The 144,179-nt window shown below is 33.8% G+C and overlaps 7 protein-coding genes and 1 pseudogene across 7 annotated transcripts in view; 5 read left to right on the top strand and 3 right to left on the bottom strand.

Annotated features, from left to right (window-relative positions):
• LOC133189312 (receptor-type tyrosine-protein phosphatase T-like) overlaps nt 1–21,538 on the bottom strand; it is a 36,771-nt gene extending 15,233 nt beyond the window's left edge. Inside the window, exons 1-9 of the mRNA XM_061324705.1 lie at nt 21,466–21,538; nt 16,961–17,188; nt 12,269–12,523; nt 5,223–5,360; nt 3,673–3,810; nt 2,651–2,782; nt 1,929–2,066; nt 1,447–1,587; nt 1,149–1,286 (exon numbers count right to left, since the gene is read on the bottom strand). Coding sequence (XP_061180689.1) covers nt 1,149–1,286; nt 1,447–1,587; nt 1,929–2,066; nt 2,651–2,782; nt 3,673–3,810; nt 5,223–5,360; nt 12,269–12,523; nt 16,961–17,188; nt 21,466–21,538 — 1,381 coding nt within the window. The remainder of the gene's footprint in view (nt 1–1,148; nt 1,287–1,446; nt 1,588–1,928; nt 2,067–2,650; nt 2,783–3,672; nt 3,811–5,222; nt 5,361–12,268; nt 12,524–16,960; nt 17,189–21,465) is intronic.
• Nucleotides 21,539–74,932: 53,394 nt separating this feature from the next.
• On the bottom strand, nt 74,933–82,868 carry LOC133189176 (ras-related protein Rab-11B-like). The gene is made up of 7 exons (XM_061324587.1): nt 82,736–82,868; nt 79,817–79,910; nt 79,598–79,709; nt 79,203–79,286; nt 77,671–77,864; nt 76,768–76,848; nt 74,933–75,979 (listed from the first exon to the last, which is right to left on the bottom strand). The coding sequence occupies exons 2-7, from the start codon at nt 79,851–79,853 to the stop codon at nt 75,876–75,878; spliced, it is 612 nt and encodes a 203-aa protein (XP_061180571.1). The 5' UTR covers nt 79,854–79,910; nt 82,736–82,868; the 3' UTR covers nt 74,933–75,875.
• Nucleotides 82,869–83,467: 599 nt separating this feature from the next.
• Nucleotides 83,468–97,464, top strand: LOC133189172 (methionyl-tRNA formyltransferase, mitochondrial-like). The gene is made up of 10 exons (XM_061324583.1): nt 83,468–83,962; nt 85,207–85,282; nt 85,663–85,805; nt 86,265–86,387; nt 87,702–87,804; nt 88,540–88,615; nt 89,577–89,668; nt 91,375–91,450; nt 95,005–95,117; nt 95,718–97,464. Exons 1-10 carry the CDS (start codon nt 83,565–83,567, stop codon nt 95,943–95,945), a joined length of 1,428 nt encoding a protein of 475 aa, XP_061180567.1. The 5' UTR covers nt 83,468–83,564; the 3' UTR covers nt 95,946–97,464.
• A 4,458-nt stretch (nt 97,465–101,922) lies between these two features.
• LOC133189174 (phosphoserine aminotransferase-like) lies at nt 101,923–107,176 on the top strand. The gene is made up of 9 exons (XM_061324585.1): nt 101,923–102,048; nt 102,728–102,788; nt 103,089–103,158; nt 103,331–103,536; nt 103,875–104,047; nt 104,268–104,437; nt 105,376–105,504; nt 105,803–105,940; nt 106,261–107,176. The coding sequence occupies exons 1-9, from the start codon at nt 101,995–101,997 to the stop codon at nt 106,382–106,384; spliced, it is 1,125 nt and encodes a 374-aa protein (XP_061180569.1). The 5' UTR covers nt 101,923–101,994; the 3' UTR covers nt 106,385–107,176.
• A 1,059-nt stretch (nt 107,177–108,235) lies between these two features.
• LOC133189175 (thioredoxin-like protein 1) lies at nt 108,236–123,582 on the bottom strand. Its single transcript, XM_061324586.1, has 9 exons — nt 123,397–123,582; nt 117,774–117,870; nt 117,186–117,356; nt 116,650–116,772; nt 114,420–114,486; nt 114,007–114,100; nt 110,546–110,624; nt 110,056–110,160; nt 108,236–108,869 (listed from the first exon to the last, which is right to left on the bottom strand). The coding sequence occupies exons 1-9, from the start codon at nt 123,495–123,497 to the stop codon at nt 108,840–108,842; spliced, it is 867 nt and encodes a 288-aa protein (XP_061180570.1). The 5' UTR covers nt 123,498–123,582; the 3' UTR covers nt 108,236–108,839.
• Nucleotides 123,583–127,113: 3,531 nt separating this feature from the next.
• LOC133189310 (uncharacterized) lies at nt 127,114–128,233 on the top strand. Its single transcript, XM_061324704.1, has 2 exons — nt 127,114–127,552; nt 127,806–128,233. Exons 1-2 carry the CDS (start codon nt 127,114–127,116, stop codon nt 128,231–128,233), a joined length of 867 nt encoding a protein of 288 aa, XP_061180688.1.
• Nucleotides 128,234–131,037: 2,804 nt separating this feature from the next.
• Nucleotides 131,038–132,057, top strand: LOC133189309 (caprin-2-like). Its single transcript, XM_061324703.1, has 2 exons — nt 131,038–131,371; nt 131,623–132,057. The coding sequence occupies exons 1-2, from the start codon at nt 131,038–131,040 to the stop codon at nt 132,048–132,050; spliced, it is 762 nt and encodes a 253-aa protein (XP_061180687.1). The 3' UTR covers nt 132,051–132,057.
• Nucleotides 132,058–140,517: 8,460 nt separating this feature from the next.
• On the top strand, nt 140,518–141,284 carry LOC133189308 (complement C1q tumor necrosis factor-related protein 7-like; annotated as a pseudogene).
• Nucleotides 141,285–144,179: the final 2,895 nt, after the last annotated feature.

The following is a 144,179-nucleotide window of genomic DNA, read 5'->3' as shown; positions in this document are numbered from 1 at the left end:
TCCTCAAACCACGAAAATTTGACCCATGAAAATATGTATCTTTACATTATTTATTTATTTTTTATTTATCTATTTATTTATTTATAGTCCTTACTGCTTTCTACATGTAGAGAATTTCACTTGCCTTCCCTTGACTGAACATTAGGTTGACAAGAAAATTCATGAAAGGTGGAGCTAAAATTGCAAGGATGGATCTATTTTACCCATTTTACCCATCTCCCTCTCTATCCTATACGGCACAAGTACACTATTTATAAAGGATTAAAAAAGAAATAAATAAAATTATATGACCTCGTCCATGTAAGTAGAGATTTTTTTTAAATCAATGCCTGTTAATTTAAAGTGTTCGAACACAATGTCCTAGTTAGCACATAACATGCTACATAACAAGTCACGTGACGAAATTTAGTATTTACAAAGTTACCTAAGATGAGAAATCTTAGGAATTATAATATTCAACATGTCACAAACTTTGGTTATAACAGAGAGAACAAATGTAAGAAGAAGCCCTTATTTCTCTTTTAAACCATGATCGCATGTTTGTTTAATAATCTCCTTTAATGCACTTTATTAACGCAAATATACAACTACCCTTAAACGGAGAACAATATGGATAAGGTCAGTAAAAGAATTGGCGTCATTATCATATGGAGAGTCAAGAAATCGTGATAACACCGCCTTTGAAAACAGATTCGTACTTCGTAAATACATACTTTTATTTAATGTAATTTCGTAAAGTTTCAGATTGAATGTTGTCTATTCATGCAATTAAAAGAAAAATGCTTGCTTTGAAAGTTTATTGTGTTGCAATTTCGCACGCCCTTAAGTGCAGACATCCTTTAGTAGTATTCCACACGTTCTATGCAATATATAACAAAGATAAAATGATTGCTGATTTGCCTGATTTTATTTGTATTATACCCACGTATACGTGCCAGAGATGTAAACCCCTATAATTTAATTTTGACGAACAATAATATATTTTGTTTATTATTTTAATGTAAAAACACAGGTATTATTTTGACAAAGTAATTACTATGGGTATCTTTAGCAATGAATTGTATTCAAGCTTTTATAAACATTTAATATAAATAATGGAATTGCATTCTATGCATTATATTTAATTATAGAAAAATGTTTTATGTCACCTTCTGTACAATTGTCTCCTTGATAACCTTTATCGCATCCATTCATGCATGTCCCGTTTATGTGATGACATTGTTCCTTTTCATAGCAAACACCACATGACTGAGCACAATTTATTCCAAACTTGCCACCATTACATTCTATAGAAAAGAAAAGCATCTCATTTTTTTTTCTTCAATCAAAAATCGGATTTTAGATATGTTCAATATGTCATTGGTTCCTTTTTTAAAAAAGATGGCCAGAAATTCTTGAAGCAGTGTAAAGATATGAGTATAAAAAAATACAAATATATTGGCTTACTCTGGTCACATTTCGTGCCTTTCCATCCTGCCTGACACCCACCATCGCATTGCCCCGTTACTTTGTTACATCTACTAGGAACTCCACAGTTGATGTTACATGTATCCTGGCAGTTGTAGCCATATAGCCCTTCAGGGCATTCTAGAAAGACATAAAAAAGGTAATGAAATTAATATCATGTCTTACTACTTCTTAGGATTTTCTTCGTTTATGCTCTGTACAAGATGCCAGGAAAATTCAAAAGGGATCTAATTATTTTTATGAATACGTGTGTGCCATGACAAGATAGAACAAACATTAATTATCAGCAAATTTATCAAAAAGAAAAACTAGTACATGATATGTTCTTATTCCAAAATTCCAGTTGTCTGATTACTTTTATTAGAATTTCGAGCATTGCTAAACATTTACACGATTGTATTTTTATTTGTTAAATTGTTGTAAAGTGGGTTTGTGATATGATAACATGAAAACATGCCCACCTTCAGTGCATTTCTCTCCTTGAAATCCTCTGTCACACCCTTTTAAACATGTTCCGTTAATATGGTGACATTGTTCCAAATTCAAACATGAGCCACATGAGGTATTACAATTTTCACCGTACATCTCTCCATCACATTCTATAACATTCAATATACTATGTATTCTAGATCTAAAGTTATTAGCAGTTATCTAGAATGAGAATAAATAATAGCTAGTTGTTGAAGGATAATTGCAAGAATCTGTAAAAACAAAGGATATGGTACATGAATAATCAAATGCTGCGGAAAACATTCTTCATTGCGATTAACGATTAGAAGTTAAACAAATTCCAAGAAAAATTAGATGTAATGTTTAACTATCACTCAATAGGTATGAATTGTGACATGCATTTGACATGAATCTCTGGCTTTCATTTTGCTGCTTTTATCATATTCTTCGAAACAGTTGTATCCAGTAAAACATCCTTTATTGCAATTAAAGATTACGCGTTTAACAACTTCCAAGAAAAGGTACATGCACTTTTCAATTATCACTTGATACTTATGAATTATAACATGCATTGACATAAATCTCTGGCTTTCATTTTGCTGCCTCTGTTATGTCCTTCGAAATAATTGTATCAAGTAAAACAAAATATTTTAAGTAGACTTTTTATAGGAATGCTCCTTTAATTATCAAAGCATGTGTTTAGGATAAAAAAAAACAGGAAAGCTTTAAATACCATTTTCACAGAAGGTCCCCTTCCATCCAGGAAAACAACCAGACTCACAAACACCAGTGAATCTGTTACAACTTCTACAGTTTGGCTTACATTGTTCGGCACAATTCTTTCCATGTTCACCAGGAGGACATTCTGTCAGATGATAACAAAGATAAACATACAATTAACTTTTGTGTATGTTAAGGTTAGAAGAGAGCCATTAAACTCAATGAAACCTGGTAAGTTGCTGACATCTATGATAATTATTTGTATGATGTACGGTAGTGCTTCACGAAAAATATTCATGTGTGAATCCCTAAGAAACATATAAAAGCTTAACATTACTTATAATTTTTTTTTTAATTTTTTTCCCTTTAGTTCAATTGCACACAAATTGGAAATGTGAACAAATGTTTATTTCAGACAAGTATTGTTTATCTTTCAAGCGTGTAGAAAAATAAAATTTCTCGGAAAGACAATTTTTTTGAAGAGCGTTGGTGCTTAATTAAAATCATGAATATGAATATATTATGAATATTATAACGGTGAACTTTGAACGGTGCTAATTTCTGATAGGGGTTCTGTGAAAACTTAGTTCATCGCATGCCCAATTGCATTGCGGTTGCTATTCAAGCAAAAAGAAGAGTAAACAAATACTACAAAGTAAAGTAACATTTTTGAGAATGAAAAGTTTAATAAAATTGCAAACTTCAATCATATCTTTTGTATGTGCCAATGTTTAGTAGCTAGCAATATATTTATTTCCATTTGAGTGTATTTAAGCAATTCACAAAGCATACATGTTAGGCTACAATGTTTCGAGCTGAACTTTTATACACTGTTTATATGCTCTCCTTTGTGCCCTAAATTTGAAAAAATGTTTATTACAAGTTTCCATCACTAACAGTAACCTCTTCCACTGGAACTAGTTATTGAACTATTACATTAAAAACTTTTTAATTTGTGGAATAGGAAAAACAAAAATTTCTTCCAAATAGGGACCTCTTAGTTTTATAAATAAGGCATGCACAACTTCATCTGACCTTGGTCACATTTATCTCCTTTGGCTCCAGCGTCACATCCATTTGGACAACTTCCGTTCACATGATTACATTGTACTCTGTTGCTACAGTTACCACAGGTCAGGATACACTCAAGGCCATATCTATTATTATCACATTCTGAAAATTATCAAAACATCGCCCGCTATTGCACACCGAAAACTTAAAATCATATTTATAACAAGAACATGTTTCATATACTTACAATTTCATTAACAATTCATAATTTGAGAAACTGAAGTGAGATCCCAAAGAGAAAAGCCTTTATAGTCATCATGAAAAGGACGTCCGCTGCCTTCAAGATCGATTGATTGATTGATTGATTACATGTTGTTTTACGTCCCGTTCGACAATGTTTCACTCATATGGAGACGTCAACACAATACGGTGAAGGGCGTCAAATTTAGACCTTTACTCGGCACTCAGGGCCATTGACCAGTAAGGGTTCTTTAAACTGCAAACGCCTACCGTGACAGTGGAGTCGGTTTTTAAGGTCTCATCCAAATGACCCGCAACTTTCACTTCTTACATCTTCAATCAAATTATCATCAGTCATAGTGCATATTTCATTTATACAACATTTTAGAGAGCTATGCTCAGCATTAACATGGATAAGCAATGGTACTATTAAACGTTGATGTCACTATGATGTAATGAATTCATAAAACTGTTTTTATTTTTGAAATAGTTATATCAAATTAAAGAGAATTCCTCCAGTAGATCGTTCCCTTATTTAAGCCCATTGAGCTTTATTTGTGGGGATACCTAAAGGACAAACCAATTTTTCTTGAGAATTTCAAGTTTGTAATACACAGGAAATACGGAAAAATACGGAAAGTTACTCCTGATATGTGTAGAAATGTTATCACAAACGTTAAAAGGAGACTTTATCTCGTACTTGATTAAAAGAGACGCCATGTATAACATGCACTGTAAAGAACGCATTATTTCATACGATAGGTTCGTGGGTTATAATATATATATTTATTACATGACATATACTGTGAAAAAATCCGTCAAAACATTTTGAAATATTCCATAAAATTTTATTATACCACGTGAAAACTTTAATATCCATCAAAATGGCATCAGATATTTTGGATCATCCAGTACATTTTGTTTGTTTGTATGTATGTTGTTTAACGTCCCTCTCGAGAATTTTTCACTCATATGGAGACGCCACCACTTGCCGGTAGAGAGCTGCAAATTTTGTCCTATATGCTCGGCACTTAGGGCCATTGAGCAGTGAGGGATCTTTTTCGTGCCAGCACCTACTGCGACACGGGACCTCGGTTTATACAGTCTCATCCGAAGGACCTCATCCAGTACAATGATGAATCATATTAATTAAACACCATATGCTACTACATGCTACTACAATTAATTAGTATTTACAATAAAATTAGATATATTTATTTTAATTTCACGTTAAGGTCACAAAAGTTAATGTGAGCCAATTGACATGAAAGAATGAAACCTCTCTCTCTCTCTCTCTCTCTCTCTCCTTTTCAAAACGGATTGCATATACATACGTTGTTCACATCGTGGTCCTTTGTATCCGGCAACACATCCAAGACAACTCCCAACCACAATGTTACAATGTCCCTCCTGACAATTCTGTGGACAGGGTAAATCACAATTTTCTCCATAAACATCCGAAGTAGGGCATCCTAGTTGAATATTAAAGTCTATATTATCCATATTGCATACTAAGATGTGATTTTTCAAGGTTTGTTGTAGCATCTTACATCCAATACATCAAATACCCCCCCCCCCCCCCCCCCGTCCCTTTCCATACTAAATTAAAGTCTGCAATTTTCATTTGAATTCATTTCAAATGAAATATGCAGCGTCGTATCAAAGTATCGAAGTATTTGCAGGGTTTGGTTTACAAATTACAAAATTAACACGATTTCCGATATGAACAGAATTAATCATAGATAAGTGAGATGTCGAGAAGGCATACATAACAATTCTTGATTTAATATAAAACTAGGGATGTCAACGAGTATTCGAATTCTCGACAATCGTTCGGTCATGTTCACTAACGACTAAATCTTTTCTACTCACTAACTCGTAGAATTGTGCTATTTGATAGTACCGAATATACTCGCCTATAAGTCGGAATTTTCGGGAGTTAAACTTTGGGAATACTCTATGTACAACTTATAAGCGAGTCCTAAAACATCGGTATTTTTCTGGAGGAGGATATACAATACTTTTGAGAAAATTCCAACGATAATTGATTTTACAGGTCGTGATTTAATCTAAGATTCTTTAATGCAGGAAAGGAAGATTTAAATTTAAAGTTACCAACATGCATAACACATACAGGAGTTAACAAATTTTTATAATATTATCTTTCTTTACATGGATACTAGTAATAAAAGATCAAATATCGATGCCATACCCAAGAAAATACTTTGAAATACAGATAAATCCAACTAATTGATTTGCAATTAGTAACAGATTCCAGCAAAAAAATGTTCCAACTTATAAACGCCGGGTCAATGCCAAATTCCTAAAAATTATCTGAAAAATTCTACAGACTTTTTTTACTGATTTTTTTCCCCTCAAAGATTGGAGAGAACCTTTATATCCTGTGATAGACTGGGTGGTGAAAAACAGCCTGATTGAAAAGAGGAATCCAAAGAAGACCTAGATTTTAGAGCTGCCATTGCTCTTTTAGCTTCAAGGTTTTTAGATCTGAGTGAAAAATCCAGAAAATAAACACTCGAAACAGCAAGAATGAGCTTACCCTTAGATGCAAAGAAATGAAAAACACTGAGGAATGATTATATTAGAATAAAGATGTCATCATGTAAGGAATTCGAATAGGTGCTATGGTAGACAGGGACGGCATGGAGACAAAAAACCCAGTCACATTTCCAAAAACGACCAACGGTCAACGATTTTTGAAGCAAAAAAAAAATTCTTCGGGCGAGAGTCGGCTGTTCATCTGCCGTCGTCTTGCCCGATTTTGACGTTTTTTTTCGTCGGCCGACCAATTTTGTGTCTGTTGGACCATGTTATTTTTTTCTGCCTCGGTGTCCGATTCCTTCAATTGAAGCAGTCGTTGAATAGTCCGTCGACCAACTTCGTCGACATTTAGGAAATGGGTTTTCGTAATCCACGGCCAATGGTGAAAATCAAACTGCGACTTAGTGAATGATGATCGGGTGACTATTGGCCGACTTGGAATTACTTGAGTGCTCTGATTCTCCGGATACCAGTGTCGGCCGATCATGTTTTACAGCCGACCATACGAGAAAAAATTTGGTCACCCGACCATCGGCTTAAATGTGACCTAGGTTAAAGATATTAAGAACATACTACAGAAAGTAAAGGTGGCATTTAAGACTATGGAGAATCTGGAACACCAAATGAAAAGGAAGGAAAACAAAAGTAAACATTTTGGAAACTTTAATAAGATCGGTACTTTTGCATGAATGCAAAACATGAAAATCCACCTTAGACAAAGAACATTTAAATGTATTCCAAATAAAATGCCTGAGAAGAATATTAAGAATTAGATAGCAACATTCAACAACATATAAGGAATACAAGAATAATGGATATAACAGTAATGGATACCATCTGCTGGGAAGTACGAAGGAGAATATGGAACTTGACAAAACACATGCTAAGATGAGAAGGCAATTTTGATTGTATGTCATGTCATGGTTAGAAGTAATAGTAAAGGAAATAGTGGAATATTCCGAAGCTCATAACTTTCTAATTTATTATCCGATTAAGACGAACTTGGTGTCGTTGGAAAGCTACGAAAAAGGAAAATATAATGAAGTCAGAGTTTTAAATCCCAGGTGAAAGGGAAAGGGGAAAAGTTGGATTCTAATTAACACCAAAGATTGTGCTTAGAAAGGTACAAATTGAGATTTTTTTTTTACCATTTTCATGACATAGCCTTGGTAAGGCAGCTAGAAAGATAACTGGTAAGAAAAGACCGAAGACTACCTGGAGAAGAACAATCCAAGAGGAAAGGAATATAGCTGGTTGACCAAGCTGGAATGCCAGTGAAACACAGCTAGGGATACAAACAGCAAAAACAAATGAAATGTGATGAGAAGGAACGGTAGCTTCAGGCCCATGGACCACATGGCTTACCTGTGTACTTTGGCTAGAGAAAAGCTGAAATCAGTTCATTTTTGACAAGTTTTAATATATAAGTGGTCCTAACCTACCCCCCTCCCCTCCCCCAGGCAGTCATGATCATGATTTGAACAAACTTGCACTAACTGAGGAATGGATGCCTCTATATTTCTTTAACAAATCATAAATTTAGAATTTTTTGAAGATTTTCCCCTTATATGTCTATATAAAAGTTTGATCTTCTATTGTGGTCCCGTCCTACCCCATGGGGATCGTGATTTGTGCAAACTTGAATCTAGACTAACTGTGGATACTTCTTTATTAATTTGACTAATCATGACTGCTGTTCTTGATAAGATTTTTAAAGATTTTTCTGATACATTCCTATGTATAACTTAATCTGAATCTACACTATGTAATGAAGCTTCCACATAATTTTCATCTTTTCTGCCCGAGTAATTTTATGTCGTGTGTCGTCTGTAAACTTTTTCACATTTTGGATTTCTTCTCAAGAACCATTGGGCGAATTTGAACCAAAAATTGCCACAAAGCATCCTTAGATAAAGGGAATTCAAGTTTGTTCAAATGAAGGGCCAAACCCTCTTTCAAAGGGGTGATAATTAAGAATTAGGGAAACATTTTTTTCAAAAATCTTCTCATGAACCACTTGGGCAGAAAAGATGAAACTTATGTTAAAGCTTCATCAAAGTGTAAATTCAAGTTTGTTCAAATCACGACTCATGGCGATTAAATTTTTATATAGGAATATAAAGAATAAAAATTAAAAATCTTCTCACAAACAGAAAAGCCATGAATAGCTATATTCACCTGGAAGCAGCCTCAGGTAGCGTTGAATACCGTTAAGGACAGAAGATACGTTCCTCAATAATATATATTTTTTTCTAAGATTTTGTCGTTGAAGTATTGCTACTTTAACATGTTTACTCGCAAAAAATTGAGGTACCTTACCAGGCATTTGTGCAAGATACAAGAGGATGTTTTTCCTATAAAATCCTTTTGGAAAAAAACTTGATTAGCCAATAACACACTTTTTAGTGTTTCAATTTTTTAAAGACAATTTGAAACCAGTTTAGAAATCAGAAGGTAATTAAAATTTTGAATATGTTCCACACAATACCAAGATATACAAAACAGATATTTGAGGAACATATCATCTGACCTTAAGGATGAAACGGTACGATACCATACCGGTATTTTGGAAACGATACGATATTTTAACGATTCGGTACTATACATTGATGAATGAGAATGAGGGTTCATTATATTTAAAAAAAAAAAAATGTGCTTTCACCAATAACTAACCTTTCAATGTCATAAACTATGTATGTATTTCAACCTTTTGATAATGATCAACATATAAATTGAATCCCAAAACAAATTAATTTGCACAAATCGGCTGACCGCTTCACCCGGTTGACAGGGCCCATTTTGTTTGGTCGCACTAAATGATGCAACATTAGGCAATGGATAGAGATGCACATCACATTTTTGCGACAGTATGCCTTTTTAATTTACATCTATCAGTTTTTATTAATAAAATTAAAACACGATTAATGTGGATGTATTTTAATTAAGAAAAATTAGACGTATTGATTTACCTCGAATATCGGCGGTCGAAAGGAAGTATCGTATTAACCCTAAAAAATACTATAGTAAACTATAGTTAACTATAGTTTACTATAGTTAAATATAGGAAATCAAAGGTCCAATGTTTTTACAATAGGAAAATAAAGTTCCAAAGCTTTCACTACAGTAAATTAAAGTTCCAAAGTTTTCACTATTATAGTAAATCAAAGTTCCAAAGTTTTTACTTTGATACTATAGTTAACTATAGTAAACCATAGTTAACTATGGTATTTTTTTTAGGGAAGCATCCATTTTGTTAATTAGCCTATCCGTTGAATGCGTGGAGAATTCGATTTTAGTGAGTCTGGATTCGTTTTATTTAAATGATTTTGAATGTATCAAAACGTTTCAAAAATAAAGAAATACCGTTATTAGTAGCGGTATTAAATGAAACTGTATTTTACCGGTATTTTTTAAGTTACTATTCGGTACGGTATCGGTACCGAGAACCGGTATCCAACCCTAGCCTCTGCAGGTAGTGTAGATTCAAGGTTTTTAACTTATGATCCCCAGGGCTAGCATAGATATATACGAAACCATCTTCAAAATCTTTTGGAGAACAGGAAAGAAAGCCATTTTAGTCATATTTACGTGGGAGCATCCTCAGTAGTGTGGAATCACGCTTGTTCAAATCAACATCCCCATGGGTCGTGTCAGGCTATAATAGTCATTTAAAGTTTTACATAGAATATTCTAAAGAATAGCAAAACTATGATTAGTAATATTTATATGTAAGCCCCCCAGATAGTGTAGATTCAAGTCTCTTCAAATCATGACCCCCTGGGGGTAGGGTTGGGCAACAATAGGATATCTAAGTTTTTAAGTTTTTATTCTAAGAATATATAGGAAAAAACTTTTAAAATATGTTCTCTAATAAACAGGAAATCCATGATAAGGCATTGATATACAAGTATTCTCAAGTAGTTTAGATTCAGGTTTGTTCAGAATAGGGCCCTCGAGAATAGGTTGAGACTACAATAAGGGATCAGGGTTTTACAAGGGAGTATATAAGATGAAACCTTTAACAAGAATTTCAAGATTACACTTAATATTATAAATAATGTATAGTTTTTTTTATTATTATTTTGGGCCCTGGGATAGATTGAACAGAAACCAGAGAGCCAAATTTTACAAAATACATGTGTACAGGAAAAATAAAAAAAATCTTATCCAGAACTGCAGGGCTATGTTGGATGTATTGACATTGAAAATCCCAATGCTGCTCTCTTTTATGTTTGAATAAATCATAGCTCATTTGCGTCTAGATTCTGGTCCACAACATGGATTCAAAATATTTATGAAACTAAAGATTTTTTTTTTCAAATTGTTTGGCAAATGTAACCCATGTGAGTGTTTTGGCCGATGGGCCTCTTGTTTTCTTATTCTTCTTCTTTACTTTGTCTGATAGCACTTATATTTCAGCAGTAAAGTTTGTAAAGTGCTTCATAAACTTCTGGAATGCACGTACTTCGTTATCGCCTTGTGGTCACAGTTAAATTTATTCGTATACCATTCATTATTTGAACAGACGCAAATCCATAATGGATGGCATTGTATTATACTTTTTGTAAGCAGAACTTCACTTAGTATAATAGTTTATGTGATCCCTGTTTTTTTCCGAATTAGGAAGCTATAACTTAAACAAGTTTTGAACATAAATTGAACAACTCGTCTTACCTGCAATTTTTTAAGATATACAGGGTGTTTCATAACATGTTACATTTTTTAAAACTAAATATTTTTCTTACCTATCATATTTCTAATATAAACCATCTATCATTTTAAACATGAAATTCTGCATTTTTATTCCATGTGAAAAAAATCAAGTAAATCGTAGTATTATTAAGTTAAATTGTAACACAAACGAAGATGTCATAATTTTAATATTTTTTGAAGTAGATATAAATTGTCAACGAATTGCTGAATTTTAAAGCTGTTTTTTTTTTCAATAAAAATCGCCGAAATTCATTCTGAAGTTGATGAAAGAAAGTATTCCAAAAGAAAAGAAGCTTTTTTAAGATGGTAATCAGAATGCAAGTAGCAAAGTTTGACAGGATAGGGATGGGCAATATGCGAGAACTGACACAATAATCAAGAAAGACTAATTACTTCAAGAAGAGATTTTCTTGTTGAAGTGGATAAATAAATAATTTGGCAAGCTCCTTAGAAAATTGCCAGATAGATGTTTTCAGAAATTGAGTCTGTAATATCAACATTTTCAGTGTGTATTGAACTTTGAAATATGATATGAAGTTATCATTATACAAATTCTCAATAATGCAACACCTGAAATTAAGAGTCTCCTATATTCGCTGATCTCGATTTTGGGGCCTTTTTTCTGTGGGGATCATTAAAACAGGCTCTACAGTCCTAGATCCCAGATACTGAATGAGCCCAAGAAGAAAATAAAACCTGAAATGATGAGTATCTCAACACAAATATGTGACAACAGCTATAAATATTTTAGAAGCAACTTTCTCTTGTAGTTGAAAAAGGCAGAAATCATTTAGAACATGTAATGTGAGTCTTTGACGTTGTGAAATTCAACGTAACAAAAATAACGCAATTCAGACATAATGGTTGAGATTTCATTCAATGTTTAATATTTTAGCTGGTAATTCTATATTATGAATCTAATGAATACATACATGTTATTGATGAAAACACTAGACTGTATCTTTTTTATTGTGTTTGTCAATTTGTATATTCAAAATGTAACATATATAATGAAACACCCTGTAATCATTACCACATAGAGTATTATGAAAACCACAGGAAAATCTAAAGTTACATTTCTTTGAAAAATGTTGTGTCCTCTTACCATAAACTTCAAATTCGCAAAGTTCATTGAATGCGGTCGGGGAATATCCATCTGGGTAGTCAGCTGATGGGAGTCTCTCATTGTAATAGATGGCGTATCTTCCATGCTTTATACATTCTATAGTAGTTACATTTGGTATTGTTGCTTTGGTGTACATCGTATCCTTAAAACACAGCATTCCATCATCTTTGTTAGTTGTGTTCGATATGTAAACGGAGAAACCAAGAAATCTTTCTGTATATCCATTGGTTATGCCTGTAGAGATATAATAACCCATTTATTATATTATGTTGCTGTCTTTAACTTATTTTTTTTTTAATTTGTCGATGAGAGATAAGTTGATCATATGTTTTTTGATTCTAAAGAAATGATTTCCAACAACTCTAATCCACTTGCAGGGACACGTTATAAAATATTCAATTCGGTAGAACTTAATGGACTACACATAACGCGGTGATGACCTTTGGGATTTTATCTTAAATAACAATCATGACACAAGATCTAAGCTTTTTTCTTAGATTTATTAATAATATGTCATTTCCTGATTGGCATTTTGACAAAGTAAAAATAATTGTATATTTTTCTGATTTGGAAAACAGCGGCTGTCACAGTAGGACGTATATATAGAATCAACGTATGCAAAAATAAGACAAACACTTCGTGTACTTTTGAATACGTTAAGAATAAGTTCATAACAAGTTACAACTTTTAATACAGCAAAAATAGGGGGTATTTTCTCTATTGTTTACCCAGTTTACCCTCTCTTAGCGACGGGAAGGTGGTAGAGGTGTGTCCGTTGTCCAGTATCTCAATTAATGGATATATTTCGCCGATGAGCATATTCTTACGGAAAAGAAACATTCATTTAGAAATGAAATGTAAAGATAACGATGCTTAAAAGTCCAATTAGATAAGACAAATAGTAAGCAGAGCAAACACGGACTTCTGAAAACATCAAAGGCGTGATCAGGTGCCATGGCGGAGTAAGCATTTCATGTGAACCGGTCATAATCGCCGTGAAACTTCTTTCATGATCGGGTAACTCAACAATGTGTATGAAAAACATCTGTCAACATTCAACCTAAAGACAGATTATATTTGCAGACAAGGTCATTGTACCCTCCATAGTATTTGCGAGATATTTACCTTTAGCAGTTTTGTTTATACCCATGTATTATGAACTAATTTGTCTATAACATGCAGTCTAGAAATTTAGACGTAGAAAATTATCTTCTTTATCGAATCAAATAGGAGATATTGACACCATATGCAATAAATAATGGTATATTGCTATATTTATATAAGGAAAGAGGATGGAAATAGACAGTTTAGTTGTTTGTCATCAGTGTCTTTCTCTATCGAAATATGAGACACATGTACAAACTCTGTGGCGTATAATCAATCGTGCATTTGCTATTTTTATCTAATACCTCTAAACGATTCCGAAGGTTTGAGCGAATGATCAAATATCATGACAAAGTGTCTGTCTATCATTAATATTTTTATTACTTATAATCACAAAATATCTTTATAAATTTATGCATATATTATCTGTCCTTAAAAATAATTGTATTCAAAGATATCGACCAAAACCTAACGTACAATGGGTGTATGTAAAATGTTGGGCCAGGAGTGTATACACTCTCTTTTTCTTACATATGTCATTTTCTGAAGTTTTAATTTTGGGGGTATTTACTACCACCAGGTAAATTCAAAATTTAGAACATGACACATAAATTAATACGAAATATCATTGGAAATATTCGTTTTGAATACGAAATCATCTATTCGAATTCACGGATGATTTGAATGAGTGATATCACCTATATGTTTGCATACTATGTTTTCTTACTATATAATTACAATGAATGGTCCGTCCTTTAAGACACTGTAGCTTTGAAAAAAAATTGCTGTCACCCATGCAGTTGATATTATTTTTTTTTAATGTATTCAAAGAATAACTCTAATTCCTTAGCATTGCCTTAATACTGACGATGTTGATTGTGTACCGATTTACAAAATAAGAAAATGGAATGTGATCGTTGAATTTTATTAAAGACTCTCCTCTGAACTTCTTGACCTCAAGAGCCATATCCTCAGTCTACTTATTCGGCATTAGATAATCAAATAAGATGAAGATACGCTGTAACACAAAAAACCTTTCAACTCAAGAGGAAAAGTGTTTGCATGTTACGCACAAAAATGGAAAAAGATCCTTACAATAATTTTCCGTATTTCTTTTTATTTGATCCTGGGAAAATTCGGGCTGACCTTTTCCCCTTTGTTTTAGTTTGATGCAATTTAAAACACCTATCAGTCCTTGTAAAGCAATATAAATTTATATATTCTAGTTTAATATATTCAAGTTTTAGTATGTTAATTGATAGATATAAACTTTCCTTCTTTTGTTATTACATGGTTACTTATTTTCAAAGAGACTGAAAGATTGATTTTCCTTTATTCTGATGATCATATGCATGTAGTGCCTGTATATTTGTTGGAGCTATTGTTATTTCAAAAGGAGAATTGTGAACAAGGCGCGCAGAATGCCTATAAATTCAGATATGTAAAAATCATATTCAATTTGTGAATTTAGTGTTTGGAGTAATGTTCTCATTTTTTACATTTATGAAATTATGATAAATATAACTTTTCTGAGGAAAATTTTCTCGGCAAAAATTATTGTTATTTAAAAATAACGTGATATTCGTGGAGTTGGAACCCTAGAAATAAAAATCCTGAGTATAATTTTCCTTTGCGACTTACACGCTAATCACTACGCTACCAACTTCTGATGAATGGTGGCATTTTAATCATGTTTAATGCGAATGCTGTGTCATGAAAATGTATTTTTAAGGAATAGTAGGTCTTTGCACCATGTTTTTGTGAACCAAGAAATGTATATTTTATGACAACTTTAAGGATAAACAAAAACATGGAGCGAAGACCGACTCATATCAAAAAATTATGATAAAGTATGGGAAAATGATCCTTTTTGCCCTCTTTCATAGCTATTTAATAGGCAAATAATTTCAATATTTGTGACATTTTTTGCAAATTTAGGAGATTTTACATAAAGTATCCTTTTGTATTAGATGAAATGTCAAAGAAAATTTGGTTATAATTGAGATTTAATTTTTCACATTAATCTTTGTCGCACTATAGGCATTTTGGTCACCTTCTTCGCCCATCTTCTTTTTTGAATAAGGTATGTCACTCATTTAAATAGCTGATATCACCTAATCATTATATGATATTACCTATTTGAATAAGTAATATATGCCATATTGTAAATTATAAATTTACCGTATGGCAGCAAATACAATTACTGATTTGTCGAGAAACATTTGTTAAAAAACATTGATGCTCTCTGAATGATGAAACCACCCCTACAGTGTGAGGGAACGTAGCAACAGTCAATATTGCGCGTGATATTCCACGATTTTGACTGCACATAATTTATGCATATAAGGTACATCATTAATATGAATCTGTATTAAAAAATATCCGGTATAATATATTAAACATTGCATGTAGTTGAGGGTAACATTGAAAATTTTAAATTTAGTAAAGAAGGGACAGGTCATTTGCACCTACTTTATTATAGAACAAATTCTTGAAAATCCCATAAGGAAGTGCTTTTCTTGGAAAACTGCTCTTTTTCAGAATGTATATTTTTTAGTCAATGAGACAAAATATATATACAGTGCAGGAAACTAATTTTGTTACAGCATCAATGCTGATTTGAATGCTTCCTTTGCTTGCTGATTTAATGCTAGTTATCCTTATCCTGATGCTGTTTTATAATTAGGTCAATGCTACCGGAAGTAGCATCATGCTACCGGAAGTAGATAATGAATTTCAGCATTGCCGTTTAAAGCAATAAAAGTGCCTTTTACAATTATTTGATCATAATGACTCACTATGTATTAATAATGTGAATACTTTAACCAATATTCTTTCTTTCTTTTTTAATTTTTTACTGAATTAAAACTCATTGATTTTCTGATGCTAGTAGGATAATGCTGATTTTATGTAGGTCAATGCTTGTTTTATCCATGCTTGCTGATGCTGATCCTGGTAATGCTGTTTTTTAAATGCTGATGCTAGCTCGATCCTGATGCTACTAATGCTTATGCTGATGCTGGTTTATGTAACAAAATTAGTTCCCTGCACTGTATATGATAATCCATAAGTTACAATACCTAGATCCCATTACAACAAACAAATGTGTATAAATGCAGGAATGTCAAAACCTGAGAAATAATCTTATACTGATTGAATGAATCCCTAAAAAGGAATTCTTATGAAGAAATTTATTAAAGTGAGTTACGTAAATACTGTTGACAACGTCAACAATTGATGACCCCCACTCCCCTTCTTCACAATAATGAATCATTGTGTTTAAAAAAAAAATTCTGAAATTTCTACTTCTCCTGAACAAATGGCTGTACTGCTTTCCATTCAATAAAGTCGCCATATTTTATGTCTATCCCCCACCCCCAAGTTACTCCTATCAATGAGAAGGGGTAAAGTTTGGCCTAGCTTTAGTCTGGAGTAAAGATACCCTCTTTTACAATAGCCCCGAATTTAGACCGGCGTAGAGTTATGACTGGTCGTGCAGCCTTTTTTGGAACGTATCCTGAAGTACGTAGTACATGTATTTGTCAGAAAGCACTTATTAATACGTACCCCAGGGTAAATTGTCTGTCCTGTAGTAGATAGTTATATGATGGATACTGAGTACTCCTCCTAGATTAACCCACCAGGTTGCAGTTTCTGCAACATTGGCCGATATTGTACATTGATTTCCCAGTGCACCTCGATTATCAAACCGCCCATCCACTGCTTTATCCGCTCCCCATGGCTGACCAACATATGGATGCTGCTGTCCGGCAGGCTTATTTAATGCAATGTTTTCTGTAAATCAATATAAAAATATACTGAAAGGAAAACATTTAGGTAGAATTTTTTTTTTTTTTTTTTTTTTTTTTTTTTTGCCCTTTGGTGCAAAGAAGGATATAACTTAAAAACTAATGAGTTTTTGTTGGGAAAAAAGTATTCTGAAAGTATTGTGTATAACGCATTCGCGGCAGATGTTAAACCTTTGGTAGCAATATATAAAACAACAATAGACTCATTAAAAAGAACTTAACCATTTACTTAATACTTAAGACTGGAAAATGTTGTTCATGTATGACATACTCACTGATTTTTTTTCCCTTCAATTCAGGATTATAGCGAGTATTTCATCAAAAGAAAGAAGGAAAGAAAGAAAGAAAGATAGATAGATAGATAGATAGATAGATAGATAGATAGATAGACAGACAGACAGACAGACAGACAGACAGACAGATAGATAGATAGATAGATAGATAGATAGATAGATAGATAGATAGAGCACTAATATTAAGGGGGCCGACTGGGGTTTTCATAGCTCAATACTTCGCGCAGTATAGTAAAATAAAGCGTATTTACTCTTTTTAAGCAACTATTTTTACATAATTTATAAAAATCAAAAAATCTAATTACGTTTTCAAATTACAAATTTTTTAAACGATTTTTCAAATGATTGGTAGAAGACGTCGTAATAGTATATTTCTGACGTTATGAATAACCGAAGTTCTTTAAGTGGAGTCATTAATTATGCCATAAAATAAAAAGTATAAAATATATGCTCTTGAAATTTTAAACATAGGAAATTGAGAATATAACTATCATTTCTATTATTTTTTTTAGGTAAATCTGTGGTATCTGTCATGTTTTGTTGTACTCCATAAAATGAAATATATGAAGATAACGAACAGTATTCATGCTCAAAAGTCCATTAAACAATACAAAATAGGTGCAGAGCAAACACGGACCTCCAAAACATCAGAGGCGGGATCAGGTGCCATGGAGGAGTGAGCATCCCCTGCCGACCGGTCACATCCGCCGTGTGCTCCTTGTCATGATCGGGAAATAACGGAAAAATCCGTCGACAATTCAGTGTGTAAATAATGGCCTAACAATTAGTATGAAAAACGTCAGTCAGCATTTGACTCAATGATAAATTGTATTTGCTGACAAGGTCATTGTATCGACCATAGAACTTACAAAATGATGACTTTAAACGAGAGTGCTGATATTCTTGTTTCATCAACTTGTTTGTCAATAATTTACCTCGTTTTAGAAATTAATTGTACATACGTAGAGCATGCTCGAATCAACTGAAAGATATAAACACCGTATGCAGGTGAGGAAGGTATATTGCTGCATAAGTAAGGGAATTGACGATTGAAAAGTTAGTCATCACGTTTATCATAAAGCTTGGTTTTTAGATTACCATTAACGTCTTTTTCAAGTAAAATATCCAAATATGAAACAGATGTGTCAGACTTTGTAGTATCTTTTATCTCAAGCTCACCGGGATATATCGTATCGACATAAGAATGGAAATAATCATCGTTAATTGACAATACGTCGTCGATATATCTAAATGTTGAGTTGAAGGCCACAGAAAGTGTTTTCTTCTTTTCACGTATAAGATTTTGGAAAAATTCTGCTTCATATGAATACAAAAAAAAAGTCTGCTAATAAAGGGGCGCAATTGGTACCCATGGAAATCCATAGATTGTTGGAAGACCTTGTCTCCAAAAACCTCATAGATATTGTCAATCAGAAACTCAAGCATCTTTTTAATGTCAACTTCAGAGTACTTCTGTGTGCGATCAGAATGTTTTTTACAAAATAATTTTGCAAATGACCAATGACAAGGTGAGTAAATTTACGAGTTCCACTTTTATTGAAAAGCAGCTGTCAATGATATCAAAAAGCTGGATTTTAATTTATCGTGGGGAATGGTTGTGTATAAAGTTGAAAAGTCGTAAGTTTTTAAGCTGTTCATTTTGGTAAAATCTTGTGATTTTAAATTTTCCAAAAGTTCCTAGGAATTTTTAAGTATCCACATCTGATTTACACCACTTCTCGAATACATTATTGCACAGTACTCTTGAAGTTTCCCCTTCACTACTGTTAATATCTTAGTGAGGAGTAAAGAAAGAGGCTTGGTTGAACATTTACTGGAACCCGCTATGTATCTTTGTTTGTAAGAATTTTTATGAAGTTTCGGAATCCAATATAGATATGGTAATTCAAATTCAATTTGCTTGTTTGGAATTTGAAAAATATTCAAAACTGTCATATGATTTTGAAGAATTTCTTCCTTAGAAAGGAACTATGAGTATAGGTTGGATTACCACTTGCAGAATTAAATCCAAGTTCCTCTAAAATACATCTAATACAACGACCCTTACAACCAAAGACAATGTTGTTATCTGCTTTCTCAGCAGGGACCAGTATGTACTGATCATGTAATCTATCTAATTCTTTTTTCACTTCTGGATTATTGAATACAGAAGGATAGATGGTTCTCATATTGCCCCTCAACAGGAAACAGAAAAATAGCATGAATTTTGACATTTTGAGATGCCTCCTCTGGAAACCAGACGGTAGAATTTTGTGTTTCTTGCAAAAATGTACAATATAGTATTAACTATCAAATAATATAATTTGAGCAAAAAGTCTGTAGTAGTATTTGTATAATTTGCTCCGAAGTGCGTAAAAAATGGTATTTTCCTATATAATCCTATAGTAAATGTACCTGTATTTTGAGATGGTCCCTAAAAAAGAAGCAAACGATAGATTTTCACTAAACTTGGAATGTATACTGAAGTCAGTGTAAGGTACATATGGTATAAAATTAAAGAGTTCCTCTATAGTAGTTTTCACAATATAAAACTCCAGTCGGCTCCCTTAATTGTAAATTATAAGGTGACATCTCCAGTAAAATACATTTCAATCTAATTTTTTAAAAAAATTATAAGGATCGTTTGATTTAAACGACGGGTGAACAATCAAAATTTGTGACAGGTAATTGCACTAGGTCTTGCACATGGCAACCAATTCATCTAAACGAGGGAGGAAACCCTTTTACAACTATACACTAACTACATTTGGGCATATGCACGAATACATCTTTATATAATGAAATTCTAGTTAATAGTGCTTAATACCAAAAAATGAGGACCAGGTGATTTGTGTGTATGTGTGTGTGTGTGTGTGTGTAGTTCCTTCTTTCCGGCAACTTTATTATAAACTTTTTTTAAGTATTTGCACGAGGGTTTTTTTTATGTCTCATATTAGAAGTGTTTCAATAATCATACGACCTGTGATTGTTTAGCATAGTTCATATTAAATCAATTTTATTTTTTTGACAAGACTGAAATGAATGCCTGTTTCTTAAAATGATTTTTTTTTAATTTCAATGATTTATTAATATAAGGATTTTCAAACATAATATGCGGAGTTTCATTTTTAGGAAAGGAAATACAATTTTTTCCAGAATGTAAGATGTTGCTCAACTAATAGTAACTATTTCAATGGATTTTCTTTCTCAATCAGCATCTTTAAATTTCAAGAACACGATTTTTTTTATCTTGCATCATAGTTACCTCTTTCTTTTACGATTAAATTCTCTAAAGTTATGAAGTTTAAGAATGTAATGTCGTTCTTTTGCCTTTTTGACAGGTTTACAGACTTAATCCTTTATTGACTTGAAAGCTAGTATTCTTAACATTTTTATAAGAAATACGAAAGTGAAAAAACATTGGCTATCTGTAAAACTGATAAGAAAGGCTTCGGTATTTGATAAAGTGGTTACAAGGGTCCTTTAAATCAATATTAAAGCTATGATTTGTCAAAAAAGAAACAATTCATAACAGCAGCGACATTTTTCTGATGAGAAAAATAAAAAAAAAAATAATAAAAGACCCATTTTATCCCCCCTTGTATTTAATTTCTGTTACACTAAAAGTAAGTTATTTAACAATTGAATGAATCAAACATTACTTGAATTTACGTCATGTAACCCAGTATTCATGACAGAATCAGAAGACTGATAATTTTGAGCCCAATTAATTTTTGAAACAATATTCTAAATATGTGTCGAATAATAGTATTAATAAGGAACGGTGTTTAAAAAAGGAAATAATAACAAAAAAAAAAGAAAAAGAAAATGACAAATTGTATGGTTACAAATAATAATATGAATTAATTGGGTAGTACAATCTATGTTGAGAGAATAGTCTTGCTTGGTATTGTCAAAGATTTGGCCTAATGCAAGTTCATCCTGGTGAAGTCATTCAGTTTGTTGATACCATCAGGGCGGAATGACTTTAGACTGTGCATCCAGATTTCTTCTTTGTTTTTCTTCTCTGACCATCGGTCCATTTTTGGTTATGGCCAATACCCACTACTATCATGTTCTCCCATTTGTGACTTTCAAGGTTAAGTTTCTTGGTCTTAACGGTCGAACGGTGATTATTGATTCTCCTGTGGAAATCTCCCGATTCCCTAACGTACTGTTTGAAACAAACTTTACAACTGATGAGATATATGCAGTTTTCTGTTTGACAAGACAAATTCCCTAGAATTCTCTAGCTGTGGCCTGTAACGGGGCTGTTAAAGCTGTCTGTGTTGGAGCTGTGCTTACAGAGAAACCATCTTCTGCCAGAGCAAGTTTTTAACCCCCCGTTAGGGGGTCCAATCTGTTGTCCAATCTGGTTCTTACTACCATATCCTTTCAAGTTCCTCGGGCGCCTATAGGCAGGAAATGGGGGGTGTAAACTTGCTATATAGTGTAATAAAGGAGGTGCCGAGGGATTTTTTCAGCATCGAAAGCATGCCTAGATACCCGAGCGGTCTAATGCGCTATTCCTGCACTGCTAGGAGAAAAATTCGCAGGTCGAGAGTTCGTTATTATAAATTGAATGTGTTTGAAAATAATGTTAATTTCATTGCAAAGTGTATCGGTAACGATCAATTAATAAAGCTAATGTACCAATAGCTATATGCGCGCCTCTTCATTCTTCCTTTTAAGCTGCTTTTTTCAGCTTTTTAATCAAAGTCATTGAGGTATTGATTACATTTATGTAATCTTTTATCAAATGACCACTACGTCATTGAGATATAGAGTCATCAATCGTTGAGTATATACGATCAGATAAATCGATTAAATAAAAACAAAATTTAAAACCTTAATTTAAAAAATTAAGGGGAAAGAGCTGAAATATCTTTATGATAAAATCTAAATATATCTCCAAATTACATGGAATACCCCCCCCCCTCCACTTCTAGAAAAAAAAGTATGAAGAAATACAGAAGCATCTCATATGGTTTTGTAGATGAATTTTCGCAGAAGAGAATGGTAATAAACAGTTTTCCAGTGTGTTTTTCTTTGAAAACGTAATAATGAATGTGACTCTGAGGAGGTGAGTACACCATGTAATATGGAGTTAGATATTTTGTATTATTATTATACCATAAGATAAAAAATGTATTACAGAAACATTTGCCCATATTATAACTCATAAATAATATGCTGTAAAAATTGTAAAAAAAAAGAAAGATGGATGGATGGATGCATGGATAGATAGATAGATAGATATAAAATTTAAATCAATCAATCAATATGGATAAATTTCGTTAATTTAAAATTTGAATTACCTTAATTATAATTCACGTAATATCCAAAGATGTCACTTAAAAAGTTTATTTCAAAAAGTCAACGACGTACTCCTAGATTTGAAGAATTCATAAGAATAATAATAACGATAAGTTTTTGACAATATGGAGAACTTCTCTATCTAACTTGTTTATAACTAAAAACGAAACTTGGTTTTGATACTGCTGTTCCTATAAACTAATTCTTCCATTTCAGTTGCTTTATTGAAAACAAATGTAGACACTTTGGAAATAAGGATGTTAAGAGCCATTCTCTGTAACGACTTGAACTTTTGTATAGGAGCTGTGGCACGCATAGTCTCAGAATTTCATCAAATTCTCTATTATGAAAGTCTTTGATACCGTAAACTCAAATCAGGCAAAAATTGGTTGCTACGTGTCATGGTTACCATAGCAACATGTCCTAAAGTTTGAAAAAATGGCATTTTTCAACATGTTCACAGTCCCACAGTTAACGTTTGCAGCAAAGCAAACAAGTGGCAATGACCGTTTCTGAAAGTTGGAGGCCCGTTGTCTTAAATGCATGATAAACATGTTTGGTATTATTAGCTATTACATACGTTACTATGGAAACAAAGTTTCAAAAGTAATAATTTTGTTCATTTAATTTTATAAAGTCATACACTTTAGAATAAAAACAAATATAGGTTGAAATGCAAGCAAATAATAAACAAAAGATCCTTGTAACATATACCAAGGGCGAAAAATGATATTACTTATAGGTTGGCAATGGTTGCCATGGTTTTAACACCACGAAGGGATTTTAAATTTACTCTCTTAGTGTTTTAATCTTATCATAACTTTTTAAAAAGCATATTTCTATACAACTGATGATCAGTTTTTAAAGGCGTTGGTGTGACCCTAATTTCACATTTCAAAAAATTCAAATTCAACTCTTTAAATAGAGCGTTGCTATGGAAATTAGCCGAAAAAATATGCATAAAAATCTGAAAAATATTCTGTTTCCTTGGATACATACCGTTGTATGCAGATTCCCAAAACTTTTATGATTGATATTTATGTACAACTAACCTGACTTTCAATTTAGACTACCACCCACCCTCTAACTGGATGCAAAAAGCTGGCACATAGGGTTTAATATTGATATAAAATTTACAAAATCGAACATCTGTCCTTCTTGGTAACCATAGCAAAAGTGTTGTATTTTTCAACAAACTTTATCAGTATATGATATTCAACTTTAGTTCTACCAGATAAGTACTATTCAAGGTGAGTCAAATAATATGTTTCTTGATTAAAAGGTAAGTAAATTCCTAAGGCAGCAAAAAAATATCACTTTAAACAACTGGTAAGTTGTTTCCATTGTTACACTGCAAAGTAACAACTAATTCAAATTTTTCTTATGTTGTCGATGTTGCAAGGTCTTAAGGATTTATATGTGTCAGTCATGAATTTTATTGTTTTTCCTCAAGAAAGTAGCATTAACCCAATCTTAGCAACATATTTTGCATGGTTACACTGTGTTACCATGGCAACCATGAGAGTTATTTTTAGAATAATATTGCCAATACCTAATTATTTAAGGTCAAATATTTTTATTGTTTTTCTTCAGTTGTTGATTGAGTTTGATCATGTAACACTTATCATTAGTGAATATTGAGCGTTTTTCGGCATTTTCCAGCATCTAAAATGTATTCCAAATGTACCCATGGTTACTACTTACTTAGAGATAAATTCTAAAAGTTTCTTTATAGCATAAGTGGCAACAAGTTGTCATGTTTTTGTGAACATGGTTTGTTTGTTTCTCTTAGTCTTTATTAAGGCTTAATAAAGATTCAAAGTAGCTGAAAATTTCAATTTTTCCGACTTTTCTGGCTGTTACCATGGCAACCAAGACACATAGCAACGAAATTTTATTTGATATATGTTTCTGGTGTCAAGATGTAATAATGGGCAAAATTTCATAAAAATCGGTGACCATGCGTGGCAAAGAAGTTTAAGTGGTTACAGAGAATCGCTATTAATTATAACTTCTTCTTTCTTTTTTTTTTTTAAAGTGTCATTTAAGGTATACAGGATATACCAATTTCTTCCTTAAATACAATTTTTCTATTTTTAGGGTCTTTCGTCTTCAGCGGAAGACCCTTCTATTATTCTTCGGTTTCTTTTTTACCTTTATTAGGGTCTTCCGTCTTCAGCGGAAGACCCTTCTATTATTCTTCGGTTTCTTTTTCACCTTTATTAGGGTCTTCCGTCTTCTGCGTAAGACCCTTCTATTATTCTATTGTTGATTTTTCACTTTTCTTATTAGGGTCTTCCGTCTTCTGCGGAAGACCCTTCTATTATTCTATTGTTGATTTTTCACTTTTCTTATTATTATTATTCTTTTTTTTTTTCCTTACCGATTTTGTGCAGAAGATTTCTCGGAGATCTCTTGATCGATTTGCTTCAAATTTTCAGGGTTAATGCGTTGCTTTCTGAAGTTTATAACGCCGCTTCAGTTTTTGAAAAATCACTTCCGGTCAGAAGTTATCGCCCTTTGATCGATTTTTACATAGACCTTGTGTCTGCACAAAAACTCAAGAACGACAAATGCTAGAGTGTTGAAACTTTCAGTGGTGATAGAGGACATATTCTAGATGTGCACCTTGGTTTTCAAATTTTCCGGAAGAGCGAAGTATGGAAGCTCGGTAGGGGTCAAAATTTAGGACGTGATTTATGGGTGAATTTTAGAGAATTTTCTTATAATAACATTTTAAATAGAAGTATTTTGTTATAACATATTGAACAAAAAAGCTTCAAAATCACAAGACCTTTCATTTGATATCAAGAAAAGGGGGCTGACCCCTCAAATTAGGGGCTCAGAGGGGCCAAAAGTCTTTCATCTATAACTCTTTATTGATGAATATTTTGTTATAAATTATTGAAGCAAAAATGTTTATCTTAACACTCTGCAACTATATATTATAAAATTTTTATCATATGTTACATAATAAGGGGCCATAAGGGGCCAGAATGCTAAATCTTTGACACTTTATATCTCAAAAAGGCGAAATATTTTGATAAGCAATATTGAACAAAAGATGTTCAGAGTAATGTTATAAACAATATACACCCTTATAATTTTTGCAAAACATCCCCATTAAGGAGTTGGAGGGCTGGCCCCTAAATATTGTTATTCTATATAACTCTTAAACGAAAGGAAATTTCTAAATAGTTGTTGAACAAAAAGTCTTCAAAATCACAAGACCTTTTATTTGATATCAAGAAAAAGGGGCTGACCCCTCAAATTAGGGGCTCAGAAGGGCCAAAAGTCTTTCATCTATAACTCTTTAATGATAAATATTTTGTTATAAATTATTGAAGCAAAAATGTTCATCTTAACATTCTGCAACTATATATTATAAAATTTTTATCATATGTTACGTAATAAGGGGTCACAAGGGGCCAGAATGCTAAATCTTTGACACTTTATATCTCGAAAAGGCGAAATATTTTGATAAGCAATATTGAACAAAAGATGTTTAGAATAATGTTCTAAACAATATACACCCTTTCAATTTTTGCAAGACATCCCCATTTAGGACTTGGAGGGCTGGCCCCTAAATATTGTTAATCTATATATCTCTAAAACTAAAGGAAATTTCTGAAAAGTTGTTGAACAAAAAGTCTTCAAAATCATAAAACCTTTCATTTGCTATCAAGAAAAAGGGGCTGACCCCTCAAATTAGGGGCTCAGAAGGGCCAAAAGTCTTTCATCTATAACTCTTTAATGATGAATATTTTGTTATAAGTTATTGAAGCAAAAATGTTCATCCTAACACTCTGCAACTATATATTATAAAACTTTGATCATATCTTCAAAATAATGGGCCAAAAGGGGCCAGAATGCCAAGTCTTTGACACGTCGAACAAGGGGAAATATTTTGATAAGCAATATTGAACAAAAGATGCTCAGAATAATGTTTTAAACAGTATGCATCCTTTCACTTTTTATAGACGAATATCTCAGTCAAGGTTTTGACTAATCTTATCCAAAATCAGACGGAAGACCCACTCGTTGCTCGCAACGAGAACCATCTAGTTATTAAGGTCTTCCGACTTCCTTCGGAAGACCTTATTGTTTTCCGTCTGTTTTCTATTATTATTATTCTTTTTTTCATAGTTATGGCGATATCTCAGCTGTGAGTGAGCAGATTTCAGAGATTTTTTCGCGGAAGATGCATCATGTAAATATCTCCAGACGTGTTTTTCATTTTTTCAAAATTCACTTCTGTTCGCGATTTTTGGGGAAATTTGTATTTTTTAAATGGCATTTTGTCCAGAATTTTTCTCGACAACGGCTAAAGATATGAAATTGAAACTCAATGAATAAATAGAACATCAAATTCCAATATGGGGAACGACCTTTATTTTTCGTCGTCGGCACTTCCGGTCGCAAACGGAAGTGAATTCAAAAAGTTCAATTTTTCAACTTTTTTGTTTTTCAATATTTTGCTTTAGGATTTACAAGGTTTATAGACTGTTTTACAAGAATTCTAAATATGTATTCAATATTTTGATGCGTGCATTTATTGCAAAGATATGACCGATCCAAACTTTGTCCCACTGTCTGGGGTTCGAATCCTGCTGGAGGTAGTTAATTTTTTTTTCTTTGTTTTTCTCTTTTTTTCAGTTGCTAATGGCTTCTCTCTCTTTAAAAACATGTATGGTAGTTTTTGCTGATTTTTAAAAGCTTTTTTGTCAGAGATTCTGTAGAAAACCTTTCGACATATACTGAATATCTTTGCATCTATAATATGTCCTTCTAAAACTATTTTAAGGATTTCATTCTTGTCCCCAAAGCTTGACCCATTCAAAAGTTGTCACCCCTTTTGCAATAAAACCTTGTTATCGCTACTCCTCCGAAACCGTAAAACGTAGAGATTCCAAGCCTTCAGCAGTGTCTTCGACTCATTTAATACTCTCTTCATTCTATCATTGCAAAAGCATTCTTTGGTCCCTTGTATGAGTTACTGCCCCTGAAAGTTTATGCTGCTTACATTTAATGAACCTTTTTTAAAACGGTGTATCCTAGAGACATGGGACCAACTGCATCGGCATGTTTGACTTTGACCTTGAAATATAGGTCAAGGTCAAAGTCATTTAAAAACATAAGAAATTCCTTATATATGTGTAAAATATAGCAATTCACCAAATGACCTTGAACTTTGACCTTGACCTTTAGCCTTGACATTGGGTCAAATGAAAAGTAAGGACATGCATCCAGCTCCAGTATCAGGTAAAAACATAGAAAGTAAAGATTTCCTTGTTTTTTTTTTTTTGTTTTGTTTTGTTTTTTTTTTTGAAATGACCTTGACCTTTGACCTTGACCTTTGATCTTGACCCAAAGGTCACAATCAGACTTAAAGATGTGAAAGTAGTTACAATTCTTAGTTTAAAAGAGGCATAAAATAAATAATTCATTCCCCCCCCCCCTTCATAAAAAAAAATCACATCAACAACAACGTAGAATATTTCTGTAAAATTCAAACCAGACCTCGGATCGACAACATACTTGGTACATATGTAGTATAGACCTCAGAGAAACTTTCTTGAGAGTTTTACGGTGAGTCTTATAAGTTTATAGAAGTCATGAAGTTTCACGGCAAGAACTACAAGTTCTGTTGTGTTTGAAATTAAAGTGCAGGTGAACGAAGAAATGATCTAAACCTTTTATCGGCTATTTCTTCAGATGTCATTAGTAGCATTCGATTTTCCTGATATGATACGACATTTTAATACCAAGCATTCTCTCTTTCTTTTACATTTGGAATTTATTTGATTTTTATTTAGAATTAATCAGTTTCCAGAAATAGCGATTTTCGGTATATTAAAAACAGTTCTCGCTTTCATTGTCGTGTTTCCCTTCTAAAAATGCATGTTGGGAGTTTAATTTGTGCTACACATATTTAATTTAACCCAAAGAAATGCTTATTTAAATGTTTCATATTTATTTCAGGATATTCAGTCAGAAATGTTAAAATCCGAACCCGATCTTTTAAGCTTACAACTAAGCTATTTTCCGAAAATTCAGCATGCTCACAATATCGATGAATCGGGCTACAGTCCATTAATACATTTTCATTAGGGAACAGTGTTAACGTTTTCTCACGCACACCCGTCCCTTGTTATTTTATATACTGCTTGCAAGTTCAGGAACTATTTCCTTTTACGGAACTTCTTTCTTCCCCTACCGATTCTAAAAATACGCTTGTATTTATTCTATAGTCTTATACAATTAAGTTACTCAATTTTATCGGAATGTGTAGCGCAGTGGTTAGAGCACCTGCCTTTCAAACCAAGGGTTTTGAGTTCGATCCCAGCTGGAGGAGGATTTTTTTTTTTTTTTTTTTTTTTTTTTTTTTTTTGCTTTTTTTTGGGCATTTTTCTTTTTTTCGGCCTAAACGACACGAAAACACTTAAAAAGGTGGAAAGGCCTCTAATTGTTCTCTGAACAATTAGTTTACTTTTTATTATTAAGGTCTTTCGATATATATGATAAGATATGAATATGAAACTTGCTGAGATGATAGAGCATCAAATGTAGATATGTTGATCGACCATTATTTTCCATCGTTCGTACTTCCGGTCGCAAACGGAAGTGAATTAAAAAATGTTAAATTTGTAACTTTTTTGTTTTTCAATATTTTTCTCTGGGATTTACAGGGTTAATCGAGAGTCTTCTAAGAGTTCTAAGTATGTTTTTATCATTTTGATTGATGCATTTGTTGCAAAGATATGTAATACAAAGATAGATTACATGATCAGTACGTACTGGTCCCTGCTGACAAAGCAGGTAACAATATTGTCTTTGTTTGTAAGACTCATTATATTAAATGTATTTTAGAGGAACTTGGATTTAATTCTACAAGTGGTAATCCAACTTATACTCATAGTTCCCTTTCTAAGGAAGAACTTCTTTAAAATCATATGTCAGTTTTGAATATTTTTAATATTCCAAACAACCAAGATGAATTCGAATTACCATATTTATATTGGATTCCGAAACTTCATAAAAATCCTTACAAACAAAGATACATAGCGGGTTCCAGTATATGTTCAACCAAGCCTCTATCTTTACTCCTCACTAAGATATTAACAGTGGTGAAGGGGAAACTTCAAGAGTACTGTGCAGCAATATATTCGAGAAGTGGTGTAAATCAGATGTGGATACTTAAAAATTCCAAGGAACTTTTGGAAAATTTGAAATCACAAGATTTTACCAAAATCAACAGCTTTAAAACTTACGACTTTTCAACTTTATACACAACCATTCCCCACGATAAATTAAATTCCAGGCTTTTTGATATCATTGACAGCTGCTTTTTCAATAAAAATGGAACTCGTAAATATACTTACCTTGTCATTCGTCATTTGCAAAATTATTTTGTTAAAAAACATTCTGATTGTACACACAAGTACTCTGAAGTTGACATTAAAAAGATGCTTGAGTTTCTGATTGACAATATCTATGTGGTTTTTGGAGACCAGGTCTTCCAACAATCTATTGGAATTCCCATGGGTACCAATTGCGCCCCGTTATTAGCAGACCTTTTTTTGTATTCATATGAAGCAGAATTTGTCCAAAATCTTGTACGTGAAAAGAAGAAAACACTTGCTGTGGTCTTCAACTCGACATTTAGATATATCGACGACGTATTGTCAATTAACAATGGCTATTTCCATTCTTATGTCGATACGATATGTCCTGGTGAACTTGAGATAAAAGATACTACAGAGTCTGACACATCTGTTTCATATTTGTATATTTTACTTGAAAAAGATGTTAATGGTAATCTAACAACCAAACTTTATGATAAACGTGATGACTTTAACTTTTCAATCGTCAACTTCCCTTACTTATGCAGCAATATACCTTCATCACCTGCGTACGGGGTATATATCTCTCAGTTGATTCGATACGCAAGAGCATGCTCTACGTATGTATAATTTCTAAAACGAGGTAAATTATTGACAAATAAGTTGATGAAACAAGAATATCAGCTGTCTCGTTTTAAAGTCATCATTTCGTAAGTTCTATGGTCGATACAATGGCCTTGTCAGCAAATACAATTTATCATTGAGTCAAATGCTGACTAACGTTTTTCATACTAATTGTTAGGCCATTATTTACACACTGAATTGTCGACGGATTTTTCCGTGATTTCCCGATCATGACAAGGAGCACACGGCAGGTGTGACCGGTCGGCAGGGGATGCTCACTCCTCCATGGCACCTGATCCCACCTCTGATGTTTGGAGGTCCGTGTTTGCTCTGCTCCTATTTTGTATTGTTTAATGGACTTTTGAGCTTGAATACTGTTTGTTATCTCCATATCTTTCATATGACCGATCCAAACTTTCTCGTTTTGTTGCGGGTTCGAATCCTGCTGGGGCGGGAGATTGTTTCTCTCTTTTTTCAGTTGTAAATGATATTTTTCTCTGTGAAGACATGTATGACAGTTTTTGCTTAATTTTTAAAGCTTTTTTAACAGAGATTCTACAGAAATCCTTTAATAATCATGATCTATGTTGAAAGACTGTGTTACATAAACGCGAACAAAAAATACCTTCAATAAAGTATTAAATGAAGTGAGGTAGCACAGCGATCTGGAGAAAAGTTCGGTCGGAAGACCACTTGTTGCCCTAGCAACAAGAAACGCATCTAGTTAAGGTCTTCCGACTTCAGCGGAAGACCTTACTGTTATTCTTAGGTTTCTTTTCCACTATTTTTATTATTGTTTTTTTTTCCTACCGATTTTGTGCACGCGAGTTCTCGGAAACGGCTCGCCCGATTTTCATGAAACTTTCAGGTCTGATAGAGAATTAAAAAATCTAGATATATATTTTTTAATTTTGATGACGTCACTTCCGGTCCGGAGATTTTCGAGATTTTGTGATTTTAGAGGGTAAGTTTGTCCGGGCATTTTCAAGAAAAGCACTTAACACAGGAACGTGAGATTTTCAGTGATGATACAGCAACATATGTAGATTTGTACTTGGAAGTTCATTTTTACCCGAAATACCAAACATCAACGTCCGCTACTGCCCAAATTTTTATCTTCTTTTTCCTACTTGTTAACTTTGATGCCTCATATCTTGCTTATTTCTCAAGGGATTTTAATAAAAATTTCAGAGTTTATAGACGTTACAAAACTCTATCAGAATAATATAATATTTTTCCAAAATCCACTTCCGCTTTCGAGTTATTTCCCTTTAAGTGAAAATTTAGGGTCTATAATTTCCAGACAAATATTCCGAGACTACGAAAGTTGGAACATAAATACTACTGAATATAAGAAACAGAAGCAATGAAGTTGTGAACATTGGTTTTTGTTTTTTGATTTCTGCGTTCAAACTGCCGCTAGATAGGGGTCAAAAATTAGGACGCATGAAAGAGCAAAAATTGACACATGTTTTCCTTTGTATCTTTTAAATAAGAAATATTTTATTAAGACATGTAGAATAAAAGTTGTAAACAATTTAATTACCTTTTATTTGACACCACTAAAAAGGAGCTGGCCCCTTAAATTAGGGATCTAGGGCCCTTGAAAGTTTTTGCTTTATAACTCAAAAACGAGAAAATATTTCGATATGGCTGTCGATAAAAAGTTGTTCCTTTATACCTTCTTTGTCTCATGAAAATATTATTTTGTTCAGTCTTGTGTATGGTAGGGAAGAAAAGCTAGACCCGTAAACAAGGACCCGTTTTCATTTGTGAAGAAGAACTCTTTATGCGTATAACTGAAATAAACCTGCCATAAATAATATATCTTTCAACGCTGTATCCTAATTTTTTTAAATTAAGTTTTAAACGTGCTCTTTGGTTCCTATTCAGATTATTCGGTGACAACTTTCTCTTTTTATTGTGTTTTAAAATAAAGAACCTTCCAAGAGAGAAAGAGAGAGAAACAGAAAAAAGTACAAGTATCTTTTCTTTGTTTAAATATGAAAGCAAACAATATAAACGCGAAAAAACTTTTAAGAGTCAAATAATTCACAATCATTTACTGCGTGATTCTTACATTCACCTGAACCCCAGATTCTATTCTGTTTACCGTTACGTAACCCATCCCTCGATCACGCGCGGCCGAGAAGATCTAAAGCGATCCACCGCGTGTGAACCATTGACCCACAGTCGTAAACAAAATAAAAATCGGCGTATTAAGTCTATTTTGTAAACAATTAATGGACAATTATTAATATGGAATATTTGAGATTATGTTGGTTTATCTTTGTTTTAAACGTGATCATGATACATGTAGCCTTAATCCAAAACGTCTGGCCAGGTTTTGTGTTTGTTTACAATTACGCAACCATTAACCGTTCCTTCGATCGCTTGTGGTCAAAGCAATCCATCGTGTGCATGTAAACCAGTGCGCAGTCATCAAACATTGTTGTTCTAAATCTAATTTGCAAACACAACGACTTACACGGGAAAATATTATTTTCTTTAAGTAAATCGAATCTTTCAAATAAATTATCTTAATATCTTAGATTTGATTTAAGTACAAAACGCTAAGCATTTAATCAGTCTTGAATTTTAAATGTTCGTTATCTCCATATTTCAATTGTTTTAAAGTTACCAACAATTTATTTCCCAACCGTGTGTAATTTTACTTTTAATTTGGTGATTCATTGCGCATGGACTAGCGATCTGCGGTTACTTTAATTTAACCATTAAACGCACAAGCTTTGCGCTTTCTCTACTTTTTGAAACAGTAAATTAATCCGTTTTCAACACAAATATTTCTAGTCATATTTTTTTCATCACAGGTTTTTATCATGATTATACCAACTTTAAACTTTTAAAGAGAATCTTCCGAATCATAAGGGTGAGCAGTCTTACTTTAAAAATGATTCGTTATTTTTTTGAAAAGTAAACAATGATATGGATGATATGGATTAAACATTGATAGGTAACTCCGTCACGTGGCCAAGGTCTGAACTTCATAAGCAACTTCTGTGTTGCACTATGCCTATTTATATTACAGGGTTGATAGTAAAGTTTTAATAAAATACCTCAAGATTTTAAAGCAATGAATTTTGTTTTTATAATTAATTCAAAACCCGTAAATGATCTTTTTTAAGTAAAGTATGCTAACATCATAATTTTGTTGTGGGATTAAATATCGGTAGCGGGTTATACATGTAGATAACAATAAACCTATATCGTATGTCCAGAACTGTAAATTTCAGAATGCATATAACATATTTTTTTCAAATATCAATTGGGACGGAAAAGGTACACACCGGGAACATTTTAGTATCACTTGAATATCTAACTGCAGAACTGTACATGTAGCTTTCCAAAAAAAAAAAAATATTGATGGACCGGAGTCTCTGGTTATCCATCCCATTTTTTTTTTCAGACCAGTGAATTTCAGTGCAGCTACTGAATATCACATATTTATCATTCTTAATTACTACACTCTGACAACTTTTTTTCAATTATTAAAATCATAATCGGCAGCCTTTGTATCATAAACTATTAAGCTATTTGTATCCTTTACCGTATAGAATTGAGTATTTTCTTTCAAATAATTGACTTGTAACTTACGTACATTACTTTTCTGGATTAGTTTTAAAAAATACGATCGAGAGAGAGAGAGAGAGAGAGAGACTCATTTGCTCATGTACATATATACTAGGTAGTTCCTTTATCAAATATTGTTCAATTTTCTTAATTTTATTTACAATATCAATCATAATCTCTCTATTCTGTAAATCTATTTGTTGATTATTTTCAACTTCAATCACAATATGTAGTACTAAAATGAAGTCCATGCACGGGTGCTTTTGTACACCTGGAAATAATTTTTATTTAATCCTTTGTCCATGCCTTCCTCCTTCACGGAAAAAAGATTAATTAATAAATTAACCGAACGAGGTTGAAAAAAACGCCGGACTATTTTTTTTCTCAAATTAACTGGATTGAATATACTTTTTTCATTTCACTGTACACGTGTCCTGAATAAAACTGCGTGGTTTGGGTTTGTCAAAGTGTTTTTAGACCAAGATAAGTCAGTCGCAACTTCTCGGGCCTTTCCAACTTACGGAAAAAAACCTCTAATGTATTACGTAGACCCCCCCTCCTTCCCAAACTTTGAAATAAATGACTATAAAAGATCTTCTCTCAATGAGGGAAGATATTTTATCTGTTGCGTATAACTTTATTGAATGTAAAGATATTACCTAAAATATGCTAATTAGCTAGAAGGGACTTTCAACTCCGTCTATCCTTAATAAATAGGAAGCGACTCCATCTTGTATAAAATTTTAACATCCGGTAATGTTAAAACATTCGGGGTTGTTTTTCCGACCTCTGACGGAAACGCCCGAGATGATGCGATTGCGGAATCAGGATTTTTAAACATCTTCATTGGACAGTTTCGCTTATTTTGCACTACGGGGTTTTTGAAAAAAAAAATGTGTTGATCGACATCCAAATAAAATGGTAATTAAATAGAGTGCCAAATATATCATTGGCGAAAATTTGTTTTATAAAAAGTGTTTCTTACAAATAGAGATTTATATATGTACATGTAGATAACCCTAAATAGCTAAAAATTTATTGGTTTTGTCTATAGCAGATGTTAATTTAGTTCTTAGCTGACAATAACTTACGTGTATAAATAAATATAAAAGCCAATTGTATGTATGTATGTATGTATGTTGTTTAACGTTCCTCTCGAGAATTTTTCACTCATATGGAGACGCCACCACTTGCCAGTGGAGAGATGCAAATTTTATCCTATACTCGGCACTTACGGCCATTGAGCAGTGAGGGATCTTTTTCGTGCTAGCACCTACTGCGACACGGGACCTCGGTTTATACGGTCTCATCCAAAGGACCGGTCTCCATGTCCCACAGTGGGATTCGAACCCGCGACTTAAGGATCAACTCCTTACTCCGCGACTCTAGAGCAGACGCTCTAACCACTGCGCCACGTGGGCGACCCATGTAATTGTAACCAAATATTCCAAAGCAATCATTCATATTTATAGGACCGATAGTTGATTAAATTTCCTCTCATCAGTAAACGTATATCCCCCCGGAAATAGATAAAATGCTTCCCTTCAGAGGCGAAGTTTTCAATCATTTTTTTTTTTTGGGAGGGGGGGGTGCATCAAAACGTCGATCGTAAAAAAAATTGACTATATAAAAATAATTTCAAATTTTAATCAGTACCCCATCTCTCAGGACCCGTCTGTCCCTCCAAGTTTGCCCAGGCTATGACTTTTTGGATTAACTGGAAGCTCATACTTGGTACAAAGATTGCCAATGATCCTAGGGTGTGTCATGGTCTTGATCCAAGGTCATTCCAGCAAATTCAAGGTCAGTGGAGAAAGAATAAATGTTTTGTCCGAGCCATTTATTTGTAATTGAGAATCACTGGAAGCTCATTCTTGATACAGAGATTGCTTGTGACAAAAAGGTTTGCTTCGACTTTGACAAAGAAAATTGTATTATTACGATCTAGGCTGTAATTTTTTATGTTCGCACTTGGTACAAAGATTGCTTATGGTCCGCCGATTTTAGATGACTTAAAATAAGGTTATTTCAGCAAATTCAGGGTCACTGGCAGAAAAAGTTGTAAAATGCCTGTCTGGGATATGAATTTCTACGGGGGAATCACTAGAACCTCTTTCTTAAAACAGAGGTTGTTTGAGATTGAGGGTTTGTCTTGACACCGACCCAAGGATATTCCGTCAAGTTCAAGGATACTGACAGAAAAAAATTAATTTCTATTTCATGCTATGATTTAGTAATAGAAAATCACTGGAAGCTCTTACTTGAAACAGAGATTGCTTATGAACGGAGGCTGTGTCATGACCTTGATCAAAGGTCTTTCTGGCAAGTTCAAGGTCACTTGCAGAGAAATAAGAAAACATGTCCAGGCATAATTTTATTATTGTTTTTTTCCTACCGATTTTGTGCACGCGTGTTCTCGGAAACGGGTTGTTTGATTTTCAGGAAACTTTCAGGTCTGGTAGAAAATAAAAAAAATCTAGATATTTTTTTTATTTTAATGACCTCACTTCCAGTTCGGAGATTTCTGCGATTAGGTGATTTTTAGAGGGTCACTTTGTCCGTTCGTTTTCTAAAAAAACACTTAAAATAGGAACTTGATATTTTCAACAATGAAAGAGCAATGTTCATAAATATGTACTAGGTAGTTCATTTTTTCCAGACGTGCCGCACTTTGACGCTTGGTATGCTCCAAAAATAGTCTTATTGAGAATATAAAAGTTTTTAGCATTTTTTCAAGAATATCTCTTTACTTGTAAATATTTTGTTAAAAGATATAGAACAAAAGTTGTGCAGAATGGCAAGATCTCTAATTTGATATCAAAGGGATCTACAGGGGCTGAAAGTGTTTTCTCAGTATCTCCAAAACTATTGAGAATTTGTGATACATCAAAATAGCAAATTAAAATGACAAGTAGAAGTGAATAAGATTGCCGAAAGTCGTCATATAACGTCACTTCCGGCCAAAACGGAAGTAGTCAAAAAATGCATATTTTTGCCGTTTTCGACATGTTATTAGTTAATTTATGTAATCAGAAGCGTCCAACCAAATTTATCATCCCTCAACAACACCTCCGGTCAAACCGGAAGTAGCCAGAAATAGCTTATTTTGCAGGTTTTGATGCAAAATTGTAATTTTAAAGTCACTGGAGACGTCTAAACTCATTCCTTTCTCTTGTTGACGTCACTTCCGGTAAAAACAGGACGGAAGACCTACTCGTTGCTTTGCAACGAGCTTTGCTCTAGTTATTATTCTTTTTTTTTTCCTTACCGATTTTGTACAGAAGATTTCTCGGAGATCGCTCGATCGATTTGCTTCAAATTTTCAGGGTTAATGCGCTGCTATCTGAAGTTTATAACGGCATTTCAGTTTTTGAAAAATCACTTCCGATCAGAAGTTATCGCCCTTTGATCGATTTTTAGATAGACCTTGTGTCTGCACAAAAACTCAAGAATGACAAATGCTAGAGTGTTGAAACTTTCAGTGGTGAAAGAGGACATGTTCTAGATGTGCACCTTGGTTTTCAAATTTTCCGGAAGAGCGAAGTATGGAAGCTCGGTAGGGGTCAAAATTTAGGACGTGATTTATGAGTGAATTTTAGAGACATTTCTTATAATAACATTTTAAATAAAAGTATTTTGTTAAAACATGTTGAACAAAAAGTCTTTCAAATCACAAGACCTTTTATTTGATATCAAGAAAAGGGGGCTAACCCCTCAAATTAGGGGCTGAGAGGGGCAAAAAATCTTTCATTAATAACTCTTTAATGATCAACATTTTGTTATAAATTACTGAAGCAAAAATGTTTATCATAACATTTTACAACTATATATTATAAAATTTTGATCATGTGTTACGTAATAAGGGGCCATAAGGGGCCAGAATGCTAAATCTTTGACACTTTATATCTCGAAAAGGGGAAATATTTTGATAAGGAATATTGAACAAAAGATGTTCAGAATAATGTTCTAAACAATATACACCCTTTTAATTTCTACAAGGCATCCCCATTAAGGACTTGTAGGGCTGGCCCCTAAATATTGTTATTCTATATAACTCTTAAACGAAAGGAAATTTCTAAATAGTTGTTGAACAAAAAGTCTTCAAAATCACAAGACCTTTTATTTGATATCAAGAAAAAGGGGCTGACCCCTCAAATTAGGGGGTTCAGAAGGGCCAGAAGTCTTTCATTTATAACTCGTTAATGAACAATATTTTGTTATAAATTACTGAAGCAAAAATATTCATCTTAACATTCTGCAACTATATATTATAAAATTTGCATCATGTGTTACGTAATAAGGGGTCAAAAGGGGCCAGAATGCTAAATCTTTGACACTTTATATCTCGAAAAGGGGAAATATTTTGATAAGCAATATTGAACAAAAGATGTTCAGAATAATGTTCTAAACAATATACACCCTTTTAATTTTTGCAAGAAATCCCCATTAAGGACTTGGAGGGCTGGCCCCTAAATATTGTTATTCTATATATCTCTTAAACGAAAGAAAATTTCTGAATAGTTGTTGAACAAAAAGTCTTCAAAATCACAAAACCTTTTATTTGATATCAAGAAAAAGGGGCTGACCCCTCAAATTAGGGGCTCAGAACAGCCAGAAGTCTTTCATCTATAACTCTTTAATGATCAATATTTTGTTATAAATTACTGAAGCAAAAATATTCATCTTAACATTCTGCAACTATATATTATAAAATTTTGATCATATGTTACGTAATAAGGGGTCAAAAGGGGCCAGAATGCTAAATCTTTGACACTTTATATCTCGAAAAGGGGAAATATTTTGATAAGCAATATTGAACAAAAGATGCTCAGAATTATGTTTTAAACAATATTCATCCATTCATTTTTTATAGACGAATATCTCAGTCAAGATCTTGACTAATCTTATCCAAAAATCAGACGGAAGACCCACTCGTTGCTCGCAACGAGAACCATCTAGTTATTATTATTTTTATTCTTTTTTCTTCTTACAAATTTTGTGCAGACGATTTCTCGGAGATGGCTTGTTCAATTTCATTCAAATTTTCATGGTAGATGCGTTGACATCTGAAGTTAATCCGGCAAGTCTATTAAGGGATATCTACTTCCGGTCGGAAGTAATCGCCCTTTTATCAAAATTTAGAGGACCTCCTTGTCTGCGATGGAACTCAAAAACGGCTTAAGCTAGAGCGCTGAAATTTTCAGTGATGATAGAGGACATGTTACCATTTTGCACCTGGGTTTGGATATTTTCCGGAAGTGCCTTGTATGGAAGCTCGATAGGGGTTAAAATTTAGGACACGAATCATGAGTGATTTTTTGAGACATTTTGTATCATATCTTTTAAAGTATAATTATTTTGTTAAAACATACTGAACAATATTTGTGCAGAATGACAAGATCTTTAATATGATATCAAGAAAAAAGGGCTGACTCATCACATTAGGGGCCGAGAGGGGCCAAGAGTATTAAATTGATAACTTTTTAACAATCAATATTTTGGTATACATTACTGAAGCAAAAATGTTTATCTTAACAATTTACAACCATATATTATGATAAATACATCATATGTTACATAATTAAGGGCCATAAAGGGCCAGAATGCCAAATCTTTGGCACTCTATATTTCGAAAGTGGGAAATATTTTGATAAGCAGTATTGAATAAAAGATGTTCAAAATAATGTTCTCAACAATATTTAATCTTTCAATTTTTGCTAAACTTCCCCATTAAGGAGTTGAAGGGCTGGCCCCTAAATATATCTTTTGCATATAGCTCGGAAACGAAAAAGAATTTCTGAATAGTTGTTGAACAAAAAGTGTTCAAAATCATGAGACCTTTAAAGTGATATGTAGAGAAAGGGGCTGGCCCCCCAAATTAGGGGATGAGAGGGGCCGAAAGTCTTTGAACAATAACTCTTTAACGATCAATATTTTGTAATGCATTACTGAAGCAAAAATGTTCATCTCAACAATTTACAACTTTTTATTATGATATTCACATCATATGTTACATAATTAGGGGCCATAAATGGCCAGAATGCTAAATCTTTGACGCTTTATATCTCAAAAGTGGGAAATATTTTGATAAGCAATATTGAACAAAAGTTATTCAAAATAATGTTCTAAACAATATGCAACCTTTTGATTTTTGCTAAACGTCCCCATTAAGGAGTTGAAGGGCCAGCCCCTAAATACTTCCTTTGCAAATATCTCAGACACGAAGAAAAATTTCTGAGTAGTTGTTGAACAAAAAGTGTTCAAAATCATGAGAGCTTTAAGGTGATATCAAGGAAAAGGGTCTGTCCCCTTAAATAAGGGGCTGAGAGGGGCCGAAAGTATACAATCAATAACTCTTTAATGATCAATATTTTATAATATATTACTGAAGCGAAATAGTACATGTTCACACACTTTATCTAAATAACATGATGTTGATATCATATATTACGCAGTAAGGGGTCTTTAGGGGGCCAGATTGCATAATCTTTGGCGCAATATATCTCGAAAAGGAAGAATATTTTGATAAACAGTATTGAACAAAAGGCGATCAAAATAATATTCTGAACAATATGCACTCTTTCAATTTTAGCTAGACGTCCCAATTTAGGACTTGAAGGGCCAGTCTTTAATATTTCTTTTGCATATATCCCGAAAACAAAAAAGAATTTTTGACTAGTTGTTGAACAAAAAGTGTTCAAAATCATGAGAACTTTAAAATGATATCAAGAAAAAGGGGCTGACCTCTCACACTAGGGGCCAAGAAGGAGCGAAAGTCTTTAATCTATATATCTTTAATGATCAATATTTTGTAAAACATTATTAAAGCAAAATTGTTCGTCTTAACAATTTATTTATATCATTATATTTGAACGAAAATCTCAGTCAAATTCTTATCTCATCTTATCAAAAATCGGACGGAAGACCCACTCGTTGCTCGCAACGAGATCTCATCTAGTTATTATTCTTTTTTCTTCTTACAAAATTTGTGCAGACGATTTCTCGGAGATGGCTCGTTCGATTTTATTCAAATTTTCATGGTAGATGCGTTGTCATCTGAGGTTAATTCCGGCAATTTCGTTAAGTGATATTTACTTCCGGTCGGAAGTTATCGCCCTTTTATCAAAATTTAGAGGACCTCCTTGTCTGTGATGGAACTCAAAAACGGCTTAACCTAGAGCGCTGAAATTTTCAGTGATGATAGAGGACATGTTGCCATTTTGCACCTGGGTTTGGATATTTTCCGGAAGTGCCTAGTATGGAAGCTCGTTAGGGGTCAAAATTTAGGACACGAATCATGAGTGAATTTTTGAGACATTTTGTATCATATCTTTTAAAGTATAATCATTTTGTTAAAACATACTTAACAATATTTGTGCAGAATGACAAGATCTTTAATATGATATCAAGAAAAAAGGGCTGACTTATCATATTAGGGGCCGAGAGGGGCCAAAAGTATTAAATCAATAACTCTTTAACGATCAATATTTCGGTATACATTAATGAAGCAAAAGAGTTTATCATAACAATTTACAACTATATATTATAATATTTATGTCATATGTTGCATAATTAGGGGCCAAAAGGGGCGAGAATGCCAAATCTTTGGCACTCTATATCTCGAAAGTGGGAAATATTTTGATAAGCAATATTGAATAAAAGATGTTCAAAATAATGTTCTAAACAATATGTAACCTTTCAATTTTTGCTAAACTTCCCCATTAAGGAGTTGAAGGGCTGGTCCCTAAATATATCTTTTGCAAATATCTCAGAAACGAAAAAGAATTTCTGAATAGTTGTTGAACAAAAAGTGTTCAAAATCATAAGAGCTTTTACGTGGTATGAAGAAAAAGGGACTGGACCTTCAAAATATTGGCTGAGAGGGGCCAAAAGTCTTTAATCAATAACTCTTTAACGATCAATATTTTGCAATTCATTACTGAAGCAAAAATGTTTATCTCAACAATTTACAACTATATATTATAATATTCACATAACATGTTACATTATTAGGGGCTACATGTATAAGGGGCCAGAAGGCCAAATGTTTGGCACTCTATACCTCGAAAGTGGGAAATATTTTGGTAAGCAATATTGAATAAAAGATGTACAAAATAATGATGTGATCAATATGTAACCTTTTGATTTTTGCTAAACGTCCCCATTAAGGAGTTGAAGGGCTGGCCCCTAAATATATCTTTAGCATATATATCGGAAACGAAAAAGAATTTCTGAATAGTTGTTGAACAAAAAGTGTTTAAAATCATAAGAGCTTTAAAGTGGTATGAAGAAAAAGGGACTGGCCCCTCAAAATAGGGGCTGAGAGGGGCCGAAAGTCTTTCATCAATAACTCTTTAACGATCAATATATTGCAATTCAATACTGAAGCAAAAATGTTTATCTCAGCAATTTCCAATTATATATTATGATATTCATATCACATGTTACATAATAAGGGGCCATAAGGGGCCAGAAGGCCAAATCTTTGGCACTCTATATCTCGAAAGTGGGAAATGTTTTGATAGGCAATATAGAATAAAATATGTGCAAAATAATGTTTTAAACAGTAAGTAACCTTTCGATTTTCGCTAAAGGTCCCCATTAAGGAGTTGAAGGGCTGCCACCTAAATATATCTTTTGCATATATCTCGGAAACGAAAAAGAATTTCTGAATAGTTGTTGAACAAAAAGTGTTTAAAATCATGAGAGCTTTAAAGTGGTATGAAGAAAAGGGACTGGCACCGCAAAATAGGGGCTGAGAGTGGCCGAAAGTCTTTAATCAATAACTCTTTAATGATCAATATTTTGTAATATATCACTGAAGTGAAATAGTTCATCTTCACACTCTTTATATCGTATGCAATAAGGGATCATTAGGGGTCAGATTGTATAATCTTTGGCACAATAAATCTTGAAAAGGTAAAATAGTTTGATAACCAATATTTAACAAAAGACATTCAAAATAATATTCTTAATATTATGCAATCTTTCAATTTTTGCTAGACGTTCCCATTTAGGACTTAAAGGGTCGGTCCTTAATATTTCTTTTGCATATATCTCGGAAACGAAAAAGAATTTCTGAATACATGTAGTTGTTGAAGAAAAAGTGTTCAAAATCATGAGAACTTTAAGATGGTATCAAGAAAAAGGGGCTGACCACTCATATAAGGGGCCAAGACGGGCCGAAAGTTTTTAATCTATGACTTTTTAATGACCAATATTTAGTTACACATTACTGAAGGAAAATTGTTTGTCTTAACAATTTATTTATATAACTATTTTTAACGAAAATCTCAGTCAAATTCTTATCTCATCTTATCGAAAATCGGACGGAAGACCCACTCGTTGCTCGCAACGAGATCGCATCTAGTTATTATTATTATTCTTTTTTTTCTTTACAAAATTTGTGCAGAAGATTTCTCGGAGATGGCTTGTTCGATTTTATTCAAATTTTCATGGTAGATGCGTTGATATCTGAAGTTAAATTTTTGAAATTTACTTCCGGTCGAAAGTTATCGCCCTTTTATCAAAATTTAGAGGACCTCTTTGTCTGCGATGGAACTCAAAAACGGCTTAACCTAGAGCGCTGAAATTTTCAGTGATGATAGAGGACATGTTCCCATTTTGCACCTGGGTTTGGATATTTTCCGGAAGTGCCTAGTATGGAAGCTCGGTAGGGGTCGAAATTTAGGACACGAATCATGAGTGATTTTTTGAGACATTTTGTATCATATCTATTAAAGTATAATTATTTTGTAAAAACATACTGAACAATATTGGTGCAGAATGACAAGATCTTTAATATGAAATCAAGAAAAAAGGGCTGACTTGTCATATTAGGGGCCGAGAGGGGCCAAAAGTATTAAATCAATAACTCTTTAACGATCAATATTTTGGTATACATTACTGAAGCAAAAGAGTTTATCTTAACAATTTACAACTATATATTTTAATATTTATGTCATATGTTACACAATTAGGGGCCATAAGGGGCCAGAAGGCCAAATCTTTGGCACTCTATATCTCGAAAGTTGAAAATGTTTTGATAAGCATTATTGAATAAAAGATGTTCAAAATAATGTTTTAAACAATATTTAACCTTCTGATTTTCGCTAAACGTCCTCATTAAGGAGTTGAAGGGCTGGCCCCTAAATATATCTTTTTCATATAGCTCGGAAACGAAAAAGAATTTCTGAATAATTGTTGAACAAAAAGTGTTCAAAATCATGAAAGCTTTAAAGTGGTATGAAGAAAAAGGGGCTGGCCCCTCTAAATAGGGGCCAGGAGGGGCCGAAAGTCTTTAATCAATAACTCTTTAACGATCAATATTTTGTAATTCATTACTGAAGCAGAAATGTTTACCTCAACAATTTTCAACTATATATTATAATATTCACATCACATGTTACATAAGTAGGGGCCATAAGGGGCCAGAAGGCCAAATCTTTGGCACTCTATATCTCGAAAGTGGGAAATATTTTGATAAGCAATATTGAATAAAAGATGTTCAAAATAATGTTTTAAACAATATTTAACCTTTTGATTTCGCTAAATGTCCCCATTAAGGAGTTGAAGGGCTGGCCCCTAAATATATCTTTTTCATATACCTCGGAAACGAAACAGAATTTCTGAATAGTTGTTAAACAAAAAGTGTTCAAAATCATAAGAGCTTTAAAGTGGTATGTAGAAAAAGGGGCTGGCCCCTTAAAATAGGGGCCAAGAAAGGCCGAAAGTTTTTAATCCATGACTTTTTAATGATCAATATTTTGTCACTGAAGGAAAATTTCTTAACAATTTATTTATATCACTAGGTTTTGACGAAAATCTGAGTCAAATTCTTATCTCATCTTATCAAAAATCGGACGGAAGACCCACTCGTTGCTCGCAACGAGATCTCATCTAGTTTTTATTATTATTATTCTTACCGATTTTGTGCACGCGAGTTCTCATAAACGACTTGGCCGATTTTCATGAAACTTTCAGATCTGATAGGTATTGATCTGAACCTTATTGGAAATTTTTTTCATTGATGACGTCACTTCCTATCTTGAGATATTGAGTATTTTCTGATTTTCACATGGTCGGCTTGTCCTGGAAACTCCTCCTAAACGACTTTAGATATTGAGTTAAGATTTTCAGTGAAGATAGAGGAAAGATTATAGATGTGCCATTTGGCATCTGTATTTTTCCAGCTCAAAATGCCTTGAAGCTCGCCTGGGCTCGAAAAATTGGCTCACAAGCATCTCACAAAATTTGACACGTTTTCCTTTATATCTTTTTACCTGCAAATATTATCTAAAACACATAAAACAAAAAACATGCAAAATAACAAGACCTTTCATTTGGTATCAAGAAAAAGGGACTGACACCTCAAATTAGGGGCTGAGAGGGGCCAAAAGTCTTCCATCTATAACTCTCTAACGATCAATATTTTGTAATACATTACTGAAGCAAAGATGTTTATCTTAACGATTTGCAACAATATATTATAAGATTATGTTCATATGTTACGTAATAAGGGGTCTTAAGGGGCCAGAATGGTAAATCTTTGACGCTTTATATCTCGAAAATGGGGAATATTTTGATATGCAATACTGAACAAAAGATGGTCAGAATAATGTTTTAAACAATATGTACGATTTCAATTTTTGTCAAACGGCCCCATTAAGGACTTGGAGGGGTGGCCCCTAAATATTTCCATTCAGCATATCTCCACAACGAAAAGAAATCTCTGAATAGTTGTTGAACAAAAAGTCTTCAAAATCACAAGACCTTTCATTTGATATCAAGAAAAAGGGGCTGACCCCCCAAATTAGGGGCTCGGAGGGGCCAAAAGACTTTCATCTATAACTCTCTAACGATCAATATTTTGTAATACATTACTGAAGCAAAGATGTTTATCTTAACGATTTGGAACAATATAATATAAGATTATGTTCATATGTTACGTAATGAGGGGTCTTTAGGGGCCAAAATGCTAAATCTTTGACGCTTTATATCTCAAAAAAAGGGGAATATTTTGATATGCAATACTGAACAAAAGATGGTCAGAATAATGTTTTAAACAATATGTACGCTTTCAATTTTTGTCAAACGACCTCATTAAGGACTTGGAGGGGTGGCCCCTAAATATTTCCATTCAGCATATCTCCACAACGAAAAGAAATCTCTGAATAGTTGTTGAACAAAAAGTCTTCAAAATCACAAGACCTTTCATTTGATACTAAGAAAAAGGGGCTGACTCCTCAAATTAGGGGCTCAGAGAGGTCAAAAGACAAAATGTAACTCTTCAATGATCAAGAATTTGTTATAAATTTCTGAAGTAAAAATGCTTAACATAACAATATGCAACAATATGTTGTAAAATTTTGATTCCACATCGCGTAATTAGGGGCCATAAGTGGTTTGAATGTTAAATCTTTTACGCTTTCTATCTTGAAAAGGGGAAACATTTTGAAAAGCAATATTGAACGAAAGATGTTCAAGTTTATGTTATATAAATCAAAAGAATGAAATCTTAGGAGGGAAATCTTTATATCATTATCTTTTAACAAAAACTTAATCAAAATCACATCTCATCTCATCGAAAAATCAGACGGAAGACCTACTCGTTGCTCGCAACGAGATCTCATCTAGTTATTCTTTTTTTTTTCTTTACAAATTTTGTGCAGAAGATTTCTCGGAGATGGCTCGTTCAATTTGTTTCAAATTTTCAGGGTTGATGGGTCTTTATTTGAAGTTAATTCCGGCAATTCTGTTTTTGATAAATCACTTCTGGTCGGAAGTTATCGCCCTTTAATCGAATTTTTAGTGACCATTTTGTATACACAAAAACTCAAAAACGACAAAAGCTAGAGTGCTGAAATTTTCAGTGATAATAGAGGACATGTATTAGTTGTGCACCTCAGTTTTAAAATTTTCTGGAAGTGCCTAGTATGGAAGCTCGGTAGGGGTCGAAATTTAGGACATGAATCAGGAGTGAATTTATTTTCGAGACATTTTTTATCATATCTTCAAAACTATGAATATTTTCTTAAAACATATTGATCAGGAAATGTGTAGAATTACTGGATCTTTTATATGATATCAAGAAAAAAGGGCTGACTCATCACATTAGGGGCCAAGAGGGGCCAAAAGTCTTAAAACCATAACTCCTTAACGATCAATATTTTGTTATACATCACTAAAGCAAAAATGATTATCTGAACAAACTACAACTAAATATTATGATAATTATCTCATATCTTACATAATTAGGGGCCATAAGGGGCCAGAATGCTAAATTTTTGACGCTTTATATCTCGAAAGTGGGAAATATTTTGTTAAGCAATATTGAACAAAAAATGTTCAAAATAATGTTTTGAACAATATACAACTTTTCAATATTTGCTTAAAGTCCCCATTAAGGAGTTGTAGGGCCGGCCCCTTCATATTTCTTTTGCATATATTTCGGAAAAGAATTTCTGAATAGTTGTGGAACAAAATGTGTTCAAAATTATAAGAGCATCAAGGTGATATCAAGAAAAAGGGGCTGGCCCCTCAAAATCGGGGCCGAGAGGGGCCGTATGTCTTTCATCAATAACTCTTTAACGATCAATATTTTGTAAAATATTACTGAAGCAAAAATGTTTGTCTGAACAAATTTCAACTATATACAATGTTATTCGCATCATATGTTGCATAATTAGGCGTCATAAGGGGCCGAAATGCTAAATCTTTGACGCTTCATAACTCGAAAGTGGGAAATATTTTGATAAGCAATATTGAACAGAAGATGTTCAAAATAATGTTCTGAACAATATGTTACCTTTCAATTTTTGCTAAAGTCTTCATTAAGGAGTTGAAGGGCCGGCCCCTAAATATTTCTTTTCGGAAATGAAAAAGAATTTCTGAATAGTTGTTGAACAAAAAGTGTTCAAAATCAAAAGAGCTTTAAGGTGATATCAAGAAAAAGGGACTGGCCCCGCAAAAGTGGGCCGATAGGGGCCGAAAGTCTTTAATCAATAACTTTTAAACGATCAATATTTTGTAATACATTACTAAGGCAAAATATATCATCTTCATACTCCTTTACTATATAACATGTTGTTGGTTTCATATGTTACGTTATAAGGCTACATTAGGGGGCCAGAATGCTAAATCTTTGACACTTTATATCTCGAAAGTGGGAAATATTTTGATAAGCATTATTGAATAAAAGATGATCACAATAATGTTCTGAACAATATGTTACCTTTCAATTTTTGCTAAAAATCCCCATTAAAGAGTTGAAGGAATGGCCCCTATTATTTCTTTTGCATATATCTCGAAACAAAATTTTTTTTTTAGAATAGTTGTTGAATAAAAAGTGTTCAAAATCATGAGAGCTGTAAGAAGATATGAAGGAAATAGGGCTGGCCCCTCAAAATAGGGGCCAAGACGGGCCGAAAGTCTTTAGTCTATAATCTTAAATGATCAATATTTTGTTACAGATTACTGAAGCAAAATTGTTCCTATTAACAATTTATTTATATCATTATATTTGAACGAAAATCAAATTCTGATCTCATCTTATCAAAAATCGGACGGAAGGCCCACTCGTTGCCCGCAACGAGATCGCATCTAGTTATTATTCTTTTTTTCTGCACGAATTTTGTGCAGACGATTTCTCGGAGATGGATTGATGGATTTGCTTCAGATTTTCAGGATTGTTGCTAGGTTATCTGAAGTTAATTTCGGCTGAACAGTTTTCCGAAAATCACTTCTTGTCGAAAGTTATCGCCCTTTTATCAAAATTCAGAGGACCTCCTTGTCTCTGATGGAACTCAAGAACAGCTTAAGCTAGAGCGCTGAAATTTTCAGTGATGATAGAGGACATGTTGCCATTTTGCACCTGGGTTTAGATATTTTCCGGAAGTGCCTAGAATGGAAGCTCGGTAGGGGTCAAAATTTAGGACACGAATCATGAGTGAATTTTCAACAACATTTTGTATCATATCTTTTAAACTATAATTATTTTGTGAAAACATACTGAACAGTAGTTGTGCAGAATGACAAGATCTTTTACATGATATCAAAAAAAAAAAGCGCTGACTCATCATACTAGGGGCCGAGAGGGGCCAAATGTTTTTAATCAATAACTCTTTAACAATCAATATTTTGTAATGCATTACTGAAGCAAATATGTTTATCTCAACAATTTACAACCAGATATTATTATATATACATCATATATGACATAATTAGGGGCCATAAGGGGCCAGAATGTTCAATCTTTGACACTTTATGTCTCGAAAGTAGGGAATATTTTGATAAGCAATAATGAATAAAAGATGTTCAAAATAATGTTCTGAACAATATGCAAACTTTCAATTTTTCCTAAAAATCCCCATTAAGGAGTTGAAGGGCCGGCCCCTAAATATTTATTATTGCAAATATCTCGGAAACGAAAAAGAATTTCTGATTAGTTGTTGAACAAAAATTGTTCCAAATCATGAGAGCTTTAATATGGTATGAAGAAAAAGTTAAGGGGCTGGTCCCTCAAAATAGGGGCCGAGAGGGGCTGAAATCTTTAATCAATAACTCTTTAACGATCAATATTTTGTAATGCATTACTGAAGCCAAAATGTCTATCTCAACAATTCACAACCATATATCATGCTATATACATCATATGTTACATAATTAGGGGCCATAAGGGACCAGAATGCTAAATCTTTGACACTTTATATCTCGAAAGTGGGAAATATTTTGATAAGCAATATTGAACAAAAGATGTTCAAAATAATGTTCTGAACAATATGCAACCTTGCAATTTTTCCTAAACATCCCCATTAAGGAGTTGATGGGCCAGTCCCTAAATATTTCTTTTGCAAATATCTCGGAAACGAAAAAGAATTTCTGAATATTTTTTAAACAAAGAGTGTTCAAAATCATGAAAGCTTTAAGATGATATCAAGAAAAAGGGGCTGACCACAAGTAAAAGGGGCAAAAATTAAGTCTTTAATCTATAACCCTTTAATGGTCAATATATTGTTACACATTACTGAAGCAAAATTGTTCGTCGAAACAATTTATTTGTGTCATTATATTTGAATGAAAATCTCATTCAAATTCTTATCTCTTCTTATCAAAAATCGGACGGAAGACCCACTCGTTGCTTGCAACGAGATTGCATCTAGTTATTATTATTATTTTGTTCTTGGAAATACAACGTTTAACTTTGTATTTTTTTAATGAAATCTGACTTCCCATTTTCCCCAAATAGTTTCTAAAATAGCATATCAGGCCTCAATAAGAAGAGTGTCTTGTTTTTCTATATATTCCTAGTATGTAAAACATTGATCGCCCATTTAGTTCACCCTACCCCCGGGGTCATTATTTGAAGAAGTTTGAATCTGCACTATGTTATGAAGATTTCATATTCGTTTCAACTTTTCTGGCCCAGTAGTTCTTAAGAAGAAGATTTTATCAGATTTTCTTCTTATATTCCAATATTGAACTTTGATCGCCTATTATGTTGCCACCCAGCCCCCGAGGGTCATGATTTGAACAAACTTGAATATCCACTATGTAATGAAGTTTTCATATATGTTTAAACTTTTATGGCCCAATGGTTCTTGGAAAAAAAGATTTTTGAAAGATGCAAATAAATATTCACTACTTCTTATTTCCCCTTGAAAGAGGGCGTTGCTCTTCATCTGAAGAAAGTTGAATCCGATATTCCCAAGGATATCCTATGTCAAGTTGAAATTGGTGCATTGGTTCTGGAGAATAAGATGAAACAGTAAAAAGTTTACGACGACAACAACAACGACAGACAACGGACAAATCTTGATCTGAAAAGATAACTGGAACCTTTGGCTCAGGTGAGCTAAAACCACATACAAAATGTATATGCAAGGTCCCAAATGTGCAATATATCGGATGTCTATGTAATTTTTGCAGAACGTGACAAATGAATGTTACCATTTATAGCTTCTTGTTTAGAAAATCACTTTATAATGACATTTTTGAGATTTTTCTTTATTTATTTAGTGTGTTTGAAAAGATATGAGTTGACATTAGGACATGTGTACTACCTTAAAAGTAAAAAAATAATATTTACTTTCTTTCACGAGTTATTAGTGGCAAATATTAATAGTGTTCCTCAGTGTATAAGACTCATGTTCATTTAGCAGAGTTCATAAAAAATATGGGTGTTTTAAATTTTCTACCTAAACCTGTTCTCCAAGGAGGGTATAATCAAATTCCGAAACAGTATTATACATCTATAGGACACGATCAATCAAATTCTAAGAGATGGTTTCATTGGTTTGGCTACTGCATAGAATGTAAGAAGATTATGGAAACCAGTACTAAAAAGTCCTTTTATCAACTCCAATTGGCCTCAAGTCTGAGATTTTTTTCACGTCAACAGGATATACCCAAAATCATTTTCCAAAATACAACATCATAGCTACTGCGTAAACGTAAGAGGAGATTTGGGAACAGTGTTTGTATTGAAAAACATAGTTTTCATTTCCCATCTATCCCATTGCGGGACGTGGAGACCGGTCCTTCGGATGCGGCCGAATAAACCGCAGTAGGTGCTGGCACGAAAAAGATCCCTCATTGCTCAATGGCCCTAAGTGCAGAGTATATAGGTCTAAAATTTCAGCCCTCCACCGGGAAGTGGTGGCGTCTCCATATGAGTGTAGAATTCTCGAAAGGAGCGTTAAACAACAAACAAACAAACATTACCAGGCTGGTCCCACGGAAAAATAATAATTTCAAATTTTCGACTACCACAATTATTATATTCCAAGAAATGAACTGGCTGGAGTTCGAGGAAAATAAATATTGTGACAATCGTACGGGCGGACCGGGATACCAACAACAGATATATCCTAAATGTTTCTAAATGTTTCTAGAAAGTACATATCAGACTTGGGGTAATGCTAAATGTAATGGTAATGCATTGCAATGCATTACTTGAACTCGAAGTAATTCTAGTAATGTGTAATGCCAAAAAAAATGCATTACAAGTAATGGTAATGTAATGCATTACTTTCTCAAATCCACAGTAATGCTGGCATTACATAGCATTACAAAGCATAACGGTATATTTACTTTCACAAGGAGTAAAACGCTTTAATTGCTTGAATACAGGTATATTTTTAATGTAATTTTTTGCTATATCTGTTTGGAAATGGGAGTACATGACAGTAGTGGTTATTGACCATAATCCGAATTGGACCGATGCGCAGAGAAAAAGCAAGGAAAAGTTCTGGATGCACAGACTGAAGTCATTCCGCCCTAAGGGTATCAACAATAAAAATGACTTCACCAGGATGAACGTGAACTAGACCCATGCAATTCCTGATTGTAACAAACAAGTTTATTTTCTCTATATAGTCAATCGGATCACCTCGCCCTTTCCCGTCGCACGCTAGAAAAAAGAAAAGGGCCAGGTGATCCGATTGCCTATATGGTGTTAACTTTACCGTTAATTCGCATTATCAATTCTGGAACAACCCACGCACAGATTTATTGCTTACATTTTATTATTTCTTTTATCCGATAAACAGTCCTAAAACATTTCCAAATATATAATACATCCAAATTCATATTGTAAAATTTCCCTTCCATATTATCTTTCTTTGGTTTCTTTTTATCATGTATAGTTACGCTATTTTGAGAGATTTAGACAGTGTACGACTTACTTCTTGGCCGTAATTAATTAGCCATAATTAATTCGTTCAATTATGTAAATCGCACTTCACCAGAGTACACCAAAGAGACCGGACGTATTTCATAGCGGTCCGGAAATCTTTCTTTACAACTGCTTAGAAACTTCAAATTAAACATGTAACATTGTAAATACATAGTGTTTGGTAGTTTAGTAGTAGTGCTAGTTGTTTTTTGTTTTTCTGTTTCCTTTGTTTTTATGACTTCTTAACTTTTTTCTTTGTCCTGAGGAAGGGACAGGGCGTCCCGAAAATTTGACAATTTCTATTGTTCGTATCGTTGGCCATTTTTAGTGCTTTATATATATATATATATATATATATATATATATATATATATATATATATATATATATATATATATATATATATATATATATATGTAGGACTCCAAAGTGCGATGGGACTCTAAAGTCCGATGGTCACGCCAAAGTCCGATGGTCTGCGCCAAACCCCGATGGTTTGACACGCCAAAGTCCGATGGTGCGGAAAAACGATTGACGTTTGTGACGTCATAGTACTACTGCGCCAAACTGCAATGCTGCGCCATGCCAAGATCTTAAATAAGTATAAATAAATAAATATTATTATTCGAAAACTAACCCTAATCTCTCGGATATGTGCGAAACTAACCCTAATCGCTCGAAAAGTGTGTAACAACTATAACCTAGATATCTTGGGTGCGAGGACAAACCCTAAATCTCTCGGGTTGGTGCGAAGCAAGGACTAACCCTAATCAGTCGAGTGGTGTGCAAGGACTAACCCTTATATCTCTGGTGGGTGCAAGCAATAAGCAAAATCAGTAAAATTGTATGCGAGGACGAATACTAAACTGATGGCTTTTGAATGCAGGACAACGACGTCAATGATTGACGTCGGAATATTGTGACGTCATTGACGTTGATTGTTTCTCATCACCATCGGACTTTGGCGTGTCAGACCATCGCACTTTAGCGCAGCGCGTCTCATAGGAAAGGAGTCAACGGACTTTGGCGTGACCATCGGACTTTGGCGTCCGTACCGACATCAAACCATCGGGGTTTGGCGCAGACCATCGGGGTTTGGCGAGACCATCGGACTTTGGCGTCACCATCGGACTTTGAACGAGTAGACACCGAGCTTTGAACAGCAAATCTTCCGTTGGTCATTTTCATGAATACATCACGAAACATTTCGTGTGTAATGTATATTACCAAAAGGAATACTTGATGTTCTTTGGTAAATTCTTCCTTTCCGGCTGCTTGATTGCAAACTTTTGCATAAATCTAGAGAGTAAACGGATGTAAATTTTATATTCCTTTTATTTAAATGTGTGCCACTCAAAAGAAAAGCTATTTTTATTCATTTACAATTGTTTTAATTTCAAATAATAGAAGTGTTTCCTATTTGTATTAAATCTTGCATTTACTTAACCGAATTCAATTATTTTAAAATAAGAATGAAATGAATAGCTATTTGTTGAAATGAACATTACATTAATTTTTAATTACAAGTATCATCTTAATATAAGGACTTTCATATATAATATAGCATCCGGAATTTCATTATGATGGAGTGTTTTTTAGGAAAGAAAATACACTCATAATATGATATATTCGGTACATGTCAGTGTAGTTCTGAAGTTGTTTATCGCTTGATTATGACAGCAGTATTAGTAATGTTTCATTAATAACTCTGTATCCATTACCGACAAAGGTCATTTCAAAGGGCAGAAAATAAACAAAATTGGTGATAACAATTTATGGAATGATTCTTACACTGTTTTTTTAATTCAAATATAGAACATCGAAAAAAATAAATTTAAATGGAATTCTTACATTCTTTATCTTGTAATCGCCCAAATGTGTAAATGTGTATTTGAGACGGAGTGGAGGGGGTGCGCATTTTGCTTCCCAATAGCTTATGGCTAAATTCAACATTTTATCACAAGCAAGGACGTGTTTCAAATATTTTGCTAAGTACCAATTCTTTGAGATACGAAGCCCTCATTCTGGGGCATGTGCTATTGGAAGATTAAAAAAAAAAAACACAGATAAAACATTTAAATGGCAAATCACAATTATTAAATATGTTTGTTTGTTTGTTGTTTAACGTCCCTCTAGAGAATTTTTCACTCGTATGGAGAAACCACCACTTGCCGGTGGATGGCTGCATATTTATACCTATAATCGGCACATAGGGCCATTGAGAAGTGAGGGATCTTTATCCTGCCGACATCTACTGCGACACGGAACCTCGGTTAACACGGTTTCATCCGAAGGACCGGTCTCCACGACCCGCAGTGGATTCGAACCCGCGGGCTACTATTAATATGAATTGGTGCACAATGTGCTGTTTACGGAAATACAACAATAAAGAAATATTTTAAAACTCATTATGGTAAAAGATCGAATACATGTACATGTACTTCTGATAATGTTCGTATTAAAGTAGTGTTTTAATGATTTAATAGACATCAGTGCGTGACTACGGGTGATGATAAATAATATGGCTCCATATCCATCCAAAAATCATGAATTTTCATTCTCTATATCGGCATGCATCTACGTCACAGATTGATTGATTGTATGTTGTTTTACGTCCCGTTCGAGAATTTTTCAATTAAATAGAGACGTCACCTTATACCGGTGAAGGTATTCAAATTTAGACCTTTACGCAGCACTCAGCGCCATTGAGCAGTGAGGGTTCTTCATCGTGCCTACGCCAACCGTGATACGGGGCCTTGATTTTTAAGGTCTTGTCCGAAGGACCCGCAACCTTCACTACAAAGTGCCGAGCGCCTGGTCAAGGAATAGTTGCTACGTATTTTTTATCGACTAAGATCAGTCGCGGCTGTGATTCGAACACACGACCTTCAGATCACGGAACGAGCACTCTACCGACTGAGTTACCGTGACGGTTGGTTACAGATCGATGTTATTTCTAGAGTAGAATATGATTTTTATGCCCCCGTAAACGACGAATTTGCCCTGTCTGCATGTCTGTCTGTTTGTCCGCAAAAACTTAACTTTGTCTATAACTTTTTGAATGGGTGGGGCTATGACTTTCTTACTTCACATGGGTACTCCTTGTGACAAGACTTTTTTGGGGTACCAACATATCTTACCTCTTATCCTTGACCTTGGAGTATGACCTACTTTGACAAAACTTTACCAAACTTTAACCTTGAAGATAACTTTTGAACAGTTGGTGCTAGGGCTTTTATATTGTATATTTCTTATAACAAGGTCTTCTTCTGGGTACCATTGATTTTTATCCTTTGGCCTTGACCTTTGAGTTTGACCCACTTAAAGAAAAACTTTATTCTTGTTCATAAGTTTTAAAAGGTTGGTACTTGGGTTTTCATATTTCAAAGATATATTCATTGACACATATCCTTTGTTTTGGTAACATTTTTTATCTCTTGACCTTGGAGTTAGATTTGCATTTGAAAAACTTTAACCCTCGCCATAAGCTTTCATACAAGGGCATCAGTGATTCACAAGCAAATCTTGATTTTAAAGCACATGTAATTGTAATTAAGCATAAATTTTCTCTCTGCAAGATTGTATCGATTTCTTCTTTTTTTTTAAGTTGGGAGGATCATTATTATTAGATAGGAATGAATGTACAGCGTTGTTTAGTTAAACAAGACAATAAAAAATATTTGTAAACATATAAAGGTAAATTATCGAATACATATGTACTTGTGATATCCTACGTATTGTTAAAGTTGTGTTTTAAACTATTCATAACACGTTGCGTAAATACAAGTAGAGGTAATTAATAGCCGCTTGAACATCCAAAACCTGGGTTTTCGGTCTCAATCGGCATGCATCTTAAATTAAAAAACACACACACACACACACACAAATCACCTCTTCCTTTTTAGTTGTGGATTAATTCAATTAAAGTCTCTAAAGTAATGAATTTAAAGAATAGAATACGGTTCTCTCTTCTCTACAGAATAACATGCCTAATCCCCTCTATTGCTGTAAAAGCTTTTATCAAGAATACGGAAGTGAATAAAATATTAGTTATCTGTTCAACTGATAAGAACAAAGTTTGCCTTTGATACAGCTACAAAGATCCTTGGTATTAATATTCAAGTGTTTTCCACTGTTCGTAATTTTATACAAAAATTGACATTTTTCAGAAGCCACTTTGACATGTTAAAAAAAAGGGGGGGGGCAGAAAATAAGAAGGAAAAAGATAATCAAATCCTCCTTGTATTTAATTTTTCTGTTATTTTCTAAAAGTAAATAAGTCAATCAAAAAATGAATGAGTCAAACATTTCTTGTATTTTATTTCTGTAACCCAATATAACGTTTTTTCATGTTATATCCATATCCTGTTCGCAGGTAAAAGAAAAAAAATCTTAATCCGCTCCCCGATTTCAGGACAACGATCCCCTGCTTTAAACCACCATAGTCCGCGTGTGTTTACATGCGATAACGTCAGGTGTACTCCTTTATGGTATGTCCGTTGTAAATAAACAACAATTATCATGAAATTCTTAGGATGGTCGTCGAGGTATTTTCTACCTATATAAGCGATCAAGAGACTTAATTTGATTAATTTCAAACTTAAGAACTTATAATATTCATGTTTTTGCTCCAAATGATTGTAATTTATAGATAATTTTGTTGCAATGTGTCAAAGGGCAATTTTGACCAGTGTTACCACTGACTCGAATATATACTTCTTACGGAGAGAGAGAGAGAGAGTCGCAAAGAGAAACAGGTATGTGGCTTGATAAAGATTATGTAATAAACACCCCCTTGAATAATAAAATTAATATCTTACCATAAGCACTGGCAACATGAAAAATCAAAAATAATCCACCAACAAAGTTAAACAGCACAAGCCCGTCTCCCATGCTGTACATGTATAATAGTGTCTGATAAAGATTCACTTAAAAATCCAGGAAGTTAAATTCACGGCGGTTTTAGCTGAGAGCCCATTTAAAAGGTGACCACGTCAGAAGGTCTGAGATGTACAGTGTACACTTACGGTCGAGATTAATGAGGGGGTTTTTAAATTCACACGATCCAGAATTGACAAGCTATATAGGGGTGAATTCAGGTATATACGTTGAAAGTAAAGGATATTTAAATGGGACCACGGGTGTTTATATTCAGAGATGTAGAATTAGCATTATAATATAAAACATTTAAAGCACAATAGATGTTCACTTTTTTTTATATAAACATAGATTTAAAATTCAGTACTTACTTCCGGATAAGTGTACAAAAGAGGAAAATAAGGGGATTTTTTTTCGGGGAGATGGGGGGGGGGATATATAAATCCACTTGTTCGGATCAACTTATAAATGGTCAAATTTTGAGCAAGTTAAAAATTTTCAATGCTTTTCAATGCAGAAACATGTACCCCTCCCTCTTATAAGGAATAAATATCTTTGCTAAGTGAATTGATGCCCCCATTCAGTATTCTATCTAAATACAAGTAACACTTGTCACCGACTTTGTCCTCAGGAAGGTTAGGACACTTAATAAATTTCCGGACAGTAGAGAGTATGATCTATTCCTCACTGTCTATACTGCGTATGTTTATATATAAAAAAATGATGACCGAAAAAAAAAAACACACACACACAGACACACAAAACAACACACAAAAAACAACAACACCGAAATAAACTCTACTGGTTTCATTTTTAATCTGCAGGAGTTTGACAATATACTGCTTAGTTACACATATAAAAAATTATAGTTGAGTTTTTTTATTTAAATTTGGATTTTATTTTACCTTTTTACCGAGGAAAAAGATTTTATTTAATTATAAATAGCGAGAGAGAGAGGGAGAAAGAGAGATTTTGAATTTTGTGTAAAATTTAATGTTAAAATTTTTAAAAAAAATGTTTTTGGAGTAGTTTTTTTTTTTGGCAAGATTGTCCAATCTTATGTATTGCATATACATTAATCATTAATCGAATCTGAAGTTGATTGAAATTTATTGCCAATGTCTTTATGACCGCAAGGAAAATAATAAATGTTTTACTATTTGAAATTTCTTATCTCAAAGTTAAAATCGATCCGTGGGTGAATTTTTAGCACCATTTGTGTACAGAGGGCAAGTGGTGGTAATAAACCTACTCAATATTAAAAACTTTTTACCTATGTTTCTTTTTCCCACGGCATAAATGTCTAAATGCCTTTTTCAACAATCTATATTAGAAGCCCAATGTGCACTAAAAATATACGATTCCAGTTAATGATACATGAACTTGCTAATCTTTATACATTGTGTTAACTTTTAAATGTTTCATATTACATGTTCTCTCTCTCTCTCTCTCTCTCTCTCTCTCTCTCTCTCTCTCTCTCTCCATTTTTTCTCTTTTTTTACGTTTGTAGTTGTACACCAGGGATTCAGGAACAATTAATCCTAGCTACCCCACTTGAATCATTAGAAAACTGTATACTTGATTTGACTATGCAAAGAACGCTGATTTGAAAAATGAAATATGGTATTTTAATTTACATGTACTATATTTTCCACAGGGAAGTTTAAATGTGTCAGATTTGTTTGTAAAGGTTAAAACTTTAAACGTAGACTTAAAAAAAACGGGATTAACAGCCGGATAAGTGGGTTGATATCGTTGTTTTAACACTTTATTTATTACATCATGAAAGAAGCCAGTTTCTGTGTCAGTATCCTGTATACGTCACAATCACAAGGATTTACAGAAATCGATTAGACTTTGGTTTTTCAACAGGTTTATACAGTCAAACCTCGTTATCTCGAACTCAAAGGACCAAGAAAAAACTTCGAGAATCCGAGGATTCGAGATATCCAGGGTAAAGTACTTAAAGAATAAGGGGTTGTGACTTCCAAATCACTTCGACATATCCATGCATGGTAATCGAGTGATCAGTGTTCGAAATACCGAAGTTCAACTGTACTATATATATAAATACAATTTTATTTTTAAATATACTCGGTAATCCAACCAAGCAACATTTGCTATTTGAAATTCTTTTTTTTTTTTTTTTTTTTTTGCATATTACTAAGATTTCAAAGTACATGAACACACAAAAAAGAGTTACTGCGAGCACTAAACGCACAGATGATACCCGCGCTGCTCCCTATGAGTATAAGGTTTTGTCATGAGAAACTCTAAAATCTGTCCGATCAGACGTAAAATAGGAGGAGCACAATGACACTATATATAATAATCTGTGAAAGCTTATTCATTGGTGGTTTGAACATAATTTATTGTATAAATAATATACAAATGGTTTGAACACAAGTTCTAACAACTTACGAGGTTCTCACCATAAATGGCTACAACTGTCAAAGCCTATATATAGAAAACAAAAATATTGATATACAAACATGTTTGTTTTAAACATACATTCATTACATGATAAATATATAACTAACTAGAGTTTTAGTGCTAGGCTGTGATAATTAATTGAATCTGCCAGAATTCATTAGTGTAGGAGGAGTTGCGAATAAGAGATGATACCCAAATTTTATAGAAAGAATGGCCGTGTCCATGTTCTGCTATAGAAAAACCCCAAATATCTGTCCGATCAAAACGTAAAATAAGAGGTGCACAATAGCACAATGTAGTCAAGATTCTGTGAAAGTCTCATTAAATTTTATTCCGTGGTGTAAGAGGAGTTGCAGATAAGTGATGGTCTTGGTTGCAAAGTGCTCAGTGCATACTCAGATGGTTTATTTTTAGTTTTTCTTATACCCAGGAACTTTTCTCTGGTGAGTCTACTACTGAATTTTAAGGCATACTGAGGAAAACAATGGCGGACTGGGGGGGGGGGGGTAGACCCACCCTCTCAAAATTCAGAAAGTCTTCATAAAATATGTAATCAGCTTAGAAAATGGGAGTGGGATGGACACGTTCATTAGGAAAGGGGAAAGTGGAGAGGGATAATTGGATATAATTATATAGTTATGAAGGTACATATACATGTACTTGACGTATTTTCTAATGGGCTGTAATGAGTCAGAGTGTATTGCTTTTTAATTCTTTCCGTACATATTTGTAATCCACACACTTCGTGCTAGTTTGATAAAAAAAATAATCAAATTTTAGAAGGAGGGGCTAAATCCGTCACTACACCTATTTTTCCTTGAGAGAGTCTCCCTTTATCATATGTATTATAGAGTTTCCCTTTATCGACAGCAATAAAGAGATAAATATACCGAAAACTCACTGATGTTATCTTTCCAGGTGCGTCTTTTTTCTCCTTCTTCTTTTTAAATATAGCAAAAAATAATATACGTTTAAGGGAAAGTTGGGGCACTTAGTAGATTTATCTTCCTTTTTTTCAGAAAAAAAATCGTGAAATGTATCAGTTGCGTGTCTAAACATTATTTTTATAACTTTGATGACGTGAAGTTTAAATTGAGTTATATACATTACTCTTTTGAATACACTCTCGTGCATATGTATTTTACATTCAGGGAGAGAAATAACAATATGTATGTGCAGTGTTTCAAAATTCAGAAAATACGCAGAATATGATTCAAGCATGATTTTTAGTTTGGATACAGTGTTAAGGGGTTGTTACGTTTTTGGGGGTCTGGAGGAGAGTTAAAAAAGACCAATTCATGCACGATGAAGTTGGATCCCTGTCCAGAATGTGATCTGTTAGGTGTACATAAAGCATATAAAGTATTGTAAAGTCAAATTTGGAACACTTTCATTGAATAGAATCAAAATACCATGTAATATTGCTTAGGGTTTGCAATGAATTTACTTCCTTCGTAACTTACCGTTTAAACATATTTATTGTTCTTTTTTTTCATTAAATCATTTTTACACGTCATTTGCTGTTTCACACACTGGGTTTCTTCCGAGATCGCACGGACGTCAGATATTAAAGATAACGTTCAAGATTTTACTATTTTAAAATGTTTTTTATTTTATCTCAGTTGCCATTCGCCGACCTTTTCTTCCGCCGTATTTTGTTCTTCTCCTCTCTTCCGCCTTATTATCCCTCCCATGTGTTTCTTCCAAGATTAGACGAACTCTTAGATATCAAATACTAATATTTTTTTCCCTTTATCTGAATTTTCCTGATTTTGCAAAATTATACAATACAATGCAATATTTATTGGCGCAAACACAATTACAACAACCATTCTGAAAGTATTGCATTAGCAATACTATATAGTCCCCTACCGGCTAGTGTAATCTGGTTCCCGATAAAAATTGAAACTGCCTTAATTCCTGCAAAAATCAATGAAGCGGAACGAAATACTAACTTGATCTTATAACTCATACAATAATTTCGAGATATATGACATTTTTTAATAAATTGATATTTTTCCATTGCAAACATTACAAAATCTTTTATCTGTGGGTATAGACAAATGTCTCCGTTTTTCTATGGCAAGATAATGTGCACTAAGTCTCAACCTGCTAATAATTGATCTCTCTGTTCTCTTTTTTAATATATCAGTGTATCCACAGATTTTAAAATTATCAAAAACAATTTGGATAAGTTTTAGTTTTTGTGAATTATGCAAAATTATATATGTAACACATAGACACTCCCCAGCTTAATTGTTAAAAAATATATATCTAGACTATGCTTTAAACATAACAAGGCATATAGTAGATATATATTTTTTAACATTTAAGCTGGGGAGTGCCTATGATGTAACATATTTTGTGAACGATGCGGTGCATGTCAATTTTTTTCTTCTTCTTCTTCTTTTTTATATATAAAACAACATTTGTACTTTTCTAATATATGTGTTATTTTCGTTAATTCCTCGATCTTTGCACCCAAATTCTCGTGATACTTCACATTGATTCTGGTAAGTGCTTAAGAATTTAATAAAAAATTGAAATGTTGTTTAAAACAATTACGGCTTACACTAATTGACGCACATCTAGTTTTCGTAAACCCTACCTACTGATCAAATCAGGGAAGGCCGTATGACTGAAATTAGAGAGAACTGCCCATTACATTCAAAGAAACTTAATATACGGTACGGATTTCGAACACGACCAAAAATTAATAGAAAAAATATATATAGAATCACATTGATATATAATGATTTATCATTTATAAAAATCTGTATATACATGATCGTTACAGTGGATTACAGCACATTTCTATTTAAAACTATAGGAGGGACTATTGGTATATATTATAAATCATATACGGTATTATACATATATAATTTTGAAAGACGAGACCTAGAGGCATGGGCGGATCGAGGATTTTTTTTCCTGGGAAAGGGGGGAGGCTGAATTCTTTTCATTTAAAAGCTTCTTTATTCATAGGTTTGATTTTTCTTAACAACTTAGGAGAGGTCTCTGTTTCCTAGAGGGATCTGGTATAAGGCCATTTTATTTACTTTTATGTGTATATGTATCTGAAAATCAAAGGAAATCCGAATTCCCCTCCCATCCCCTTAGATTTGCGCATGAAAAGCGTAGAAAAATTGTTGAATAGACCGACTTCAGCTTTGTTCTTGTAGATGATACGTTCTTACCCCAATATTAATTTGAAGCTCAAATTATGGACGTGAATAGCAAACCTCATTAATTAAATCAAAGCTATTTACAACCATGAAGATTTTACATTAGGTGCAAAATTTACGAATCCAGGGTTCAACAGATTATTTTCAGAATAACTCTAGTCAGTGTTGACAATTTCTCTATCTCCAATATGATGGGTTGTTGTCCTCCAATACATTTAAATCCCTTCTTCCCAAGAACGTACAGAGTGTATATTGTGTTAATCTATATCTATGTGGTATCTTTATTTATCTGAGTCTTGTGAAACAAAATTATGTAACATTTAAAGAGGATCTAGGGTCTGAAAGACGCATCAAGATGGACCGAAGTCAGTCAGTATTCAATCAAAGTAACTCTTGTGAAACTTTATTCAAGAGGTCATGGGCTACAACGCGCACCTGAGTCACATTACCCCTGCAGTTCTTCAGTACATTTTTTATAGTTTATCCCTCTTTATTCCATTATATATACTATTTTGATCTCATATTATGACCACATACTAGCGCCAGTGAGTCATTTACTTAACCGAACTTGAATCCACACAACATTGGAATGTTTCAGTATCAGTATGAGTAATCGTTCTTGCTGTTCTGAAGATTTAGATACTGTAAACATAAATTACAAGTATACATAATTTAGCTCCACGCTACCATGACCATATTGTCGATAATTTGAAGAAACAATAATCCAAATAATTTTGGAATGTTTGTACATAATTATGATTACTCTTGAAAAGATGTCATTTTTAAATTCATACAGTTTACATGTATAACACCGAATCCCTATTTAACCTCTACTGAGCACCAGGGACCATGATTTGAAAAATATGAATCCTCACTGCATTGGGATGCTTACTTGTCATAATCATGGCACACTGGTTTTTGAGAAGATTATTTATATATATATGGCTAATCGTGATCTGGTTTTTTGGGGATAAGGATTGTTTCTTTATATTTCCATGAAAATATTTGACTCCCTTTCGTAGTCCATCCTATCTGCATTTGTATAATACTTGAAAAAACATACAAACATATTCACATGTCTAATCATGCTGTTTTTTTAAAGAGTTTTTCATATATATTTCGATGCAAATTTGATTCCCTGTTATGGTCCTGTCCTATCCCAAGGAGATGTGAATTGTAAAATTTAGAATCAACATTATGTTTAAAAGCCTCTAAACATAAGTTTCATCTTCCCTGGCCCAAAGTTTCTTGACAAGATTACTGTGATTTTAAAATTTTTACCCCACATATTCCCACGTATAACTCTATTGTCCTTTCAAAAAATTCATAAGACTAAGATTAAAATTCGACATCTCTGTTATATCTTTGTTTAATTAAAATACTGATATTTTCTAAAGGATTATTCACACTATATTCTACTGTAGATATATAAAAAGTACAAGATTTTTTGTTACTTACTAATTGCTAATATACTTAACAAAGAATTGATTTTTTGTATAGTCGTTAGATATTTGTGAAAAAATCCACAGATCTTTGCATTGGTGGCCCCACCCTACTGCGGGGGCTATAAATTGAACAAACTCTGTCTAAGGGGTGAGATCAAAAGTTCAATGTCCGACAAAAAACTAAATCATAGTTATCATGAGGAACCATCCCCCCTCAAAACTAAACGTGACGAATGTTGATTAAAATGTCACTATTTAACAAATAATACTATTTATAATGCTGTAAATTAATTATATTTCTTTGTTTATTCATTACAAGAATCAATCCAAATGCCAGTAACATAAAGTCTCGTGTACACTAATTATGCACTTGTGTAATTTGCTGTACGATGACGGATAAAAAAAATTTCCAGATTTACCAGTAGGCTTGGACACTTTACAAAGAGTAGTTAGTAAATCCATAATACGTATTACTCCTCTTAGTTTATCACGATCTAGGTGTCTGTGATTCCTAGAAAAAGGGGGTCACTTTTCATTTACTATATTATATATAAAGTAAATATTTCTGAAATTCGCAGAGAGAGGTTCACCCCCACTCCCCTTCCATCCCCTCTCCAACATCCCTTTAGATCCGCACATAAAGAGTGCTTGAATTTACACACTGAATTGTCGACGGCTTTTTCCGTTATTTCCCTATCATGACAAGGAGCACACGGCGGGTGTGGGCGGTCGGCAGGGGATGCTCACTCCTCCATGGCACCTGATCCCACCTCATATGTTTTAGAGGCCCGTGTTTGCTCTGCTCCAAAATTTGTATTCTTTAATGGATTTTTGAGCTTGAATACTGTTCGTTATCTCCATATATTTCATATTGAAAATGTTTGAAAAATAGAGTGATTTTAAAGATGTTAAACTTTGTTATTCTGTAAATGATATGTCCTTAAATCTTTTTTGATTTGAAGTCCTAATTGTGGATGTGAATATCAAAGTAAACTAAATAAAAGATATTTATAAACATGATAATTTTTCCCCGATATCCCTGGCTCCAGAGATAATTTTCAGAATTACTCCATTCAGTGTTCACTATTTTCTGTCTCGAAAACAAATAAGCTGGTGTCCTATACAATACAGTTAAATCCCGCCTCCTCAAGAATCTATATTTGGTAAGATCTATATCCATATCTATTCGAGTTGAGACAAAAATGTTTAAAAAGACACATAGACGGATAGAAGCCAGTCAGTATTCAATCAAAGTATCTCTCTTGAAACAATGTATAAAAGAGGTCATGGGCCACATAGCTCACCTTAGAAACTTTAGCCCTGCAGTTTTTCATGTCGCATATTTTTAAAAAGTTTTCCCTGTTTATTCCCAGGAAAAAAATTGACCCCATGTTGGGCCCCCAACCTAGCACCAAAGAAAAATTACTTGACTAAAATTGAATCCTCACAACATTGGAATGCTTCAATATCAATATGACTGATATGGCCATGCTGTTTTGGAGAAGATTTAGGGGAAAAAAATTCTTGTATACATGCATTGTATAAAATAAAGCCTCACCGTAACCTTTACATCGATAAACGGAACAAAATTAATCCAAATAACCTGGACATGTTTATACAGCTGCTCATTTTTAATTTTCTATATATTAATTTTCCTGTAATCCTTAATTTCAACCCCTATTTCACCTCTTTTGAGCACCAGCAGACATTATTTGAAAACAATATGAATCCGCCTTACTTTGGGACGTTTACATATATCATAATCGTGGCACACTAGTTCTTGAGATTATTTTTAAAGCCCCCCCCCCCCCTAGATTCTACTGTAAAATTTGATCCCGAATTGTTTCTCAATATCAGTCTCCGGGGCCATGATTTTAAGAAACTTGAATACAGAGGATGCTTGCATGTAAACATGACTAATCATGACAGATTTTCTATAGAAGACGTTTCCCCTATTACCATGGAAAAAATAAACCCCTATTGAGGCCGATCCTACCCATAAGCTAGGGGTATAATTTGAACAAATTTGAATATAGACTCCTGTAGATGCTTATATACATATTTATATGACATCATGGTCATGCTGTTCTTGAAAAGAATTTTAAAGTTGATTCCCAATTGTGATACATTTCTAGGCCTATACTATTCCAAGAAGCCATGAATAGAATAGATAAATGTAGAATCACCACAATGTCAAAAAACCTCGAAACATCAGTAACTTTTTTTACATCATCTAAGAGAAATCTTCCTCTCAAGAACCATCCGTTGAGAAAAGACAAAACTTAAACGAAAGCTTCCTTAAAAATTGTAAAGAAAAATTTGTTCAGACCATTGCCCCATCGGTAAGAAGGGACCACATTAAACTATCCAAGTTTAACATAGAGAATATTTAGAAAGAAATTGAAAATCTTCGTATCAAAAACAGCATGGTCATGATTTTATCATTTTAATGTACAAGTATCCTCGGGTAGCGCAGATTCAAGTTTGTTAAAACCATAGCCCCCGCGGACATGTTTGGGCCACAATACCTGAGATCAACTGGTTATGGGCTCAGTTTGGGACTTTAGAGCAAAGGACTTAGGGTTAGGATTAGGGATATAGGGTCCACGAGACCAAAATAACCTGAAAACATCTCTTAAAAATCTTCTTCCTGAGAGTAGCATGGTCCTGATTAGTCATATCTTAAAGCTTTCAAGCATTTTCAGGTATATCAGATTCAATTTTGTTTAAATCATGGAGTACCAAGCCACAATAGGAGGTCAACGTTAATATTTTACATGAGTATATGTAGAGAAGAAAAACAAAACGCTCTCAAGACAGCATGGGCATTATGTCATATTTCTATGCAATTCCGATTCGAATTTTTTCAAATCTTGGTCCCTAGCTGGAGGTATATGGTTGGACCAGCAAAGGATCAGGGTTCGTATGCATAAAAATTCTTAAGTCCTTAAGCATATTCTTAAGTATTAATTTCTTGCTTAGCAGATTGAAATTTTACTTAGCATATTGCTTAGAATGTTGCATAAAACTTCTTAACTCTTAAGTATATTCTGAGTATATGCTTAAAGTTAAGTATGGTTTATACCTGTCTTAACTTTTTAAGCATATTGCTTAAGGCATTGTTTCAATATGGCTGGCATGCAAGTTGCGCGAAAGAAGAGGACATTCAAACCTAGACTGGACCCATTATCTACACTCACAGCTGCTGAGCCACAGGCAAGATTTAGATTTACTCATGAAGGAATAGAATTTATTACAGATTTACTTAGAGATGACTGGCAAAATGCAGTTATGCAGCGGTGACAATTTTGGACTGCATCAGTCTACCATTTCCAGAATTATTCAAAGAGTTACAACTGCTCTCGTACAGCCACACATTGTGAAACAATTTATTTCTTTTCCAATGCAAGCAGAGACCATCAGGAAGCACCAGGCAGATTTTTTTGGTTTAGCTAAATTTCCAGGGGTAATAGGGGCCATTGATGGTACCCATATTAGAATTATTGCACCTAGTGAGCATGAAGTAGAGTTTGTAAACCGGAACAATTTCCACAGTATCAACATGCAGATTGTTTCAGATGCCCATCACAGAATTTGTATCCACATGGCCAGTACAATACAAAAATAGTTGATGTATAACAACAAACAAATAAAGGAACATTTTGGCATTTAAATGATATATATAAATATATTCATTAATTTGGAAGTGAAACACTTCATGATTAATGCTTCCAAATAAAATTTAATTATGCCGAGACTTTCGTAACGATATTTAATTATGCCGAGACTTTCGTAACGATATTTCCACCGTAATTTTACCTTGACATTAATTCTTTTTCCCCATGTACACTAAATATCTTTCAGAGAAAAAATTCGTTTGTTCAAATGGCTTTTTTGTCTCTGTCATAGAATGACTGCAATCAGTGTAATCGGAAGTGCAGTGGGATGTAATATACTCGTTATTTTAATTTTTATTTTGAGCCACATGTATCCCATATTTCACGTAATCTTAAATAAGAAAAATAAAATGACTAATAAAATATAAGTACCTTAAAGCTTATTAAGTAACGGAGAGAGAGGGGGTGTGGGCATAGGTACTAACGACCTAGTATTCAGAAATCGCGCAAATTTTTACACATGTAATTATATACGCGAAAACGAAACGAAACTTTAATTCTATAGTAAGAAAATTGTACATTATATTATGACTTTTTTTTCTTGAAAATCACTTCAATTAAAAAAATAAATTAATTAATTCTCTTCCCCGCTTTAAGGTCACACAAGTGCACTCGCACAGCTATAGAAAGAACAATTGGGTAACTAAAAAGAAGGTTCCACATTTTACATGTGGAAATTCGACAGAGTTTTCTTTTCTTCGCCCCGTTACCTTCTTCGGTCATATGTACAGTGTATACCTTCTTGCTTTGTCAGTTTTGTTTGAGCAGACGATAATCTAAACACGTCATCGATATCAAACAAAATATTGTGATCAAATTGATCAAGATATAAAAAATTAGTTATAACAGGAATGTGAATCTTAAAATTAATATGAATTATATTTTTTTTAACAATTTTATTTCTTTGTTTCTCCACCATGACGTGTTTATTTACATGAAAGTGAAAGCGGAAGTAACTTTATTGACATGGCAACGGTGTACTTAAGCAGAGATTACGATATGCTTAGCTAAGAATCACTAAGCATGTTGCTTAGAAGTTTTATGCAACGAAACTTAAGCATCTTACTTAGCTAAGAATATATGCTTAAGAAATTTAAGAATATACTTAAGAAAATTCTTAGAATTTTTATGCATACGAATCCAGAGTTATATGTTGGGATATACAGTTTTATTGGACATTTGAACTTGATTACTGTTCGTTATTGTCATATTTCATAGGTTATCAAGAGGCCAATGGACCAAAATGCTCACCTCAGTAAAGTTGGCTCCACTGTTCTTCATCAGATTATTTACTGAGGACGATTGCATAATAATATGAATAATTAGGGCAATGATGTTTTCGAGATTTTTTTTCCTATCCCTATCTAAAACTTTCATGGCCCTGCACTACTCCCGGGGTTACGATTTGTACAATATGACATCCAAACTGCATGAGGATGTTTGCCTATTAAAATGACTATAGCTTACTGTGGACCTGCTGTTCTTGAGATAATTTTTAATGATATTCCTTAGATATGCATATACATAATGAAATCTTTTACTCCTTATTGCCTATCCTAGCCCCAGATGCTATGAACTGGAAAAAAAACTTGATACTCAAGAATTTGCAGAACTTTCTTTTCTCGATCATCAGTTCTGGGGGAAAATATTTTTTAAAATGATGTTGCCAAATTTTCTCTATTTCTTCATTAATGCCATTTGAAAGGGAAGTAAAGCTTCATTTTAATAAATCTGAGTCCCCCTTTCCAAAAGATGCTTAATAGCAAGTTTGGTTATTTCTGGAGATATATTTAACAAGTTTACAGACAACACACATTACATACAGACAGACTGACCCTTCAGTTTATAGTACATCTCACAGGAAAACCATAACAAAATGAGACACTTTTCAGCTGCCCATGTGTTACTGGACATTTCTAGCTTGTTAATCTAATCACGACGTTTTTTTGAAATAAATGAGCATGTTTAAAATAATTTTATCTCTAAATTAATTACATAGACAAAAGATATTTTGTCAATATACTAGTATACTTTAATTTTCTTTATTTTTTTTTCTTTGCATTTAAATCTTTTAAAGAAATTTTCAGAATTAAGCACAATAAAGTAAATATATTTAAATACTTTTTTAATCGGTGCATATGACTGTAAATTTTTATTTGACAATTTCTATCACTGCCAAAATGTTCAAGAGATTCTCCCCATTTCCCATTGAGAGAGCTATGAGTGAACTCAGACTCAGCTTGAGACGGTGGATTTCTATACACTTTCCACACACCAGTAAAATAACAAAAATTATCAATTATACAAGGGTTATCTACCCTTTAATACATGAATAAAAACTCTTTGATCAGGTTAAGAGTGAAATTAGATTCTACATAAAAATAATATTGTTACACATAGTAGTACAGTTTATTATGCAAAAATCACATTCATAGAAATGTGAAACAGTGAACAGAATTTATATCACACAACAAAACCGAGTCAACAATTATCTTATCATTCTAACCTCTACCTTATGATGTTAATGTAAGTACATATTACTGAATGAACATTAAAGCAATATTCAGTATTTGGAATATAAATATATCATTATAGTGAACTATTGTACAGGATATACATGTAGTAGTATTTAGTGATATTTTTACTTTTAAATAATCATCTTTCTCATTCAATTTGGTTACTATCAAAAATACACTGATCACAAAAATAACTGTTATATAATAAAAAATAATTTCCAATTCCTGAACTTTTTTCTTTTAAATGTGGAAATTTTTCTAAGATTTGTCTTTAAAACTACCTGGTATATTATCTTCATGAAATTGAATTGATTACATAATTCCCTCAAAAATATTCATTTTTAGACACTTGTATTTATTTATTTATTTATTTATTTATTTATTTATTTATTTATATGGGGGGGGGTTATTCTATATGCCAATTTTACTATGCAATTCTGTAAAAATTAACCTCTGACATATAAACATAAATATTATGATATTAATGGTATGTTGATGATTTTACAATAAATACTCTCCAAAACATTACACACACTGCATGCTCAAGGGCAACATAAAAAATCTGCCTTTTCTCTATTCACAACCATTCTCAAAATTTTAAAATTTTCAAGAAAAACACACACGTATCTATATGTCACATAGAGTCAAGGTAAACAAAATCATAGGAGTTTTATGACAGAAAAAGTTGCCGTAGAAGGAAGCCAATGGTTACTTTTTCATTTGATTCATAAGGTTTGAAAAAGTGAACAAATGCAAGTCAAATTTTTAGGTTGTTATGAGTAAATTTTTTCCCCATTGTATCAAACAAAAACATTAAAATTAAAGATTTTTATGATTGCTGTTTGGTTACATAATAGTGTAAAATTGTCATACCTTTTATCACTTTATAAAAGAAATATTAATATAATGCTTGGTTGTAAATCAAATATATACATGTATACACTTTGGTCCGACATCGATTATTTTTGAACTGCAGTCTGTTGTCAAACAGAAATTTTGGTCCCTTTGGATATAGAAAAAATAATTTGCTCATCTATACTTCAAATAAATTTTAATATTATATGGTCATAGCACATCAGCCTAAAAACTGGACAGGTGTTAACAAAAGGATACTGTAGATTCTATACTTTACGCGAGTACTTTATATCGCGAAATGGCCCTTAGAAGTCAAATCATAAGAGCAATAATTCGCGAGTAGATGTTTTATCTAAAGATTTTAAAAGCATTTCAGCACCATAAAAATAAAAGCAAGTAATTATATTTTGCGAGTGGTGCTTATCAGGAAATTACATGATAATTAATTCCTCACGTATATTTGGGAATCTACAGTGTGAAGAAAAAAAAATCACTCACCAAATCAATGTATTTAAAATTACATCCTTCGATCTGCTTCTGTATGATATGATATTTTCGTTTGAGTTAACACATGGGGTCTTACTGCTTGGAATCAAGAGCTAACACTTTTTATGCTATAATATATGACACATATTCAACTAGATTTTATTATGTAATATTCTAATAGACAACTAATTGTTATTATTTACATTTGCAAATATTTTTCTTAGATGAACCTATAGAAGAGAAAATATGTTCAATTCTGTATGAACTTATTAGGGGGTCAGAGGTCATGGCGTGACCGAATCACACAGCGAGATGATATCTTGTCTACATATTTCTGTCACAGTGACACTGGTTTCGGAACTTCTGAACCGTCAAAGCGATGAAAAAGATAAAATTATTGAAACATATAAATTATTTTTTTTTCGTTCAACAAATGATCGTTAGATCTTTCTTCGGTGTGAAGAATGTTTCTAATTAGCCTAAAATCACGCTTACCTTTTTAACCCGAAATTCCTTTGAAGGTATGTAAACTGAAGACGATAGCACCGCTTTTGACTTTATATATAAAGAACTCGTACAATAATAGTAAGATAATTCCCAGTAGCGATCATTGTTTTTGCATTATGAACAGATATTTCCTGAACTGGACTGCTAAACATCAATGTAAGTATTCAAATGTTGGAGCGAGGCGAACTCTCAAGACCAAACAACTTCTAGGTCATTGCGCGTCACAACATAGCAATACGGCGGGCCGTTCGTGTAATAAATGCAGTTCTATTCAGAATATTCGTCTCAAATGTAAATAAAAGTAATAAACAACAATGTTAAAAAGTTCACTGGGAAATGAACTTGGTTGGTACGTGATCAAATCTTCTGAGAAGCCCTTCGGGCTTCACAGGATTTGATCACATGACCAACCAAGTTCATTTCCCAGAGAACTTTTTAACATTGTTGTTTATTTCTTAAGTGAACCTGTTTAATTATTATTATTATTATTATTATGTTTATTCAGGCAAAGATTCATATAACATTTTGTTCAGAAACATATAGGAGTGTTAGATATATATACATAATTGCTAAAATCTGTCATTATAATTATAAAAATCATTACATTTTTACCAAAGTAACCAAAAAGTATCACATTAAATTCATATAAATGAAATAATTTGCATGTTGAATTACTTCACAACCTGAGGAAATCACAGATGACATAATATTTCGGAAAAGTTTTAAAATAAACTCCAACCTAACATGGGTAAATGAAATATGGTAAATTTAAGCCGAAAGAAATATATTCTATCAGATCACACACATTAAAATCAATTAATCAATAATACATTCAGAATGAAATTGAGGAAAAATTGAAATGTATTTGATCTTTTGTAAAATTTTGCACATTACCTACAAACTACCACTTTGTTCATTACAATCTTTTTAATAAGAACCAGTAAAATGTTAACCACAACAATATTTTCTTGCTGGTAAATATTTTGGGCAGTGTCAATTTTTTTTATACTCTCTCTCTCTCTTTAACTGCTACAGCTAGACTATAAAACACCTAGCCTTTGGAAATAATCATTAAAAAATCATTACACTCTATTGAACTCCCTTCAACCATCTTATTTTATTGGTTTAATTGAGGAAAAAAAGATAATAACAAGAGGCCCATGGGCCATAACGCTCACCTGAGTAACTTTGGCCTTGCTGTTTTTCACCTGATCCCCCCATTGTAGTACTTATTGTGGCCCCACCCTACCCCCAGGGGTCATGATTTGACCAATTAGAATCTACACTACCCCAAGATGCTTCCATATAAGTTTCAGCTTTTCTGGCCCAGTGGTTCTTGAGAAGAAGATTGTTAAAGATTTTTTCTGCATATTTCAATGTAAAATTTGGATTCCCTATTGTGGCCCAGCCCTACCCCCGGGGGTCAAGATTTGAACAATTTAGAATCTACACTACCCCAGGATGCTTCCACATAAGTTTCAGCCTTTCTGGCCCAGTGGTTCTTGAGAAGAAGATTGTTAAAGATTTTTACTACATATTTCAATGTAAAACTTGGATTCCCTATTGTGGCCCCGCCCTACCCCCGGGGGTCATGATTTGAACAATTTAGAATCTACACTACCCCAGGATGCTTCCACATAAGTTTCAGCCTTTCTGGCCCAGTGGTTCTTGAGAAGAAGATTGTTAAAGATTTTTTCTGCATATTTCAATGTAAATCTTGGATTCCCTATTGTGGCCCCACCCTACCCCCAGGGGTCATGATTTGAACAATTTAGAATCTATACTACCCCAGGATGCTTCCACATAAGTTTCAGCCTTTCTGGCCCAGTGGTTCTTGAGAAGAAGATTGTTAAAGATTTTTACTATATATTTCAATGTAAAACTTGGATTCCCTATTGTGGCCCCGCCCTACCCCTGGGGGTCATGATCTTAACAATTTAGAATCTGCACTATCCCAGGATGCTTCCACATAAGTTTCAGCTTTTCTGGCCCAGTGGTTCTTGAGAAGAAGATTTTTTAATGACCCCACCCTATTTTGTCTTTTCTTGATTATCTCCCCTTGTAAGGGGACTTGGCCCTTTATTTTAACAATTTACACTCCCCTTCACCCAAGGATACTTTGTACCAAGTTTGGTTAAAATTGGCCCAGTGGTTCTTGAGAAGAAGTTGAAAATGTGAAAAGTTTACAAACGGACGGACAGACGGACGGACGGACGGACAGACGGACGGACGACGGACAACGGGTGATCAGAAAAGCTCACTTGAGCTTTCAGCTCAGGTGAGCTAAAAATATGACATTTGAATTCAATCTTACAGAGTATTAAAAGGGATCTAACTCTCTCACAACCCATACTCTCTTTCTGAGCACAACCGAGGTTTAGAAAAAATTTTTTAAAAAAAATCTTCAAAATAAAGAAAGCTTATTAAGAAATGTAAAGTTTACATGAGGAAGCTCAGGAGAATTTTTAATGTAAATGTCAAATCAAAAAAATGGCGCAAGACTAAAAAAAGACTATTAACTTCTAAAATCCATCCAAACTACATGTACATCTCTCTCAGATCACAGAGGAAAGTCAAGTGGACACCAGCACTTAAATACTTCATTAAAATAAAGCAATGCATCTTATTGTATGTCGAACTTTAGATGAAATTAGCTTGATGGTAGTTCATGCCATTGTGCATCAAACCCTGGATGATATTTGCACGATGTGTTATAATTGATGTGGAATCTGGTCTGAACATTTTGTCTGTCTGTATATCTATTGTTGTTGTTGTTGACTCTGGTCCCAGGCCTTGGTTGGTTTGTTTGTTTATTTGTTTGTTGTAGCACCATGAGAATCTGATGTCATTCCTAACACGCACATCGACTACCCTGGTCCTGTCCCTTGTTTTCCTGGGGTACTATCCTAGATGAGGAGTCGGACTTCTCAGACTCTGTCTGTATCTTGAATATGTCTGAAAAATGTGTATCTTTATTGTTTACAGATTTTTCCTTAACATTAAAAGCAAAAATGATTTACTGGAAATTAAATGAAATTTTACTGACTATTTTATGCACAAAATTTGTGAAGTACTTTTTTTTCAATTATTTTATTACAGATGGCTAAGACACAATTATATTTTGACATTGTGCTAGATAAAATATACCTAAAAATAATCAATATTGTGTGCCCTAGCTCCAAGAATAATTCTGTAGATTCCTTATTTTACGTAAATACTTTAAAAATATCATAAAATGACTCAGATGTCAAATTGAACAAACGAATTCACGTCTGGGGGCTGTTGATGAAGATTCTACACGTAATGTCAGCAATATGAAAATTGAAGAGAGTAATTTTATTTGTTGAGTGGTGCTTCCTGTGAAAGTATGCAATTATAGATTCCTCCCATACATTTAGGAATCCACAGTATAATAGCACAGTTGTAAATTAGTGCGTTTTAAAACAATAACTCTAACATAAATTTTAACTTAAATATGAACAGGAGAGATGAGTAAGTGGAGTAACTTAAGCATATGTGTTTGATCACTAGCATGAATAGAGGCAAACTAGGAAATTTAATTAACATTTTTCCATTCTCCTTGGCATTTAATAAGTTTTTACTACAATTAATAAAATTTTTTTAAAAATGTAGCAAATTCTTATTCTGAATATTTCACCACTTTTGTTAATATGTAGATTTGTCACATCCTATGAGGCCCAAAATAAATTTTTAATAATTATAGCAATTAAATGTTCACTCACCAACTAATAAATTATTGAAGGCCTCTACAACATTGGAGGCATCTAAAGCTGAGGTTTCTATGAAAGAATAATGGTATTTTTCTGAAAGGAGAAAGAGAAATCAATGATTATACCATCAAACATGACCTAATGATTTTTTTTAACAAAATGCTTGTATCAGCTGTGTATAGGAGAAAACTTGTTCTGTGTAATGTGGTTATAAGGTGAATCCTTAAGAAGAGATACTTTAACTTTGTTAAAGCTCTACTTAACAAATAGTCATTTCTTTTAAATGTGAATCCCTAGGGTCATACTAAAGGTCCTTTAATAACTACGTTTCTGCTTGTTAATAATTCATTTTCATGATGAACCTTTATACAAATCTACTTCAAGTTAAGCAGATATCTCCTATATTTGTGTTTATCACACCTGTACAGTCTAACCTCACTATCTGGTGCTGAGAAAAAAGTTGGATATCCAAAATTTCAAGGAATTGAGGTCAAAGATACATAAAGATAATTAAATGGTTAGGATTTACAACACACTTTGACACATCCATAGTATCTGAGATATTGGTTTTCAAGATACCAAAGTTTAACTGTTTAAAGCATTGAATAACATAGTATGTAATATTATAGTGTATTTATCTGGTAATGGCAAAATTTCTCAAGCAATAATATTTTATGTGCTGTGTTCTTTAAAAGAAGACTGTTAAATTTTGCCTGCTACAGTTCTACCCTCCTCTGTCGAGAAGATGCACTGTGACTTCTGATCAGTTTTATTTCCTTCTTTTATTTATAATACACACAGAATGTATTTACCTACTACAATTTAGCCCTCCTCTATTGACCCTCTGTTCACGGTTACTTGTACTTCTGGTCAGTTTTATTGCCCACCATAATAATACACACAGAATGTATTTACCTGCTACGGTTCGGCCCTCCTCTGTTGACACCACCCTCTGTGTCTTCAGGTCTGTTTTATTTCCTACTATCATTATACATACAGAGGGATCTGCATGCTCCTTCAGCTCGCTGATCCATTTATCTAGGTTTTCAAAAGTCTGGGGTTTTGTGATGTCATAGAGGACAAGCGCACCTACTGCACCTCTATAGTATCTACAAGTTCAAAGGTTAAAGGTCAATATAAGGATAAATAGCAATGTACTGTCTACCCTTGTTAATCTGGATGCTTGTGTTCCCAACCTAATCATCCAGAATAATTAAACATCTAGATAACTGAAACAGACTTGGATATATACAGTATATATACATTGTTCCCCACAATTTCATCCGGAAGGTGAAGCATGCGGATTATTGGCATCCGGATTAACAAGGCTCCACTCTACAATATGGCTGGGTTGATATCAAGATGCAATGTTCTACATATGCAAATTCATGCACCTGTTCTAATATTTTATGTCATATTTATACCCAAAACATTACGTGAATTATATTAATAATTATTATTAAAGAGCGCAATCTGTCCTCTGTATTACAAGGCAAAATTATTTCTAGAAGTAACAGTACACAATTGATACACTTTGTGACAGGGCACAATTAACACTCTTGTTTACAGAGCACATTTAAAACTCTGGCTAACAGGGCACAATTGATACTGGTTAACAGGCACAGTTGATACTCTGGTTAACAGAGCACAATAGATACTCAGTTAACGGGGCACAATTGATACTTGGCTAACAGGGCACAATTGATACTCTGATTGACAAGGCACAATACTTAGCATACTATGATTTACAAGGTACTATACTTTATATCCCGATTACCTCATGGTTATCTAATTTACTGCCGCCCCCACTTTAAACAATCAGATGGATGAAAGTATAATGTATTGCCAAGGCTTGAACTCTGAACTGTAGATAGTCTAATTCATGTAATTAAGAATGTTTAGAGTATTTTATCTGCTTCAAATGTAACGATTTTATTAGACTATAAGTGTGGTTCAGTGAATGTTCAAAAAGATATTTCACCAGGACTTCTTTCTTATCTATCCTTCTAAATTCCATAATGATTGATCTTGCATTGTATTCAACAGCACATTCTCCACAACTAACAGATGCTTCCTACCTTCACCCCAAAAGGGTTCCGATATGTAATGGTGATATCAAGTATTGATACTCTGACAAGGCACAATTGATACTCTGGTTAGCAGGGCACAATTGATACTCTTGGTTTAGAGGGTGATACTCTGGTAAACAGGGCATAACTGATACTCTGTTTGACAGGGCACAATTGATACTCTGGTTAGCAGGGCAATATGACGGGAAAAGGGCACAATTGATAGTCTGGTTGACAGTTCACAATTGATAGTCTGGTTGATAGTTCACAATTGATGCTCTGGCTAACAGGGCATGATTGTTACTCTAGTTAAGAGTGCACAATTGATATTCTGGTTAAGAGGGCAAATCCTGGTTTAAGAGCACAATTGATACTTACACACTAGTTATGGCCCTGTATCTCTCCTGTCCGGCCGTGTCCCAGATCTGTGCCCGTACAGTCTTACCACGGATCTGGACATTTCTAAATGAAACAATAGTTAAACACTTACAGAATGTCAATAAACTATCTAATTTGTCTGTCGGAAAAAAATAATTGATTGATTCATTACTATGTTTAAGTAAACAGAGATTTACTATATTAAACAAATTCATTTCAAATATATGGCAGGGTCACTTTATCACTCTAAGACAAATTTCATTTTGCAAAAAAAAAAAATAATAAAATCTTGAATTTCATACCAAAAATTGTCAAATTTTCAATCGTGAATACTGCATTGTCAGAAATATCTACTAAAACATACATAAGGACACATAATTCAGTCATCCGCATACCTTGTGGCAAACTCCACTCCAATGGTTGTCTTACTCTCTGCATTGAACTCATTTCTTGTGAAACGGGACAGTAGGTTTGTTTTCCCTACACCAGAGTCCCCCACCAGAACCACTGAATAAAATCAAGAAAGTTCATATCTTTATGCTTACTGTTCAGAATAGAGATGGTGAAAAGAATTCATATGTACATGTTTGTCATGCAGGAAACTCAATAAATACCTTTCCATATAAAGTCGTACTGGTCTTCTGCACCCATAATGGAGATAACCTATTATACCTAAATCTGCTGAAGCCACTCCTGATCTGTGTCAATCTAAAAATGAAAAATTGAACAATATGACGAGTACTGATTACTTTAATATTTACATCAGGACTCAACATTAACATTTCTCTGATTACCATGTACCAGTTGAAATTTTTTATGTATACAAGAATATTACTTGGCACTTGTCTGTTCTGCCAAGTAAATTCTGTAGGCATTTGTCCAAATAGACTAGCTGCAGATCTGTAGCTCGCTGATCTGAAAAAATTGGGATGGACAACCAGAGAGCCTACTTTGCCACCCATTGAAAAAAGTGTATATTTATTGCACACAAAAAAGTGTGCTGTTTCAAGATTTATTTCTCCCTATATTTAAACTGCCATCGCAAAATAGTACTTATCGTGTGTTCCTAACATATTATACTACTTCCACATCAAAAAACATTTCCCTTAACTGTTGTTAATCAGGGTTCTCATTAATGTTTAGAGTAGGTGGAGAAAAAGAAAAAGTAGGGGGCACTGTTGACTTGAGAGCCGAAGGACTGCACTGAGGTCAACCGGCCCAAGGGGGGGGGGGGGGGGGTGAGTATGAGAGGGAGGTTTCCCCCTTTTGGCAATAGGGGGAGTCCAGTGGTCCTTCCCCAGATATTTTTTAAAATTTACATTGGAAGAGGTGGCATCTGGGACCTCTCTACGCATAATTTGACTTGTTTTATTTGTTCTCAATATGAACTTTTTAGGAGCCCATTTTGCCAAAAAAACAAGATGTGTTTGTGAAACACTGATGCCCCCGTATGGCAGCTTATGGCGAAGGTTAAAGTTTCTTCAAATGCAACTCAAAATCCAGGCCAAAAGATAAGAAATGTTGATACCCAAAGAAAGGTCTTGTCTCGAGGAATACACCTGTGAAATTTGAAAGACCTAGATACAACTGTTCAAAAGTTATGGCGAAGGTTAAAGTTTTTTAAATAAAAGTCAAACGTCAAGGTCAAGGTCAAAGTGGTTGGTGTCCAAAGGAAGATCTTGTCACAAGGATTACATATGTGAAGTATGAAAGCCCTAGCATCAACCATTCAAAAGTTATGGCCAAGGTTAAAGTTTTTCAAAAGTAGGTCAAACTCCTAGGTCAAGGTCATAAGGTCAAAGTGGTGGTTGATATCCAAAGGAAGGTCTTGTCGCAAGGATTACATATGTGAAGTATGAAAGCCCTAGCTCCAACCATTCAAAAGTTATGGCCAAGGTTAAAGTTTTTCAAAAGTAGGTCAAACTCCTAGGTCAAGGTCAAAGGGTCAAAGTGGTTGATATCCAGAGGAAGGTCTTGTCACAAGGAATACACATGTGAAGTTTGAAACCCTAAGCACCAACTGTTCAAAAGTTATGGCCAAGGTTAAAGTTTTTCAAAAGTAGGTCAAACTCCAAGGTCAAGGTCAAAAGGTCAAAGTTGTTGGTATCCAAAGGAAGGCCTTGTCACAAAGAAAACACATGTGAAGTTTGAAACCCCAAGCACCAACTGTTCAGAAGTTATGGCCAAGGTTAAAGTCTCATAAAATTTTGCAAAAGTAGGTCAAACTCCAAGGTCAAGGTCAAAAGGTCAAATATGATGGTACCCAAAGAAAGGTCTTGTCACAAGGAATACACATGTGAAATATGAAAGTCATAGCTCCAACCAATCAAAAGTTATGGGCAAGGTTAAAGTTGACAACAGACAAACAGACAAACAGACAAACGGACAAACAGACAAACAGACAAACAGACAAACAGATAAACAGACAAACAGACAGACAGGACAAAAACAATATACCCCCAGGATCTTTCGATCCGGGGGCATAAAAATCACAGGAGTAGCACACAGCCTATCCATTTAACTTCCTTGAGTTTAAAACTCAAACCAGACGGTGACCAATTGCGATTCTGAAATAATCACCATGTTTTAAAAAAGGGATCATTATCTGAAAAGAAAAGCATCGAATGACAACGATTTTATGTTTACTGTTTTTATTCACTACGCTTAATAAAACAAACGTGATAACCAAAGACCTCTGCTGTAGTACTGATTTTTCTTTAAATGATCATACTGATTTTTGAAAGTGAAATAACCGGCGCTATATTTGTCTAAATAGACTGCGAAATCGCCGGTCGCCAGTACTTAATGAGAACCCTGGTTAATAGCCTTCCTGATTGAGACCATTCAAAATTTCGCCTATTTATACCACCATTTTGGGTGGCAAGACACTTCAGCCAAACGCATTTCGTGCAGATGTCACCTATGAGAGTAGTTGATAGAGGTCTTAGGATTTTTTTTGAAATGGTGCTTTTGTGCAGTTGAGGCAAGAATTTGGAGAAATAAATACAGAACCAAGTGCAACTTTTTGTAATAAATAAATATAGTTATTTCTGTGGGTGGCACTGTAGCTCTGCGGTCTGTCAATATTTTTTTCAGAAAGCTACAGTTCTCCAGCTATATGAATACAAGTAGTTTATAAAAAAAAGTTAATGTTGAGCCCTGAACATGATCAATGGATATAAAACTTTTCATGAAAGCAATGTTGTCTAGCTGTTTGTTGATTCTCCAATACTGTGTTCTGAAATGTAAACCTTTTTCCATTGCCCCCTCTATCTCTGAATTTCAAAATTATTGATTTTATATGTAAGGTAAATCTTAATCACACTTCTAACTAAAGCCAAAACATTCATCATTAGACAGCTTACCAGGAGCACTGTTTAAAGAAATACTGTAAAAAACATAGACTGAATCAAGAGAAACTAACCAATAACCGGAATAACATTTCTTTTTTGTAATCATCTGTTTCGACTTCTGTCAAATCCCCCTACTTCCGCTGTCATAAAAAAAGAATGATAGTGACTTATAAAGTTTACCTTTCTTAATGTCACAACTGAATAACAGTTAATAAAGTTAAGGAATACTAAACGCACATCTACAGCAATTTTACATCACATTCTCTCAATGTCAAGTCGTCGATCAAAATCACACCAAGTGACAAACGCGCAAAACACCTGTCACTCTAAAAATAGTTTTAGTGTGCTAGTCACAATTGCGTATTTAAATTTATGTCCTTTCAAAAAGTTTGTAATGTTGAGTAGAAATTTTCAAAAGTAAGTAAAAAAATATAAGAGAAGTGGTCTGAAGAAACTTTATATTTATTTAATCTATTTTTTTTATTTGTTAAAATTTAATTTCGTATTTTGTCGGAACACCTCTTCTACTTCCTTGACTTCGTGAGTTCCGCATGTGCAGCAGAAGAACGCAGAAGTACTCTGACACCGAGAATTCACTGTGAAAAGTAGGATGCTAGAATTTTATTTTATTTGGTTAACGTGTTTTTGTTATCACAATTGATATAAGCTCTCATTTTCTCTAATTCATTTAGTGGCAGGCAGATTTATCGTTCTGCAAGACCGGCATGGTGACCTTAGTCCGAATATCCTCAATCTGTTATGAAACATGCTTATCAACCAGTCTTACATATTTATGTTTTTAGCAAATGACAATGCAGAAAAACTGCTGTTATAACTGGTAAATGGGAGTATATTTAATTATTTGATAAAAACTTTTTCAAACCATAAGTTTGATATTTTTTTCAGGTTGAAACAAGTTACAAATGATAAAATTACCAGGGAAAAGGTCAAGAATGGTTTGATAGAAGCAGCTTACAATATCCTAATGGAACGATGATAGACTAGCAAAATGACATTTATACCGAAAAGACAGATATATTTGCCACATGTGTTGAAACATACATCTTTCCATCAAAATTTTTGCTTCTCAACATCAATAAGCACACATCAAAGTTTCCAAAAACTGGACAATCAGCCAAAGTATTTCTTTGCATTTCCAACAAGAAAATGCAACAATGGTTTAATGATATTTCAGAAGGATTCTGGTAACTTCCAGTGGATATGTGCAAGTTTCTTTTCATCTTCTCCCATTCAGTCTACTGATAAGCAGCAAATTTTCAAGAAATCATGTTTTGGACGAATGTCTGTGACAAAGCACCTGCCAAGGCCTAAACCTCCATGGAGGGTGCTGTTCTTTGGTACAGATAATTTCTCTCTGAGGATGTTGAAAACTTTAAATGAAAACAGGTAGGTATTGCATCAGTTATAAGGTATGATTAAAGGTTAATTATCATCAAAGGTTGTTTGACTTTTGAAGAAAACAGTTCCTGAAGTAATTGAACACTACATATGCAATATAACTGTATTTTTATTGACTAACCTACTGAGTATTCCTTATTTTAATACAGATTCAAATTTTTGTAATTTACCAATTTTTGCAAACCACAGCCAAATATGTACGATCCTCTCCCATTCTGGCCTTGGTTGAATGAGGCTAGAATATTTCTTAGCTCATTAAAATATTGACCAGTGCAAGTAAAGCATGGTTTAAAATAACTTTTGATGCAACCTTTCATTATCCAATTGCAGTTTACATAACATTTGTTGCTTATCATTTAAGAAGAAGGTACAGTTTGGGCTTTATTGTGCCAAATTTAATGTTTTCAAAAAGGTAATATGGAATTGGCTTAAATATGAGTTGAGTATATGAAAATGATAAATCATGAATGAAGGAGAACCAATCTGGAAATATGAAGTCACTAAATTGGTATATTTCTATGATTTTAACATGAAATCCTCAAACTGACTTATTTCTGGGGTTATTTTCCTTAATAAGAAAATAGTGTACACAGCTGTCGCCCACTTCAATTTCCGTATATGTTGTGTAAAATCATTTGAAAAATCACATTCCTCAAAATCTTTGTGGGCAATGCATGTGCTCTATATTATCTTAGACTAAGAGAAAATTCCATTGAACATGTTGAAAATTGACGTCTTCTGCAACTTTTAAGAAAATACGGGAAAATGTACAAGTTCATGACGTCACAATTAGCATTTTGGAGGTCATATGAGAAAAACAATTTGCTTGTTCTTACTGCATGGGATTTCAACGATTCAGAAAACATGAGTTTTAATTTCTTACATTACTTACATATTTTAGAAAAATACAGGGCCAGATTTGTATTGAAACCATACCTTATCCTTCAATTGCATTTATATCTAAACAATTACATTATCATTCATTGGTTTATAACATGATGTCATGTCATCAAGCAGCAACGATTAGGAGAGAGCTAGAGCAGACTCCGGACCATGGCTTGAGATGATGTAACTTAAATAATTAATTAACTGCTATCCTGGCAAAAGTTAATTGCATATCAGCATAATGAACAAAAGTTTTTATTTATAAGTTATCTTTAGCTGTATGTAATGGATTGTAATGCATTGTGAGCAAAATAATTTACTTACATCCCTGTTCATTTGTGCTGTAGGTTAAGCCAGGGAAAGGGCAGACTAGTAGATACTCTTGAAGTGGTAGCAATAAAGGCCAATAAAAAAGGATCAGAGGTTTGTTAATTAAAATTTTGTGCGAAAATTTTTGCAAAGTGTAAAATGGCACTTCAAATATATGTTTGAATTTTAGAACATTTGTAAATTTAATATTTGAAATACTGTGGAATTGTTTTAATTTGTGGGGGGGACAATATTCATGAGTAACTAAAATTTGAATGTTCTTGTGGACATCATTGATAATTTCGTAGGTAACTTGTATGCATAGCAGAGTCAGTGAACTGACACATTGAAAAAGTTTTCTTTTGACTATGGAAATAAATTTGTGGTTAAGTTTGACTTGATATTAAATCCACAAATATAGGTCCCCCACAGTCAATGATGCTTGCACAGTAAGTATATGTGTACTCATCTATGAATTTTTTTCACTTTTTAAGGTTCCAGTACGTCGGTATGCAGAGGAGCAGGGATTAAGGGTCCTGGACTGGCAGCCAAAGTTACACCCCCTGACTTATGACGTGGGGGTCCTGGCATCCTTTGGTTTCCTAATCCCATCAAAGGTTATAGACATGTTTCCCTAGTAAGTGGCTTAATGTTTCTGAAGTATTTATACACATGTACCTATGAGATGTATGTCTCTTGGTTTTAATAATAAAATCTAAAATCTAAGCTGTACAAGTGTTATTGTTTGTTTGTCCACTACTGTATCCTTTTAGAGTCACAGACATGTGTGAGAGGATTAAATATCACAGTCCCTAAAAACATTTTGAGAAATTCACCACCCCTTCCCCTTTCTTCCAATAGGTTGTTTACTCTGTACCATAGAAAGGGCCTTAACTCTGTACTTAGATATGAGAAAAGATAATACTTGAGGAACATAATATTTGATTTTCATGTTCATTAGATGAAAGATGGTCGTGTGATAATACATGTTTAATATGATTAAATTGTGCATGTGAGCATGGTGATATTTTTAATCTTGAGCCTTTGTTAGAATAGACAGTCCATGTATATTTACTCTTTAAACACAATGTTTCAGTGGAATCTTGAATGTCCACCCTAGTCTTCTGCCTAGATGGAGAGGGGCTTCCCCAATAGAACACACAATCCTTTATGGGGACACAGAGACCGGAATCTCTATCATGGAGATCCGACCAAAACAGTAAGTGTGAGGTATAGAGAAAGGCATCTCTATTATAGAGATCAGGCCAAAATAGTAAGTGTTAGATATAGAGATAGGCATCTCTATTATAGAGATCAGACCCAAACAGTAAGTGTTAGATATAGAGACAGACATCTTTATTATAGAGATCAGATAAGAACAGTAAGTGTTAGGTATAGAGACATGCATCTCTATTATAGAGATTAGACCAAAACAGTAAGTGTTAGATATAGAGAAAGGCATCTCTATTATAGAAATCAGACCCAAACGGTAAGTGTTAGATATAGAGACATGCATCTCTATTCTAGAGATCAGACCAAAAAAGTAAGTGTTAGGTATAGAGAAAGGCATCTCTGTTCTAGAGTTCAGGCCAAAACAGTAAGTGTGAGGTATAGAGACAGACATCTCTGTTTTAGAGATCAGGCCAAAACAGTGTTAGGTATAGAGACAGACATCTCTATTATAGAGATCAGATCAGAACAGTAAGTGTTAGGTATAGAGACATGCATCTCTATTATAGAGATTAGACCAAAACAGTAAGTGTTAGATATAGAGATAGGCATCTCTATTATAGCATTAAATCCTTCTCTGAACCATGAGGCTCATGAGGCCTTTGCTTTTACCCATTTTCTGTGGTGTTAAGCAGATGAGAATCAATGACTCCCCCAGCTGGGTGGGACACCAGGCCATCACAGGTTAATCCCCAGCGTAAGCAGGTACATGTACCTTTTGCAGCTGGATGGACCAAGACAATGCAGATAACGTGCCTTGTCTAAAGACACACATCAAGTGCCCAAAGTGATGCTTGAACCAGTGAACTTTGGGTTACTGACCAAACACCTATGACCACTGAGCCATGTGCTTCATCTCTATTACAACAGTCTAAAACTATAGGTGTAAGGTATAGAGACAGGCATCTCTATCATAGAGATCAGACCAAAACAGTAAGTGTTAAGTATAGAGACTGTCAACTGAAGAGATCAGATCAAAACTGTAAGTGTAAGGTATAGAGACAAACCTCTCTTTCAATCATAGAGATGAGACCAATATTGTTAGTGTTAGGTCTAGAGAATACCTTCTCTATCATTAGATTAGACCAAAAGAGTGGGTGATATTGGAGGAGTATATGCTGCACTTGTCAAAGTATTTTGTTTTAATCTGAATTATTATGAAGAGACTAAATAGACTTTAAGGCCATTGAATTGCAAAGCATGAATCCTACATACATCCTTACTTATTCTTCATACCCATAATTTGTAATTAAGATATTTACCTATAATGTTTTGTATGTACGTGTAACATTTATGTTTGTAGCTTTGATATAGGACCAATCCTGTTACAAAAACAGTATTCTATCCCAGACAGAGTTACAGCCCCTGAATTGAGACAAATAATGGCTGAGAGGGGGTGCAATGTGGTGAGTCTCGATACAAAAATGTCACTCAAGAATAAAAAAAAAGTAACTTCAATAAACTCTATCTCAGAACTTGCAATTGAAGCACTTATTGGTAGATACTGTAAACCAACTTTTATTCGTGCAAAATATATCTGCGAGTTTTGCGACCTTATTTTACATTTCTCGCTGCAAACTATTATTTTCATTGTGTATTTTGATATATAGAATTGTTAACCATTTGCGAAAATTAGTGGATGCAGATAGATTTCAAAATTACAAGTTGCGAATAAAAGTTGTCAAGAATAATAGTTGATTTACAGTAATTTGATCAGATCAGCCAAAACTCAGACTTTGAAGACCCAGCTAGATATTAACTTCTCCATTAAGTGAATGCAGAGTGAAATTAATTATTCAAATTCAAATTATTCTGTAGTAATTCCACAGTAAACTGCAAATCAAAATACATGTATTTGTGAGTGTAGAATGTACATGAAGGTCCCCACTAATTAATGTACCAGAGCCAACATAGGCAAAGTGCTTTGTAGTCAACAGTCCTGAAAAGCAGTTTGATTGTTAAAAAAAGTGCACATACACATACAGAGTTGATGATCAAAATTCAGTTTTGAGTCAAATTCTATGATATTGTTCAAACAAATTTTTGAAATTCTTATTTTCACAGTAATTTTGATATTAAACAGATATAATGGTTTGGGCCGGGCTTTAATCCATTGAACATGTTGAACTGTTGTTTTACAGATGATGGAGGCATTGTCTAATCTGCCGGAGCTAGAACGGCGCGTCGTGGAACAGAGTGAGATTGGGGTCACATACGGTAAAATTTTAGTTGTTCTTTTCCATCCTGTTTGTGTGGATTTTTTGCGGAAATATTTAGTTTCTACCCATTGCTATGCAACTTACTACAGAATGACTTGAAGTTCAAATTTCTGATTTCATAAAAGTGACTCTATGAACAGTTCTGATTTACTTTATTCATTGTAAGGTATTTTAATGATTTAATTTAATTTCAAAGAATTTTAACACATATATGTCATCTAATTTAGCTGTAGAAATATGGAATTTTTAACTACAGGAAATTTTAGGGTTGAGAGACAATATATTTCCCATCTAGCTACCTTTAGTAAATAACAGAGTCTGACTTAATTTTTCAAGCTTCTGTAGTTCATGTGAAACTCCTGATGGTAGGTCTGCGGTTCTTTGGATCTTCATGTAAATAAAACATGGTAGAATGTTCACTTTGTTGTACATGGAAGTAGAGTGTTAAGACGTGGTTTAAAAACTGACCTCAGTTACATGTGAACATTGCAATTCATACTGATAGGTTTAATTAAGTCCTGATTCAGTCATACCATAGATTTATCTGTGACTTTTTGTTGACTTGCACAAAATAACTATTAAATGATGTATTGTCAATAAAAATAGTTGACATGAAGACAGTTGATTATCTGATATTGTTTTGGACTATCATTTAATTGGTATGTGCTCTCTGACTAATAAAATATTAATAATCTTATCTGTGTCTAACGATTGGAAATCTTCCCATTCTTATCTGAGCAGATTGCAGCAATCTTGAAACTTGAAAACTTGAAACTGTTTACTTCACTAAAGCCCCCAACATGGGGTATGTTAGTACAATGAATGTTTAACAGCTGAACAAATCAACATTTGCGCAGTTAACAACATAATGAACTACAGAAGATCTGTTATTTTAGTGGAGTTTGTAGATTAGCTTCTATCAAGAGTTACCTCCCTTTAAATACACATTTCTTTTTCAGCTCACAAAATATCTCGCCATGCCTCCTATGTAGACTGGGAGAATCAGACCTACCAATGTATAGACCGACAGCACCGAGCTCTTCATGAGATAGTGAGTAGATGAGATAGGGAGTAGATGAGATAGGGAGTAGATGAGATACTGAGTAGATGAGATACTGAGTAGATGAGATAGGGAGTAGATGAGATAGGGAGTAGATGAGATAGGGAGTAGATGAGATAGGGAGTAGATGAGATAGGGAGTAGATGAGATAGGGAGTAGATGAGATTGGGGGTAGATGAGATAGTGAGTAGATGAGATACTGAGTAGATGAGATACTGAGTAGATGAGATAGGGAGTAGATGAGATAGGGAGTAGAGATATGATAGGGAGTAGTTGAGATAGGAAGTAGATGAGATAGGGAGTAGATGAGATACGAAGTAGATGAGATAGGGAGTAGATGGGTTAGCAGTGTGCGCCAGAAGCACTAACTGAACACTAGTAAAAGTTTGGTCGGGCTAGTTAATATTCTTGATTGAAAATTTTTGACTTTCTGAATGATTTTCTTATCTTTCTGTCCAAGCTTGGTTTGGTGATAAATAATTTGTTTTTTCTGGTTGCCATGTTTATATGGCTCATAAATGCGAAGAAAAAGTTGAGTTGGAAACTGTCACTGACATCCAAGAAACACTTTTGTCTTTGAATTAAGGACCCTCTGTACACCAGAGGAAGATATTTTTGGGACAGTGAGAAAATTATAGTGTGTTAAAGTTTAAATATTGAGCTTATCTATCACATTTTCAACATAGGGTACCTTTCATTTACCCCCTGGAAAAATGTTCAAAGACAATGAAGTACTGATGAACAGAAATCATTGTCGTTTACTTAAGTCAGCAAAATACCTGCAAACGAAGTGTTCAATCTATTCATCTTGGCCTATTAAAATGTTATAAATGCTTGATTTGATCACACATTAAGTAATAAACTGTACATTTCAATTTATTTTATTCTTAATCAAAGGGCAGATAACTCTATCTGCATAAAATACCACAAAATCAGAACTCTTTAATTTTCAGTGTATAGAGGGCTCTTAAAACGCACAGGTCTGAGAGTTTCTAAAGAATGGAAAATTGGTGGGCAGTGGGCCATGACTTGGTTATATATGGACATTATGTGTTGAAATGTTTATAGTGAATCAGACAGCATCCATGTGTAAAACGTACAAAGCAGTTTAAGGACCAAATGACTGACAATAAAACAAGAGAGCAGAGGGTTAATAGAAATTTAATTTTTGAAATTAAATAATGAACCTTGTTGATTAGAAAACAAATCTGTCATTTTATTCACCCTTTTAAAGGGGTTAGTAATAAGTGATTTGGGCAAGTCAAATTTTGCCATTATTATTGCTAGCCCGGCTGGGCTAGTGCTGAAAAAAGTTTTTGGTGCACACTGGATAGTGGGTACATGATTTTTCACACATATAGAATAAATAAGTTGAACTTTGTCACATTACAATTCAAATCCAAAGAGTTTGTGGAGTTTGATAATTTTGTTGGGATTCATTACCTAGCAAATTAGTATTTCTGTTGGTAAAAGTTTGATTGATTCCCTAGCAGTTATACTAAAACATCAAATGGTACACCCAAACCTACCAGAATAATAAATTGAATAAAAAAGCTTCGCCCATTAAAAAAAAATTGCGTTCTGTCCCTATCCACATCCCTGGTATTATTTTTCATCATTTAAATTTTTGCCAAGCCATACATGTATTATGTCTTTTGTTATTTATGATGTCATTTAAAACAAACTTTATTTTACAGGAAGCACTGAAAACGGTCTTCAACAAAACAAAAATCAACCTTCTGGATCCCTGTGATTTTGATGTTCTTAATGCAGGTACTCAAAGAAAAAATTTCCTTGTCAGAAAAAATGCAGAAAAAGTAGATATATACTATGTACATGTAACAGGGTTTTCTTAGTGAAGACAAACTCCTGCGGCTAAGGTTCTCATATATAGTTTATTGTGAATGTTGAATGTATTATAAACCAACAAACAAAAGCCCTGAAAATATCATAACAAATTATAAGTATTTAGAAAACAAACAAACATATTACATTTATAATGATATTCATGAATTTAGGCATGAATTACTTTATAATAATCGATCATAAAAATATTACACATTATACTGAGCATTGAAATAAATACATGGAGAAATAAGAGTTATTTCCCTTACACCAACGTATTGAAAACGAGAATATAAATTGAACTATTATAAACAGAACTATTACAATAAAATGAATAGTTCACAAATCTATTTACGATAATATATACACAATAAATAGAAAATAATAGCAGGTATACCTGATTGTGGATCAGGGTTCAAACAATAGGCCACCCGATAAAAATAACGGGTCTTGATATATAGACTCCTATTAAACAATAATTATATTCTATATACACTTCTGCATAATTGATATTTTATTTACATACTCAAAGAATTTATACTTTAAGCTTCATTTAATAATGATAAAGTTGAACTCAGTATATCTTCACAAAATTACATTAAAAATCAAAGACAATGAATTATCGGAAAGTATATAATAAGAATTAGTATAGATAAAAGAAGTAGAAGTCAACTTACAGTCTCTGTCCCGAGGTCTCATCTCAATATTAGGTATAGTAATAATAATAATGACCACAATATGTATATCTTTCTCAATGGTCTCTAGATGTCTAAGTGATCAAACAAAGAGATCGGCGGGAAAACGTCCCTAACCAATCGCAAGCTTGGTTATTAAAACTGACCAATAACATTATATACCCTCAGGATAAGTAAGAACTTCTAGAACATAAGTAAAGATTAAAACCAAATGAAGTTGTAATATTTTATTAATTTTATTAACGGTGTGCGCAAAACTCCGCGAAAACGAAATGCTGCGGGATGCTAAAAATGAAATATATACATGTGAATATTAAGTCACTGGACTATATAATATAAAGTTCCCTTAATAAAATAAATTAAAATATCACTCTATCACATACATGTACATCTTTGAATTTCCTATTCCAACTTTGTGGTTTTTTAGCTCACCTCAACGAAGTCGAGATGAGCTTATGCTATACCCCAGGCGTTGGCTTTAGCGTCGGCGTCCCGGTTAAAATTTTAGGAGCAAGTCCATTCCCAAGTAACTATAAGCCCTACCTGGACCAAACTTGCATGAATGATGCATCTAGGGATGGACACTACCACACTTGCTTCGGATGCTGGATCTGACCTAGATTTTCCAAATGAGTGACCAGGTTAAAGTTTTTGGAGCAGTTCCATTCCCAAGTAACTATAAGTCCTACCTTGACTAAACTTGGATGGATGATGCATCTAGGGATGGACACTACCACACTTGCTTTGGATGCTGGATCTGACCTAGATTTTCCACATGAATGACCAGGGTAAAGTTGTTGGAGCAAGTCCATTCCCAAGTAACTATAAGCCCTACCTAGACCAAACTTGCATGAATGATGCATCTAGGGATGGACACTACCACACTTGCTTCGGATGCTGGATCTGACCTAGATTTTCCAGATGAGTGACCAGGTTAAAGTTTTTGGAGCAGGTCCATTCCCAAGTAACTATAAGTCCTACCTTGACTAAACTTGCATGGATGATGCATCTAGGGATGGACACTACCACACTTGCTTTGGATGCTGGATCTGACCTAGATTTTCCACATGAATGACCAGGGTAAAGTTGTTGGAGCAGGTCCATTCCCAAGTAACTGTAAGTCCTACCTTGACCAAACTTGCATGAATGATGCATCTAGGGATGGACACTACCACACTTGCTTCGGATGCTGGATCTGACCTAGATTTTCCACATGAATGACCAGGTTAAAGTTTTTGGAGCATGGCTGTTCCCAAGTAACTATAAGCCCTACCTGGACCAAACTTGCATGGATGATGCATCTAGGGATGGACACTACCACACTTGATTGGGATGCTGGATCTGACCAAGATTTTCCACATGAGTGACCAGTTTAAAGATTTTGGAGCAGGTCCATTCCCAAGTAACTTTAAGCCCTACCTGGACCAAACTTTCATGGATGATGCATCTAGGGATGTATAGTAACTCACCTGCTTCGGATGCTGGATCTAACATAGATTATCCACATGAGTGAATTTTAGCCATATTTTAACCAAATTAGCATGGATGATGTATCTAGGGATGGATACTTCCAGACTTGCTTTGGATTCTGAATCTGACCTACATTTTCCAGATGAGTGACCAAGATTATTTTTTGGAGTAGCAATATAATATTATGGCCTGCTATGATAAACTTTGTATAGATGGTGCATCTAAGGATGAAAACTTCCAGACTTGCTTTGGATTTTGGAACTGACCAAAATTTTCTTGAGTAGTAAACAGGTTAAAAGTTTTTGAGCAGGTCTATTTCCAAGTAACTATAAGTCCTACTTAAATCAAACTTGCATGGATATTGATCTTTGGAAAAACTAACTGGAAAAAAAATATGATGTGAAATTTGCATTACTTATAGGTAACATTCGTCAAGATTCGTAATCTTTGATTACCTATGTTGTTTTTTTGGGGGGAGGGGGGGTGGTGCTTGAATTTCATTTTTTTTTTCATATTGACATGTTCTGAAAGGGAGAATGATCCTTTGTTCAGTAATAATCTAATATAATGTTTTTTTTCTGTAAATTTGACAAATTTCCAACAGTAAAAAAGATAATTGAATTGCAATCAAATTTAATAAATCACATGGAGCAAAATTCAATACAAAGCATTGTTGAAAATTTAATGAGCTATCCAGTGTAGAGTTGTCTCTCTTGGCTTGGTCAGTCCTCCTGACATTTGACACACCTTGGCTGAATACATCCAACAGTACATGTACTGTTATCGGCTGAGGTCAGTTGAATGCCCTCCTGAAGCCCTGTGAATCCACTTTCAGTTGTGTGTGAGATTTTGTCTGTGTTGACAGTTTGTAACATACTTGCATTAGAGAAATCAGTGAGTGTGTCAGTGAGACTTCACAAGATTGCTCAGATATCAGTAGTAAATTTATGGGTTTTCTTTGGAATCATGATAAAAGATTTATAAAAATAATTATTTCATGATGTTTACTACAATGTTTATTCCTCTATAAATTGGTGTCCTTTAGGAAAGAAAGTGTAGATGGGGATGGGTAATTTTTTTTTCCATGGACACATGAATGAAAGAGTTGAACTTTAGTATCACAAACACCAATATATCGAAAACCATGGATATGTGTTGAAAAGAGTTGGAAGTCCCATCTGCTTTTTCTTTATGCATTTTAACCTTGATACCTAAAATTATGAGACATCTCGAAGTTTTTTTCTCGGTCCCATTGAGTTTAAAATAGTGAGGTTTGACTGTAATAATTAATGTTTACTTATATTTACTTATATTCAGATTCAAGTGTGGAGGAGGCAGTACAGAGGAGATTTAACAGTCCCAGCTCTGAGGTACCACCAGGGTCACTGTTTTACAGTAAACCACACAAACTACTGCTGGTCAAATGTAGGGTAAGTGCAGTATAAAATGGGCTATTAATATTAACTACAGTATAAAGGCTTATTAGCCCCTTACAACGAAGTTGGAGGGGGTACATATATACCAATGCTCTTATGAATGTGAGAGAGAGAGTGTCAGTGCATGCATAACAGAAGTTTCACAAGTAATAATTCACACAGGGATCAATATGCTCCTTTGCAAGGGGTTGCAGTGCCCTTGTCTTCAATGCAGTTTTGTTTACAGTATTTTCACAGCGAAATAAAACTTTCAAGTGAAAAATAGTGAATTTGATATACATTAATGTATAATGAAATAAAGAAGAAAATGCAAAACTCAAGTGGAAATAGATTTTGTTAGTACATGTATAGGAAAATTGGAAAATATAAACCACAAAGAAATTAATAGTTTTGTAGATATTTGAGATTGAAAAGCTTGTCAAATTCAAGTTTTAACTTAGACCTAGAAGTCAAGAAAAGAATTTTATCATCGTAGGATTTACATGTAGTACTGCAATGGACATTGTGTTTTAGTCAAACGGTTTATGAACACAGTTTAAAACACAAGCTAATGATAAAAAATCTATGATTTTCTCATATGAATTTCTGTTGCAGGATGGTTGGACAGGGTTTGGAAGTGTTATAATAAGAAAGAGACAGAGTGCCATGGATTTCTACTGTGGATATCTCCAAAAGAATCTGGAACCAAGATTCCAGAGTCTTGATAATGGAATACAATTTAACCTGGATCTCATGACCCCTAGGGTACTACATAGTCAGACAATGCCTCTTAAAGTAAGGGAGGGATGTTATACAGACCTAAAAGTGGGTCATGGTAGCTGACCGTAAAATGATGATGGAGTACAGGTCAATCTGGATCTCATGACCCTGATGTTTCTACATAGTGAGGCAGTGCCCCATGGAGTCAGGGAGGAGTTTACAGACCTTTCAGTGGGGTCATGGTAGCTGACCATAAAATGGGTCATCACATAAATGCTGACCGTAAAGTAAAATTTGATGGCTGATTTTGATAAAACTGAAAGGAACCATCATTTTACTGAAAATTCTCTTAGGACTAAATGACATGGAAGTTCATGGGACTGAGTGCCAGAAGTAAATGATTGTAAAAAATTTTTAGTACCTTTTTTGGCAATTTCAGCATATTTTTCTGATTCAATGAAGGAGAATGATTACATGCTAATAATGAAGTAGAAATCCCTAACTAGAGTTGTCATTCCTTGTCACACCATACATGTACACTGGCTCCAGAATCATGAAACATCAGCTAAAGTCAAAATCTATATATTGAACTGAAATTATGTTGACAATCCATAATGAAAATGTTATTCAGCATTGCATCATTAAACTATTGTTATCAGCAAATTAAGAGATTAATTTACATTTTACAGATAATTTAGATTGCTTCATGATCCCTGTTTTTTGGGGGGAATTTTGTAACTGACAGATATGTTTTATGAATGATTTAATGAATATGGTAAATAAACCATAGTGAATGTGATTGCAAGATAATTAGATATAGAACTTTTTATATGCATGGAAGTGATACATGTGCATGTATATTTGTGTGATTGAAAATGGTTTATGTGATGTGTACAGAGTATTTGTATCTTAAACAAAATACATTTTAATACTGATCACAGTTAGAAGTCATAATCCATTTTGGAATTTTAATGTCTTCCATCCCAAAAATATGAAATGATGTCCAATTTTTATGATGATTAGTTAATTCTTTCATGTTAATGAAGTGGGTTTTTGCCTTTAAAAATTTGCCTTATCAAGAAGTCGATGAATGGAAAAATGTTTTCTTCAACTATCTTTGATTGAATTTTCAATAGAAGAATATAATGATGAATCCTAAACATGAATTTTTATGCATGGAATAAGTTTTCATTGTCCATTTCCTTGCTCTCTTATGAATGGTTAATAGAAGGGTGAAGGCATCGTACTGTCATACACTATTTATTGATATTCTACTGGTTAATAATGCTAATTATTGGTAGGATGTGAATATATATATGTACCATTACAAAATACTGTGATATGTAAATAATGAATACGAGTCTGATGTCCCAACCTTAGGAATTCAAATGTAGGTTTTAATTTATCAAAACCTTGTTTATCTCCATTTTTTTTTTTTTTCGACTAGTTTCTCTAGGATCAAAACATAAGTGTTGTATTACATCACGTACCATATTAATGAATTTATAAGCCTTTGCTTTCTCAAAGTTTAAAATTTTTATGAGACTTAAGCTTGACAGCACTATGTAATATCAAAGTTAATAGAGAAAACTGTATTTCCTCAATTTATTTAAAAGATAATAAAGAGATCATAAACATTTTGTTGGAGTGTGATGATTTTTTTTTTCAATGAAATTTCTTTTGCTTGTAATTCCAGTGTGGTCCGAATATATATATATATTGCCATAATCATGGGATGTGTGAATTAACATGTATTAGAACTTTCAGTATTTAGAAGATTTACTGATGAAAGTGATAATTACCCCTCCCCCCTCTCCCACACACACTGACAGTCACATAAACCTAGGGGAGGGAACTGTATGCAAACCACCTTCTCAATGAGATATATACATGTAGGTTGGGTAATCATGGTAATTAATATTTAAGCCCCCCCCCCCTTTCCTGCAATATCATGCAAATTAAAAAATGTAAAGGTTAAAAACATATATATTTGATGTTTAATATACTATCCGCTCTAAGAAGTTTTTTGAGTGATTTCATGTTCTTAATTTTAGTCACTGCCTCCATCTATCATATTGAATTAATTGCATGCATATGCAGTTTGCATGTACATTAAGGTTTCTGGCTGGGTTAATTGGAATTTAATATTTGTAAAAACTTGTACAGAAAATAATTTTAAAAGGATTCATTGATAAATTTTGTTTTTACAAAAATCGGCGTAATGGATCTACACACAGTTTGAAATTGTTGAATTTTTAAAGCTTGATGTCAAATTAACCTATGTTTCCATCGATTCGTTATAAAACAGCATGTGTGAAGGTCGGGAAAATACCATTCACGGCTTACCGCCCTGTTGTATACAAACGAGGCCCCGATTAAGCATACTGCATGTTTTTATTTATAACGCGTATTTTTGCTAAAGTAATAAAAACAGGTGCGTGCCACGCCATATTTCAAGAGATTATGAAAAATCATATCCAACTTGCGTTCTGTTACAATGTTTACGCTATTGTAAAGTATTATTTTTACAAAATCTGGCTGTGGGAATGGAAAGTAGTATATGTTAAATAGGTGTCCCATATTAGGAAAATTTTGACTACCAAATATGGTGACCTCCAAATATGGCGTTTCCATTCATTATAAATGCAGAACGCGTCCTGTCATGGGATTCATCTGTGACTTTTTTTTTAAATAGCAAAATACAATGTTAAATATTGAAAGTTTTTACATGTATTAATCATAACCTCATACAACGTACAATGTTCACGCTATACACATACAGGATTGAATTTTCAATTCAAGATTGACGTTTGTGGATGGAGTTACATAATCTAAGCGTCATATCCTTAACAAGTATACATGTAAACATCATGCAGTTTAGCCCATGTATAATTGTTGTGCATTCGTCTTATTAAATGCATGAGTTTATGATTAATTTTTTTCCTAAATTGTGTTCTCATCTATACACATAATAACCATATCTTGTGTCCTGGTATTTCGACTTTAGATATTGATTTGATTCTTAACACTGTAGGTGTACCGTTGTTTACAAATTTAACTACTGATATGCATGACGTACACATCCCTTGATTCAAGACAATAGTTTCTTAATTTCAAAGCATCAGAGACACCAATGAACAATGATGAAAGCACATTAATTGAAAAACATCTGGAACACTTTTACATGTCTCCTTAAACAGTGTTAAAGCATTTAATTTATATCCAACAATATTACTTGATCGAGCTTCTATATCGATCTAATTCTATAAAAAGGGTAAGGAAGACGTATGCAGGCATTTGAAAGCCTCCATGCAGTTTCATGACAAAATTTCATCGCTTACGTGTTGGTTAGGTGTAAAATAACAAAAATTTGGCATACATGCCGCCGCCATTTCGACTGAAAAATGTTTTCAATGTTTACCACTTAGAAATTTATTATCATGATTATTTTGAAATTATATACTGCTTTAAATCCTTTGATCTAGTTGATTCACACACACTTAACGGTAATAATTCAAGCGTACTATAGCTAGCATGCTATAGGATAAGGCATCTGCCATATTAGGAAAATTTCTTTGTCCAAATATGGAAGCCATGTTTCTTCCAAATATGGCACATGGTGGGAATTTGATGTTTTATAACTAAAATTTATTGATTTAAGTAATAAAACTTTATTGCAAATGATAATGTCTATATACTAATATGATACCAATTAAAATTAAATTGAAATAAAGTCAAATGAGTGCATTGTAAGAGATTGCATCACCCATAGGACTTGTTTACAAATTCCTAATAAGGGCGAGTGACCTTCGCTGTGCACCGAACCGTGAAGTCGGCGAGACAGATTGTTACACATCAGGCGGAAACATCTAAATCGAGGCCAAAGAAAAGATATGTCTGTATTCATATCAGGCGTGTATTGATCGATTTCCTTTAACACTGATGTTTGTGCAATCAATATTTTGCAATTAGAATAGTATAATTGGATATCTTGTATTATATGCATTTCTAATGTATAAGTGGGGACAATAAATTCTCATAGAGCATGTAAAAGCACGATTAATTGCTGAATTTAATAAACGTGTGTATAAACAAGCTTTGAGAAACTGTATAGTTTTGATGAATCAATATAAAACAATGTTTATCTTGTATGTGTACTTGCACGTCGCATTACCCCATTATGCTAACAAATTTGACTGACATTTCTAAACAGGAAAACTTAAAAAATATCGTCAAAAATCACAAAATAAGTTTGGCGTGCACTTAATCACGCGCAGTCTCCATGATCAATCTTTTCCAAATAAGGTCAAGTAATCCTAATATGGGAGACGCCTAGAGCAATGTATTTTAATGACATTAATGGAAGACTAGTTCTACACATGTATTTGCTTAGTGCGTGTATAAAAGACATGAGAGAGCGACTCGTGTTTCATTTTATAAGCTAGACGGGTTTTACACATGTTAAATTAAAAAAAAAATTGAAAGATTTCCAATTACAGTATAACTGCTAATTACATTTAATATTAAAAGTGCATGTATAAAATTATTTTCGAAATTCAACGTATATATATATATATATATACAAAAAAAATTACAGACTAAAAACAAATTAAAACTATTTTCAAAACTCTTCTCGTCAATAAGATTTTTTTTATACTATAGCTGTTTTCAATGCAATTTCTTGACAAAGTGTCCAGTTTAAAGAATTTGACCTAGAAACGGAGTGGCCAGGTCATCTGACCCGAGTAAAAATTCATATTTCGGTCATTTACAAATACATCACTTATAATAGCAAAGTACAAAGTCCGTAGGTTTCTCGTCCATAAAATTAAATGCTATTTTTGAAACAGTGCATGTGCATATATGTGTTTTGTATATTATAGGAATGCGCGGTTCATTGAAGTACAAACTTTTCATTAATTGTTTCAGAATTAAATTTATAGCTTTACATATAAAATATACCTGTAATGGTTGCGTAAAGCAGAAAAAGATAAAGTATATCTCGATCCTTGTTTTCATACTCTGTGAAAAAAAAATATTGTGTGTGTTGGGTGAGAGTGTGGGTGGGTGTCTTCAATAAAAAAATATAATTTAAAAAAAAAATCAAAAATAAATTCCTAGCTGTGGTCGAGGACCTTTAATTTACATCCATTGTTTTTTCCACCCATTTCTTCTGTACGGATATAATCAATGATATATATACATTTTAACCAAAAATGATTGTAACTTAATTGACTTTTGAGCGCCGGGATTATATGGAATTTTACAAATAATTTTTTTCCATGTGCACTCTTAATTCTTACACCAACTTTCGCGTTTCATGGGGAGGGGAGCACAATGCATTATTTGGCTCCTTACTGTATACAACAATGTAACATATACTTCTCAGTGAAAATCCCGGGGGAGGGGGGGGGGGCTGACACGTATATAACCCCTCCTTCTGCTGGATCTGCTACTGAATGGGCATTAAACTATACATTTTTTTAACTATAGTTCTAACCGGTTAGTTAATTATGGTTACTGATTAAACTATTTAAAAAAAATATTAATAATATTGATAAACATGTACTAGGCTGTATTATCATACGAATTAACTTATTGATTGAATGACATCGACAAAAAATTATGCAGTATTGTTTTACTATTTGACTCAAGCAGTAGTAGTACTTGTAGTAGACGCGTGTAGTAATGAATGAAATTCGAACAATACTATGGCTTCCATATATTAATATAGATCTATTGCATCATGCACGGTCTTTCTCATGATTAACTGCATCACGGTGAGGCATCAAAAATGTCTAGAACATTTTGAAATTCTGCATGCAATTTCTATTCAGTGTCTAATTTTTATCCGCAAATTATTGCACTCAAATTTATTTTCAATAAAATGAAATGAGTTGACCTCATTAACAATGAACTCGCTTGTCTAGCTATTATGTCACAAAACACCATTCGCTAGAAACGTGGATCAACTGATGACCCCAGTTATCTCCATTCTGATTGGTCGACCTTATACCTCAGCCAATCACAACGTAGAGAGACCATTGCGGATAGTATAAAATCTCGCAGAGACAAATTTTCTTCCTCACTCGTTGCAAATCGAAGTTTGGATGAGGATCGGTTCGAATAGTTCATTCAAAAGACACTTTATTTACAACAAACGGAAATAGTCATGGCGGAAAGAGTTATCAATTTTTCAGCTGGACCTGCAAAACTCCCTAGGAAGGTATAATTTACGCTTTTTCTATATATGCATGGTGCAGGGCCGCTGTAGTAAAATAATGTTATTTTTGGGAATTTTCCCCTTTAGCAGCTTCAGTGAAGAGGGGGACAGTTTTAAGGACATGAATTTAATAATAGTTTTTGAGATTTATTTATAATTGATTTTTAAGGGGGAGACTGAAAGGAAAATAATGTACAAACAATTTTTATTTTTAAAATGCACTTATTTAGAATCATAAATAAATAAATAAATAAATAAATAATAATAATAATAATAATATATATATATATATATATATATATATATATATATATATATATATATATATAATAATAATAATAATAATATATATATATATATATATATATATATATATATATATATATATATATATATATATATATATATATATCTTCATTTTTGTGTATTTAGAAAAAAAGGAAAAGTAATAAACTTATTTTTTTATGACTTAAAAAAAATACTTTTAGAGATTAATTATAGCACACTTTATTTAATTTATTTAAATGCATATCGTTAATTTTAATTTTATGAATTCAAAAATTTGGAAGGAAATTATTTTGATGATCTAACAACTTCAACAGGTTCAAATGCAATCTTAACGAATTTTGGATATCGTTGATCAATATTACTCAGACTTAATCAATGAATTCTGATTTGACAGGTGCTGGAAACTGCACAGAAGGAAATGCTCAATTATAACAACACAGGAATTAGTGTCATGGGTGAGTAATTAATTAGTGTAATTAACAATTTCATTAAAACCTGAGGAAAAAACTCAACAAGTTGAGTGAAACTGAGACTAGACTTTTCTTTTTTTAATCCCTAACTGTGTGACATGGGGGAAAATTAATTTTTAACTAGTCTAATTTGCTCATAAAGTCTATAAAAATATTGACTTTGAATTTGAACTAAAAAAAAAATGCCCATTTTTTTTAAATTCACAACTGCATGAATTGAGTACAGTAGAAAAGTAAATGTTTGCCATGTTTTACATGTATGGAAGTTTTAACTTTATATTTCAGAGCTAAGTCACAGATCAGCAGATTTTACGAAGATAATAAATGCTGCTGAGAGAAACTTTAGAGAATTATTGTAAGATTTAATTGCTTCTACCAAAATTAACAATCATTATGAGTTAAGTGTGTCTATTAATTTGTTTGGAGTGATCATGATAGTTAATGCCCCAAATTCATAGATCCACACCTTTAATTTATACGAAATTATATGTGGCCTTTAAACTTAAACATATGTTTTCTAATTTCAGAAATGTTCCCGATAATTACAAAGTCATTTTTAAACAGGGGGGTGGCACTGGTCAATTCTCAGCAGTCCCCCTGAATCTAATGAACTTGGGGCCTGCGGCTAAGGCCGACTACATCATCACAGGGTCATGGTCAGCTAAAGCTGCAAAAGAGGCTGAAAAATATGGAACTGTGAACCATGTGCTTCCTAAGCTGGATTCTTATACATGTAAGTGAATGCTCAGTACAGAATTATAAATATTGGTATATTAGACAACTGGGTAGGAGCTATGCTCAGAAAAAAAAGTTATAAAGGATGTTTCTATCACACTGCAAAAATGGACTATTTCAGGAATTGCTTGATTTTTGTTCAGTTTCTTGTTAAAATACTCAAGAAAAATTCTTTATAATTCTCAGAAAAAGCTGACTGAATTAATTACAAAGACATTTTATTATTTAGGAGTCTGACTGCCACTTTCGATAGATCAACATAATCAATTTCACTTCACCAAATTGAAAGCTGAAGTATGAAACTTGTAAAGATTTTAGTAACTTTTTAATTTACAGATATTCCTGATGCCAGTAAGTGGTCACTTAGTCCAGATGCTTCATATGTGTATTACTGTTCTAATGAAACAATCCACGGAGTTGAATTTTCTGATATCCCAGAAACAAACGGTGTTCCCCTTGTTTGTGATATGTCCTCCAATATTCTGTCCAAACCAATAGACGTATCAAAGGTTAGTGTTTGTAATAATAATTGTGTTAAATAAACACAATGTCCTTTATAATTTTGAAGGTTGGCAGTTTCATGAAGCTGTCTGTGAGTTTTTTGGGGGGAGAAGGGGGAAGAATCTTGTAAAAAAAAAATTTGAAGTATAATCCCAATTTTTATCAAATCTTTGTAAAATACTTAGAAGGTTTCAAAAATGTAAATCTCTTGTTTGTAATGTGTTGCAGTTTGGTGTGATCTTTGCTGGTGCCCAGAAGAATATGGGCTGTGCGGGTGTGACCCTTGTCATTGTTAGAGAGGATCTCCTGGGCAAGGCCATGCCACAATGTCCTGTCACACTGGACTACAAAATACAAGTGGGCAACAATTCACTCTACAACACAGCTCCCACCTACAAGTATGTTTGAGTTCTGATGTTTTATTTCCTACCCATAAAATGTTGGAACCTCAGCTGTTGCATTCACATTGACTATTAATTGTCGCTTTCACAATGACTATTAATAATTATTATGCTTCCTGTCAGTTTGTCTCTACATAGTCAAAACCCAACTATTTTTGCATAGTGGTCTAAGGATTTATATAGCGTAAGCATACTATGCCGAAATAGACCACGGCTTCTTTTTCTGAAGAAAATCCGACAGCGCCCACGCCGGGGATCGAACTCACGACCCCAGGATTATCAGTCCGACGCGCTACCGATTACGCTAGAGACGCTGTTATCTATAACACTGTATTATAATATATATAAACTTAGTTTCAAAGATTTTACACTAAAAGAAAAAAAAATAAACAAAATAATTTTTATAAAATAGGATCTTGCAATTTTTTACCCTTCACACAACTAAATTTCTCAACTATTTGTACATGGAACATTCAAAATATTAAAGACAAAAGATTATGACGTACATGTAGCACAACGTGACGTCATAATAGGGGTGTACTAACATGAATGTAAGAGGTGATGAAACATTGGAAAGGGAGAAAATATTGTCGTTTTTATACAACAGTCAGCATAATAATAACAATAGTGTTGTACTTTGCATGCACTATGCCTAAATAGAAGTCAGGGTTTGACACATAGTGCACTCGCCTCCGGCTCGTGCACCATGTGTCAAACCCTGACTACTATTTAGGCATAGTGCATGCAAAGTACAACACTATTATATAATGAGTCGACTTGAATTTTGTTTGTAATTTTATTAAAAAATTGCAAAGTCACATTTTTTAAAAATTTTAATGAAACAGCAATTACTAAATGAATCTAGAATATATGTTAGGATTTACATAAAATCATTTTCTAAGATTGACATTTTATGTTTTGACTGTTTTTTTCAGCATCTACATCCTGGGTTTGGTTCTACAGTGGGTAAAAGATGAGGGCGGTGTTCAAAAAATGGCAGAAAACTCCAAACAGAAGTCGGAGGCGGTGTACAACGCCATAGAAAAATCTAACGGGTTCTACCAGTAAGAGTCTTTACACAAATCCTTCAAAAGAAAAAGCTACAAGTCCCATCACATTTATTCTATTCTTTAAAAACTATAAATTGGTTTGCCTGACTGTTTCATACTGAATGTAGAAATTCTGTGAGCTTGTATGTGAGGCGTGTTCATTAACATGAAGAAAACTACTATCATGTTCTACCTATGATTATTATAATTTTTGGACTTGGGGCAATTGAGCTCCCATGTTTGAGGTAATTCTGTACTTTTGTAATCAGTTGATGTCAATTTTAATCATTTTGAATGCTTTTTTTTTTTTCAGTGCCACAGTGGAGGCTCATTGTCGCAGTCGTATGAACGCCCCATTCAGAATAGGGGGGCCAGATGGGGATGAAGCATTGGAAAAGAAATTTTTAGAAGAGGCCAGCAAGAAAGGAATGATTCAACTTAAAGGACACAGGTAATTAAAGGGTCAGAGTTCTTAAGTATTAAAGGGACCTTCCAGAGGGTCTTAAGGCCTTATCGGGGTTTAAATGTCAAAATTGTAAGGGAAGGAAAAACGTAAGTTGCAATTTTCATCATGGACATGCTTCGATATTTTCTACCTTTTTAAGAGCATACATGTATATGCGTATGATTATACATTTAAGTATTCATTCAAATTTATGCATTTATTAATGATATCAAGTAATTCCAAGCAGGAATTTTCTGAGCAAATTTACAAGTCAGTGTTTTAAGGGTCAATACTTTAGCAGTAATGTTGTATTTATTTCCCTACAGATCAGTGGGAGGAATTCGAGCCTCGCTATACAACGCACTCTCTCTAGAGGAAGCCAATCTCTTAGTCAGCTTCATGCAGGAGTTCTACATTCAACACAAGTCCATAACATCATGTCAAGGTTAAAGATATTTTTAGCTTATCTGACCTTAGGGTCAAGGACATGTCATCCAGATGAGTTGAATGTGTGTTAGGTCAAGGTGTGTAGAAAAGGCATTACAGTTCATGTGTAGACAGTACCTAGTGCTAAGATCTGCCTGTTTGTTTTATAAATTGTATTGGGGGCCAGGCTTACTGGATGTTGTATTTTCTGCACAATATAAGGCATCAGGGGCTTTTAAATGCAATTTGACAATATTGAGCTCATTTAAGATATTCTATGCAATAATATACTCGATGAAATTTGTTTAATTTATTGTACAGTATCGGCATTTTATTTGTTTTGACTTGTACTTTTTTTTAACAAATTGCAGATTTTTAAAACATTTGTTGTTAACTGTTGCAATGCCAAAGAAAGATATTTTATTGTGCATAAATTTGACTCTTCATTGTGAATACATGTACGCGTGAAATGAGCAGAATGTATGCTAATACTAAAGTTAGTGGTGTGTGAAGGTTTATTTCTTATGTTGAAAGATTGCAAGATGAGATGAGAGCATTTCAAATGAATCATTATACATGTAATGTCACACTTTTTGTCATAACTGAATTTTCTCCATTTAAAATTATATCCATGGCATGAGTTCGGTATAGAAGTTGCTTGTTTGAGATGAATGAAAGGCAATTTATTTTTGACAAACTCCGATCAAATTTATTTTGTTTTTGTATTGTTGAATTATATTGTGGTTGTAATGTACTTAAAATGAATAATGTACCCTTGTTTTTCAAGGGTCTTTAATAAAAGTAGATAAAATAGTCTTTCATATTTAGCAGGTTTTCAGATATTTATCAATACAACTCGTAGATCTCTGGAACTACCTTGTACAAACTGTAATACAGTCGAACCTCCTTGTCTCGAACTCAAAGGGACCATGAAAAAACGAGATATCCGAGGAGGATCGAGGGTAAAATACTTAAAGAGTAAGTGGTTGGGACTTGCAAATCACTTCCACATATTCATGGTATTCGAGATACCAGTTTTCAAGATACTGAAGTTCAACTGTATTACCTTTCAGCCCCCGACTCGAGCTGAAGCTGTGTAAATGCAGATGTGAGTAGTAAGGTGATGGGGAAGCATCATATTAAAATGCAGAAGCACTTCCAAGTTAATGACTTGTGAATTAGGTAATCTCAAACTTTGTTAGGCTGTCTACAAGGTTAAGTGGAAGCAACTTTGGGGCACTGACTTCATTGTTATCCGACAACCTCGATATTTTTCAAAATTTCAAGGTAACATCAGTTAAATTCTGTAGATTCTTTTCTCTAAAAACAAAGGTAATCAAAGATTAATGAAGCTTATCTTGAGAAATATAATAAGGCAAAGTCTGGTACAAAACAATTGTTCTACTAATCTGCGTACATCTGAGATCTACAAGTTAAATCTTTGGGTTTGGTCAATATTTACCTTGGCATGGTCCAGGGTCCCTGTTTCTGCCCTGTTCACTGTTAGTATTGTGTACAAGATTTATGACGTAGAGATCATAGTTCATTAGCTTTACCTTTCTCATTATAGTTTCCGCTACTTGGAAATGATCCTGTTCCATTCCCAAGTCAATCCACACAAAGTGGAATCAGATTTCAGGTACTGTATACAGGGTTATTTTCGCTTTTCACGCGTGCAAATAATTTTGCTGTTTTAATTTTGCCCAATCTCATTCTGTTTAAGAAATTAGACTGTTTTGTGAATTCACCCCATTTTAAATTCGCCCACCTGTGAGTAGGGAGAAGGGGCAAAATTTCCCTGTAAACAGTATCAAAATAATAATAATCTAAAAGGAATGACTGAAGTTATTTCATATTTAAAATAATTTAATGTTAGAACAATATTCAAAATTTTTGACATTTCTAGGCAATGTTTAAAATCATACATACATGTACTCTTCCACTGTTAACAAAATTGCAAATCCAAAGTGTCAGAATAGATTAATTTAAAATATTGGTGCACATATGTGTAAACCGCAAGGAGTAAAACATTGTAACACATTTCACTATATTTCAATAATTGTTTATGTATGCACCATTATTTCTATCTATTTCATATTTGAATTTTCATAGATCTTAATAAATTTAAATGATTCATAATCTATATATATATACTCTACATGTTACAAGAGGCCATATGTCGAAATGTGTACAGTACTTTTGTCTTTGAAATGTCCACAGTATAAAGAGTCATAATTCACATCAACTCATTAATACAAGTCTCTGATTTGATTTCACAGTAATTTGAAAGTTTTAACATACATATTGTTTTGTTCTACAGCATACTGAAGTATATAATTCATACGCTTCATTTCTTTAAATTAAGTATCCAATCATCGTATGTTTTAGATGATGTAATTGATGATAAAGTAGATGCGTTCCTACACCTGCAGTATAAGCCCCTTCCCTGTACACCATAGAATCTAAGATATATCCACTGTCAATGGCTTTCTCCTTTTTTGCCAGCAACCTGCAAAAAAAAAAACCATTACATACATGTATATACAGTAAAACTTGTCTAATCTGGATGTTGTACATTCCGAGAGCTTGCCTATTCAATAACTCCAAAGTAAACTTTTAAGTCCATTTCAGTAAATTTAATTGTTTGCAATTCTGGCCAATTAAAGTGGATTAGACAATTGTAACTGTTTACAGTACTTTTTCCTTACATTACTGTATACAGGGAAATTTTTGCCTCCTTTTTATTTTTGCCCCTTTTGCCCTACCCTTAGTTGGGTGAATTTAAACAAGGCAAATTCAGAGAATACAGTATAATTTCTTAAACAGAACTATCAGCAGGCCTGTAGGAAGCAATTTCAGTTGGGGGGGGGGGGGGGGTTACACAGCCATACATTTTCAGTTGAGGGGGCACTATCAACTACCAAAATTTCTTTGACAAGCAAAAAAAAAAAAAAATAAAAAAAGGGGCAACATTGAGGTTTTATTGAAGCATACAGTATCTATGTTTTCTATAGTACTATATATATTGCTCCCCCCCCCCCCCCCCCCCCCCCCCCCGGGTCCTGCGGCCATGCTATGGCTGAACGAATTTAAAATGGGGCAAAACTGTTTGGAAGTGTGAAAGAGTGAAAATAACACAAAGCAAAAATACGGTAATTCTGTATACATAAGTTTATACACAACATCTGAATAATGTATACAAGGTTATTTTGCCTCATCACACTTGCAGACACAGTTGTGTTAAAAGAGAAATAACTCTATCTCTGTTGATTTCACCCCATTTGAATTTGACTGCTGACTGCAAGAGTGAAACAGATAAAAGTAAAACGAGTGTGAAAATTTCATAAGATTGTAAAGAGATCTCTTTTAAAAGCTATTGCTGGGACTTTTTTTCAAATTAAAGTACATGTACAGGGTTGCTTGTTAATATTTTTGTAAATATCAAAATTAACTGCACCCTAGCAGGGCTTTAACATTGTGGTTTAAATCAAAAGATACATTAAAATTCCCAGGAGAACTGGTGAATTGATACATGTTGTATGCATTCATCTTGAAAAAAATAAAATAAAAAAAAAAACCTGCCTGCATCAAGGTGGCCCAAGAACCACTTGTTTATTTGGCCTAATTATTCAAGCTGACTTTTCGTGACCCTCCACATATTGTCCCATGCTTTACAATGTTACTTAAGTACTTACCCTTTTAAATTCAGCCATATTTGTAGTGTCTACCGGAGAACCGACAAAACCAAAGTAATCTATCTGTGTGGTTTCTGAACCAGATTGGTTGTCTTTGATAAATACCTAAAATAGAGGAAATAATGAAATTTATGAACTTAGGTACTGCACGGACTACAGAAATGAGATTTATTGCACAGTGACACAGTTTAATTTGATTTTTGCAAGTTTGAACCTATAAATATGATACCCCTTCATTTCCAGTTTTACTGAGTTTTTACCCTGATCAACATACACAGAAGTTCAAGAAAAACTAAATAAAAAGCAGATACTGTACTATGAATTCACTTATTTTTTTGTTGGTTAATTTTCCTTGCTTTTGTGTTATGAAGAGACTACAAAATTCATGAACCCCTCTGAAATAAACCAATATTTTTTTTCCTCAAACAGCCAAACTTTCACCCCACAAAATAAGTGATAAAGGCTATGATTCTCACATAATTTTACTTACTGTGACATTTCCAACATTCTGAAATTTGACAAAACGTAGAGGTATAAGTGTCCCTTCCTTCAGATCTGCTGGGGTCAGTCTGTAAAACAGGACATGAAGAGTTATCTTCCTTGACAAAATAACACTCCCTTTTTTTAATGGGAAAAAAGCTATCTCCCTTCAAAAATTATGGAATTTTTCTGAAATGATGATTGTTTTCTGTGGGAAGAGGGAGACTAAATAAAATTTAATTAGACGTAGCGTACCACTTAAGATAAATCATTACATGTATCGAGTCGAAAAATAAATGAAACAGTGAATTATCAAATGTACATGCAGAGTTATTTTCTTTATATGAGGGTCATTTCTTCTTAAATATTAAACTTCAGGGAAATTTAATAAGAACTGTACCATTTTTCTTTTTTTTTTTGGGAGGGGGTGTGTGTGTTTTTTTTCAAAAGATATACACGCTATATAAACGCGATTTTTTATGTGAAACAAAATGATTAAATGATTTGAGAAACATGATGTGTAATGAAAAATAATTACAGTCAAACCTGTATTAAGAGACCTTCCAATGGAGAAAGGAAAAAAGGTCACATATGACAGGTGGTCTCTTAATACAGGTTGCTTATTTTCTGTAGTGTTCAAATATACAATGCTGAAAATATTACTTGTATGTGGAATGTATTTTATAACATATTCTGTTTATTTCTGCTTTTTAATAGGTACTGATCAACTCTAAATGCTTTTACATTATAGGTACAGTTGTCCTGTTGAAGTGTTCAGTAATAAAGTTTGCTTGATCCGCACATGAGTCATTTGATTATTGGGAAATATTGTGAACATCTGAAATAGCCTATATATAACTTCGAATGTTTTGCACATTACTAAGAATTAAAACTGTATCATGATTTTTTTTATGCAATTGGTAACAAATTAAATTATATTCATGACTAAAAATTTATTTAACCTCATTAATTTTTTTTTCATTACTGAACTACCGCGTCTAATTGCCTGTTTGTCGTCAGGTACTTCAGTCACTTCAATTATCTCCTGGTATGGGTGCTAGCTAGCATGTGTTTACATACTCCGTTGGTGACACAAATCACTTAAATAAACATTTAGGATTTAGTTACTTGTTACTTAAAAGTTAAGGTTTTATAGCTGAATATCCATTTGGCCCTTACAGCCAGAGCTCCCACTGGAGCGAAAATATTTTTCGCCACTTTTCGCGATGAAAGGAATCACATTTTTACATCTCGTTTCGACAAGTGTACAGTGTTAAACACTCCATTAATAGCACTATTTCAATTTGTTTATATCACAGGCATTGTTTTAGAATTGTAAGATTTAAAGTTGTATCCACTTACAAAACTGATATAGGAATTATTTCTACATTTATACAATTAATTTGATACTGATATTAGCCAACTCTGGACAGTAGATGTCCTCTTGTTCATAACTTTTTAGCCTGAGGAGGGGGGTTACAGACTTACTAAAGATATATGAAATTTTTTTTTAAATGAAAAAATAATAGGCGAAAATTTTAATCATATCAACAATTTATTGTGAAAAGAAGTAATTAAAATCAGGTTTAAAACTTGGCTTAATTTAACAACTAGGACACAGGGTGTATATGCATGTAAATTCATATAACTGAAAATAATTCAGCGTAATTGACAAAAGTATTGTTTTGTTTCCAAGCCAGTATCTCTTTCACTCTTTGTCAGTTTATTGTATAATGAACACACTATTTTGACTTTAATCAGGTAAAATTAGCAGCCATGCTCTGCAATTTTTGTCATGTTTTCCTACTTCGGTTTAAAAAAAAAACAATCTATATAGATCCAGATTTTATTGATTAAAATCTTTTATTAACTAACTTCATCTCCCCAAAACACTTTGTCTTTCCTTGTTTAATCCATCTTATATTATTTCAAGTAATTTTGTATCCCCTTACTGCTCCAGGCTAAAGTTACAAACTAGATCAGCTGTGTGCGTTCAAGCGAGATGTGATTTCCTACATGTACTTTGCTTTGTTAGTTTCATGGAGTTTTCACACCCTGAATTCACACGTCTGCTTTCATTAAATAAACAAAGGGGCTAATCTGTATACATTGAATAAACAAAGGAGATAGCCAGGAGTACACACACTTTTGTATGGTATATCTAAAAAAAAAAGTTCATTTTCGCCACTTTTGAATTTCTTTTCGCCACTTTTGGAAAAAATTCGCAATTGGCGCAAATGGCGAATCACAGCTCGAGCCCTGCTTACAGCACGAAATGATATCAGGATCGACCTCGAACATCTATTTTCAAAATGGCACTCAATCATTGGAGAGAAAAAACGTGAATGTTTATGTATTTAATTTAGATTTTAATGTTTACTCAATAAATATCAAAATGTAAGTAAAAATATTTATTTTGAAATGTTGCTTTACTCGTAACACTCGCATTATATAATTATCAATTTATGAAATAAATGCGTGTCTGTAGATGTTTTGAACCAAAAAACGTAGCATGCTCGACCGAAATCGAAAGTAGGAATTGGAAATTTTATATAGTTGTTATAGTTGTTAAACCCAGGTAAAATTGCCTGAAATTACAAAAAAATGGTCAGGAAAATCACAGTCGCTGGTCGCGTTAGGCAGGTGGTCGTTTAATACAGGTATAATATATAGGGAAAAGCGTTGGGAGGAATTTTTACGGTCACATATGACAGTGAGTTGCTTAATACAGTGGGTCGCTATGGCAGTTTTAACTGTACTTTCCACAAAGTTTTACTAAATAAGTCGTTGTAATTACAAAACAATTAAGCAAAATCTGCAATTAAGAATTCAGCCTATTTATGAATATTGATGAAGGAAGTGCGTAAATAGTATATAGATACGCATGTCCGCGGGAAATCATAGACAACGAGGTACTTTGCATTTTGACTTCGATTTTGAATAAAAGTAAATATCTGTCACTACAGAGTAGATGGTTAATACTGGTTGTTTTCTAAGATAAGTATCTTTAAGCATAAAATGTATGCCATCCATGTCAAAAGTTATTTTGTATACCAAACGGTCTACCTCGTTTTCTTGACGCCATTTTTGTTTATCCATCTAAAAGTAGCGACGGTGTCACATGATGCATGAATTTAAATATAGGCATTACTCTCCTAGTAGGATAATAAATAATATAATTTGAGATCTTTATAATACGTTCATTTCCAATTGTATAATTTACAATATTTTCATAACTTTATTTGGTAAACAAAATAAATAAATTTCCAACTTTATTTTTAACTGACGCAAGTTATAGCGTGTATATCTTTAAAAGAGTTAACTTTTATTCCAGGTGTTATTCATTATTAATTGAAAAACTTGACAAGATTGTTATATCAAAGACTCGAATTGGAAACAGAAATACTGCTGTATCTAAATCTGATGCAAAACCAGCTTTATAGTCACTGGATATCAAAAATACCAACTTACTCTAACGTCTGAACAGCCTCCATGTTTTCTGCCTGATCAAAATCTAGAGATCGGGGAAGGTTCTGAAATATCTTTACAGTCTTTGGACCATTTTCTGAAAAACAGATTAAAAATAAAAATAGTCTAGCTAATATTATCAAAAGTAATTAATGAAATAGGTTCTAAATTCAACAATTGTTTATTAACCATTTAACTTACAATAGCATACAATTACAATAATATTATTCTAAGTGCATCAAATATGACCTTGTAGTCCAACTTTGACCTTGACCAGACTCACTACACATTACATTTGACATTAATATGAATAGTGTGAAGTATACATGTAATTCCTTAATTGTACTGTCAAAAGAAAGCAAACTTGATTCCAATGTCTTGCCAGATATTGTAATCCAAAAATATATATCACTCACCCTCTGGGGCGTAAAGTTTCAGGGAATGTAACTTTACACTTTGTGTAAACTCCACACTGATGAGTAACTGTAAACAAAAAGTTTATTAACTAGTAAATCATACAATAGGCTCCTCCTTATATTGCAATCACATTTTGACAGATTTTGATAAGTGCAAAAACAAGAGGCCCATGGGCCACATCGCTCACCTGAGCACAATGGCTAGGAAAATGCACAAATCAATTCAGTATTGAAAAGTTTACATGGTGGGGGGGGGGGGGGGGGGGGGCTTGAATTTTAAACTACCTGAGGATGCTTCCATATCAATATAACAAATGGATTTCCTGTTCTTGGGTAGAAGATTTTTAAAGATTTTTTCCTATATTTATATTCCTTTGTAAAAATTTGATACCCCATTGTGGCCCTCCCTACCCCCAGGGGTAATCATTTGAACAAACTTTAATCTACACTACCCAAGGATACTTCCATATCAATATGACTAAACATGGTTTGCTGTTCTTGAGAGAAAGATTTTTTCCTTTATATTCCTATGTAAAACTTTGATCCCCCATTATGACCCCACCCTACCAGGGGGGTCATGATTTGAACAAACATGAATCTACATTACCTGAGAATGCTTCCATATCAATGTGACTAAACATGGCTTTGTTGCTATTGAGAAGAAGATTTTTAAAAATTTTTCCTATATTTCTATGTAAAACTTTGATCCCCCCTTGTGGCCCCACCCTACCCCCAGGGATCATGATTTGAACAAATTTGAATCTACACTACCTGCGGATGCTTACATATCAATATGACTAAACAAGGCTTTGCTGTTCTTGAGAAGAAGATTTTTTTTAGGTTTTTTCCTATATATTCCTATGTAAAACTTTGAACCCCCCTTGTGGCCAAACCCTAACCCCAGGGGTCATTTGAACAAACTTAAATCTAAATTATCTGGGGATGCTTACATATCAATATGACTAAACAATGTTTTGCTGTTCTTGAGAAGAAGATTTTTAAATATTTTTTCCTATATATTCCTATGTAAAACTTTGATCCCCCATTGTGGCCCCATCCTAACCCCAGGGGTCATGATTCAAACAAATTTGAATCTACACTACCTGAGGATGTTTCCATATTAATATGACTAAACAAGGCTTTGCTGTTCTTGAGAAGAAGATTTTTTAAGTTTTTTCCCTATATATTCCTATGTAAAATTTTGATCCCCTATTGTGACCCCACCCAACCTCCGGGAGTCATGATTTGAACAAACTTGAATCTACAATACCTGAGGATGCTTCCATATCAATATGACAAATCATGCTTTGCTGTTCTTGAGAAGAAGATTTTTTAAAGTTTTTTCCTAGACATTGTATATTCCTATAGAAAACTTTGATCCCCCATTGTGGCCCCACCCTACCCCCAGGGGTCATGACTTGAACAAACTTGAATCTACATTATATAACAAAAGTTTCCTATAAGTTTAAACTATTTTTTGGGCCAGTGGTTCTGGAGAAGAAGATTTGTAGAATATGCCACCAAATTTTCACTGTTTCTGAATTATCTCCCCTTGAATGAGGGTGTGGCCCTTCATTTGAAGAAACTTAAATCCCCATAACCCAAGGATGCTTTGTGGCAAGTTTGGTTGAAATTGGCCCAGTGGTTCTGGAGAAGAAGTCGAAAATGTGAAAAGTTTACAGACGGATGGACAGACAGATGGACTACAGACAAAATGTGATCAGAAAGACTCATTTGAGCTTTCAGCTCAGGTGAGCTAAAAAGTGATGAACAGATACAACAATTTCATTACTGGTAACAATTTTTGGGGCACTCAATTTTAGTCAATTTTAGTATTTAAAGAAAATGTTCCTTTCTTTGTGGATTCAGAATATGTAACATTTGAGAGAGGGTCATCCTTTAGAAGTGGTGGTGGGGAGGGGGGGGGTAGAAAGAATGGCAGAAAGTGGTGAAATAACAGGCTGTTGGTACTGTTGTAACAAATAATGTTGCAATACTGTAAACTCCTTATTTTACATGAGTACTTAATATCGTGAAATGGCCCTAGGATGTCAAATTGCGAGAACAATAATTCATGAGTGGACGATTGATTTAGAGATTATTTTAGCACATAAAAATAAAAGTGAGTAATTTTATTTCGCAAGTGGTGCTTCTCAGAAAATTACACAATAATTTATTCCTCACGTTTATTTAGGAATCTACAGTATCAGGTAGAATTTGTTAGATTTACCTGTTCATCACAGTCGGATTCTAGGTAGCCTCCCTTGGTAGTGAGGGCATGACTTAGAGGATGCTCATCAGATTCGTTAAGACACTCACATCCGGACTTGTTAATTAACGAGGACAGGTCCATCTGTATAGAAAGAAATATCTCTATTAGACAAAGAATAAACAATACTATTAGCTAAAATGTAGCCTTTGCCATCTTGTTTTGCTACATGCACCAAAGATAACTTTTTACAAAACCTTAAATAACATGTTTATTTTTCTTTATAGCTACACTGAAGAAGACTTTTTCCCATTTCTTTAGAAATTTTAAGCAAATAATAAAATTGATCAATAATTATTTTTTCTACAAAAGAAATATTAATCATCTTAATTGACTGCTTTAATTTTGATACTGCTTATCAGAAATGAGCTGACAGTTCTCAAAGTAACATATAATATACATTAGTACAAAGATCTACAAGTGCAAAGAATATATGAAATCAAACTGAAGCTACAAAGCAAAGAGACAATAACATAATATTTGTTAAATAAACACACATGTCCCTTCACGGTGACTTCATCTGCCCCCTCCTCTCCCTCCCCCATCCACTTCTTGATCTTCTCCTCCAAAGCGGCTGGATCCGCTCCCTTCATTTCATCGACTTTCACTTTATTTTTGTAGAATATGAAAGTGGGCATGGCTGTGACACCTTGGCTTTGGGCTGTTTCCTGACAAAAGAAAAAAAAACATTTTCATGAAACTCATGAAATTTGGATTGCAGATATGCACAGTCTACACTGTTTATGCTGCAGTCATAGCACACTTCAGGCATGCACAATATAGGATTTTTTTTTCAATGTCCTAAAAACAATGCATGTGTAAATACTTAGCTTCCACATCATGTATTAAGGCAAAGAACAAAACAAGTCTGCAAATTTGCATGTCAAACAGGCCCCTCCTGCACTAAAAGTCATGTCGTTGACCATATTATTGATTAAAAAAAAAATCATGTTCCATTTAACCTAGATGTACAGTCCAGTTTAACATTCAAATTGCAAGTTTTTAAGATCTATTCAACATGATAACTGTCCTGATTAAACATACATCAATACCTGGAATTAAAGTCCTTTACCCAAAGTATATACCTGACATTGATCAACATCGAGCTTGAGGAAGACAACATTTGTGTATTTCAGACTCAGCTCCCCATAAAGTGGTGCTATCCTTCTGCATGGCCCACACCTAAAGTATAAAGATTTTGTTTTATTTACATGAGGTATGAATCATCTTTATACTTCATAGAATTTAACGACGACGGACCTAATTCATTTCTGCAATAGATTTTTTATTTCAAAGTTTAATATGAGGTAAAGTGACTTGTGGTGAGTTAAAATGAATAAAAGAATCATATGGTCATCAATGTAGATTTTTAATAGGGAGCGTTCAAAAGTTGGCAATGGAAATCGATAATTACTATAGGAAGGTGGGAAATTGCCAGTGTAGGGTATAAGAGTGATCATTGAAAACAATTCTGCAATAGAATTCTTATTCATATTAAAGGACAATATTAACAATAAAATTTACCAGTAAATTATGCCAAAAAATAAATGGGTCATCAGCTTAGATTTTTCAGGGGGGGCATGTCAAACTCAGGTGTAGGGCACATTTTGGGGGAATTTTTCAATGAAAATACATTGACCAAATAAATCATATATTTATTAAATCAACAAATGAATATTTTTGAATTGAGAGGAAACGTTTGAACATCTTTAAAAGAATCAAAAATGTATATTTTTTATCTTTTGCAATACAAAAGGTCAATTTGATTCAAGGCATATGCGCAGTGGATTCCCAACTCCCTTTATTGTTTGTTATGTCTAAGGGCCCTGTCACACCAAGCTGCGTCCACACGGAGTCATTACGGCGATGTAAAAATGTTAAAATCGCAGTGGAATCGCACAAATTTCTGTAAAATTTTTACAATGTGAAGATGTCACGGTGTCCCTATGGCGACCCACGTGTTTCTACTGCGTTCCCAACGGAGATCTCTTCGCAATTGACTGCGCTTCGGCGGAGCTTTTACGGCGTGTTAGGAGTTGTCACCTCGCGTTCATGGCGTTCTCACTGCGCTTGCTGCATTCACAATACGTCCACGATGCGTTCTTCACTATGGATATATATCCAGAGGGAGTGTAACACATTTTTATTTTTAAAAGATTCTAGTAGTCACATAACGAAAAGACTTCAAAAACAAGAGGCCCATGGGCCACATCGCTCACCTGAACACATTGGCTAGGCAAAAGCCCAAATCAGTTCAGTATTGAAATGATTACTGGGGGGGGGGGGGGGGGGGGCTTGAATTTTGAACTACCTGATGATGCTTCCATGTCATTATAACAAATGGCTTTGTTGTACTTGAGAAGTTTTTAAAAAAAATTCCCATATATTCCTTTGTAAAAATTTGATCCCCCATTGTGGCTCCTTCCTATCCCAGGGGTCATCATTTGAACAAACTTGAATCTACACTACCTGAGGATGCTTCCATATCAATATGACTAAACGTAGCTTTTCTGTTCTTGAGAAGAAATATTTTTTCTGTATGTTCTTATGTAAAACTTTTGATCCCCCATTGTGGCCCTACCCCCTGGGGTCATGAATTGAACAAACTTGAATCTACACTACCTGAGGATGCTTCCATATAAATATGACTCATCATGGCTTTGCTCTTCTTGAGAAGAAGATTTTTAAAGATTTTTCCTATATATTTCTATGTAAAACTTTGATCCTCCATTGTGGCCCCGCCCTACCCCCTGGGGTCATGATTTGAACAAATTTGAATCTACACTACCTGAGGATGCTTCCATATAAATATGACTTATCATAGCTTTGCTGTTCTTGAGAAGAAGATTTTTAAACATGTTAAAGATTTTTCCTATATATTTCTATGTAAAACTTTGATCCTCTATTGTGGCCCCGCCCTACCCCTGGGGGTCATGATTTGAACAAACTTGAATCTACACTACCTGAGGATGCTTCCATATAAATATGACTTATCATGGCTTTGCTCTTCTTGAGAAGAAGATTTTTAAAGATTTTTCCTATATATTTCTATGTAAAATTTTGATCCTCCATTGTGGCCCCGCCCTACCCCCTGGGGGCATGATTTGAACAAATTTGAATCTACACTACCTGAGGATGCTTCCACATGTGTTTCATCTTTCCTGGCCCTGTGGTTCTTGAGAAGAAGATTTTTAAAAGATGCTATTAATTTTTCACTAATTCTTTATTATCTCCCCTTGAAAGAGGGCGTGGCCCTTCATTTGAACAAATTTGAATTCCCTTCACCCAAGGATACTTTGTGGCAAGTTTGGTTGAAATTGACACAGTGGTTCTTGAGAAGAAGTCGAAAATGTTAAAAGTTTACAGACAGACAGACGGACAGACAGACAGACAGACGGACAGACAGACAGACGGACGCCGGACAAAAAGTGATCAGAAAAGCTCACTTGAGCCTTCGGCTCAGGTGAGCTAATGATATATTTGAATAACTTAGTACTAAATTACTGTTAGTTTTGTAATTAATACCCTTCTTTTTTCAATTATATCAATTCAGATGTGTTTTTTTTAATTTTATTATGAATGTAAAAAATAAACACACTGAAAAGTTGTTATAGAATTTAAGTAATTCCATCGCAACTCCACTGAAACAACAGAACAGGTTCTGGTGTAATATTTACTTCCCAATTCTACTCCCATGCTCCTGGCCAGGAGTGCAACAAATACGTTAGAATTATTGCTGATCAAATATGAGGCCATTGCTCTTGTTTTGTGAGCTGGCTGACAACGCTCTAACAACGCCCTGAAAGTGCATTGTGATCGCCAACGTACGCGGTAGAAACGCCAAGAGAGCGCAATGATCGCAGTGACAACTCCTTGTTGTCGCTGTGTAATCACAGTCAAAAAAATCACAAGACAATTAATCTCATTAGAAGCGCCGTAAAAGCGCGATAGAAACGCCGACTTACGCCGTGACATCTCCAAGGACTCTGCGAGGTCTCTGTTGAAGCGCAGTCTACTATCACTGTGTTCATGCTGCGATCATGTGCGTCTTCACGGCGTGCATACGGAGCTCCCACTGGGTTGTTGGAGATCTCACCTCGCTGCTACGGTGATCACACTACGTTTCTACTGCGTTCTTATCAGACGGCGATCACACGGCGCGTACTTTGTGCATGCCCAAAGTGCGTGCCGTCCCCTGGCGTTCTAGGAGACCCTACGCGACCCTCCCGCTTTCAGTGGAGATCTCGCCGCGTTGTCACGGAGCTGTAGGAGACTCTACTGGGCTCACCTCGGCATTTTGCATTTTTTATGGACGCCGTGCGATCGCCGTGAGGACGCAATCCCGGTGTGACAGGGGTTTAACAGGTTGGGCACACCCCACCAAATGGTCATTTATCCCCCGTTTGGTGGACAATCTCCCATATAGGAGACGAATTTTACTGACCATTTGGGAGAGAAAAATGGTTGTGTTCAATTCAATAGAATGGCGTGGAATGGCGCATAATTTTAAACCACGTGGAATAAAATATAGATATTTATCGGTGTTTTGAGTGAAAAAAATCGGAAATTCAACGTGTAATTTTTTGCGCAGAGTCGTTCAAAAATTTGAAAAAAAAATGTCACGTATGTAAACAAGTGCAACGTTTCTCCGCTTTTACTTAAAAAGAAACTTTCCTCCTTCTTCTACGATGCTGCACCTGTCAATCATGTTCTTTACTTTCTATTTCGATTATCCGGGCAACTAATCAAATAATGCAAACCAATAAAAACGGTGATCTTTTTTTAACCTGGTCAGAAGTCGGATTTTACTACGGAGGCACATTAGTGTCAATTTTCAATTAGAAAATCAAAAGAAAAATAAGTTTTTGCCTTTATTTCATTTTATTTTGTATGCAATAGCTTTGTTCTCTATAAAAATAGTAAATGAAGTTAGATTATGATATAATTATTGTTTTAAAACGATGTACTTCGAACGAATACAAGAATAATTGCAAAAGTCACTTTGTAAATCTTTTATTGAAAATTATTGATCAAGTATATCAAATTCATCAGTAATATACATATTATACCACAAAAAGGTCGTATGGAATATGCAACTTCATCCTAAAAGAAAAATAACAACAGATATTGCGTTCAAGTATAGAAAAATATAACTTTTTAGCAGTAAGTGCCCACCATACCAGTAAAGTAATGAGGAGCTCGTGTTTAACGGGATTTTATGGAAATAAATATTGACGAAGATCCAAAAAGTGATTGGAACTTAACTTATCAAGAGTTCAACCACTGGATAAAATAGAATTTTTATCCTACTAGACACAATCAAATTTTTTTTGATCGAGTGATCAAGAAGTTCGGCTGTTACGGACAACTATGGGTATCGTTTTTAGGAAGTTACGGAGAAATTGCACATGGGAAATCGACCGAACTATGTTAATTGTGCGACGAATATGTTCACTAAAATTCCCCAATGCCTAAGTAAATGCGCTTTTGCTTTATTTTAATAAAATTTGGAATAGAATAAAGAAGTCCACCATTTGGTCAGTAAAATTCGTCTCCGATATGGGAGATTGTCCACCAAACGGGGGATAAATGACCATTTGGTGGGGTGTGCCCAACCTGTTTAAGGATGAAATAGTTTGCTAAATATTTCAGTCAGAAATGACTTGCTTAAAATTCCCAAGACTTTGAAGCTTGAAATAAAAAAAAAATTGCATTGAATTGCTGAAAATGTTTTCCCATAACTGAACATCAATTTCTTGGAATAATCAAATTCAATTTTATTTTTATAAGCTGTTTATTCTAAATTTCTTCAAGCGTATGTCAAACTTGCACGAAACCGTTCGAATTTCCTCTTTTATCAACTTTAACCTATGTCCAACAACAACCAAGTCTCGGTGTATAAATTCTGTGAAAACGAAAATTATACAACTTTCAAGACATGGAAATCTGAAGATGATTCATACACAAATCTTAATCATGTAGCCTACTTGAATGAATAAGGATTTCGGGATGGGGGTGCGTCGATTTACCCAAATGGAACCCAAATGGACCCAAATGGAACCCAAATGGAAATCAAATGGACCCAAATGGAAACCCAAATGGAAATCAAATGGATCCAAATGGAATATTAAACATATATTATGGTATTCTCAAGTTGTTACTTATTTAAAATATGGAAAATAATGAACTTGCAAATGGAGAATATTAATTATTCATCTCTAATATTTTTTTAAAAAATAAGAATTAATCTTTTTTCTATTTGTAATAACATTTGCATATCATTGAATACAAAATTGAAGTATTTCTTTTTAAAGTTTATATAGTTTTCATGGCCGTAGGAACCGTTGGGGGGGGGGGCACAGACCTGTGCCCCCCTCCTCCCCCCATAATTTTGCCGATATATAGAATACTAAAGAAAATTAATTAGTATTTTAAAATACAATATAAGAAATGAATAATTAATATTCTACATTTGTAAGTTCATTATTTTCATCAATAAGTAACAACTCGATAATACGATAATATGTATTTAATATTCCATTCGGTTTCCATTTGGGTCCATTTGATTTCCATTTGGGTCCATTTTGATTTCCATTTGGGTCCATTTGGGTTCCATTTGGGTCCATTTGGGTCCATTTGGGTTCCATTTGGGTCCATTTGGGTAAATCGACGTGCCGCGGGATGGTTCTTCTGTAAACTGTTGCTTACCACGTGGCATAAAAGTCCACTACGACGAGTTTAGTTCCAGCGTTGGTCAGTTCTGGTTGGAACTGTGAATCTTCCGTCACCATTCGCACGGTTCCTGTCATTTTTTGGCGTTGTTTTGTTTATGATGAAGCAATAATGCCGGTTTTTTGAAGTCACGAACATTCGCGAGACTTAGAAAAACTAAAATATAAACCTATCTAAAGGGGACTTTTAATTTCCGGCATAGTAGTCTACACTAGGATACATAAATCTGTTTTTTGATTTCAATAAACGCCATTGAACGGTGTTGCCATGGTTAGTAAAAACATGAATTTCCGTGAAAGTTTTAAAAAACGCTACTTCTACTACAGTTCTATATAATCTGATTTTAATGAAACTCCTTACGTACTACGTACACAAGTACACTACGATCACGTCGATACATAATGTTCTATATAACGTTAAATTATCAGTTTTTGATTCTCAGCGCAGTTAACAGGTTAAGTTGCAAGCGTTAATTCCTGCAGTAATAAACATTTAGTTTAATGTAACCTACATGAAATATTCTCTGAAACTTTTCGAGGAGATTGGGAACATGAAGAGTTTTGGCCTCCAAATTACAGTGTTTATTTTACACTGTACGATAGGAATACGAAGAAAAGGATTATGGGAATTGGGGCAAAAGGATAGGAAAAGCCACTCCTTCTTTCCTCACCCAGAAAAGGGGGGGGGGGACAGGGATGGGGTAATCGTAATCGAGTAATCGTAATCGATTGTAATGATTACTGCTTTTCAAGTAATCGACAGTAATCTGTAATCGAAGAGATTTTCGATTACTTGTAATCGTAATTTAATCGATTACAGCTAAAATTTTCAATGTAATTATAATTACTTTTTCGATTACTTTCGATTATTTATACATAAATGGATGTTATTTTGGAGAATTAATTCCAGTCAATCACACATAAATATCAAATATAAACCACCTAGTGTAATGTTTGGATTTCCTAACTTTTCTTATCATAAGTTTAATAATGTTCTCAATGAAATTTGCATTATAGACCTACTGGTCTAGTATTAAATAATTCAGAAGTATATTTCAACCATTTATTAATAAAATATACAGATTTTTCGTGTGCATTTTACATTTGACCCACTGTCCTCTTGCTGCATGTCCTTTTTCATATTTCAGATGTTGAAAAACTTTGTCTTGTGATAGAAAATTATAAATAGCAAAAACAGATTTAAGTGCTGTATTAAATATAAATAATTTGGTAAATAAACTACATAGTACTTGAAAAAAAAAGATGGAAATACTTATTCATATCTGAAAATGTTTAAACAACTTCAAACTTGTGTTTTAGTAACTTTAAAATTTGGAAAATCATTCTCATGTTTTCATTCAAAATTGTAAGGTTGCTTTTATATCAGTGAGGGGTTATATATAAGTGCCTGTAAGAGAGGGAGTAAGTGTCACTGTGTTTGCTTATCTTAATTGGCTGATTAATTGACTGAGACATATCCCTGATTGCAGATAATGAGGTGTAAACTGTGAACTACCTTGTGTTTAACTATCATTCCATTGAAGACAAACAATATTATTAAAAGAATTAATACCTCTCAAAACACTTATTTCAATACAGAATGAAACTGTGTTACATGTATTAGTTAAATTACTTAAAGACACATTTAATTTACATGTTAATTACTAAGAGTTCGTTCTAATTTACTTATTTTTTTGAAAAAGACACGTACAGGAATGTTTAATGTGTACTGTCAACATACGGACAGCCCAAATACTTCTAATGAAGTAATTCACAATAAAATATTAAATAATTTTTTCAACAAGTTAATAAATATGGAGGTACAGATCTAAGGTTGAAAGGAATAATTAATTCCTTGGCATATTTTATTGTAGGTATCATGTCTCCTCTTTCCATGGTAGAAAATCCCTCATTAGGGATTTAGTGAGAATGTTAGCCAGAATAAAACCTTAAAAGAATCTGCACTGAAACTGCAGGAACACATTCAAACTTCAGTGGATAACATCAAGATTTACCATTTAAATATTGCTTTGATATTTGAAGGGATAAAAACTTGGAAGTAATCGATTATTAATCGATTACATCTTCCACAGTAATCGATTACAATCGATTACAGGACAAAAATGAGTGTAATCGATTAATAATCGATTACACAAAATTCCTTTTACATTTTTCAGTAATCGTGCCCATCCCTGGAGGAGGAGAGTCAGAGCTAGAAGAGAAGCTAAAGGAAGAAAGGAAGTTAAGAATAAAAAAGTACAAGGATGAAAGAATGAGAAGAGAAGTTGGGAAGAGGGAGAAAGAGGTAGACTCCATAAAAAACAACATGATTTTGACTTTAGGTGAAACTGTCAGGGTGGGGTGTGGCGGTGAGTCTACCCAAGGCATTGAGAACTGCATCGCAGAAATCGGTAAACCAGACCACTGTGTTGTAACTTCTTTCTTCTAGTGATTAAATTTATAGTATATGATGTATTTTAACAAGAATACAATGCACCATTGTACAGATACACGTATCTTTTTTAAGTATATGCTCTATAACAAGATGTGTTAGTGAAGCACTGATATGGCAGCTCATGACGAAGGCTAAATTTTCTCAAATGCAAGTCAAACTCCAAGGTCAAGGTCAAGGGATCAAAAATGTTTTATACCCAAAGAAAGGACTTGTCATAAGGAATATCTGTGAAATATCAAAGCCCTAGCGCCAACTGCTCAAAAGTTATGGCCAAGGTTAAAGTTTTTCAAAATTAGGTCAAACTCAAAGGTCAAGGAAAAAAGGTCAAAACTGTTGGTACCCAAGGGAAGGTCTTGTCACAAGGAATACACAAGTGAAATATGAAAACCCTAGCACCAACTATTCAAAACTTATGGCCAAGGCTAAAGTTTTTCAAAAGTAGATCAAACTCCAAGGTCAAAGTGAAAGGGTCATAATAAATGGTACCCGAAGGAAGGTCTTGTCTCAAGGAATACACCTGTGAAATATGATAGCCCTAGCCTTCCAAAGTTATGGCCAAGGTTAAAGTTTTTCAACAGTAGGTCAAACTCAAAGGTCAAGGTCAGAGGGTCAAAATTGTTCATACACAAGGAAAGGCCTTGTCACAGGGAATATACATGTTAAGTATGAAAGCCCTAGCACCAATTGTTCGAAAGTTATAGCAAAGGTTAAAGTTTGGAGAAATTTGCAAAAGTGGTCAAACTCCGGGGTCAAGGTCTGGAGGTCAAATATGTTGGTACCCTAAGAAAGGACTTGTCGTGCACAAGGAATACACATATGAAATATGGAAGCCATACATGTAGCCCCAACCAATCAAAAGTAAAGGGCAAGGTTAAAGTTTTCAAACAGATAAACAGACAGACGGACGGACAGAGCTAAAACTATATGCCCCGAATCCTCTATTACGGGGACATAAAAATAACAGTACAATTATCAATAATTCAGTAAAAGTTTGATTTTGATTTGTATCACAAGAAAGTTTGGATATCATTAATCTTTTTTTCGCTTGGTAATGTTTCTTTCGGTTTATCTGGATTTGGTTTCGTTTCGATTTCTTTCTAAACTTAAGCTCTTTGTTACGTGTATGGTCTTAAATTTGGTAGGACAGTGTAATCACTACAGTAGAAGTCCTTTTATCTTATCAGTCATCTCCAGACTAATACAATACAAAGGATTTAAGAAGAAAGCGAGAACGATAAAATGGATGTCACTATGTTTCTGTTTTTAATAACATTAACTGTTCATTTTTCTGCAAGTCATGTGACCAGCTCTGAAAACGATGATTGGCAGACGACAATGGAAGCCCGCCTATCTATTTTGGAGAGGAATCTGCAGCAGTACATGAAAATCAATGATCAACTTCTGGAGGAAAATCAGGCTCTAAAGAAACTGGTTGGAGACAATAACAGGAAATACACTGAGTTCTCTTTAAAGATGAAAAGTCTTGAAAGAACTATCAGTGGTATTCAGAACAACCGGAAGAATGTCCAAATACGTCCCCAGACAACAGATCTCCCGAAAAGTGTTAATAATAACCAGAATGGTCTACAAACAGAACTCAATATAAATCGAACAAGGAATAACGGAATAGATCAACAGTTTACCACCAATGTGACCAAAGAGCCAAGAAAAAGAATAGGTAGGCCGAATTACGGAATATTCTTTTTAGAGACTTGATTTGATCAGTTGACTTTCTATATCAATATGAATGCTTGTATAATTGTCTGTTGGACTTCAAAATGAAAACACGTTTTCTAAAACATAATTATTTAGATGTTTTTTTTTTTACATAAATAATCATTGTGTTTGATATAATGTTCATTCTTACCTTTTGTTCAAATAACAAGAACTTAAGTTTTACTCTCAAAATTGTTTTTTTTTTATTTACCTAGTTCCACCAACCCCCGATTCTGCAACTGAGAACATAGCTTTCCATGCCTACCTGTCTACAGATACAGCTTCTGGTCTTCGTCAACATCATACATTAATTTTTGACACAGTCAAGGTCAACAAAGGTCAAGGATATCACAAGGACGATGGTATATTTATCTTGCCAAGATCCGGAGTTTATGTCTTTGCATGGACCGTTGCAGTTCAAACCAGCGGTTGGGCCTCTGTAGAGATTGTCGTCAACGGACAAATTGCTGGATCGACATTTGCAGATGGCGATGGTACATCCTGGGCTGAAGGAGCTGGTTTCATAATTGTAGAAGGGAAAGTCGGAGATCATGTTTACCTTCGTATGCATGAAAACGGAAATGGCGTGGTAAGCAGCAATGGCAGAGCACGAACGTCTTTCTCGGGATGGCGTCTCTTTTAATGTTTTATCGTTTTGGAATAAACTCATGTTGATATAACATGTCTGTTGATTATGATAGTTCATTATATGCATTTGATTTATTTATCGTTCATAGTTTTTCGTCCTTTGCAAAATTATTTCACTCATATGAAACGTCAACAGATACGGATGAAGAGCTTTTACTTAGCATTCAGGGTTCATTGAGCAGCGACGGTTATTTAATTAGCAAGGACTTGGTTCTTAAGATCTTATCCGGAGGGCCTGTAACTTTCACTTCAACACGCAGAGCGCTTGGCAAAGGAACAGTTGCTTCCTATTTTTTTTTTTTAAAATTGACTAAAAGTAAAGTATGTTGCCGCATGGGCTTGAAATCATGACTTCCGAGCAAAAATATCTCAGGTCCTGAAATTAGGTGTTTCAAAGTTGGTTTGCAGAACAGGTATAACGATAGCTTTTTCACTTCCTGTGTCCTCCCTTTTTTTAAAGTTGATTATATTTAATTTATTCATTTTCATCATCAATTCTATGGGTGGTTACTTTTTTGTTTTTGCATTGACACCTCAGAATCTTATACATATTTCTGCCCCAGGGCAATAGTTAGCTATTTTTCCCGTGCCTGGTGACACATAAGCACCACAGACGTATTCACTTATCCCTATAAGCTGCTGCTAGATGCTCTTGCTACATTCCACGAGCGCCATCCAGCATCTACTCTCTGCCGTTTTAATGTGCGGAGGCATGTTGTTTTTGATCGTTTACCTCTTCCTTCTGATGCCCATGTTAGTACGATGTTACAGTCACTGGTTCTTGTCTCATCAGTGTCTGTTCAATATACTACCATCTTCTTCTTACTTCCACCGGTCACGGTAACCTAGTGGTAGGGCGCTTGCTTCGTGATCGGGAGGCCCGGGTTCAATTCTCGTTCGCCGCGTCTCGGCTGATCTAAGATCTAACATAGTTAGTGACTGTTCCTTTGCCAAGCGTCCGATATTAGAAGTGAAAGTCACGTGTCTTTCGAATGAAACCTTAAAAACCGCGATTCCTGTCACGGTAGGCGTTGGCACGATAAAGAAGCCTCACTGCTCAATGGTCCTAAGTGCCGAGTATAGGTCTAAATTTGAACCCCTTCACCGGTATATGGTGACGTCGCTATATAAGTGAAAACTTCTTGGATGGGATATAAACAACTATCAATCAACAATAATTCTGCTTTCCTCCTCACCTATTTGTTTCATATTTGTTCTCTGTAACAGATCTTTACTTCGAATTCTCACTCGATCTTCCCATTTTATCTTTATTATGCTCTTTGAGCATTTGTTCTGGAATGTGTGTATCTGGCCTTTATTCCTTTTAAAGTAATTTTTGAAATAGCATGTAAGTACATTTCTTTTAAAGATACATTCTTTCATTTCATCTTGTTATCTTCTCTTCCATATAAAACGCCAATATTACAAGCGTTTTGAATAGTTTAATTTAGTTTTTCTTTTAATATTATTGCTGATCCATTTTTCTTACTGTTAAGTATAGTAACTGTGTTTCAGGCTTCTGAGAGTTTGTATTTAGTGTTTCCCAGTATTCCTCTTAAGTCTGTAAATGAGTCTACTTCTACTACCGTATTTAATTCTCTCATTTATTGTATATATTCTCCTCGTCTGTAGAATTTATTTTCATCACTTCTGTTTTCCCAAAATTAACTCTGAATCCCATTCTTTCTGCTTCTTTCATTAATGTTTTGTTTTTTTCTTTTGTCGGTGCCTTTTCGTTGCCGTTAAAAATCCACCGCGTCTTGGTTTCTCCATTCTGTACAGACCTCCTAAATATTCAAGTTCAACGCTATCAGAAATTAAAATCAGACATGTTACAACCTTGTCTCACTCTTGTTTTCTCATTGAATTAATTCTAAATCTCCCCTTTTTTAATATCAAAGTACATGTGAAATAGTTATTAAACACTTTTATGATAATGTTGACATGTTCATTATAACATATTTCCACAGGTGATGAAAATTTTTAGCATATGATTATTTTAACAAATAAAAACACCATTGTACAGATACGAGATCTATCATTGTTAAATGTAAGTATATAGTTGCTTACTACACTTTTTCCTGCCTGTATCATTAGTGTTCAGGAGATTTTCAAAAACTTATTATCTGACCGAATTCCGACCTTGTCTAACATTATTATGACGAACATCAAATCATCAATAGAAATTACTAGTACTATATTTCTAGTAAAAATGATTAATCTTTTACACAAAGAATGTATAAGAGTTCAAGCAATCATATCTTTGACATAATTTTCGTTTCATATGACACTAAGCATGTTTTTACTCACAGTTAGCATTAAGAATAGAAACGATAATGAACGAGTATATGTCTCCCCCGAATTTTCAAACATCCGTATCTATGGCAATTGCCAAAGCGTTAATATCATGATTTTTTTAAAAATATTTTTAATCAGAAAATTCAACAAGGGTATACATTTTTACTTGTAATTTTCATTCATTTCCATTAATAAATAAATGAAATACAAGAAAATTCCACGAACTTTTGGATCAATCCTCGTATATGCTCTGCGATAAAAATTGTAAATATTTGTTACATGCAAGGTCTTAGATTTGGAAGGACAGTGTGTCTTCACTACAATAGAAGTCCTCTTATCTTATCAGTCTTCTCAATACTTATACAACACATAAGGTTACGTAAGAAGAAGACGAAAACGACAAAATGGACGCCACTAGGTTTCTTTTTTTAAATAACATTCACTTTCCATTTTTCTGCAAGTCAAGTGACCAACTCTGAAAACAGTGATTGGCAGACGACAATGGAATCCCGCCTATCTATTCTGGAGAGGAATCTACAGCAGTACATGAAAATCAATGATAAACTCTTCGAGGAAAATCAGGCTCTAAAGAAACTAGTGGAAGACAACAACAGACGGAACATTGAGTTGTCGTTAAAGGTTGAGAATCTCGAAAGAACTATCAGTGATATTCAGAACAATCGGAAGGATGTCCAAATACGTCCCCAGACAACAAATCTCTCAAAAAGTGTTAATGGTAGTCAGAATGACCTACGAACAGAACTTATTAAAGATCGAACAAGGAATTACGGGATAGATCAACAGTTTGCCACAGAAAAGTCAAGAAAAAGGATAGGTAGGCTTATTGTAAACTGAATTTCGGAATATCTTAATCGATGGTTTGATTTGATCAATAGACTTTCTATATGAATCTGAATGCTTGTATAATTTTCTGTTGAATTTAAAAAATCAAAACATTTATGGATTGTAATATTTCAAAATAAAAAAATAATTTTGTTTCATATAATGTTCATTCTTACCTTGTGTATCAACTTAGCAATTTTTAAAGTTTTAAACTCAAAATTATATTTTGTTTCATTTATTTAGTTTCACGAACCCCTGATTCTACCACAGAGAACATAGCTTTCCATGCCTACATGTCTACAAACACAGCTTCAGGACTTCGCCAACATCACACATTAGTTTTTGACATAGTCATGGTCAACAAAGGTCATGGTTATCACAAAGAAGATGGTATATTTATCTTACCGATATCAGGAGTTTATGTCTTTACATGGACCGTTGCAGTTATAGACAATGCTTGGGTCACTGTAGAGATAGTCGCCAATGGACAAATAGCTGGATCGACATTTGCAGATGGTGATGGTACGGGATTTGATGCAGGCACTGGTCTCATTGTTGTGGAAGGAAACGCAGGAGATCATGTCTATATTCGTGTTCATGAAACCGGCCTTGGTGTGATAAGCAGCACTGGCAGATCACGAACATCTTTCTCGGGGTGGCGCCTCTTTTGATACACGTTTCGTGTTTTTTGTAAAATAAAAGTCATTTGAAGCATTCAAATTTTTTTCCTGCTAATTAAATGCTCATAAATTCCCTGAAAGCATTTATATCTTTCCATAATAAGTGTGTTTTGTATAAGAGTCAGCAAACGATATTCTGCATAAAAGTGCAGATCTGCAAAGTATTCTTCTTTCTTTGACAAATGAGACATCATTAAAAAGTTGGCATAACAAAATACAAGTAACATTATCTTAAATATCAAAAAAAAGTATCGTGATTAAAAATGATATGCTCAATAATTTTGCACAATTTTAACCATGCAATTTAAGTTAAAAAGGGTTGATATATATATATATATATATATATATATATATATATATATATATATATATATATATATATATATATATATATATATATATGTGATGACCACCCTTATGTGCATTGTGACGTTATCGAGAGAACGAGCGCTAAAGTTGACGTCATAAATGTTTGCCGAATTTTGCAAAAAAATGTGCAGCGTGAAGATGCATCATTAAATAAAGTCTTTCTTTATAAAGTAGATGCATAGACTAGACAACATATTGAGTAGTCATGTAGTCATGAGTGACTTGAACTATTAAAGCCTACTTTTTAGGATTTTTGAACAAAAAAATATTTTTTTTGTAAAGATTAGTTACTAGCAAACTGAAGGTGAAAATCTTATGAAGTAGCAAATGCATAATCTTCGCCCTTGTTTACATTTTCAAGGAGCATTTTTTTAACTTCTAAAACATATATATGGGGAGAATATATATTCATTTGTATACTAAATAACATCATGTACCAAAAATCAAAAACAAGATTGAAGGAACCCCGGGGGGGGGGGGGGAGGGTCACCGGAATATAATTTATCAGTACATATAATAATTTAACAGAGCTATTTACAGTTGTGCCTCCTCGGTATAGTTTTGTAAGTTTATACTGTATCAAATGAAAAAAAAGTTTTGTTATTACTTGTCAAATATCCCCGTTTTGTACTATTCTGCTCGTCAAGAACCCTCCTCCCCCACCCCACCCCCTAAAAAAAAGTTGCTTCCTACGTACCTGAAATAATCTACATGGATGTTAACATGTACCGCTATTAAAGAGAAGTAACCTGCATTATAATTGTTTATTTGTACTTGGCAACAGGAAGCGTTCAGTATTCACCACTTCCTCCAAAGATTTTTAGAGGGGAAAATATAAACTGTTGTTTTTTTTAATTCTATAAAATAGTTGTTAAAAATAGAGTTTAAAACAAACTGATTTTTAAAAAGTTTTTACCTAGTTCATACTCTGAAAGGAATAATTTTGCAACATTAAGAAATTTTTTGAATCCTTCGATCAGTTAAAGACAACACAACCTTTTTGGGAAAAGATGAAAAATTATCATAAAATTGAAATCATTTAGACTCTAAATTGTGTTGTATCCTAATTTTTTTTTTTAGATAATACTAGGGTAGGTAAAAGCAAACTATAACTTTGATGAGGTCGTAGATAAAATTAATTAAGTGCTCAGGCCCGTAGGAAGCATTTTCAGTTGGAGGCACTATCAACTACCAAAATTTCCTTGACAAGCCAAAAAAAGGTCAGCAGACATTTTTATTGAGGGGGAGGGGGGGCACAAGCATATAGTAGGGATGTTTTCTATAGTGTTCTATAAATCGGCAAAAATATTGGGGGGAGGGGGGAGGGCACGCCCCCCCCCCCCCCACCCCGGTTCCTACGGCCATGATGCTGTTGATTCAAATAAACTTGAAACTGATGTGATATTCAGCATGTGGCTATTTACTCTATTTAAGCTATTTTAATGTGTCATTTAATCGACCAATCAAACCACAACTGTACAATTTTATTAGAAACTTCTTGGAGTTAGCGTGCTTTCGGGTTATTTTCCTCCTTCTACCTTGCAACCACAGCAAAGTGAAGTTTATTCTGAATTATGCCGAAAAGCATGATCTCGCTTAGCCAGCAGGAAGTAGACATGTAGTGGGATTAACACCATTCAAGGCTGTTTGTACAACCCGCTGCACCCTTCTCTACAGATTTGCGACAAGTGCATTATACACTGGACTATTCTTATGCACTTTCAATTCTGCACCACATACATGTATGCCAAATTGACCTATTATGTTTTGCAGTACATATTTGGCCATGCATGGTATACTTAGTGCGCACATGTAATTCTCATTCTCTCTCAAAAAAGAGGATTGTTTCAATACTGCATTTTTGCACGAATTGTCTCATGCCAGGGTCGAAACGCATTTTAGCTCTCTCCATAATTAATGTGAGAGGATCGTTCATTTTGATCATTGTTTCTGATGATGTATTTCACGGAAAACTTAGATAAGGCGAAATCGGGTTTTATTTAAACGTGTATAGTTGTGACAATGCTTCAGATGTCATTTCTTTAGAATATAAAAGAAGTATGTCACTCCAGAAAGAGGGGTGCACGAAACGCGTGCCTTATGGAGAAAGTAGCAGAAATCACACTCGATCCCATGACTGGTCTCTAAATTTTTAAAAACTGATAATTATTTATTCATTAAAAATATGGACCCCAACCACATTGTAAATTCCGAATTCACTTCTGGTTATGCATTTTTATCTGCATAGCTGAAACAAATACACATGTAGGTCAGGCCATCTTTAAAAAATTGTTTGGTTGCCCTCTCCCGATCGACTGACTAAAAATGGCCCGACTCAAAACTTTTTTTTAACATTCCAGGGCACGATATTTTCTTTTCGTTTTATTCCTCATCCCGTCAACAAATATGATGAAGTTTTCTGGAAAGAAGATTTTTCCACCTCCCTACCGACCCAATAACTTTATCCTGAGTCGGGAGAGGGCAAGCAAACATTATTTTTAAGATGGCCTCAGGTTTTAATTGTGACTTAATTTTAGCAAAGTTGTTCTATATTCAAGCAGGAATAAACACGTCAATTATTTTTCAAAAAATTAATTATTCCATTCCTGAAAACAGGTATTAGTTTATATGGAGAATATAATGACTTGCTATCAGTCAAAAACTTTACTTCGTATGCAAGTCCTGTACCTTGATAAATGTTGGTGGATGTTGGAATTGCTTTAATAAGGAAAATATAAGGACGGAGAGAAGTTGATTTCTTTGTGAGCTTGCTATCTACTACAAGGAAGAGCGCCATGTTTAAGAAATGCACATTTTCAGCAGATAAGGAGGGGAGGGGGCTTCCTTCCGTTTACGGGAAAACGAAGTTCTGTGCCAAAAGTTTCACTACGTAAAAATTATATTACAGCGATCTGTATTATTTGCGCCTATAATACAGTCTTTCTTCAGCAAATCTTGTTCATCTGTTCCCTGTTATAAGTGTAGTGGCGGCTAGAGAGGATGATTTCTTTACTAAGCTCTTCGGGTCATTTGTGCGAAAATAACAGAAAGATGCAATCGAATCTGCTCCTCAAAACTGCTTCAAAAAAGAATAAATTCCGGAACATAATAATCATCATTTAAATAAAACAACAGGGCAGAAAGTATTTTAAACGAACGGCTAGATTTAATTTATATGTGAAATAATATATATTGTATCTCTCTCTCTCTCTCTCTGGAAAATGGTGGGGGCCGTTTGTTATCAGAATCCCCGTTATTATAGCAGACATATTTTTTGTTTTCATACGAAGCCGAATTAAATCAAAATCTTATACTTGAGAAGCAGAAAACACTTTCTGTGGCTTTACACATTTAGATATATCGACGACGTATTATCAATTAGCAACAGTTACTTTCATGCATATGTCGACACGATACATCCTGAAATTGTCAAACTATCGATCATAAAATGCCGCAATAAAACTTCTGAAACAAAAAAGCATACAAACAATTAATTTGATCTGACCTGTGTAAGCTTTTTCTTGGAGGGTGGGGGTTGGGGGGGGGTTGCATAAAAGCCTCTAGTATTAGATGAATCTGAGTTTTCCGCCGAGATGTTACAATTATAGACCATATAAAGGCACAATAAAATTGCCCCCCCCCCCCAAAAAAAAAAAAGAAAAAGAAATTGAAGAATAAGCTGAAAAAAAAGATAAAAAATAAATTAAAAAAAAGAAAGAAACAAAACAAAATATCTCTTGTCTGGGATCTCTTTTTAAGGGGGGGGGGGGGGGGTTATAGAAGCCTGAATTTTCTTCTGAAAGCGCCGCCCTACACTACACTGTCATTGAGATAGGAAGTGAATTAAAGTTATTTGGACATTAGTTTCATTAGAAGATCGTTACCGATACACATTATATTGAAATTAATTTTATTTAAAAAGTACATATTTACAACAATTCTTAAACTAACATAACTGCCCTATTTGAAGAAAAATTAATATAGAAAGCGCAAAGAAATTAACTTTTTAAGGATACCCACTTCTGCCCCAGCCCGGGGTTGACCTCTCGACATACGGAATCTGTCTCCTAGTACAGGAACAGATAGCGCGCTAGACCGCTCGGCCATCTAGGCAAGTCAAAAAACTTGCTTTCAATTGAAATGGAATCCTCGCGGCGCCGCCCTACACTACACGGTCATTGAGAATGGATGTGAATTACAGTTATTTGGACATCAGTTTTATGGGAGGATCGTTACCGATACACATTGTAATGAAATTAATTTTATTTATAAAACACATTTTTACAACAATTCTTAAACTAACATAAATGTCCTGTTCTCCAGATGAGGGACCAGGTTAAAGTTTTTGGAGCAGGTTCATTCTAAAGTAATTATTTGCCGTACCTTAACCAAACTTGCGTGAAAGTTACATCTAAAGATGCACACTACCAGACTTGTTCCGGATGCTGGATTTGACCTACATTTTCCAGTAAGAAACCCGGTTATAGTTTTTGGCGCAGGTCCATTACGAAGAAACTATAGTGCTTATCTGAACCAAACTTGCATGGATGATGCATCAAGGGATAAACACTCTCAAACTTGCTTTAAATGCTAGATTTGAATTACATTTACTGGATAAGTGACTTGTTTGAAGTTTTTGAAGTCCATTCCCAAGTAACTGCAAGTCCTATCAGATCAAAATTGCATAAATATTGCATCTTGGGATTCACACTAAACTAGATTATTACTTTAATGTTGGACTTTGCCATGCTTAAAGGTAACATTCTTTGAGATGAATTTTGTGATATCTGATTACCTATATTTTAATAAATGAGAGAACACTTCAAAGTCAAAATTATAATTATGTGAATAGTAATTTATAACCTGAAATAATCCTCCAATCACGTGTTTCTCCTTTTTAACAATATAGACCCACCACTTTCAAATTGTCTGGAAATTAATATATCTTTTAAGATTTAGAAGGAACATTCTTTTACAAGAAAAACAATGCCAAATTTGCAATATTTCATTGAAAAATAAAAATAAAATTATGATCAATTAAGAGAACGCAAGTCGATTGTCTAACCTTAACATGATGAGGATGATAGTAATTTCTATGAATATCAAGTCTTCTTAAAATTTGCATTTTAGATTTAAAAAGTAAATGCTATTAAAAAAAAAGACGATATCAAATTTGCCACATTTCATTAAAAGTTTAAAAAAAGTATGGTCAATACACGGGTATGTTAAGGCTGCATGCACTCAGATCTCCTATTGCCTATACAGTATGACGTCATAGTAAGCTGTATGACGTGAATTTTAGAGAAAATGATTTCATAATATCTATATTTAAAGTTTAATTTCAGGTCCAAGAAGTGAACAGGATCATTCTAAAGAAACAATATAGACTAAATCTTGTCTTATTTGGGAGGTATAAATAGCTTAGTATTTTTCACGGGAGTTAAATACCAAACCCATGACGTCATAACTATTGATCAAATATTTGCCGAGTGAAAATTAAACGTGACGAGAATTCATGTAAACAAATATATGAAATGGGAGATTTAAAGCATATACAGTGAATGTCATGTGTGATTCATAAGGAATTAAAGATTAAGAATCAGGTACGTTGATTTATACGTATCATGTTTTCTTATAATGAATACAGGCAGTGTCATGAAATCCCGATCAGCCTTTCCTCTGTCGTTCGAACAACAAATTAAAGATGCAAAAGTTCAACACTACCCCGCATACTTTGAAACATATTTTTTGTTTGTATCGAAAGCTTTATTCTATAGTACTTGGAAAGTGCTGCTAGAATCGTGTGGTTAACATGAATTGATGACAATTCCTTGATCGTATGTACAAAATGTTAAAATTTTGGCAAGGTTTCATGCGAAATTTTGGAATAAGTTTTTCTGTGTCGGAAGAGTAGGATTCTTGCAGCACTTTTCATGGCCCATTGATGTATTTTCACAAAAAGAAATAAATTATCACCGGGGTAGTGTTGAACTTTTCACTTTTTTGTTAAGGCAATTTTTCTATTTATAGACGTCAAGTGATGACGTCGTAGTGGAGTGCTTCTTTTAGCCTAAGACTCAATGACGTCTATACAATGGATAATAATAGTAAATGTTTTATCTATGACTTTCCGATTTATCAATGTTACATTTTACGAAAAAAATCTGGGTACTGCCTTAATATACCTGCGTAAAGAGAACATACCGATATCAATTGACTGACCTTAACATCATTATTGATGTTTGGAATGAAAATTCAAGTCTTCTTAAAATATCTGAAACCTTATTTTTTAAAATTCTAAATCAGAGTATAATTGTAAAAATTCTTGATTTTTTCCGACTTTTAATTTTTGTTATCAATTGGATTGCATTTTTAAGTTTGTACCAAAGTGCTCAGAGGTATTTCTCATAATTCTGTAACTTTAAAATAAAATATGGCTCATAATCTTCATTTAACTCTATTTTTATACATTTCAGGTTGCATGTATTCGAAAATCACATTTAAATGTCCCAAACATATGGTTCTGAAAGAAAAATAAGATTTCTTTAACTGAATAGATTCTGTACCCTACAAATGGAAGTCGCCTGGTCGCTGAAGTAAAAGGTTAAATAAAAATGTATATGACTCAAATAGCGAACAATTGTTTTTAATTAAAATTAATTAAAGTGTCAGCTAGAAACGATATTGAAATTGGGAAAAAGCAACAGCAATATATGTATAAAAACTGAGCATGTGCATGACGTAGTATTGCATTTATCTATATTTAAATAAAAGGTTAAGATAAGGCCCATCTACCAGCCAGCCAAATCCCAAATACTATTGCTTATCCATTTATAGAAGAAATAATCCTTCCAAAGTCTGAAATCATGAGAGTGTCATTGCATTACTGAGAACATATGATCAGCATCCCTCTTAGTAAGCAAGGCATCAAAAGAATGATAAGCGCGTAGAGTTCTTATACTACATGAAAGCCCAGCATAAAGATTTCAATGCACATTAAATTCTGCTCATATATATATGGAAGGCCAACAGGTCCAAATTTCCAACTCTGTAATTCTTAACATGTACACCTGTAAAACTTGATTTATAAATTGTTAATCATAATTTCACAAGTTTGGCTTTCCAGAAAACCTGAAATGACATCTTTTAGGTCTCAATTATGTCAAAGAATAAATAGTAGAAGAATGTTACTTCTTTTTAAGTTATTCTCCTGGGAATAATATTTACTTTGTTTATTTACAATTAGGGCTTTTGAGCACAAGTTAACAGCCTGTACTCATTTGTTTGGAGGAGGGCATCTATATTACAGTGTACTTGTAATATTATTCCTTTTTTCTCTTTCTATTGCAACCCCAAAGAAGATTTAAAGCACAAACAATTACATGTATTACCAAAACATTCTCTTGGTCTAATCATCTTAGCCATTGAAACACCATCCTCACAACGTCAGGACTCCTGTGTCAACTCGTTGTCCACGGCAACAAGCTGACACTGGACCCATGACTTTGTAGAGATTCAGATCCATCTGCAGGTGATTGTTTTTTTACTAATATTTTTCCGCATGATAGCGTTTCTATTTGTTCATCTGGACACGGTTTGTGATCGATTTCTTTCTAAACTGAAGCGCTTGTCACATGATTGATATTAGTTTCATTAAAAATAATGTGTTTTCACTATGTAGAAGTCACCTTATCCTATCAGTCAAGACTAATACAATACTTAGTATTACGCAAGGAGAAGCAGAGAACGACAAAATGAATGCCACTAGGTTTCTGTTTTTAATAACATTAACTTTTCATTTTTCTGCAAGTCATGTGCCCAACTCTGAAAACGATGATTGGCAGACGACAATGGCAGCCCGCCTATCATTTCTGGAGAGGCATTTACAGAAGTACATGAAAATCAATGATAAACTCCTTGTAGAAAATCATGTGCTAAAGACACTGGTGAAAGACAACGACAGACGAAACACTGACTTGTCGTTAAGTTGGAGAATCTTGAAAGAACTATCAATGCTATTCAGAAAAATCGGAAGGATGTGCAAATACGTCCACAAACAACAAATCTCTCGAAAAGTGGTAATGTTAGCATGAATGGCCTACGAACGGAACTAATAAAAAATCGAAAAAGGAATTACGTTATAGATCAACTGTTTGCCACCAACGTGACCAAAGAGCCAAGAAAAAGAATAGGTAGGCTGAATTTTGGAATATTCTATTCAGGGTTTTGATTTGATAAGTAGACTTTCAGTATCAATATGAATGCTTGTATAATTGTCTGTTGAATTTAAAAATGGAAACATACTAGGATTTCATTTTCATTAAAAAATAATCATTGTGTCTATATAATTACCATTCTCATCTTCTGTATTTCAGAATTCAAGTTTTACACTCAATTTGTACATGTAATTTGTTTTATTTCATTAGTTCCACCAACTCCTGATTCTGCAACAGAGAACATAGCTTTCCATGCCTACATGTCAACAAATACAGCTTCTGGTCTACGTCAACATCACACTTTAATCTTTGACACAGTGAAGGTCAACAAAGGTCAAGGTTATCATAAGGATGATGATATATTTATCTTACCGAGATCAGGAGTTTATGTCTTTGCATGGACCGTTGCAGTTCAAAACCATGAATGGGTCCCTGTAGAGATTGTCGTCAACGGACAAATTGCTGGATCGACATTTGCAGATAGCGACACTGGATCCTGGGATGAAGGAGCTGGTCTTATTATTGTAGAGGGGAACGTCGGAGATCATGTATATATTCGTATGCATGAAAATGGAGAGGTGGTGTTGTAAGCAGTAATGGCAGAGCACGAACGTCTTTCTCGGGATGGCGTCTTTTTTAATGTTTTAACGTTTTGGAATAAATTCATTGAAAGTACGTCTCTGCATATATATCCTCTGTTGTTTATGAGAGTTTGTTATATGCATTTGATTTATTTATTGTTCATAGGTTTTCGTCCCTTGCAAAATTAGTTCACTCATATGAGACGTTACCAGATACAGATTAAGAGCTTTTTCGCAGCATTCAAAATCCATTGAGAAGCGAGGGTTCCGTAACTGGCATGGACTGGGTTCCTAATATCTCATAAGAAAGACCTGCAACTTTCACTTCAACATACAGAGCGCTTGGCGAAAGAACATGTGCTTCTTATTTTACTATAGTAAATTTTGTTGCGGCAGGGGCTTTAACTCCTGAATTCCGGGAAAAAATATCTCCAGTCCTGAAATTAATTGTTGCAAAGTTGGTTTGCAGAACGGGTATAACACTAGACTTTCTACGTCCCGTGCCCTCTTATTTTTTTTAAAATTGATTACAACGAATCTCAATTTTATTGGTTATTGCATTTCGTTTTTGTTTTTGCAAGGTACATCTCAGAATCTTATAAATATTTTTGCCCCAGGGCAATTGCTAGCTATTTTCCCCTTGTCCGGTGACACATAGGCACATCAGACGTATGCACTCATTCCTATCTATTGCTAGATGCTCTTGCTACATTCCACGAGCGCCTTCTAGCATCTACCCTCTGCCGTTTTACTGTGCAGATCCCTGTCGGTTTTTTTTATCGCCCACGCTCTCCCCTGCTTTCTGATGCCCGGGCTATGTTACAGTCACTGGTTTTTGTGTCAGCGTCTGTTCAATATACTACCATCTTTAACTTAGTATAACCAGTAGCCTAGAGATATGGTATTCTCTTCGTGATCGGAAAGCTCGGGTTCGCGATTCTCGATTGTTGCGTCGCAACAAAACTAAGACCTAAACAGGTAGTGACTGTTCCTTCGTAAAGCATCCGGCATTAGAAATAAAAGTCACGGTTTTTAGGATTTAAGATACCTGTTCCTCATCCAGGGAGGCTAAGTCTTTAATTTTTTTTATTTAATTCAAAAGATTTAAAGTCATATATGGCGTATTTTCTTATAACTTCAGATTACCTAAAATTAAAAAGATCTTTCTATTTGTTTTATTACCTTATATAAAGATAGGAATTTCCTGTAAATTACAAAATTTAAATCAATCACATTTCAAAGACATTAGAAATTTAAAACAATGACCGATCTATTTACCGACTCCGCATTTAAATAACAGACACAGTTTAGTCAATTTAACTATGGAAACATGAGGTTATTCACGTTCAAAATCGGTGAAGATTTTAATTTGAACGTAAATAACATATATCATGTTTATCTACACCCAATCTCGTATTTTTATTTATTTTTTTTTTTTAGCTCAGATACGCCATATATAGCTTTAAGGTTCTTTTAAGTCTTATAAACAGTCTTGTAAAAAGTTGAAATATATATCCCATAAAAAATAAAGTATTTAACAAATAACATTATTTTAAAAAATCCAATTTCCTTTAAACTAGCCTTAGATACCAGTGTTTATTGGCATGATATGAAATAAGAATTGATTTATGGTGTTTTGCAATGATAGGAAACGCTTTATACACTTTGCATTATAAAATACTAGTAATTGAAGTAAATTGAAGGAACTAAAGTACGGCTTAAGTATAAAAATCAGGGAATTTTCTACAAATGCCTATATACCAATCCTAAAATATAGTTTTTGATCAAATTCCCATTAGATAACGCATGGTAGGTGTTTTTATTCGATTTCCTGAAAATACATTTGAGACTTACTTATTTTCCCTATATAATATGATTTGCATTAATGATGAAGTTTGAAGCATTTCCATGGGTAAATACACAATACTTTGAGAATTCAAGGACATTTTTGTTAGCATTTTCAATTATTCAACGCCTGATTTTACGAATCTGAGGATCGGACTACCTTACAAAAACGACTAGAGTGTTCCAAGGAACACATGGGTCGCCTGCTTTGTAGCTTCATTAAAGGTGTAAATAAATCTAAGAGTGGTCAGCTTTTTATTTCCTATAAGCATGATAGACAGATAGTTCATGCATTTGCCTGCATAGAAAAATGGCATCCATGGATAGTATAACTGCGATAGAATCTGACAATCAATGAAAATATGGTTCCATAATCCTCAAATGAGTAATTAAATTAAAATTAATAGAAAATTACATTTTATTAATACGCGTTTCCAACCCCCCCCCCCCAAAAAAAGAGAAAGATTTCAGTCTACCTTTTCTGCAATTGACAGTGTTGAATACCGATCCCGATGTATTTTTATGGTATTTAAATAGTTTGTGTGGTAACTGAATATCGTACATTTTCAAAGTACTTTTTCATGAGCTAAACGTGTTTCCAATTCAAAAGAGATTCAGTTTGTCTGTACTAAAATTCTAAGTCTACACGATCCATTGTGGAATACCGATCCCAATGTATTTTCATTGTATTTAAAAATATAAGTTTGTCTGGTAATTGTATATCATACGGTTTCAAAGTACACTATCGTGAGCTAATAAACATGTATAAATGCTAATTATCTAAGCCCAGCCTCTCAAAATTCAAAAGTAATAAGTTTGATTAAACTGCCCGAGATATTTTTGCAAAGTTGGTCAAAGGTCAAAGTCAAGTGGATTGTAATGATGTTTTGCTGTAATGCTGTTTTTTTGTTTGTTTATATTGTCTTATGACAAACAGTGCACATGCTAAATAGCATAGACTTACCTCTTTAATGTCAAAAATATGCTGTATATCGGCATTAAGAACTATTTTGGAAAGGAGGTCAAAGGTCAAGAGGTCAAGAGGTCGGTAAAAGCAAAAGCCATAGAACCAAGGAAATATGTGCAAAATATCAAATCTATACCTCTTA

This window comes from Saccostrea echinata, unplaced genomic scaffold (genome assembly GCF_033153115.1).
Source record: "Saccostrea echinata isolate AGI-Se365-2 ecotype Australia unplaced genomic scaffold, CSIRO_AGI_Sech_v1 ptg000017l, whole genome shotgun sequence".
Lineage (NCBI taxonomy): Eukaryota > Metazoa > Mollusca > Bivalvia > Ostreida > Ostreidae > Saccostrea > Saccostrea echinata.
The sequence above is the reverse complement of the archived record's forward strand: the minus strand, read 5'-3'. Positions and strand labels throughout refer to the sequence as shown.

What these genes read in the sequence shown, in the direction of transcription:
- LOC133189176 (XM_061324587.1), bottom strand. Translation starts at nt 79,853, where the DNA reads ATGGGTGCAGAAGACCAGTACGACTTTATATGGAAAG. An exon ending in TACAGGGCCATAACTAGTGT is followed by an intron (nt 77,865 to 79,202) that starts GTAAGTATCAAT and finishes TTGAACTTGTAG; the next exon opens with ATACTATAGAGGTGCAGTAG. An exon ending in CTTCAATAATTTATTAGTTG is followed by an intron (nt 75,980 to 76,767) that starts GTGAGTGAACAT and finishes CACATTTTTCAG; the next exon opens with ACATATTCAAGATACAGACA.
- LOC133189172 (XM_061324583.1), top strand. Translation starts at nt 83,565, where the DNA reads ATGACATTTATACCGAAAAGACAGATATATTTGCCACATGTGTTGAAA. An exon ending in ACCGAGCTCTTCATGAGATA is followed by an intron (nt 89,669 to 91,374) that starts GTGAGTAGATGA and finishes TTTATTTTACAG; the next exon opens with GAAGCACTGAAAACGGTCTT. An exon ending in TTTTGATGTTCTTAATGCAG is followed by an intron (nt 91,451 to 95,004) that starts GTACTCAAAGAA and finishes ACTTATATTCAG; the next exon opens with ATTCAAGTGTGGAGGAGGCA.
- LOC133189174 (XM_061324585.1), top strand. Translation starts at nt 101,995, where the DNA reads ATGGCGGAAAGAGTTATCAATTTTTCAGCTGGACCTGCAAAACTCCCT. An exon ending in AAATCTAACGGGTTCTACCA is followed by an intron (nt 105,505 to 105,802) that starts GTAAGAGTCTTT and finishes TTTTTTTTTCAG; the next exon opens with TGCCACAGTGGAGGCTCATT. An exon ending in ATTCAACTTAAAGGACACAG is followed by an intron (nt 105,941 to 106,260) that starts GTAATTAAAGGG and finishes ATTTCCCTACAG; the next exon opens with ATCAGTGGGAGGAATTCGAG.
- LOC133189175 (XM_061324586.1), bottom strand. Translation starts at nt 123,497, where the DNA reads ATGACAGGAACCGTGCGAATGGTGACGGAAGATTCACAGTTCCAACCA. An exon ending in GAAACTTTACGCCCCAGAGG is followed by an intron (nt 114,101 to 114,419) that starts GTGAGTGATATA and finishes TCTGTTTTTCAG; the next exon opens with AAAATGGTCCAAAGACTGTA. An exon ending in ATATGGCTGAATTTAAAAGG is followed by an intron (nt 108,870 to 110,055) that starts GTAAGTACTTAA and finishes TTTTTTTTGCAG; the next exon opens with GTTGCTGGCAAAAAAGGAGA.
- LOC133189310 (XM_061324704.1), top strand. Translation starts at nt 127,114, where the DNA reads ATGGATGTCACTATGTTTCTGTTTTTAATAACATTAACTGTTCATTTT. An exon ending in AGAGCCAAGAAAAAGAATAG is followed by an intron (nt 127,553 to 127,805) that starts GTAGGCCGAATT and finishes TTATTTACCTAG; the next exon opens with TTCCACCAACCCCCGATTCT.
- LOC133189309 (XM_061324703.1), top strand. Translation starts at nt 131,038, where the DNA reads ATGGAATCCCGCCTATCTATTCTGGAGAGGAATCTACAGCAGTACATG. An exon ending in AAAGTCAAGAAAAAGGATAG is followed by an intron (nt 131,372 to 131,622) that starts GTAGGCTTATTG and finishes TCATTTATTTAG; the next exon opens with TTTCACGAACCCCTGATTCT.